Source organism: Scomber scombrus, chromosome 20 (assembly GCF_963691925.1).
Source record: "Scomber scombrus chromosome 20, fScoSco1.1, whole genome shotgun sequence".
Taxonomy (NCBI): Eukaryota; Metazoa; Chordata; class Actinopteri; order Scombriformes; family Scombridae; genus Scomber; species Scomber scombrus.
The window spans coordinates 20,166,652-20,287,396 of NC_084989.1; the positions used below are offsets into that span (position 1 = coordinate 20,166,652).

Genomic DNA, 120,745 nt, shown 5'->3' on the forward strand with positions numbered 1-120,745 from the left:
GGACACTGCACATATGCTGCCTTTTTTATTACAAGCAGAGCTTCATATGTCACTAATGCACAGGAGAAAACTAATACCTGCCGGTGGCTTCAGCTAATTAATAGAAATCTAAGTAAATGTATCATCAAAATTCAACTGTATATACTTACTCGTTTCTTAAATGACCCAGTAAACTGCCTTTATTAAGTGTTTCAAACCCTAATTGACTTGTCAGCGGTTTGCGCTGTGTATCCCGACACTCTGAATGTACACAATGATTGAGGAGAATATGGATCAGGAGAAGCGTGCGATTGGTTACTGAGCACTGTAGCACTGGTAATCCTGTTGTGAGACTGGCAAATGGGATTAGAGCACTGTGTGTAAGAGAAACAGAGCCGGGGGATGACTGGAGAGGCTTTACATTCACGGCTGTATCTCACATTTTCACTTAATTTAGTGTCTTGGCTTTGACGCTGCCCAACAGTAAGTCTGCTCCCCCACCTCCCCTCCCCTCCCTCCCCACAGGAAGTCCAGCATGGACTTCTGTCAAAAGCTTTGACCACACTGAAAGATTGATGTTGCCAGGCTGAATGTGCCAACAGATGATATTTTGTGCTGATATTTAAATATTTTAAGATAACTAAAAAATAAAAAAAGGCACCAGTATGATTTTTCTCTGCAGGGTGGAAAAAATACAACAGAAGCGTTTAGAGCATTTGGCACCAAAATGTTGGACAAAAAATGAAGACTACAATTCTTTGAGTCAAGCTGCCAGTGCTTTAAGGCAGGATAACCCACCTCAGCTATTCAGCAGAAGGGGAGAACTGCTTTTACAAGAAGGATACAGTAATGGACAGTTTGATATCTGAGAGTTAAAGCACAACACCTGTGTTCTCTCACTTTCGTGCCATTTCTTCATGTTGCCCTTCACCTCGTCCATCTTGTTCTTACTCAGGCAGGCAGGCAGGCAGGCAGGCAAGCACACCTTTAAGACATCAGGCCTGCTTTTCCTCCTTTCAAGCAAAAAGCCACTCTCTGCCACTCACTCCTGTACAGTATGAAAAACAGCTTCCGCCGAGTGAGATAATCCATCACGGGGCGAACACGACGCCTTCATTTGGTCTCTGCCAAAGTTTCTCTGTTTCGTTGTCACTTCATTGTGCCTCAGTTGAGTGTTTTTTTTTTTTTTTTTACCGTATCAGCGCCACGTTGCGTTACGCTCTGCTTACTGTCAATCACCTGACACCAACAGGAAGAAATGGAAGCCTTCACGAGAAAAAGCAGTCTCGCAAAACACACACTTCCTGTCACATCAATCTCTTTGTTTGGCAGAGTTTGCCAGTTCATTTCAAGCTAGATTTGTTATTATACGCTTTAAGTTTTTAAATGATAAACAATTAGTTTGTTTTGAGGGGGAGAAATTGATTTCTATTGCTGCACGAATTTTTTGGACAAATAAACCAGACAGTAAATCAAGATAAAATAATTGAATAAAAAGACCTCGTGGAGCACATTGCAGCACTCTCAACCACATTATCGTTATCTTCGGCCTCTATCTGACTTCCATCTCTTCTATTGTTCAGGGTTTAGCTAAATGAGAAGCATTACCTTGGCCACTTGGCTCCAACTGACCCTGCGCCGATCTTCTCTCCCACAATACCACCGCTGCAACCTGCCTTCACAACTCGTGTTGCCCTGCAGCCAGATCTGCTCCACTTTCCACCTCTACCATTAAATTGTCATGCAGAGGCAGTGACTTTGAATCTGTGTGCAAATGTGTGTGTGTGTGTGTGTGTGTTAATGTTTTCCAGCCTTAGTGTGATGTATCTCAGCTCGTATATTAAATGCAGATCAGAATGATTGTTTCTACAGCTCATTGGAGAAAGTTTCGCCTATTAGGAGTTAGTATGTTTTCTGAACCTTGACCAGAAATCTAAATAAACAGCACACACACAAATAAATAAATAAATTGAAGATCTCTCTGTGAAGAGTTTAAACGTGATGCATTTTTTAAAGCAAATTCTCCAGATTCTTCTTGCACACATGTAGGTGTCTAGGCGAGGTGACTAGCATGCCATGGTGATTTATTCCTGTGTTAATTATTAGCACGAGATAATGACTTCGCTATGGCAAAGTCATTACAACAAATCACTTACACAGGGTGTGTGGTGGGCTGTTTTTATTTTGCTTGGGGGGGGGGGGGGGGGGGGGGTTAGCAAAGTAAAATGAGAAATGGAGAATCTGTGGGAAGAAAGAGGTCACTGTATGCCAAAGCAATTACCTTCTTAGTCCTGGGCCCTGCCAATACTCTGCGAAGAGGAGAGAGAAAGAGAGGTCAGCGAGGAAATAAATATACGTACGTGCGGTCAAGCTCTCAGTTTTGTAAATGTCTGCTTTCAGAGGGCCTTGTTTAGATGGCATTTCTGAGTCAGTATCATCCCAAGATATTCCATAAATGTAGGTACCAGCCTCCCCTCTGCTCTGCTGCAAAGCTTCACCGTGTTTCCACATTCAAGGGAATTTGTCGGAGTCTTCGCCACATGTCAGATTAGACAGATAATACCGATGATGTTATGAAGTTTATGTAATTACTCCAACTACTCAGGACTGCCAAGAATGCGTTGCGACACATTATAAGAACATTATCTGTCAGGACCGGATGCTTTTCTCTGTTTTGACAAGTCTTCATGTACTTGGCATCTTGGGGAATCTGTCACAGCATGACGGTGGCAGAGAAGACAGATCGACTCTCGTATGTGCTCGGCCGTCAGGCAGGCTGCATGGAGTAGAGGTCAGGAGCGCTTGGGCCATCGTGATGCTGACAGCTCAGATTTATTTTTAATCTCGGTGATGAGAGCTTGCCACACAGATCATGTGGCTTGTTAGTGTTGAGTGGCAAGCCCCGCCACCATTACGCCATGATCTTATACAAAGAGAATGTGACAAAATAACGACCTTGGTGAGGTAAAGCTCAGATAATTGGGAGGCAGCTGAATGGTGTTTGATTGTTATTCCACACAGCCACTGTTGTTTCTCTCTGTGTGAAATATCTTTGCTTATGTGCATTGAGGAGCCAAGTAATTCCTCCCTCCATCTTACCCTTATTAACATTTTGACCTTGCTGGGTTTTTTTGCCGTTGCATGTGTGTAAGTGAGTGTGTGTTTGTGAAGGACATAATGTTGATTGTATTTACCATATTTACTGTCTATTCATTTTTTACCAATTTCTTTATGATTGGTGAAAAATGTCATTATCATTGCATCAGCAGGCACATTACCTGCTGTCTAAAGTGACTGCGGTCACAGAGGCAATTTTGCTGACGGTACTTTCTCTTCTCTCTCCTCTATGTCTTTCTGTCTTTTTTTTCTCTTGCTCTCTCTGTTCTGATAGGTGCCAATTATATAGCCTCCGAGTTGAAGCCTCCCCGATTGCCATTGACCCTGTTAGCCAGCTTTAATGTCAACTCCCGGGCTCCAAAGAGGAAGGAATTACCCCACTTTTAGTCTCCAATCAGGAAAAAAAGAAGAGCAACACAGCAAAATGCAGAGCTTGACTCTTTTTGAACCCATGTGCTCTGTTCAGGGTGTGACTTCACTCGCTTTTTGGTGAAACACAGGGTCAGGACTGTGTGGATAAAACCCTGAGGGTTTTGACATTTAAGCTTTGCTGTCTATTTTTACATTTTTGCTCCTCTTCTGGCCTCAGTGCGTTTTGGAGGGGGCCCAGATGATGGGGTGGTGTTGCTCAGGCATATGCAGAGCCCTGACTCTCCTGGCACTCCTGCTTCCCTTGCGGGAGAGGGGCTGCTGGGGGCTAAATCCCAGCTCTGGGGATCTGGAGAAGTCCCCACACTCTGATCCAGCCCCCTGGGAGGTCCTGCACAGGCACAAACGCAGCTGGGTATGGAACCAGTTCTTCGTGTTAGAGGAGTACACGGGAAATGAGCCCCTCTATGTTGGCAAGGTAAGTGATCTGTGTCTGTTAATGTTCATAATCAGTGTTAGCACGGCTTAATGATGTGTTGTAACATACTCTAGACTTTGCATTTGCAAAAAACATATTCAAATGTTGGACTAAACCCATCTATTAAAAAAAAGAGAAAAGAAGCTGTGATAAACTGATACCCTATTTTTGCAGATGTGGCAGCAGTTTTAATGCACCTGTACTGCACTACACATATCAATAACCTCTTACCATAATGACCTGCAGAATCTGGGACACAGCAGAGTTTTACAGAGTTATACATATTCCCTATGCCCTATATAAAATCTTAAATAAATGAAAAGACAAAGCACAGACAGTGTAGGAAGATTTACATCATTGTATTCCAGCCAGGCTGAAGTATGTGCTTGTAGAAATGTGCAATTTTAGTTTAGAGGCCGTTGTACAATATGACAAGGTAATTTGCATTGTAATCAATCCCTAGAAAAAAGGTATATATTAACCAAATGTGTCTTGTACAGTAGGTGTTCTGCCAAGGTAGTTGCAGATAGATCAAAGTAATGCCTGTTTTGGCAGGTAAATAAGTATGAATCCCTCCCAATGACATTTAAAGCAAGGCTCAAATGGAATAGTTAATGTGAGGGTACGTTGACAAAGTGACTAATCTTACATAAATGAGATATGGTTACACTCCTATTATGGATTACATTTCTCATGTGAAAATGCATTCAGACCATTGGGGAGAAAATATTCAGACATCTGAAGGAAAGCAGAAAAAAAACACAATGTAAAAAAAACTCAGTTACACATAAATGCAATGCAGTGATTTTTTTTAAATTTAAAAGCAAAATGCATCAACAAAATTGAACATACTGTTAGCATTTTATTTTAAGCCTCACCACCCATTGATTTTAGCATTTATAAGCAGTAAATGATTTATTAGTAGATGGTTTATAACTGACTTTAATCAAGTTGTAAGCATATATAAGGAGGTAGTGTTTCATACAGTACAAATACTATACAAGGCTCTCTAAGCATCTTTTATCTGTATAGTAATAGCTCTACATTACATACATATATTTGTATTTTTATATTACAAAGCACTGTTTCCATACCAATCATTTATGCATGTAAGAGTACATCAATTAACACCTGAAAATATATATATATAACATAATATAGCATTGAATGTTATAGCTACATTATATTGTGTTTAAACCATTTAGTTCTTTGCACAATGCATTAAAACATTAAAGTAAGCTACTTTATAAACTGTATAGTTGTTTTATTTATAGCAGTGCATCATGTTTTATAATCTTTTGTATGTAAAATAGAGGTTTTCAGGCCTTTTCATATCTGACATCTTATAGCTGTTATGTATTTACACGTCTGCTTTATCAGGAGTGTGTTGATGTGTTTTAATCAGATTTGATAGACAGCACATCACACAGCCTGCCAACTGTGCTCAGATTATGATGTATGTACTGCTAAAGTCCTGATTAGTGCATGGAAATAAATGACATCAGCTTTCCTCCAACTGAGCCCCATCCACTTTACACCCATGAGAAAAAAACAACAACACAAAAACAGAACTGAAATAACCAAAACTGTTATTTTCATATTAGGAATCTGCATGTGAAAGAATAATTTCCTCAGGCCTTTAACTATACTAGTTGAGTAAATGTACTTACAGTGTATTCCACTACTGTAAGTAATTATGGATGTCAAATAAATGTAGAGGAGTAAAATATGTATTATTTCTCTCTAAAATGAAGTGAAGTAGACACACAAGGAAGTGTAACTTTGAGTTTGGCAAGTTAAATAGAGACACAAGTACCTCAAAATGAACTTTGAGATGTTTAAATAAAAGTATTTAGTCACATTCCACTACTGGGAGTAACTAGTAGCTATAGCTATCAAATAAATGTAGTGTAAAAGGCACATTACTTCCCTCTGAAATGTACCAAAGTAGATGAAAAATGTAGTGTAACACTGAACTTCTGAAGTAAAATACAGAAAAACTACCTTAAAATATACTTAAGTACAGAACTTGTATAAAAGTACTTAGTAACATGTCACTACTTGAAGAAACTGGTAACTATAGCTGTTAAAATGAATAGTGTAGAAACTGAAAAGTACATTATTTCCCCTTGAAATGTATGTAATGTACCAAAGTAGGTGAAAAATGTAATATAATATTAAACTTTTCAAGTAAAATACAGAAAAAGTACCGTAAGATATACTTTGGTACAGTACTTGGATAAAACTACTTAGTCACATACACTACCTGAAATTACTCAAAAGAAAATTAAGGCAAGTACCTCTGATATATACCAAAGTAGATTAACAAAGTAGTGTACATTATTTCCCTCTAAAATGTAGTTAAACAGACATACAAGGAAGTGTAACTTTGTAGTTGGCAAGTTCAATACAGAAAAAGTACCTAAAAATGTACCAGGACTTAAATAAAAGTGCTTAATCACATTCCATGACTTGAATTAACTACAGCTGTTAAATAAATGTAGTGTAAAAAGTAATAACTGCATGATTTCCCTCTGAAATGTACCAAAGTAGATGAAAAATGTAATGTATTGTTGACCTAGTAAAGTAAAATACAGAAAAAGTACCTTAAAATAAAGGATGTACCCTGAAGTAGGGTACAGTGAAGTATAAGTATAGTAGTGAATACAGATGGAAATACTCTTAATAAAATAGATGTAAAAACCCCCAAATTGTACCATTTAGTTGCCACCACAGATTCAGACCAGATTAACATCGGAGACCTCGAGTTTTATGGAACTGTACGTTACCCTTTGTCACATTGTTGGTTTACATCACAGTGATCGGTGTACATAAACCTTGCTCCCCAGATTTCAGCACCACTGTGTAAATGGACAGCTCCTGCCTGGAAAATGGCTCTTGCGTGTGCGGCACAGGCCAGATGGGTCTTGGATTGGTCTCTAGATCCCTGTTATCTTGGAGAATTTTCTGGTCTTATTATTAAATTAGTTTTCATCTTTCCGCTCATCTGCAGGATAATCATTCTCATCTGCATGTATTTGCCGGGTCTGCTCTCACAAGCCCATTTCCTTGCTGTCTCTGAACTGGATTAGCGTCTCCAGCTGGAATTAGGATACATTTGACTGTCCTATTGTTCTCCTCTCTATTTTTTGCCAGAGGGATGCTGGAGGAAAGCATCTAAATCCCAATGAGCGTATTTGTGTCACCAGTCGAGTTCAACTAAAGGTCATTTCGTGTCCAAGCCTGCACAGTATAATACCTTCTTGTCTAATCTGTGTGTCTGCAGATATCTGTGTGTATCTGATTGCTGAGGAGGGTATTTGTTGTCCATGTATATTTGGTCTGATCCAGATGTTTTATCCTTCTCCTGTTGTCCATTTGAAAGTTACAGAACCAAGAACATTTCGAGTGCTTCTTTTCTTTTATAAACACCTGTGTCTGATTGCTTTTCTTGTTAGTAAATCCCGAAAGACTTGAGCAGACTGATTACTTATTCATAGGTGTGTAGAGATCTGCATATCCACATGGAATATACACAAATTCGGATGTAAGCCCTTCCTAAGAAAAAGTCATTTTTTATTGTTTCAATACATGTATTGATTGATCTTTTGTTTTGCTCAGTATTCATGGCTTTATATTGGTATTACTAGCAGTCAAGGGTGAAGACAATTACAGGGCACAACAGCAGAAGGCACGTGAGAAAGAACTAGCCACATCTTTACATATGAACCCATGGCGAAGCTCAATCTAACCCCTTCAGATATATGAAAAGTCTGATTCATTTACTCCCCCGAGGGAAGAGCGTGCTGCCTGTGAGCTTGAGAAGCTGTCACATTATTTGTTCCCTTAGATCATAGTTGTCACATAGTGTGTGTTTGTATGATATCACAAGGGCATGCTGCTGCTGTAAAAAAGTCTGGGCGGGACACCCTGACCTCGTGACTCAGTATGAGCGACGTGGAAGGTCCTCGCCATGTCAAGAAAATGACCTCGCTAGAAATGAATTCTTTATGTGGCTTCTGCAAAAAAAACAAAAAAAAAGCTCCAAACATTTCCAGCAGGTTATAGACAAAAAACCCTGGAGTGACATGACCAGTGATTGCTTTTGTCAGATGTATGCTGGTATCTAATATGACAAACAATGGGAATTTGTGTCCAAACAATGGCACAGCCGCTGCACAATTTGGTCATTTGTTTGGCTGGAAGCAAAGGGAAATATGATATAGTCAGTAGGAAATGGGAAGTCATCACTTTGGCCCGGCTGCTCCCTTTGCATCTGCAGTCTGCTTGGCTTTAATGCATTCTGTCAGATTCCGAATTTCACAACCAAATGTCTCATTATACTTTGGCACTCTGCCTCGGGTAAGTGTACTGGCCTGGAATCAGCTGCAGTCACATCAAGCCAGTGGAAACATACATTAAAGAACCCCACACTACACAGCTTCCACCGCAAATTGGTGACGCACATATTTAAACAAGCGAAACGCTGGAGCAACTCATCCACTTAACAAACACTTACTGGTAAACATGATGTGATTAACATTTTCTGCAAGGGCATTCATGTGACTAAATATTTGCAAGTGTTGAAAAGTACCAATTTGTAGCTTCTGCTGAATAAGCGATGTTAGCAGGCATGCAAATTTGTAAAACGGGGGACGAATCAGCTGTCATGTTTGGATCATTGTTTTGTTAATGCCCCAACTCTCTTGGCTTTTTCTCCTGTCTATTCAGTAACTTTTGTATAGCTACTCGCTACAAGCTATTAAACACGCATCTTTTTAAATGTTTTTTATTCATAGATCTATTTATGTTCAAGTGACTCCAGAAATTCACAGCCTCTGAGGCAGAGAAGTGCTGCTTCACATCATGGGAGGTACAAGCAGACAGACACAGCCCTTATGCTGAATTTCACTTATTTATAGAGATGTCTTCGAAATTGGCAGTCTGACTAACCATCCGAGTAATGGATGGACTTATTTCACCTTATGATTCAGGCTGCATTCAGTCGGCATTAGCTTGGGCTCTCCAGCTATGGTCACAGAAGGATTTCTTCCATACAAATAACAAACTCAATAAGAAGCTGGAAAATGGAAAACATCTTTGGATGGAGGAAACTCTCATAGCTTGCTATCAAATCTTCAAGTGTGACCAAAGAAGAAAGAAATCACTTGTCTCAAAAATTGCAACAGGAAAGTTTCATTTTCCATCAGTTTAGTATTTTTGGCTTGGCGAGACTGTTTGTCTCGTATTTATTGCAGTAACCATTAAACATTTTTATGAGCGTGAGTCATATGTCATTTCTGACCCGATAGCCGTAACCTGGTGTTGCTCGTGACAGTAATTCACTTTAATAATCAAACAATGTGCATCATGGGTATCAGGGATAGTCCCACGGATAATTACGATGGAGCGAACACAACATGTTACTATGCAAGCTACTTCATTAGCATTCTATTAGACGTTCACTGTCAAATGGGTTAGAATCATAGAGCTGCAAAGGTCAGTCTGAATAGCATCCACTCACACTCGCTGGTGCCGCAAACACATCCGCGCAGCTGGGGAGTGGTGAGAGCAGCATGTCGAGCCGGGGAGGAGGGCGATTCAAGCTGACAGGAGGGACATCATACACACAGCACCCAGGGACAAGAGCTCACAGAGGGGGGAGCTCATGAGACATCCTGGGGGCCTCTGGGGTGGTGGGAAAGCCTTTATCTGAGCCAGGCAATCAAAGAGGATGAAAACAGTAGCGTGCAGTAAAAGTAGACTAGAGGGTAGTTATCAGCCGGGTAGGGGGAAAGGACAGGAGAGGAACAATGTTTACACTTGCACTCTCTCTCTCTCATGTATAGAGGCAGGGCTGGAATCAACATCACCAGGGCAATTTTCAGATAAAGTCCAGTAAAGTTGGAGGCAAAGTCCACAAAAGGGTCACAACAAAGTCAAGACAGAGAAATGCAAACTGAAAGTGACTCAAAACCAAAAAAATCTCTACATTTCTTACAGAAAACAATGAGTTCCTTTAATGGGTCAACAGAGATATAGTTTAAGCCAACGACTCGGTTACAACTGATGAATTCAAGATGAAATAATCAAACAAAGAATGTCAAATTATCGTATTTTAAGGAAAGAATAATTATACATTCAAATATATCCCAATTATCTCTGCTACAGTTCACCAAGTTGACTTTAATGGGCTCAGACCACAAGTCGCTTTTTATTATGCGGGCTAAAAGTAACACATGAATCCTACCGTGTGAGATGCAAACAGGTTAAAGATAAACCAAACACAAGTTGTGAAACACAGTCACTAAGAGTTTATATGAGGCTGTGAATGGTGACAGTAGCTGCCTCAACAGATTTAAGCAGAAATATGATGATATTATATACAGCAGATCCAGGGTCATTGTACAGTTATGAATTATTGACTTAATTAAGATGAATAATCAGCGTAGGTGCAAATCAGCTCTGTACTGTTTCACTGTTGTGCAAGAAAAATGTAAATGTTGAAATTATCATGCTTTTTGTAAGGAATTATTGTTAATACACAATAATTATTTCACACCTCACAACACTTACAAGAATGCATTTAACTTCCTGGTCCAGTGTTTGAATTTTAAGTTGTTGAGCATTGACTCACGTTGGCCAAAAAAACCCCAGTGTTGTTCTGGTGCATCTTGTTGCTAATGAGGAGTCATTGGATCGATCATTGTCCCTTCATCCTGATTATTATCTGAAAAAAATGGGAATATTACATTTTCATAATTAAAAATAGCCATAGTAATGCTGCCTACTGACAGGTAGAGCATGTATTTGAAAAACTGTGACCAATTCATTAGACTTTTTGGAAGGTATTAAGTAACATCATTATTTTTAATCAGCCCAATAAAATCAAGCTACAAAAAAAAAAAAAAAACTACAATTAATTATGAAAACAGCACACAAGCCAACAGTGATTTGTCTGCCGCTGAAAGCCACCTGACAAGGTCTGGTTTTTAAAAAATTGAAGTTTTTAATTGTGTTCAAAGAATTTAAGTACAAGCAATTACTCTAATGCTATTATTACTAATTAAACATGTCACAACTCAACATGTGCTCTACCAATTGGTTTAAAAGACAATTAAAGGGATCACCTCACTCCATTTCACAAAGTTTCCAAATCTTTCACTTGAAAAGAGCGTCTCCATTTTGCTGTGTGGTTTACTGCTTCACTCCTGCACAGGTGTTCTTAATTAGCCTGGTTGATTAAACCTCCAGTCAGGTGGAAGTTTGGTGGAGGCATGCTGGGAGTTACATGATGTCACCACATTGTGTTGGATAAACGAGAGCTGATGTTGGCGTAAATTGTTTTAATTTGCCAGTGAGTATCTTACACTTCATGACATTTGAATTAACTCAAAATATGTTGTATCGAAATGTGCATTAAATGAGCTGCAGTTTCCTTTGCTTACAACATGTTTCTTAAACAAGGCAAGTATGCAAAGACATGGAAGACATGAAAATGGTCTTGGTCCTGTGCAGAAATAGAGTTTTTATATGTGTGCACGTGTTGTAGAAGCTGTTTGTCTCTTTGCCAAAGTTAAGATATTATTTAGAGAATGGATTTACATTCCTTGTTTCACCGCTCGGCTAGCTCCTTCAAATTTATGGTGGTTTCATGCTAGCTCACTAAAAACAGAGGTACATCATTTTGACATTTTGGATGTACTGTACAAGATAAATGTTCTTTTTTTCCTAGCTAGTAATATTAACTCAATTAAATATTTAGCAATATTGTGAGCAGAGCGAGCTGTGAAATGGTTTGAAGTTGTTGTGAATTTTATTTTATGTTTTCTGTCTGTATCCTCTTTTATGTGCTTTTTGTTTGTCTCAATATGGGGCTGCTGAAGTTTCCTGAAGTGCTGATGTATTGAATTTTAGACATTCCCAACAGGTCTGATCTTGAATAATTCAAGAGAGGTCCTCAGCCTGTGCTGAAAGTACAGACGTACTATGAATACACACAAAAGTTAAGTTTTTAGATCTCTCCATTTCCCTCTACAAAGTGGATAACAGGTGGCCTGAAGACTATTGTGTTTCATATAAAGGGGATATCAAGCATCACCCTGCACTTCAATGAATAATGTAAGCATGGCGGGGCTCAACTGCATATACAGGTAGTTCATGTATTATAAAGAGGTTGCTTAAATGTCTGTCACTTGTTCCTCCCAGACTGCTTTGTGGCATTTTAAAAGAGAGGTGAGAAGAAAACGTACCTTTTGCTTTTTCTTCAAATAAAATGTAAAAAAAAAGTAAGATTTAGTCAGCAGGGAAGCAGAAGAGAGATATAGTATTATATGAGAGGCAAGAGAGTTGCTCAGGCATGTGTGTGCAGAGGATACTTAACTACAACTCTCAAAATGTAATGAGGCATTATGGAATGGCGCTCATTTTTCATGGACTGACTAATTGCATTTCACATTGGATATCTGTGTGAAATTAGCAGTTTGATCTCAGTGTATCTGAAATGGGTTTTCATACAGCCTGAAACAGCACTAGACATCACTTGAGGCATTACAAATATTTCCTTGAAGACTCCCTACATTGAAAATCAAGTTTTTTTTTTAGCCTTGTTAACATCTCCATGTGCTGTTTTGTTTAATATATGCTACAAGACATATCAGGAGTGAAATAAGCAGTCAGTGCCAGGGCTGATCCTTCCTGCTTTGAAACTGCAGCGTACCAAGGACAGTTTCAAAAAAACATGGATTCAGTCAGGCAGGATTTCCTACATCAGAAATCTAAGGAACCGATCATTTATATTTTAAGATAATTATATGCAGAGTCGACCTCCTTGGGTTTTCCCCGGCAGCTGATTCCAATCTGCGCGGAGGAATAAAAACCAGTTGAGCCGAAAAGCTGAGTCCAGCATATTGTTATTTAACCAAGTGGGAAAAAAACAACAGATTCTCAACTTTCAGACAACGCTCAGTATCAGATCAGATCCGTTTTTGTTAAAACAGTGAAGGAACCAAGACTACAGTAAATAGCGAAGGAATGCCTGGCCTCGGTCGCATTAACTTTTAGCTTGCCTAACAGACCGACCCGCTAACCTCTCTTCTGCTTCCGTGCACATCGCTTCCTCTTGCCTCTGAGCCATCGTTGTCCGCTACGCCGCTCGGTTGCCGTAGGGCATTGTGTCGTCAGGCGAGTTGTTGATAAAGTTCGGTTGAGCTGCACCTTCTTGGCCTAGTTGCACTGTTAGTGTTATCTGCACACTTTAAGAGAAGAGTCCCCAAAACTCTTCACACCATAACCAGAAGCCACTGCACTGCTGCGCTCCACCATGAATATATTTGCATATTCATACATTTTTTGGAATTTTTAATAAGGGAGAGGGAGTAGATGTCATTTTAAGGATTTCAAAGCAGTAATTATGCTTCTTTTTTTTTCCAGAAGAGCCATATCAGACACAGCTGAGTATCTTTATACATCTTAATACATATCTAGAGAGGATCTTTAAAGTAAGATTACAGAGACAGTGAGGTTTTTTTCTCATCTCTATTATTCCTCACACACAGTCAGACAGTTGCTCATTGTGTCAAGTGTGTTTTGAGATTGATTCATTATGTATTACCCTCTGCCGCCTATGGGACCGCAGGTTTGAAAGTCTATCAGAACTCCATTCAATCTGACTCCCTAACAAACATTTTCGCCTATCTGAGGCAGTGTGGTAATCTGATTTTTTCCCACTTTCCGCAGTAGTCTTATTTCAGAAACATCCATTTAAAGAGCAAAAAGCCGGTTTCCGTTTTCAGGTGAGGAGAGGAAGAATAATTTGGTTAACACAGCTAGATTTCAGCTGGAGAAACCTTTTTACTCAGTATAACCGTATCTGGGTTTCTTGTAACATCATGTTGGAAATTATAAATAGAGAAGGAACATATACACCATCATCTTTTTTATAATAATCAAACACTGTAAGAAAATGGCATGACTTGCAAAGGTTGTGATTTATATGTGAAAGAATATCAAGTCTTAGTGCTCATTTACAGGCAAAAGTGCACAGGTATAGGTTTGATTTCATTCAATTATGGCTCTATTTTCAGGATCACTTACACTCATTTTGACTTAAAGTTACCTTTCAAATGAGACCAGGATTATCTCATTACTATATATTATAATCAAAAGGCGTTTAAAGAATAGTAACCTTTTTATTTTGGGCACATTATTTTGAGGCTTGCGCACAAAAATTGGGTGTCTGGTAACATCATCATATTCTTCCATGTATCAGTAGCTTTTAAGTAGGAAAAACAATGCACCCTCTGAGAGGTTGATACTGGTTTTTGGTAAGAGCGGAGGGGAAATACATAAACGAGTTACCCCAAATTTCTCACTTTAACCTGATTATATGCTGTAATCTGCTTTTATGTGTGTCCATGTAAGAGTGTTCAAGTTGCAGCTCTGCTAAAGTAACCTGATCCTCATCTTCCCAATCCCTTCTGCACACACACACACACACACACACACACACACACACACACACACACACACACACACACACACTTCATCCTACACCTAACCCCCTCCACACACACTCCCTCCTCTAGACATTTACCATCCAATGGATGAAGGGACCCTAATATGCTAAAACCGGGGATGCATTGGCCACCTCTCACTGTAATTAAATTCAGTCATAATGAATCATAGCCCTTAATCCTAAAACAGGCTATATTTCCACAGGGAGGAGAAATGACCTACATGTACTGGAAAAGCTCTTAGTATAGCCTTTCTACTACAGCTTTTTTTTTTTTTTTTTTTTTACACACACAGACCTCACTTTGAGCTGTGTTGAAAGTAAATGACTGGTGTGCGGCGTGCTTATTTCCATATCAGTGGTGTTCATTTATACTGTATATATATCACACGGGGCGTCATTAACAAAATCAGGTAGCGGCTTCAAAAGATTCCTAGCGAGCCATGTTAGAGTTTGCGAGTATTTCTTAATAATGTGGTCAAGACCTGTTTTTTTTACATTTATTTAATTATTTTTTTTACCTTTTCTGTTCTGGTTTCAGCTAATGTTTTGTGACTTGAATAGCAATACGACGGGCAACGGCTCATTGCTCTGTGGAGAAGGATCTGTGCATAGTAACATGAGGCAATTAAGGTATTGTATGAGCCAGTCATAAGACTAATGCTGGTGATTCACAATGGTGCCTCTGTACCTTTGCTCTTGGAAGTGTATTTTATCATTTGCAGAACCATGTTGGTTGCAGCCCAAGATACTGTCACCAGCTCATTGTGTAAAATATACACTTGGCAGCAGGAGAACACAGAGATAATGCGTACTTTGTTTTTTCTCTTTTGAATGGATGCAGATAGAGAAGGAAAAAAAAACTGCTCCCAGTTGCAATGCAGGGAAGTCAGTTAATTATGATTTTTATCTTTATTTTGCTTGTTCGAATCGATGTGTTCAATTATTAGTCCTTTTTTTAAAAAAAATGTAATTGCACATGGCAACTAATTACATCATAGAATTTAAATTTCTGCTTTTAATTTGAGCTTTATTCATGCCTTATAATGGGCCTCCACTTTAAGCCATGTGGCGCTGGAAAACAGATGTTTCATCTGAGCAGACTGGCAAGTGTTCTTTGATAAATAACATATTCTCTCCACTACTTCATGTCTGTCTTTATATAAGCAAAACTGAGGGAGTCTGCAGCTCAAGGTTAACCTCAGCATGCTAATGTGCATGCTCAGTGACAATGCTAAAATGCACATGATCACACAGTTAGGATGTTTGACACAAAGTAAAGCTGAGACTCATGAGAATGTCATTCGTTTAACATTAACATTTTGAGCTAATGATGGCACTAGATGAAAAGTGGAGAGAGTTTTTAATGTTAGGAAAGAGGAAAAGTTATTACAGTTCATCCTGAGGGGGAATTAAATGATTGTAAATGTACCAGATTTAATGGCAATCCATCCAGCAGTTGTGACGACATTTAGCTAAAAAACTAAAAAGTTCAACCTCATGGTGACAGTAAAGGAAATGTCAAGGAATCACAAGTTATTAGAATTTATACTCTGGATAATTATGAACACTTGAACCAAAATCTGTGCCAATCCATTTTACAGATGTAGAGATATTTCACTGCATAAGTGAATATTTTGAGGTCGATAGCTTGAATGGCTGAAGCTCAGGAGATAGAGCAGTTGTCCACCGATCGGCGGTTCGATTCCCAGCTCCTTCAGTCTACATGCCGATGTGTCTTTAGGCAACACGCTTAACCCCAGATTACAGAACGGTGTATGAATGTGTGCATGTGTGAATGGGTGAATGTGACATGTTGTGTATAAGAACTAGAAAAAATGAGACTAAAGGACTAGAAGTACTAGAAAAGCGCTTTATAAGTAGAGTCCATTTACCATTTAGATAATAAAATCAAGGGATCACAAAAGTCAGCAGTGTTCATCCTCTGGGGATCATGAAGGTATGTGCAAAATTCCATGGCAACCAATGCAATAGTTGTTAAGATATTTCTGTTCGTACCAAAGTGGCGGACTGACATTTCCTTCCCCAGAGTCATGCCCCTAGCATGGCTAAAAATACATATATGACAGCTAAACTGATATTTGATTATGAAAGTTTAGCTGAGGAAGTTAGGTTGTATCATCCCCACCCCCCGTATTCAAAGCCCGAGCTTAATGATCAAATTATCTACTAAATAATCAGAATGCAAGAGGTGACCTTTGGCGCTCTCTGTCCTCATCTAAGGTACAGGCGTGGCTGTAAGAGAATAATTGCTCAGTTCAGGATTCAGATGCTTCAGTGAACAAAACGAACCTCCCTCATTATGGACTCTACATGGCTGACTTTGGGTATTTGATCCAGTTAGGGTCAGACTTTTGGAGCCCAAAAGCTAATTCATAAAAAAAAAAAAGAAAAAACATAACCTCGCTAACTGTATTGAAGAGAGCTAGTGGCTGATTAATTCTGTTGCTTGTTTCTCTTTTTATCCGCGTACACCATTCATTCAATTTCAGGGACAACAGGGATAAGTGGATTTTGGATGGTGAAGAAAATGTTTAGTAGTAATTTTTCTTTCCTTTCTTGTGCTGGACTCTAGGTTTTGTATGCTCATAATGAAAAAAGCAAGGACATATTCTGAGTGAGAACGTTAAGTATGTCATTTGAATTTTCTTTTTATACTTGATGCACATAACTAACCGCGAACTTTTGTGATCCTTCTTATTTTTTTACCCATTATTTTGTTTTTGTGTTCCTCCTTTCTTTTCTTTTACTCCATGAATGTGACTCCCTCATCAAAATTAAATTTTAAAATAAAAAAAAACGTTGACAAAACTACTAGTTCTTTCAGTCAAAAGGACCTTCACCTAAGCAGCCGATTGGTTCTGGCCTTTGTACGATTTAAACGAAAGTGCAAGACAAATTATTTCTCTTCTATTCAGCTCAAATTTTATTCTATTTCCAGTTCTTTTCCTTCCTCCTGCCTGTAGACATTACTTTCACACAGCTTGAATTTAGTCTCTCCAAAAGAAGTTTGAGGGATTTCTGCGAAGATATCCTGTTCTTGGAAGCTTGCCTACATTCGTTTTCTATGGAGGAGATGAGTTCATAGTCTGACAGTGTTAAATTATGCCAAGGGGGGCTAAGGCTATGCAAAGACTATGGGATGATTCAGAGATGGATCGGGCTATGATCTAAGATTGTTATTGAATTTGGCTGCTGATATCCCTCACAATGACGAATGGAGTCGGGAGAATGATTTGCTCCTTTTTTTTTTTACTTGAGTGAGACTAAATATATTCACTACTGGAGGGATTGTGTACACATCAAAAGTCTTCCTTCCCAAAGGCCCTCTCATGTTGGGGTTTAATAAGGTATTTTATTGTTTGAAGTAGTACTGCTTGTTTGAGTTGTTTATAATCCCTTTGGAACATAGCGGCACAGTTGGTAGTGTAAAAGAGACGGCATTATCCGTGTGTTTTCTTTTCTTTTTCGCCGGCACCGGGCTTCAGTCGCATTGCATAATTCAGGTGCATTTTTTTCATACTTTCCCCCCCACTTATTTTATACTTCACTGACAGTGGCTGGAGTGACGGTGACATGTTGGTTATTGGATGCAGGTACTTACAAGGAGAGGCTTAATAGTAAATGAATAGCTGGAGCAAAGTAAAGATGTTTTTTTTGCTATCAGTGTACTGTGTAGGCTGACAAGCAGGTCCAATGTTTGCTGTATCTCTGGGGTCAGGACAGACAGGAACTTTTCCCTCTTATCTCCATCTTCCTGAAGTGTTGACAGATAAGTGAAGATGCACAAGTAGCATGACAGGAGGCCATGACCATCTGGTGCGCGTTAGCTGCAAACTTGATTTAGTTGCTGGTCGCCATCTACTTGATCCATATTATTTTAGCTTCTAAAAGAGTTTGCAATTTGGTGACCTCACAGTGAGAGCAGAAGTTATTTATTTCCAATCACAGCCACTAGGAAATTGCTTATGAACTTTTTCTAACATAAAAAACCTCATATTATTCAGAACCACTTTCAGAAACCATGGTCTAATAAAATGAGGCCATAAACTCAATTTCCCTTTATGGAGGATGTTTTTTTTTTTTCTTTTCAGGCATTATCACTGTCAAACCATTATATTTTTACATTTAACTTGCAGGGTTTTTAAAAAAAATAATGTATAACATTTTATAGAAGCTGCTGCAATTTCAGTCATTTTGGCCTTGGTTTTTAAAAATACACAATTTAACATAGAAATATCGTTAAATATATAATAAAACAGAAATATAGAGTAAAGTAGACCCAGAATCTCTTTAAAACATTCTGTAGTGGACAGGCTGCAGTCCATGACTAAATTTGTCAGAAGGGACTTTTGACATAAGAAATGGTATAGAATCAGCCTCGTTTGACTTCAGTCAAAGTCCAGCAGAGCAACGTGTCAAATATTTGTAATAGGCGCAGAACATACATTCTACTTGACTGTTCCCAAGCTGAAAAAATGCTGCACCTCTCAAAAAAGAAGCTGGAAAGCTGACAGCAACAGCACAGGATGAACAGGATTTAGTCCGTTTCTGAATGTGCAAATGTTTGTTCAGAATAAATAATACAAGATTCTGAAATATGAATTATCAGTACAAAGAAAAACCTTGCGTGTCAGAAGGTTTCCTCTACTAAGTAACTATATTGTTTCTGTTTTTTTTCTTCTTTTTTTTCCAACCCTCCCTGACTTTCTTTGTGCCTGCAAAATTCTCAAAAATCCAATTATATCACACAAAGGCCTACAGCAGAGAAATTGAAGGTGTCTAAAGTAAAGAACACACAAAAGTGCCATTATCTATTGACAGGTTGGCTGATATACTGTAAGCTCTAAAGTGTCTGCAAGAGCAACCCCCCCCCCTGTCGGGAACTGTTGGAAAGATGGAGTTGATTTGTATGTTGTTGTTTATCCACACATCTAACAGCGTTGAATGAGGAGAAAAGAGAGAACATTATGATATAGTGCATGTGTCATGGTGATGTAAGACACTGCCATCTTAAAGCTTTACTGTAGTGTGGACATGCATCAGCCTGATGTTGACTGCAAACTGAAGGCTTTCATGATAATTAGCTGTGGACTGTAAATGCAGCTGGGTAAATAGTTCGTGGGGTCATTTGCGTCTGTTTTTTATTTCCCGTAGATGATCCGATATACTTTACATGGCGTTTCATCAATTAATGTACATCGTATAAAGCCGCCTGCTTGCCAGGAGCTCTTTCATACAGACTTTTTTAACACGCTGGATAAATGCAAATATGTACAGGTGCCTCATGAAAAATGTTGTGTACATGAAAAATATGATATGCAGAGTTTATTACATGCAAATGAAATTCCTTTTTTTTTTTGCACCTCGCAAATTAGCACACTTGGTTAAAAGATTATTGAGTTTAATCACAGGTGCCATGAGTTTTAAAAATCTAAATATCCAATCTTCACGGGTATTAATTCTGACAGGAATTTAAATACCACTTTAAGAAAGCAAACTCTTTAGTAGTAGATTTCATTTGCACTTGTTTATATGACTAAAACATCACTGCTAAACATTTAGAAAGAGTTGAGCAAACATACAGGAAAAGATCAAGTCAAAAGACGATAGCAGACATCAACCTGAATGCATTGAGTCCGCAAGTCATGTCGAGTTTGGTCTCAAAACACTTGACCTCTTGCTCCTAACTCTAAATTCCTTATAACAGTATCCATCACTATTCCTTTATCCACCCACATAAAATCAGCTGCATGATACAACAGCTTCAGGTATGTTTTCTGGGGGGGTTTGTCTAAATGAAAATACATTTTTTGGGGGAAAATCATTTAGAGAAGCAGAGTAAGACAAGGCCATCTGAGATTAAACTTGCACTGAACATTAATAATGGATGATAGACACAGTAAGAGCCTATGCTTTTGTTTGACCTCTATATAGGCTAAATAACATGCATTAATACACAAGTATAATCTGAATCTACAATGTGTGAAAATGATTTCCTGCGTGTAAATACGGCAGACTCTGAGGTGCAAATATGCTGCACTTTTAACCTGAATCATTCATTTGTATGTGCCAGACAAAACGAGGAGTTTTAATTATTATCATTATTATTGTTATTATATCATACACATCTGTTTTGTTAAAAAAAAAAAAACCTGCTGAAATCACCCACATTGTATCAGTGCATAATTTAATGTTGAGCGGTGTGAACTTATTTGGACCAGAAGAAATGTAATTTTTATTTGCTTTAATGCTTTAAATCTTTTATCAGTATGTTGTCTGTGTGGGCTTTAGTTGTGAGTACTAAAATGATTGAATCCCCTCCACTCAACAATATGTTTTTCTTCTTGTTTGTACACTTATTTGAGCTTCACTGTGCAGAATGATGTATGTGCAGCTGAGTTTGACACTAGAAGGCTGTTTTCACTTTCCCTTTGCTGAAAAGTGGAAAGTTTCTCTGAGCTCAATGAAAATCCAATTTTTAAGGGTCGGGTTTTTTTTATTACGAGCATGATTTGTGACATCACACATAGTTTGGTAGCCAGTTGTGGTCCAATATTCAACTTAAACAAGTGTGATGTGGAAACTTAAAGCTTCCAGGGCACAAACACTGAGAATGGACTTCACAGTGAAGTAGGAAACATCTTGTGTCCAGCAGTTTAACTTCTGGAAAGAAACGTATTTGCATATTTATAGATTGTGGAATTTTTAATGAGAGAGACGAAGTATAATTAATTTAATAGAAAAAGACAATTTAAAGGTGCAGTGTGTACAAATTAGGGGCATCTAGCAGAACAGACTCGACAGAAATGGAATTTAATATTCATGAGTATATTTTAATTAGTGTATAATCACCTGAAAATAATAGTCATTGTGTTTTTGTTACCTTAGAATGAGCCCATTTTATCTTCATAAGGAGTGGATCCTCTTCCATGGAGCCCATCATGTTTCTACATAGCTCAGAATAGACAACGCAAACAATGGCTCAAGAGAGGGCTTTTTATGTTTCATAGCCACCATAGCTTCTCCTACATGTTTGAAGGGGAAGGATTCATATCTGGTTGCAATCTACAACCTCACCACTAGATGTCACTAAATCTTAAACACTGCTCCTTTAACTTTTTTATTAATCATTCAGAGTATATATATCCTAAAACATGTCTGGAGGGCATCTTTAATAGTTAATAGTAATTGTAATGTCACTTCAATTCCAACGTCCACACAGACAGTTAGCTAGCTGGGGAGTGAGCATTGTTAGCCATTGTTAACTTTTTGCTTTCTGTGGTTTCTGCACTCTGTGAGTTTGTACCTTACTTTTATATCATGAGTCAAACCATAAAGTAGCATACATGGCTTAGCATTCGTGCGAGTTTTGACAGTCTGGTTATTTTCCGTCACAACAACTGGACTGATGAAAGCAAGACAGCTAAGTTAACGCTAGCTTGACCTCCTTCATATAATGTTGGACAAACACAACTCCGAGTGTGTGAAAGAGGCCAATCACACATAAAATAATGATATGTAAGCTATCTAATGAGATTCAGTGTAAGCAAAGCTAGGTTAGCTTCTTCTCATATAAAGTAGAAGCCAACTTTACATAACCACTGCAGGAACCAGTTAACATGTGCTTGTTGGCTCTCCCAACCACTCTGTTTCCCATTCAACAGCTGCCACCCTGAGGCTTGAATCTTTGATGCAAATATGTCCAAAAATGGTTTTATCCTCCTTTTTGAAAAATGGAAAAATATGCATAATAGCTTGCATTATCATAATAGGTTATTTTCCTTACACAGACAGTGAGGAGAATTCAAATTACAGTTGGACTTTCATGCAGTGAAAATACCATCTTTCTTGTTCATAGCGAGGTAATGTTACACCCACCTTATTACAGATAGAGGATGAGCTGAAATGTAGTTGCCAAGTCTCGCAATGGTTTGATTTGGAGCCCGGAGTTGTGTCAGCCCCTGTTTTGCCCGAGCTTTTGCTGACTCTTCATCTACTGGGCCTTCAGGGTCTTTTCAGCAGACGGTGACATATACAGCAGAGATGTCACACTTGCTCTTCTGCTGTCTGGGATACTTAAGGCAATGGCACAGAGACAGGAACAACACATCGGTTTCCCACATGCAGGAGACAGAAATCAAAGTTGACTTGTTCTTGACAGCAAGAATCCCAAATGTCATGTGGGCACGAGATGGGACACGGTAGCCCATGATATCACATTTACTCACAACAGAGACACTTCTACGCCAGTGTGTTTGCTTTGAGGCGTCTTATTTAAATGTAGTGCCAACGTTTCCGATTTTAAAACCAATATTTATTCATTCAAAATAACAGGAGCTTGCATGGTGTGAAAAAGATAAAAAAGAAAAAAATGTTGTTAGATAACTGCAAACTTGTGTAATCCCCACAATCTCTCAGATACTGCTGGATCATTAGCTGAAAACACTCACAGAGGAAAATACAACACTTCAATGTGTGGGTTTTTTTTTTTTTTTTTTTTTTTCCTCAGGCACTTGTAATTGACAACTTCCTGAAAGTGTCTCAGTGCAATCACAAACCTTAAATAGCAGCCCCGGTTCAGTCTAAATGTGCTGTGCTGCTGATTTGCACGTCTTAAGTAAATGCTTGTATAAAAGTTGAGCCCCCCCCCCCCCCGTGGGCCCCTGTTTCTCAGCTAATGGGGCTGATACTGTATATTGCTCAGTTAACACAGCAGCGCCTGTCTTATTGGCCCACGAAGATGGAGAAACTTCACGGGGCTCATCAGAAAACCTCTTCACGCTTCAGCTATGACTTTTACTAAAGGCCACTTTCAATAAATGTCAGGCTGCAAACATTGGTAAACAGTTTTACTTCTGATCAAATTCCAGAGGGGTGGTATACGCGGTGAGCTTGCCATGTCTGTAGGATTACAAGGGTTCCACTTTGGAAATGGCACATTAAACAAATGGAGCATTTCCCTCATGGTAACCACGGTATTTATTCCCACCACTGAGTAGGCCTGCCCTTTCACTTCACGTCCTGCTCATCTAAACGTTGGGCCCCCCACCCCATCCCCATCCTACCCTTTCCATGAAAAGGACTTATTTCATTTTCGGAAAGCGGCTTTTGAAGGGAATGCTACACGCTGGTAACTTGAAAGGTGGCATTACAAATTAAAAAAGGTCATGAGGGAGAAATTGTGTTGTTAAATTAAAACAGACTTATAAAAAAAAAAGAAAGGAAAGAAGAGAAAATTACAAAATAAAAATTACCTGCAATAAACTGTGAAAAGAAGCATTTTATAACAATCAACTAAGTTTCAAAAATGTATCAAATTCTAATTTTATAGTCACATAATGTATGTTGTCTTTTTTTTTAAAATATGATTAGCTTATTTACAAGAGTACAAGTTTAGACTTTTTACAAACATTTTGGGAAAAGACAACAAACTGGACAAACTAGAAACCCCATTTTTTGCACTGTTATTGTTACTTTGAAGGATAAATCTGGTGATTTTCTATGTTCTCTTGTGCAGAGCCAAACAGTGAATTGATCCAACATTCAAGTATTGTGTCCAGAACCTGATGTATCTTATTCCTCTGAGCCTCGGACCTCCGTCGTCGTGTACAGAACTACTCTCCGGAGACTGAAAACATGAACACTTTTTATTAGTCTTTGGAGCCTTCTATAAACAAACTACTGTGCCTGTAATGTTCATGGTACAGTAAAGGAACATGTCACCACTACAACAGTGTGGTTCAATCATGTGTTTTTAATAGTTTCGGGATAACAAGGAAGGTCTACGGCACAGAGGAATAAAATAAAACACACAGAACTGGTTAGTAAATCAATTCATTGTTTAGTTTTGGCTCTGAACATCAGATTCATTGACATTAAGAAAAATGTAGAGAATCACCAGCTATATCCTGTAATGGAGATAACAGTAAAGTATAAGGTACTGCTCAGGGAACCAACAAACATTTTGAGGTTAGATTAAGTGTTAAAGTTAGATACCAGAAACAGTTTGGTTAAGGTTACAATTTTGCATCACCTAAGCTGGTTTTTTTTGTATTACCAGTCTTCACCTTTTCTTCTGACTTTAAGCTCAAAAAAGCATTTTCTTTTTTCTTTTCCCTTTTTTTTTTTTTTTTTTTTTTTTTTTTAGAATTTGTGATCTTTTCTAAAATGTCATGTCCATTAATTTTATCCCTACAATGATTTGTTTTTCAATGTTCCAGAAATGGCAATGGGATGCAGATTTCAGTCCGGATAGACAACACATTCATCTTTTTAATGTCTGTTTCAAAAACAGAGTTTTCTGTAATTATACCATCTGGGCAAAAGGAGGGACGATAGAGGGATGGAAAATGACAATAAGTCTGAAACCCAGGACTACATAGCAGCGCCTCAAAGCCCAGGACTCCTCAAAGAAAGAGTCTAACTAACATTACTCCCCAGTTCTTGAATTTCTGTGATTTATGGGTAATCGTAACGTGGTTATCGTTCTTCTTATCCACGTCTCCAGTATTTGGATTGTTCATTTTCCTTGTCGGTCATCTTCATCCGTGTATTGTCGTTGACTAGCGCCTCAGAAGAGATTATTAATGTCACTGTCATCCGGCGGTCACCTCAAAGTGCTCCGAGTGATGAGTACTCTTCACTGAACAGGTTTTTAATCAAAATAATGTGTCAGACAGTGTGCATCACCTGTGTGCATGTGAAAAACAAACATAGGCAATTATGCTTCCCCAGGCATTCAAAACTATAGGAATGAATGCAGACAGTGTTTTGTCAAAATCAATGAAGATGTGGAGAAAAGTAGAAAATTCAAGTAATTGATTTGTAGTTCTGTTGCTCCACTTAAACTCTACAGACATGAAGAAACGTTTGTCTGCAGTATACGGTGTGTTGTCTGTCAAAGCATCTTTCTTGTTGGCACACAAACACATGTGTTATAATATTTTCATGTTCACAGCTGTTTGAAATTAAACTATCACACCCTCTGGATATTTGTTGACTCCGTTCCATTTAACACATTACATGTTATATAGACACAAAGCTCCTACACAGATGGGCACTATTGCAAACAAACAAATAAATGCATCTAATTTGGTGGTCTGATTGACATTACTGGCAGATTGGGTAAATATAAGTTAATTAAATTAATGGATGCATGAATTAATTAACTGGTGCTGATTGTTTGTTTCTATACATGAGTTTTTATATCCTGGCAATATTGATAATCTGAAGCCACATTAGTGTCTCTATGAAGCAGTACTGAGGCACAATAGTGCTTTGAGCTACATGCTAACATGTTCATAATGATAATGTGATCATCTTTAGCAAGTATAATATTTCCCATCTTTTTTTCAGTGTGTTAGTTTGCTAAAATTTAAAAACTGGAGCATCTGTACCAGATTTTATGGCAATCCATCCAATATATCTGTTGAGAGATGTCAACCTCATGGAGGCACAAGAGAAAAAGTTAGGGGCATCACCACAGTCCTTAGGTACCGTGAATGTAAATAATAATAAATTAAAAAAAGCCAGTCCATTTAGTAGAATTTCAGATATTTCAGTGGATAAGTGGAAAATCTGACCTGCTGTTGTCACAAGAGGAAAAGTCAAGGCGCCACCAAAGTCGTTAGGATCCATCATCTGGGCACCGTAGATATTTGTACCAAATTTTCTGGCAAGCCACCAAACAGTTGTTGAGTTATTTCAGTCTGGAGAGCGGCGGTGGCGGTGGCGGTGGGCAGACTGACTCATCGACATTACCATTCATAAAAATGTATTGGATGAAACAATAATCCCTGTACAGAGGAGTTCTGTGATTATCAACTACTTGAAGTGCTGTCAGGCAACCTTTTCCCAGGCAGTTGCACACCACTTCACAGTTTAATTAACATGACTCTGATGACTCTTATGAGTACCACGCAACCTCACGTGGGATCTCAACGACCCTGAGAACTCCCCATGATTATCAGTCAGTACTAATAAAGCCTTTTAGATGGCTTGGACGGCATAAAAAGCAAAGCCAGTTATCTTTTAATAGTGCTTCCAGAGATCAAGCAAATATATAACGAGGTCAGTATAACTATAGCAGTTTTAATGTAATTTTTGCACAAAAGGTTTGGTGCATCCCACATCATGGAGATTTTATAAAAAAAAAGTTCTCATTTTACCCCCAGAAAAAAAGATTTTAGAGGTATTTTAACAAACTGCCAAGGCCTTTTTTCTTTCATAGGAAAGACAATGGGGAGCGGCTGCAAGACAGATGGAAAGCAGCCACTTTGGATAGGCCTGTCATCTTTGTTGGCAGAGTGGAGCGCTTTCTAAAGTTGTCAGACATTTTAACTTTTCAGAGGAGACCACACAAAGTGGACTTCTGTTTGTGTGAGCCGAGGAAGAAGTGTTCGGGGTTTTCAACTTACATAGATGTCACACATACAGCGAGATCAAGAGTGAAAAAGACAAAGTAATGGCAGAGAGGTTTGCAGTAGTCGCTTGGGAGCACAGTTCACTGCGACACTGATTCTTTGACAACTGAACACATTGTGACACTTGTGTTTTTATATTGAAAATGTGATTTTTTTTGTGTGTGTGTTTTCTACAGATCTTTCTCAGAGTGACAAAAGCCTTTCTGACTTAAAAAAAATTTAAATTCTATGCTATGAAAAACTACACCCACAAAGCACCATTAGTATCAGTGATGAATAATTTCATTCAATTCATTACTCCTAACCTGGAGAGAGGACAATATAGCTGTATAAAAATGGTTTATTTCGTCCTCAATATCCCTTTTTTTCTACAGTATTTCTGCTTAAACAGTTACTAAAATTCTTATTTTATAATCATTCGATTTCTCCACATAACAAAGGTTTTTCTGTGGGAAAACGAGGCAGTCACAGCATGTTTTTTTTTAAACGTACACTTAGACTCAGTTGGACTCAGGCAAGAATCAATTGAAAGCAATTCACTTTAGAGGGGAAGAGTGAGTAAGATCTCAGCTTTCAGTATCTAGTCTAGTAAGCTGTGACAACAGGCAGCCAAAAACAGGCGCAACATAAATTTATCTCAATTCAATGCTTGTTTATACAGTTTCATATCAGCAGCACAGTCGCCCTTTGGCTTATTTCCACCAATGAAAAACACAACTTCTGTATGAGGAAATATATTAGGCTGATTACAAGCTTTAAATACTGTATTTAGATGCAGATTTTGTTAGATTTGGTTCAGTTTTGCTTTAACTGTTTCACCCTGACTCCTGGACTTCATGTATTAAAAGTGTGATTGTTAACCTTCAGTGGTAGCACAGCTTTACAAGTATAGCAGCATGCATTTTACTGCGGATATTATATGAGCATGTGACGAATCAAACCTTTGAATCATCCATAACGGTCCAGTTTTAACCAGTTTTTTGCTTTATTTCGCATGAAATTTGAATTTCAGCAGAACCAAAGTCTACCAATTAAATTATTATAATAGCACATTTGAAAAGCAGGTAAGAGGAGAAAAGGCTGTGCCAAATGTTGATATTCATTTTAAAAAGACTCATTATTTGGCATGTGTACGCATGAACCTTGGAGAAAACATTGTATTTCAGTGAATTCAGAAGATTGTGACTCAAAGTCTTAAAAACTAAAAATCTGAGCTTTGGCCCAGAAGTTCAGAACAGTATGTTGAGTATTTATAGCCAAATGTAACCTCTTGTATTGTACTGTATGTCCTGCTTTTGTCCCAAGCAGGAACATTTTTCTTTTTTTTTGTCACTTAACCAGGTTTGTCTGTGGTTTCGTCATTGAGTGAATTGTGCGCTCGTAGCAACAGCAACCAATCAAATTTCTCGCTTATTGGAGCCAACTTTGCCAACATAGTTCTTCTTCTGAAATTGAATTTTAAAAATCAGTTTTAGGCACTTTTATATTGAATGGACACAGTTTTTTTGTGGTCCTGTGTTTGTTTGCTTCAGTTTAACCTGCGGAACAAAGGAATAAACAACCGTCATTATAGGATCACCATGGAAGAGATTTCTTATACTAACACCACCTGCTATGTAAATACGGTTTCCTTCTCGCTGTGTACTTTTGCATTTAGATTTATCCATCAATAAGCTGTCAGTTCTGGCCTGGACATGAAAAAAAACAACAACAAAAAACCGGCGTCACAAAGATAGCATCTAAGGAGCCTTTTTGTGACAAAAGAGCTTTGATTCCTTCCCTCATAATACTTTGAAAGCTATGCCTATTCCTGTCTCCCATTTATGTGCATCTCTGTGATGAGGGCAGCTGAATGCCACACACTCACACTGAGACACACAGACGCAAAATAAAAAATAAATTGAAAGCTTGCCCTGATTGCTAGCTTGATTACTTTCATTGATGTGGATGACAAATCGGCATGGTGGCAAGGCTGGCAAACCAGAAAAGACGGCAGGGCACCAGATTGAAAAGCCTGGGAAGCACTCCTGCATGTCTTTAATTAACATGTGTGTGTGTGTGTGTGTCAAGGGGGGAGACTCCAGGCATAGTGTAATTGTGCCAAAATAAATTAGGAAAATTTTGGTTATATATTAAAATGTTCATGTTGGTGAGAGTAGCTTTTTTAAAATAATAAATACTTTATCTGTTAAGTGCAGTTTTGTCATTTGTGTGGACATGTTTGGGTTCATATGCTATTTGTAGTATTTTTAGAGGTACGGTGGAACTTTTCTAGCTGTAACATTGCTTTTGGCACTGATACAGCTGCGTCTGCTCAGCATCAGAAAATGAATTTCTCAATTCCTGACACCACACCTGATACTTTTAACGCCCTTTTGTACATCTGAAGACTTCCACTGCAGTAGTAGTAACAAAACAAAAAAAGTATGTGGAGATTCATTGCCAAATCGTGAATCGTTTTGCCGTCAGTTATTTCTTCTTCTTATAAAAAAGGACCCAAAAAAAGGAAAGTTAGATGTGGTTTGGACTTGGAACGGTCTGTTTTTCCGCCGCTGTAACTCTCACCAACACGATTTGCAGGCTGCTCCATTGTTTTCTGTCAGATGTAATTGTTTCAGATTGTCGACGCGGAGCCTCTCGTGCACCACAGGCTATGAGTGCATGATGTTTCACGGTTACATTAAGCACAACCCCAATATATGAATAAATGTAGCTGACACTCATGTTGGTTTTTGTTTTAATGCTATTTTACTGACAGAAACATGAATGTCAGATTTAATAAAGGAGTCTGTCAAAACTTGGATTGAAAAAAAAAAAAAAAGAAGAAGTGTACTGGTATGCATTTTATTTTCATTTCAGAAATCTTGACTAAAATTGTTAAGGCCCATTTCTATGGAAATCCAAATTCATTTTCTCCACGCTGAAACAGAGCTATTATCTCTTTGCTGTTATGCCTCAGCCAGCAGGTGCAGATATGAGCTCCTGTTGTCTGATGGAGACAAAGTGTATCAATGGCAGTCAGATTTCTGAAAATCATTTCTGACTTTGATTGAAAGCTGATGCTCTTATGTGAACAGTCAGAGAGGGAGAGAGAGCAGTGAACCCTGCCTTATCCCTGCTGAAAACTGCCTCTCTGCATTTCCCCATTTATCCTCTAAAAAGAGCTATCTGCATTTGCTTTGTCCCCGCTGTCAAGTCATCGCATATATTTATTTGTATGGACTTAACAGCCTGTTAAACTGCCTTTTTTGGCTCATTTTGAATCGGATCGTTCAAGCAAGAAAATAGAATCTCTTTTTAATTTTGCTTAATGCATAAAAGAAGCACATTGTGTTGCTCTTTCTCTTGATGAAAATTCAACAGTTTTTTCTTCTTCTTTTCTTTCTCTTCAAACTAACACCTCAGCTACAATATTGATATTTTAACTGATGTCACTGCTTACATACGAGCTGACACTTATACTGTTTACACTGCACACATTTCAACTATTTCCTACACTGACAGCTTGAATATATTAAACATCAGCTGACTACAGGGCTCAAACTTGACACAAAAACTTCCAAAAAATGCTCTCAGCCGTTACATTCACACTGATTTTGACTGTTTCTAATGCTTACAGTTCAGCCGACACCTCAGCACTTGTCTGTGCTTAAACTTCAAATGTCATTTCAAACTCTTTCAGTGCTTCATCTTCAACCATCTTGAAGGCATTTTAACTTGTTTACAGTGTTTATATCAAAGCTTTTCAGTGTAAGTAAGCACACTTTTTTGAAGAAAATGTGTCCTTTCTATAGTTACATTCATATATATAAACCAGCCTGTACTCACGAGAAAAACGACATTATAGGTCATAAATGTATTAGTTAAAAATGGAGCGCATTGGTAGTCGAGTGGTTATCGTGTATGCCACATAATGGCAGCGTCCCTGGTTTCATTTCAGGCCATTCCCCTCTCTCTCCCTTTTTCCTAGTGGCCTCTATGGTATCTGCTGTCAATTAAAGGCGAATAAATGCCCAAAAATAAGTGTTAAAAAAAATAAATTAGTCAAAAATGAACCTATAATTACGTTTGAGTCACTGGCGCAATCTAGCTGTAGCAATTATGACACAGACAAATGACACAGTTGATGTGACATCTCTATTAAGTGCCAAATTTCCATATTTGGAGGTAGCGGGTTGGGAGTCAGGACAGTTTTTTTGTTTTTTTTAAACTAGTAACTTTAACCTACGACACATTTAAAGTGATCAATTTAAACCCAAACCACGATCTTTATCTAACCCTAACAAAGTGTCTTTTTATGCTAAACCTAGCCAGACCATCAAACATCATTATATTTTAGTAGTGATTTGTAACGGTTTTGGAAAGCTGCCAATAGAAAAGACCTTTTAGAGAGCACTCCTGGTGTATCGTACAATGACACATTAAGTCATTTAATTATGAGGATGTGTTGATTTAAAATCAGACACCTGTCACTGCAGAAACTGTGGTAGTTATTAAGGTAAAAATTATAATCAGAATAACAGACGTGTCTCTAGTAGTAACATGAGCCTCCAAAAATGTGTTCAAAATTACATAAAGAGTTAAGTTACATATGGAAGTAGAGCTAGAAAGTGAATTGTCCTCTATTAACACCCATCTATCTGCTTGAGAATGTTTTCATCTGGGAGATATTGTAGAAAAGTAGACATTAGATAAATAATATTAACTGCAAATGAGTCAGGAAACAATACAGTTGCTTGTAAGTCTGGTTGCTGAGATAGAGCACTTTCCTGGAAATATACACATTCCAGTAATATCTGACACATTGCGGACAGGTTTATGCTTTTATAAACTCTGTGTCTTTATATTATAATCTGTCTCATTTCAGTGGACTCAATTTCCTGTGGCACAATTCAAACAAATGCAAGCCCCCTTTTTATATGGCTTTGAATTCACATGCATGCACATGAAGGCTATATAACCGATTTGATATGACAATGATCATTTTTCAAAAAGAAACTTGCAAAGGGGTTTTATAATCTGATAAAAGATAATGAACATGAAAAACAAAAGCGTTACAATGTATATAATAAAAAGGCAAAAAACATAAAAATAAACTACATGAAAAGAGGAGAGAAAGGAGACCAATGAGGTTCATGGAGCTCATAAAATAGAGCAAGCAAAAGTAAAACAATGAGACACACGTTAATAAAAATGAAGCAGAATGGGTCTATGTGTGCAGATCCCATGCAACACTACTGCTGTGCGATAGCGAGCACTTTCTCCATGGTGATGGCTAAATCCCTCCACCTCCCAACTTGAAATGAAAGAGGAGAGGGTGAACCACTGAGCCTCTCTCAGAGCACAGCACCATGGCTACTCACCAGAACATGGCCAAGTGAATAGATGAAAAGCCAAGCATGTCGGGAGCTGATGTCGGTGACAGCTGCACTGAAGCCCCCGTCTGCATTTTTAGCCCTTTTTTGTAGCAGAATGACCCGTCTTACCCCTTTATGTTGTCCTTTTTTCCCCCTACTTGAGCTTTTTATGTATGTTTTATTTAACTTCCAGCTGGATGTCCAATAATAACCTTTATTCATTGGCAATTTTATGAGTTCTACAGGGTAAAATAAAATATACATGTGATTTCCACTGTAGGAGGGGTGATTATATGTGCAGATTTCTTGTGCAACATAAATCTCTCAACAGGAAAACAATGTCAAAGTGCACATGTTTTATTTCTGGATTGTTTGTGATACATACTGTACTACCTTCCTCGTAGAGAGCCGTTAAGCCCAGCCATTCTAACTGCTTTGTGAAATATCTCGAGGGCGATTGTTGATTAAGGGCTCTTGAGCAGCGGCAGAGGCTGTTTTAGTGTACTGGATTCAGTATTGCTCACAGGTCGCCTGTAGGTATGGATTTTTGTATCCATTTTGGATTGTGCACAGTCCAATGAATAGAAGAAATTGTACTCTCCTCTTCTCTAGTGAGGCAGATATACAAAGCTTGTCTTCGGGTTTAAGCCTTATTTTTGTTTTATCTTATTTGCGGTCTCTAGCATTTTTTTTCTACTTCCAGTGCCGAGCCGAGCCAAATTGGTGTAACAAAACAGAATTACACACCTTTCAACATGAGTTGTCATGTAGCACAGAATAGCAAAAATGAAAATTCAAATGCTAGAACAATTTGAACACATTGTGCAGTGGTTTCATTGATAGGACAAGCATGTAGCAGTGGGTTGTTATGGGTTCTTTTATTCTTTGTATCCTTCTCCCTCGCTACAAGGTAAACAAGCAAACACAAAGCCAACAGGCTGGTCCCTGGAGAACTGCTTGCACACAAAGTGATGATAAGTGTCAGCGCTGATTTCAGAAGGGTTCATGTTCAGATCCCACCCCTCCTTCACAATCCCTGGGTGCGCCTTTGAGCTACACCGCCGTGCAGCGCCGAGCGGCATGCTGTGTTATACCCACCTCAAGGGAAGCAAAGAAAAGAATTACAGAGGGGTATTTACATTTTTGCAAGTGAAGCAACTATGGTCCTCTGTAAAGTAATACAACTTGAAACTTCAAATACCACCTGAAAATGAGCAGTGAATGTTTTAAAGTGGGTTAGATTAATGAGAAAGAGAAGTATTTGACCAGGGTATACTTTTAATAAGCCCTACCAAGCTATACATATTTTATGAAGTCGTTGGTGTTGATGAGATTTAGAGACGGAATATGTGAGGCCAGCTGCTGTACTATTGTGTGTCCTTCCATTGCCAGGCAGAGTGGGAAATGAAGCGAGCCGAACAGTTCACTGGAAAGACCACATAGTGTGCTTGACCTTTAACCTGGCTTGCATGCTTTGTGGCCCATCAGCTTTGTCCTTCTTGTCCATGGCATTTACTGGAAACAAAGTGACACGGATGGCTTCCTCAAGATTAAATGTTGACTTTCTCTCCGACTGACAATTTACCTCAAGTTTGCCCCCGACAGCAGGAGATGGTGAATAAACACGGTGAGCTCCAAAAAGAGAGGCGGCATATGAATGCTGAGGCTTGAGGACACAACTGATGCAATCATCATGCCCCTAACGCGACATCCATCAGCTCACTGATGGATTCCATTAATAAAAGACCTTTGGTGTTGTATCCCCTGTTCAGCATGTACTCCTTCAGCAGCACGATATAATATAATATTGACCTAATCATTCTCCACCCCTGCGGTGCTGGCTAGGAACTTGAAATACCATTGTTATTTACGCTATAATGAGATGTTGACATTTACAAATAAATGGAAAGAAGAGTTTCAACAATAATCCTGTTGTAATATAAAAAGAAACGGTGTACAATAGGTGTTTGTCATTGCCCTGCAAAATAAACACCTACAGAGGCCAGAACTTAATTGAAGAGCACAGTAAACAATGAGCATGCACTCAGTGAAAAAATGTAATTTTTCTCAGTAATATATTTCATTAATAGCTGTATATTTTTGTGCTCTTAAGTGTAGGAAGGAAATTAATAATCATACAACATCATAAAGATCCTAGAAAACCATCAGCCAACACTAGAAAGGAAAGGAGAGGGCCGGCCTTTGCCCTGATTGTTCTCATCATAGTTAGCTGCTGACCTCGACTAAGGGATCACACTGTGGAAGTAATACAATGAGATATACTCCTGAATCCAAATGACGTGGCGTCCAGGAGGAAGATGTGTCGGCAGACTCTCTCTAAGCCTTACTCACCCCCCCGGGCGAAGTAGTTAAAAAGTGCCACAGTTGCAGGGTGTTGGGGGTTGGAGGAAATTTGCTTTGAGATGCAAAAGGCTCTGTCTGTTTTCTGGCTGTCATTGGTTATGTGCTGCTTCAGTGTAACGTAGAGTTCAGGAAAAATGTCTCAGGCTCCTTCAAGAAGCACAGACCAGTCCTACAAGGGTGCTGACAAGGACTTTCCAACTAATTGACAAGCCTCAGATTCTGTCCTTCTCCTGAAACAGTTGATCGGTTCCTTGAAATTGCGCAGAGACATCCAGTGTTCACGTGTTTTATGAGCTTGGAGATTAGTGGTGCCTGAAATTCTTGTGGGGTTGCTAGAGGAGTATGAGGCATTCAAGCCAAATATGAGAGCTGTGTTTGTATTCCCAACAGTGATTTGGTAGCATTCTTGGTGAAGATAATCCATTTTTACCAGTTTTGTTATTTTCAGGGACAAAATCTCAAGGCACAGCCAAGAAGTAGGTCCAGTTGTCCAGCTTGGTTGCTGCAGGATTGCATCTCTTTTTATTTGCAGATGATACAATACTGTTGGGGCTGTATGATGCATCCAGCACTAACACCACTAGTCTGCCAAAGGAGGCCAAAGCTAAGTATCCCTGAATGCGTTTTGCACCAACCGATGATGATATCGGAGATAAAGCTATTGTAAATGTAACTGTAGGACTGTTAATTTGTCGCTTCATTAAGTTTTAATATTCTCAGGTGAGAAAGTAACCATTGAGATTCCCAATGTGTTGTCAGTTTATTCAAATAACGACATCTACATGAGAAAAGAGGATATGTAGGCTGTATGATGTAGGATGCATGTTACATACATCTAGTGTCTTTTCTTAAATAAAATAAAAGCAATATAACAAATACATTCACAAATGCAAACTTTACACACATGAAACTCACTCTGTTGGGGGCCATTTACACTTCATGTCAAAGATTAACACATGGTTTACACCAACATATCAAATTCAAAAGTACTTAGTAGGCTTAATTTTTTTACAGCAAGTTATGATATACGCTGCCATGCTGCCGCTGGTAGACATTTCTTCCATGCACTCGTATTAATGTCACCACTGGTCTCTTATCTGCAGTCCCAATCAATCTCATTCGAAACTTCACACAGTCTGGCGGCTATGGAAGGGTAGACCGCTCCTTCTCCTTCTCATGGTAATCATTAAATTGACACTATCCGCCCGCCATACTCTCGAGATTATCAGCCAGTCTACGTTCGTCATCACCCTGGGGAGAACATGATCCGATGAACTGATCTGTGCAGCTCTTCTGTGATTTACCGCTGGATCTAATGTCTCTGCAGCATTTTGATATATGATATAATTCCTTTTGGAAGATAAATGTTGGTCTCACAGATGAAATCCAACAATTGTAGATGCCACATTAGTTTGTCTGAATGTAAAGTGAAGCTCCATGTTTTTACCGGACAGAATAACAGCGCTGCCTCTGGGGCTCTTTATGTACAGATATGACCACATTTCAATAAATATAAATGTATTAAAATGAACATATCAGTCAATATTGCATTTGTGTTACATAGATTTTATCATACAATACAGACTGAATAACATAATTTACTGCATCTCTAGGTTAATTAAGTTATTTTTTGTGGGGACAAAAGTGATAGTGGAGCTTTGAGATGAGATGAAGATGAGCTGCAGCTGTCAGCAGGCAGATTGATCGTACTGTGTCATCCTGTCCTCCGAAATTTGCACTTTTGAGTCCAACTTCCAAGTCTGAAACAGCAAGTGCGCAATTCCGAACATAGGCTTACTAGGTATTGAGAAAGGCCCTGTGTCATTTTGGCTTCAGTCGAAGCCTGGCACACTTCCTGGGAGCTCGATCCCCACCAGTCACCACTTCTTGTATCCGTCTTTCCAATTTAAAAGCCCTCTAGCATTTCATACACAGTCCAGCCATATACAAAGTTTGACCTAGTCTTGTTTTGTTGTTGTTAGGATTAATCATTAGCAGAGTGTACTTAATGCTCTACAGAAATCATTTGTCTCACTGCAATAAGCTTGAGGGTAAAAAGGCAAAGCAACAAGCTGGGAAAAGCTATTTTAGCAGACTGACAGATGGATGTAATCAACCGGATCCTTCCTTATTTTATTGTTTTGGATGCAGCAAGATTCAAAACACTTGGCAAATTGAGAACACCATTACAGGTTCAATTTAAGCTTTAAGTGCCCCTTTAACAGCAGATATTGAGGACCAGGAAAAGCATCCCCTTAAAAATCCACTAAGATTTGCTCTGAGGGCTTTGCTGTTAATTGAGGTGTTTTGTCATATTCAAGGTGATGAAGGAAAGACAGATGTTTGCACTCGGCTCAAAGTTGACTGTCGAAAACGGTCAAAACATATTTAAGACTTCTCTGTCCATCTCAGCCTGAAGAAATATGGCAGTTTCTGTGATCACACTGATGCTCGGCACATTGAAGGAGGTTGATGGCCATCAGACGGCTCCGACTTCAAACTGGATTATTCAGGGTTGGCTACTTGACATGGTCATTTAAATGCTCCGACAAACTTCAAGTGCTCTTTCTTCGGAGTTGTTCAAGGATTATTTTGTGGAGTTGTACTTTGAGTAGGGGCCTTAAAGTCATCTTTAAACTTGTAAACTTCTTCAGTGTTTTACACCCTGTCATAAGCAGAGGGTTGTTGTGGTGACTACAAAGGTTTAAAATAACAGCGTAGTCTGAGTTGTCACCCTTAATATCTGTGTATAAAACATTATAACAACTTCTCCTTTTATACTTACTACAACAAACGAAAATCTTTGTTCACAGTGGCAGCCCACTTTCTTTTGAGATTGAAAAGATTTCATTTGAAGATTTGAACTTGACCATCATTTGGTCTGCCACAAGTTTTAGAGAGGAACAGTACACATGCCCATCAAAAAGAACTGATCTGACAGTGTGGCTCTTGGTACATGACCTGAGCTCTTGCTTTTAATCCTCAGAGGGCAAAGACCTGTAAAATCCTTTTTTGATATCAGTAGTGGATAAACGTAAAGCTACGCTTTGCATGATGGCTGCTCTGAATGGCAATGAGAGGCAGCTGTAGAAAATAGTTGAGCTGTTATATCCAGATGTCATGTCATACAGTATGCCATCAAGAAACTGCACAGAGAGCATTCACATGTACCAAACCATTTATGTGCTCCTTTTATTCTAAAGGGCAGAAAATGGATGAAAAGAAGCTCAGCATGGGGCACTGAGACCAGCTTTCACTCAACCAAATACTCACTCACTGTTATTTAAGTGGCCGTTTGAATATTGGATTCTTCACTGTCATATGGCCACAGAAGTATATTCACCATATCACTTAAGAAAAGAGGCCAAACACACACTATGGGGTCTCAATAAAAGCTTTTCTAGTACAGCTTTTAAAATGCAATGCCAGTCTGGTTTTTTTCCCCCACACTTATTTGAAAGAGAAATGTTTTCATCTTGGCATTCCTAGTGACAGAAAACAAGTACAATGTATTGGTTTTTGGTGGATCTTTATTGGTTTCCTTTTACTTTTCATATGTAGTACATGTAACATTAGCTGTTGTAAGGTTTTATTTTGCATTTTGCTGAACGTTTTAATTAGAAATGTCTAATTTGATCATTTGTAACATTGCATTAGTTAACATGTAAAAGTGACATTACAGTGAGTGCCACCATTTCATTTCATTTCATTTCATATTATTCCATTATTTGTAGCAAAATGCAAATGGTTATGTGATTTTGTAACATAATTCACTCATGCATAAATGGTGCATATTTTGATCCTTTGATCTGATTTTGATGTTTGTCCAATAAACATGATGTGTATTTGCTTGTGTTGTGTGTGTGTGTGCTGTACAGTACATATGCAATGTCATGAGAGTGAGATTCACATGGTGTACACACAGAATATTTTACATAACATTTTCATTTCTAATAGTATTTAATGTTTGATATTTATAAAATGTATTAAGTTAGTGATGTTATATAAACTAAACCTACCAAGTTGAATCAATTTAGCACGTTATCTCTGAATAGATAATGTGATTTATAAAACTCATTTATGCAATCAATACTTAAAAATTGCTAGTAGAAAAATCCATTAACATTTGAACCATTTTGACATTTGAAAGCAGTAAAAACACCCTAATGAAACAAATTCAGCTCAATTTCAACATGATTTTGTAATCGCCCGACAAATACATCCCAATTAAAAGTCTAGCATGTCAGAATTATGTGTATTTTCCTGCCTAGTTTGACATCTTCTATGAATTGTTCATTGATGTTGACCAAAAGGACCATAGAGTGCTCTCTGGGTGTCTGGTGCACATATTTAAACAGCATCACACATACAGTAGTGTTTCTGTAGCCATAATTGACAATTTCTTGACCCTCCTCCACGATGACCTAAAATTTTGTGGATGGTCGAGAACAATCATCGGTCTGGGTCACACTTACAGTATAGTGTTTCCAGTCTCTTTAAGCCTGAAATTGTATGACTTTCCCTAGAGTGGCCCAGAATAAGTACTTTTTTTGCACATAGAGGGTGTTCCAGGTCAAATTTGACCCGTATTCATTCACTAGAGACGGTCAAATCAAGGTAAAGAGTAGTTATGTGGAATCTACAGATTGATGGTTTTAAAGGTTATAATGAAACATACTATTGCATCTTTCACTTTAAATAGAACTCATAGAAATTATTATGTATGTTTTGTTTAGATCATAATATAGTAAAAGACTGCTCTCTGAAACATTAATGAAGGATAAATCACTTCTTTATTAATGACTCATAAGGTATCTATGGATGCACTGTACATTTTTGTTTCATAATATAGAACTATTTATAAAGGGATACGTGGGCTGAATTAAATACCAAGAATGGTCAGAATAGAAATGGTCTTGCGTCATCACTATAACATGAAGGTTATTTTTGTGCCTTTCATGTATGACCGTCTTTACACTGAATGTTCTCTTTTTTTTTCTCTAACAGCTACACTCAGATGTGGACAAAGGAGATGGCAAGGTGAAGTATGTATTATCGGGGGAGGGCTCCACCTCCATTTTCACCATTGATGAGAACACGGGAGACATCCACGCCACAAAACGCCTCGATCGGGAAGCACAGGCCTACTACACGCTTCAAGCTCAAGCCGTAGACCGACTCACCAATTTACCCGTGGAGCCCAGGTCTGAGTTTGTGGTCAAGGTCCAGGACATCAATGATAATGAGCCCAAGTTTCTTGATGGACCGTACTTGGCAGGTGTGCCAGAGATGTCACCCTTAGGTAAGCTTTCCCATTTGTCTTGAACATAATCCCAACCCCCCCATCAACCCCACCGACCTATATTTTCTCCTCATCTCCATCCTTATACTCCATTCTTCTTTTCATCTCTCTCTCTCTCTCTCTCTCTCTCATACTCTTTCTTTCACTTGCACCCGCTCCAACATCTGCATTTAATCATTTTCCACCTCACTGAATTTGCCTTCATCTCTCTCAGTCTTTAGTTCTAGGGAGGGAATCTGGAAGTTTGCAATATTATTTATGTGCTAATCACATCGGGCCCGATTTATTAAAGAGGATGAAGCTCTAGTACACGGGCGCCACATCATTCGAGGCCGAGATTAAGCTATTTAAATTTGGGTATCCATTAGCAAGAGCATGAATGTTTATTGGAAACACTGGTGTCTTTGTCCTTTTCACTAAAATGCCGACAAAAAACACAATCATTGACCTTTCTCCATTTGACGTTTTTGAGCTTTCAAATACCTTCAATATAGTTTTTGAAAGCGTAATGATGTGCTGAACTGACAAAATGCCCTTGGAACTTTATACAAGGCCATGTCTATGTAGCTCATTTAGTAATTAAAAAGAACTCCATGAAAGACATTGAGAATGAAACAACAGAATCGGACAACAAAAGAGAGGGGGAAAAAAACAAATAAATAGTCAAAAAAAGTGTAAAAGATTAAATGAAAGAAATCAGGAAGTATTTGAAGCAGCCCCTAAATCTAATTACAGGCAACGATGAACAGATAGCCATGATTTAAAAAGTAGAAGGTTCAAAATTGTAGAAAATATTTGTTGTGCAGAACCAATGGTGGGAGCAGCTTCTTTCTGTTTTCTTTTCATTCTGAGAACAGCAAACAGATAAGTGCCAGATAACCACAGAGCTCCGTATGTTGTGGGAGTGAAAATTGGACACACATTTAAACTAGCAAACATTCAGAAGGTTATAAACAATAAGTTATTCAAAGAAAGCCATTTCAACTATTAAAAGCCTAGTTTAACATTTGAATTATTTGACATGTACAAAATATAATTAAGGGTTAGGGAGGGAGGGCGTTTAGCTATCAGAGATGTCTTATCTACCTTCTGTAAAGTGCTGTTCCAATTACTGATTGCTAACAAGAGTCTACAGTCGGCATCAGCATGCTAACATATGCATAATGACAGTGCTGACATATTGATATTTAGCAGTAATTTAGTATAAAGGCTGTGACTGATAGGACTCGCAATATCTTTGCAGCATAAACCAAAGTATTAGACAGATTAGAACTTTAATTTGATGAAAGTGCTCGATGAAAAGTCAGATGATTGCTACAGTTAAGAGAAATTATCCTGAGGGGAACATTAATGTCTGTATAATATACCATGGGAAAACATTCAATAGTGGTTGAGACATTTCCCTGGAAGTCAAAGATGTAAACCTCATGGTGGCACTCAAGGAGAAGACAGTCAGTTCATCCTCTGGAGACCACGAATGTCTGTATTAAATTTAACACATATAATGATAACTGCTAGATTTCAATAAAAAACTATAACATCAAGCTCATGGTGGCACTAAATGAAAAGTCAGAGGATCACCATAATGCAGGATTCATCCTCTGGAGACCGTAAATGTCTGTACAACATTAGAATTCATTGCAAACCAATCCATATCATAGTTGTTGAGATATTTCAGTCTGGAGCAAAGTGAAACCAACCAACAGAAAGACAGATAGACTGAAATTACCATCCCTAGAGCTAGCATGGCTAAAAAAACAAAAAACAACTATTGCAGTCTCAGTAGTAGGTTCTCCATCAATCACATTAACATTTATTCCTGCAAATATGTATTTTTCTCTGTCTGTTTTAAATACAGACCTGGAGGAATTCATCATATCAGACCCATCTTTAACTGCTTCGAGGTTTTGGATGGGTCACGCTCAAAATGCGAGTAAATGCAAATGACAACAACATCCTGAAGCCATTCAACTTAGCAGGTGTTATGAGCAACAAGACTGGACCGAAAGAGAGAGACTTCCCTCAATATTGACAAGGGAGGGGGTCCAAAGTAGGAGTTTTTCGGTTTACCGTTGACACTTCTAAAATTCTTTGAACATCTTTAGCAAGAATAGATGGGTAGCGCTGAGCATAACATGCTTTCACTATGCTATTTCATGGTGTCTTTTAAGTTAGCCAGACATAGCATATTGTAATGTGAAGACTGATGTACCTTCATTTACATATCTATCATTCCACATATTCCAGCACAGACCTTAAGGCTTGGAAATGTTGATGAATGATGCATGTTTAAAAAAGTGACTCAAGCAAACTTAAGGTCTGAATCAGGCTTAAGGCCATAGGTTGTTTTATTTTTTATTTTTTTATTTTTCTACAAATTGGGCTTCGATTTCACACTGGCCAATACTCACAGGTACCTGTCTGCTGAAAAAAAAAAAAAAGTCAGTTTGAGACAAATACATTTCTATCCATCCATTATCTTGCCACTTTGTAGTGGAAACACAGTAAGCAGAGCAGTACACACATCCTTAACTTCCCAGAGCTTCTCCGAGGGGTTCCCAAGGAGCTCTCCAGTGTGCTGGGAGCTGTGGTCTAATCACAAGTGAGCTGTGACTGATGGCACGGAGACGGAAATTAACTCGGGTGTCAGAGGACTAAAAAATAAAAAATAAAAAGAAGAGATATCTATCTTTCTCTTGGGGTGTTCCTGTTATTGATTAGTAGACATTTCATAAAACCTTGACGAGTTGTAGCCTTTCATAGTCAAATGTAATGATGCGCATGGTTTGAGAAAAGATTGAAAATAGTAATTGTAGGTGTTATAGACCCTCTAAACACAACATGGATTTCAATCTGCAGTGTAAACTATAATTTAATCACTTAGTCATCAATTTGTTACTCAATTTCAATGACCAGAACTTTAGTTAAATATACAATAAAAGTAAAACTGGTCTCATTAAGTGAGTAGCAGAGTGTTTTTAAAAAGTAATTTACCACTAAATCCACTTTTTTTCAGCCTGTGAATCCATTTTATTATCCTATCAATTGAATCTGGTCTCAGTTGTGTTCACTGCTTAATTGATTAATCCCGTATAACGCTGTCACATTCACTCAGAACAGCAAAGCCCTCTTATTAAGACAACACATACATAAATAATTTTTTTTTGGGCATCGTCCAGGGTTCATGGAAATGTAGTTTTACATAATAACTCCCAAAATAAGTTATGTTGCATGAGTGAAAGGCAAGCGGTTACGCCACTAGTCCGTTAATTAAAACTGAAATGGATGACTGAAAAATGTGGCCGAAGCATGTCCAGTGTAGGCGGGGGGTAAGATAAAGGGATGCCAGAGTAACTTAGAGTCAGAGCTGTCAGTGTCACGGGGGGGGGGAGTTGGGGGAGTGTGCTCTGGATCTAAATGAATTTTAGAATATGTGAAAGGGGTCATGTTAAAGCTAAAAACAGGGTGTTGCAGGAATTGGAGCTGTGAAAACTGACATATCGTCACCTTTTAGCTTACACTTTAGTTAGCAAACAGTTTATACATACAGAGCAATATTACACTTCATTTGGTGTCATGTTTCTGGCTAGCTAGCAAATGAAACTCCAATAGTCACTCTGCTTTTGGCTCCACAAACTCCTGCTTAAATGCTAGTCGCTAACTTTTATCTGCTGTTTAATTGTGGGAAGGTAGCGTACGTTGGGTTTTTGTAGCCTTTTCACTTAAACCGGCTATAGCCTACTATAAGTGCAGTGAGAATAAACCACAATAATCAGGTTTCAGGGTTTTACCAAGCACATTACACTCCCATATAAACACTAAGAACTGAAAAGCTGACTCTTTGCCTCAACAGATTTAAATTAGTGAAAACAATGGTGTTACCACTTTTTTTTTTGGTACCTTCAAAGTCAAAATGAAAATATCACCAGGCATACAGTGGCAATGGGACTCGCTCTAAGGGAAGCAGAGCTTTGCTTACAACACAGGCACGGAGATCTCCGAAGGATTACACAGCCGACTGTCAACGGGGGGTACAGAGCTCAGGCTTAAGGAACCAGAGGATTAGAGTACAAGGGCTTGGAGTCTCGTGTCCAACCCGAGATAAGGCAGCAACTTGGTACATCAACCGCTAAGGGGGATGCATTCACACCACGAGCGCCGAGACGCAGGGTCACCCTCGCCACTTTATTTACTCCGCCAGCTCCTGTGAAGGTCTTCATCACAAGTTGGGAGAACAACGGGAGAATAATGCATTGCTTCTCTTTGTAAATATCTGCTCAAAGCAATTATCAATGCAGTAAAGAACAGGGAAGGGCCAAGCACCTCTTGTCCTCAATAATTCCTTTATAGATGTCTTTAAATCATTAATGGTCACAGCTCTGCGCCGCTGATGAATGGGTTCAATTTAGAGGAAATCATGAATTTAATTAATTAAAGTAATTAGAGGCAGTGCTCGTCCATACACATGCGGACCTTATGGCCTGAGGATCTCAGAAGGCTTTTGTCTTAATCACGCCGGGGATGTCAAATAAAAGACAAGAGAGCTTGAGGACAGTTGGAGGTGTGACAGTCGTGAGCCTTGGCTCTCTCCTGCCGCACAGCGAAGGGCCAAAGGAGCAGTTTGAGGGCTCATTACAAGCATAGAGAATGTAATGTCAACCCAAGGCCACAGCTCTTGAATTTACTACTCACCAGTCCTATATCCAGCTGTCATTGTTCCTGTCTAATTCATGAGAGCGGAGATCAAGGATGGGATAGTCATTTAAATCTGGAAATGAATTGGTTCGGGGAAAAGGGATCTTCTATTGAGAGAAAGTCGTTTTTTGTTGTTTTTTTCAGTGCATTGGCATCATGTTAATTCCAATTTGCATTGCGTCCTATTAAAATAGATTTAAATGAAAGTTAAAAATGTTTAAGCACGCAGAAAACAAATAGGCAGTTAGTAACTTTATTTCTTTCTCTAATATAATTTCACTTGGCAATTTCAAATAAAAGTGAATTGAACTCTAAGAAATGATCCCTGCTTATCTGAAACAGTGGGGAGCAGGTGTGAATGTGCATGAATATAATCAACTTAATCAACGGTGGCAGCCTTGAATACTCATGAAGGCATTGCGAAATTACTAGGGCTTAAATGGAACGTGTTCAATTTTTTTAATATTGATTTCTTTTTTATCCAAAAGTGATGTATCATGCACATTTCCAAGTTTATATTTCTGTTCTGTGAGCTCTACTGGAATATCTTTGCATAATTTAAAGTCCAAAAAGCTCCTAATTTATCTTATACAGCCCTTTAGTTTAGTCTCTGTTTGAAACAGGCTGTTTTAGCTCCTGTCTCTTTAAGCCCCCCCCCCCCCCCCCCCCCTCCCTCCCTTCCTGATGAGCCCACTCTGCTCTGACTGGTTAGTTTCAGGAAGCTGGAGGCTACATAAACAATCAATAATTGTCTTTACTAAACTTCCCAAAAACATCCGGACGTGTCCGAGCCCGAATCCAATCCGAAATATACAAATATACAACATGAAGATCCTTGCGGGCATGTATGAACAATCTGATGCCATTTCGATGTGGAAATAGAGGTAACATTGCAAAGGAAATGTATAAAGCAGGTTGATGCCCTGACTTTTGACTTGCAGGCAGCATTTTTACATATGTTAACCGCAAGTTTTGGACTTTGACCATCTTTAAGATAGATGTCCAACATTATAAGAATACAGAAATAACAGATTTTTATTTTTTTTAAGCTTGATATATCCTCTTTAATATATTTGCCAATCAATTTTCAAGTTACAGACTTGGTTTCAAATTTCTTCTCTTCATATAACATGGAAAATATTAGGTTTTTTATTGTTCTTCACTAGAATCAGAATCTTCTCAAATACATCTGTACATGTTTGAACCTGAATCCAATCTGAACTTATACTTGAACAACCTTGTGGGCATGTGCAAACAATGTGATATAATTTCGATGAGGAAGTAGAGGTAATATATTGCAAACAAATTGTTCATGCTGAAGTCCTGGCTTTTGACTTGCAGGCAGCATTTTTACATGCATTCACCTCAAGTTGTGGAACTTTGACAATGTTTAATATACACGTCTGACATGAGAATACGAAAATAACAGGGAAAATAGCATGATATATCCCCATATAATATATATGCACTTAGCAATTCAATTTTCTTTCTCCTCTTATAGCATGGAAAATATTAGGTTTTACTACTCCATGCAGAAGATGGCCATTCATTTGAAAACAAATACAGCTTGTATTAATATAAAAGTTATAAGTCACATTCTGGGTCACATCCCTCAAAACAAATAGGCAACAAATTTGCATTGTGAGTGTTCACTCGGATATGCATATTGTACTTGACAGTTGGATGCAGCCTAGTATATGCAAGCGGCGGGAAGAATACCTGTCTCCCATTCAAATTACGCATGCCACATTTATTTTCATTACTAGCAGATGACAGTTGCTCATCCAAGATACAGAATTGATTAGGAAACCTGTTTTGTACACAGCTGCAGCGAATAAATAAAAAATGTGAAGATCTGATCCATCATGTGGATGAAGACGGACAAATATTGAAAGGACACAGACAGGGCAAATTGAGTAGCAGATGACAGCCTTGTGGAGCGGAAAGAATCCATTCAAATTTCCGGGTGTTCATCCATTTTTTAAATTTATTTATTTATTTTTGTTTTTGTTTTTGACAGTCAGGTCACACAGCTTGTATTACCGTTCATACTGACAATATTGTCAGAAGCTGAAAACTGTAGAAAACAGCTAAAAAAAAATTAAAATAAATATATGTATACATCTTTAAAAACTGTCGGGGTCCATATTGAATGTTAATGTACAACCTCGTCTAGTGAGCCTTGTGTGAAGTGATTTTAACTATCAACCTGTTATAGAGATTTAGATGTCGCCTGAGTTCTCTTTCACACAGCCACCCTTTGACCTTGCTGTTTTAAACTACCTGTAATATAGCCTGTCATGACTAAGAGGTGATGATATAATCTAGGTGTCCTTCTACAACCGGCCTGGTGATAACTTCTCCACCTTCACCGACCGAGCTTCTTTTTTTTTTTTTCTTTTTTTTTTTCAATTATACTGTTCACTTTCAGGGCCAGAGCCTGTTAATTCTTCTTTATGACCAGAATGGAGGAGTGTAATCTTCAATTTCCATGATCACTTCATTCTGTAAAAGCCTGTAAAATACATCTCATGCAAGAAAGTGAGATTTTTATTAGGATGTTTGCTTCAGAGTAAAATATCACCAACTTGTAACACACTTCCTGTCATGTGCTACAATATAGGCTCAGGCTTAGCCAGATATGTGCAGCTAGCCATTAAAGTGAAATATTCTAGCATAAACCAGCCATTAATCTGACCTACTGGAAAAAGCATGCTCGGAAAATGGTGTTTTTTTCATGTTCAAGGTTATTTCAACAATGTCTATTGTTGATGATTTCACCGCTGCTAAGTGTGAGACTATAGGCGTCGGCTTTAAGACCAACGCTGACGCATTTACAGTCCAAGAGCAAAAAATATCCTAGATCAAACAGCTTTTTCCTCTCTGTTATCAGAAGGATATACATTCTTTGACCTGAAATGAGCCCAGTTGGAGCAACAAGGCTCATTTATACCATAATGAATGACCAATTGAAATTGATTGGCACTGATTGTCACTGATTATATTTTTTCTCTGAACTCCTCAAACTTTTTTCAGCCTTACCTACAGAGCCACAGCTGTCAGCTTGAGTCACATCAACCGTGTTCAGTGGGTAAATTTAAAGGGAAATGCATAAGGAGTCATGTCTGATGTCTCCTTTTTCTGCCTCCGAGGAAGAGTGGGGGAGGACATTACTGTACTGCACGAAGAGACAACAGTTGTCAGTTGTCAGGAGAGTTCACAGTGGAGTTTGAAAACTAATTTTCTTTCTCTAAGATTGGGGGGGAAGTTTGAGGATTTTGAGACATTACAGTACTGGGCACTTTTGCAAAATCTGGTACTGTATCTTGGATTCTGTAATTATATCTGTATTATTCTGCTGCATAAAGTCAGTTTTTCCCTGGTGATATGAATACATACATATAATAACTAATATCTCTAAACTGTGATGCAATTTAACATAAATATAACATTAATTTTACCCTGTAGTCAGCCCACAGTCTTGATTCAGTATCTTAACATTGTGTTAATCAAATTAAGGCTAACTTGCCAATTATGTTATTCTAATGCATGAATTTGTACATGTTGCTAATTGCTAATTGTACAACTAATGGCAAAGAAAAGCTGCTTTAGATACCAATTAGCTCGGAGTAAATTACACATTCATTTGTGGTATTTTAAGGGATTCTTGTTTCATTAAGGTATATTGAAATTGTATTGCTTTACTTATAGCACTACAATTCATCCATCCAACTGTCTAAAAATATAACAGAACATTCTGTTTGTGCTACAAGGCTTCATTCCTGCCTCTCACCTTCAGTCATCCTTTCATTTTCATGTTTCCAATTTTCTCCAGAAACAGCTTGTGAAACTTAAATCAGTAAATGGATGAGTTAACATCACGCTGCATGCACGCTAACATTTAAGATTTAAACTGGGAAAATAAAATAAGACTTTTTTTAAAAATAGTGAATGGAAGAGGGGAAAAAAGGGTTTTTTTCTGATTTTTTTTTGTCATAAAATTATTTTGATTCTTCATGAAGCTACATCTCAGATTCAATGTCGTCCTATGACTTTGCTGGAGGACAAATTCAAACTCTTTTACTCTTCTGAAACACAAAGGAAAAAAAAAAGGTAGCACTTTTGGGATTAGCATGATATGAAATACATTATAATTTAGCTTTGTCCTTTTTTTGGGAGGGGGTGAAGTGTCTCTTTAACATGCACAGATGGGTTGCAGAACCCATTTGGCTGCTGAATTTGAATCAACAGATTGTAGCTATACCCACAAAAGATGATCTGCGGGTGGGAAATGGAAACAATGGCAACAAAATGATCTCTAAAGGCAAGGAGCTACACTTTAATCCTGCTGAAACCATTCCCTGCAAATGATGGCAACAACTGAAAGTGTTTGTTTGTTTGTTTGTTTGGCTGCGTTTGAGGCTGAGAGCCAGTACACATCACACGTCAGATCTTTTGGTGTTGCTGAAGGTTTCAATGAAATACTGCTTTAAACCCACTGTGTCATTCTGCATGAAAATAAAACTCCATACAAAACTAAAGTAAACAGCAGTACCAACAAAGAAAGACATTGTAGTGACTAATGACTAATGAGATTATTTACCGCCTCAGAAGTAACATTTTCAATGCTTTCTCCCTTTTCTCCCTGCCTTTCAAGTAGAATTTGTCACACACGCTGCTGATATGATAACTATTTCCACATTTAGCTCGGTTTGACTTGGTTTGTGGATGTTGTCTTGGAAACTAATGAAGGGCTGTCTGCTCACAGGAACCATGGTGGTGCAAGTGGCAGCCACAGATGCAGATGACCCCACGTATGGGAACAGCGCCAGAGTAGTCTACAGCATCATCCACGGACAGCCTTACTTCTCAGTGGAGCCCAAGACTGGTAGGTGCAACATTTTGTCAGACGTAAGTGGTGGATTAACAGCACAGATGTGACTTCGGTGTGACATTTAAAGGCTTTGAAAACATACAATACATTCACATTTCCAAAAAGCTTCTCACTAGAAATAAGGACATACAATTTTCTGCAAAGTCTTCTGAGTGTGATAGATTTTTTAAACATTTCTGTTACAATATTTCACATGAGAGACTTCAGTATTTGTGCTTTCAGTTTTAAAGTGGTTGGAGCTCAGTTGAAAAAGGTGATGTCAAGTATCCTCATGCACCAATCAGACTTGTGAATGAGAATGTGCAGAGGGAGTTTTTGGGTTGTTTCCTTATATTGGCAGACTGCTGTCAACCAAACCAACCAAACAACACCCACAACTATAAAGAGATTTAGAGCTTAAAATTTCATGAATAATAACTATAAATTTAACTAATACATTTTTTTTCTAACTTTAACTTTGATTGTTGCTCATTTAGACATAAACTGGAGATTTTAAACCAACATTTTTTAAGTCTATGCAACAGAAAACAAACATACCTCCTGGTAAAGTTACGCACGGTTTAGTTCTTGTTTTATCTTTGTGGTAAAACCATTAAAATATTGATCTGTGACATGATAAATATTTAGTGACTCAGTAACACAGCCTATGTCTATATAAGTTTCCCAGCAGTAGCCTCCATAAATGACCAAGTGAGGCTGTAGCAGTAAAACAGAAGCAGGAATAATTCAACTTTTTATTTGTAAGAGAAAAGAATGTGTTTATTTTTCATTTTATGGTGTCACTATAAGCACTGCTCATACTCACGCTTCCTTTCAGTGACTTGACGCTGACCATTGACACCTTTGTTTTACCATCAACAAGTCAAAGGACGAAGTTGCAAAGATTGCAGGCGACAACTGAATTCTATCAGGTATTGTCGCTCGGCACAGTAAAGATAGCAGCAATTAAATTTGAAAACAGTGAGAAAAAATCCTGAGAAAAGGGCTAAAATAAGCTGCAAGGCAAGATGATGTGAGGTGGGTTGTTGATTTGTCGGGCATTTTATTCTGAGAAGTGCAGCGGCAGTCCTCGCTGCATCTTCATAGCCGGCTCATTAGCCACTGCCCTGTCGAGGCTCGGCTACTTCATGCAAAGCAATCTTGGTTGAAAACAGAAAAATATGGGCCATCCCACGATATTAGGCTTCATCGTCTACTTCGAGAGCAACACATACACACATGTTATGAATGTAGTTCTAATTCATGAACTAGTGACAGCCACTGCAATGCAGGGATTTATGTTGTTTATTTTTCCACAGTCAGGCAGACACAGAAATAAGGAGGACAAGAAAAACTCCACATCGACCTGTGAAGGTTCACTGTTAACATTCAATAACCACTGTGAGAAAATGGACAATTCAAGCAAAAATGAATACACACATATATACCACAAGGAATAAAATGACTGCATACTGTGCTGGCATTTTAGATGTTGTGTCTGAGGAGGGAAAAGATGTTGTGATCATCAGAATTTCAGCACACTTAGCTGAGAAGCCTGCACCACTATCACAGAATTTCTATGTTGTTTTTCACATTCTAGAGACCTTCCGCTAATGAAGCCTCCCGCTGAAGCTTTCATTAGCGAACATTTCCATGTTTCCGTGTTTTTGGTTCAAACATTTACATGTTTTATACGCTCTAAATGAAAAACTTCCTCATGGATACTCTTTAAGCTCCAACAGTTCCACAGGGAGCGCTGAGGCTGAAAATCTTTGATTTTAAGTGAAGGGTTCCTCGTAGTTGCTTAGAAGCTAAAAAAGAAAAAAAAGTCTGGGGGCTAATTAATGTGTTAAAACTCTGTGATCACTTTCTTTAAGATGAGTTTGGACTGAAACTTGTGAATTTGATGTTAAACATTTTTCCCAGTTCCTTTCCTGTAATATCGTATTCAGTGTAATTTAGCTGATCTCCAAACACCCTGCCTCGAAAGACACTGTTTATTATTATCTGGTCTATCTCTTACGGCCATCATTAAGCACAAAAATAATTGTTTAATATTTGTCTTTGTCTGGATTCAGCTGTATTTTGCCTAAAGTAGACCATTTCAGTCCATGTGACTTAATATATAAACATTTTGTAAAACCATCCATCTCTTGAATAATTTCTCTTTTTTAATCAACTGATACCACAATTTCTGAAAAAATCTCTAAAAGTCTTTCATCTTCATCAAAATGTTCCTGACAAGTTGTCTTATTTGACTAAATCAATGGAGCATTGCATTTCTCCAGGAAAGATCCCACAGAGTCACTATATTTGCACAAATGAAATGCTGCTGCTGGGTCGGACGTCTTCTCTGACAGGACAAGCTGACACTTGAAAGTGATCTACACAACTGTCAGCTAAAGTTAGCTATTAGACTAAACCTTTGATATTCTGACTCTCTCAGCCCTTCAACCTGATTAATAAACTTTTTGTACACTTGGGGGCAACAAGCTGTAAACGCTGATATATTACGATATGATATGATACAAAATACTTTATTAATCATGGCGGATTAATAAAGTATTTTATCATCATCAAAATTCATTTGTGGTCATATGTTCATCAAATGCCACCAAACTTTAGTTTACTCTTATTTTAGCTCTGCTTTGGGTTTCCACCAACTCCTGAGGTACATATCTTTCGTCTTTAGTTGCTAAATGCTCGACTTTGTTTAGCAGCTAAATGCTAATGTTGTCTGCCGTTTGATGCTTGGCAGGTAGCAGGTAGCAGGTAGCAGGTAGCAGGTAGCGTATGTCAGGTTTATCAATGCTCTTTTGCTGAAAACTGCTGATTTGGAAACAAACTTGTGTTGAAAAATGCTACAACAGTACGTAGTGTTTTAGCATTTAGCTTTAGTGCTTCGGCAATAATTCTCAGTGGGTTTGTCACTTTCACATTATACACAGTCATTTCATCTCTTGTTAAGTTCAAATATTGATTAGAGCAGCTTTAAGTGATTAAAGTATACAATACAAATTATTTGAATTGTAATCTTTGCAGCCATTTGTTCACTTTAAGTGTCCAAAATTGCTTACTGCAGCTTTAATCATAAGACCTTAAGCTCACAAATAAATCTCACTCTTTCTGGAGGACAATGGCTGCTTTATTAAGCTCTGAAACAACCAGGCACACACACATAGACACACACCTAAATGTGCACCCATTTTGGCCCCCAGCCAGCCCCTCGTCTTTCTGCTGCCCATCTCTACCTGACCACGACTGATTACGCTTGGCTCTCATTCCATTCACATAGATGGTGATTGGATCTCGTGGTTATGAGATGCAATATTGGTGTCAAAATTGAATAGCATGCATGGCCCTCGGAGAGGTGTGACTCCATGTGGGACTTGACGCAGGGAAGCATAGAGACATGTTCTCTTGTTTGACAGGGCTAACTTTAATAACCCCCTCTACAACCCACTGTAAAAAGACGGCTTACAGAAGAGTTACAGTCAAGGGAGACATCCTGCACGCTTTTATAGCAGCACTGTTATTGCCTAGAAGTCTCTAATGGTTTCTTTTTTTTCTTCAGATTCTTTCCTCTTATATTGCTCTTTTTTTTAAAGTCACAACTGTAATTGAGAGAAAAATTAGGATGTGTTCACTTGGTTACCTTCGTCTTCATCTTCATTTAGTTACCTTTCAGGAAGAGCTACCTCAGGGAAATAAAAATGTATGCTCTACTAAAAATGCTCTGCTAGTTTCCTGAAAAATTCAGGATCTTGTTGTGTCATCAGTTTTGAACACTAAAACATTTTATACTGTCTATTAAAAATTCACAACAGTGATTTTTCTATTATGAAGTTTGTCATAAAGTATCAGTTATTTATTAAGATATCTGTGATCCTTTTTCTGCTGCGTCTAATATCCAGCAGAAGATTCTATAAAACTGACGCAGGACTGATGGAAATTTGACCACTTGCCTCTGGCTGTTCAAAGATCTTTAACAAAGTTTGCGAGAACACTTGAACCCATCGATGAGTCTCGAGTGAGACTTCATGACACCAATACCAATTAGAGCGAGAGCAGACATTTACTCAAGTGATGTTCAAACAGCATGTCTGCCGCATAAAGTCCCCATTACTCTCATATCATGCCTTTTTTTCCCTCTAACCTATTCAGCTCAATGACCAGGACTCATACTTTCACAGCTTTAGATGATGACGTGTTTTTCATTAAGCTAAGTGGATTCTTTAAATCCCAAGGTTGATATTTCAAAAGCTTTAATGGGTTATGATTGCTTACTGTAAGTGGCCTCTGTTCTCATACAGTAGCTTGTGCTGCTAACCAGAGTATCTGCTACATGCTGAGAAGCAGTTTTTTTTTGTTGTTTTTTTTTTTATCAGCGTGGTAGATGAGACACGATATAGACATTTCGTCAAATGTCAGTATACCTACAGTCTGAGTTATGTATTGAGCTGTCAGTGTGCTCAAAGCGTTTATCTTTGCACCCTCAGATCTGAAGAGTGACAGTCACTTACATGCACATATAGACATTTGATTGCATCTTGACAGTATTTTGCTCTTTTTTTCCTATCACATAAAAGTTTAGTACAGTTCATAAAGTATCTGTGCTGAAAAATGTCAAATATTGCAACACATAATATGCTTGTACAGTAGTTATTTTTTAAAGGGGATGAATGCAGTACCACTCAAATGTTTGGACACACTTTCTTATTCAAGGGAATGGGAAGGTGTGTCCAAACTTTTGACCGATACTGCATATATATATTCTAAACATTCATTTTTGTATTTTACTGGCCAAGTTATATTTAAAGCTGCACTTTTAGAGAAGATAAAAGTGAAAATAAGAAGTTAAAGTCCTAAGCAACACAACATATTTCAATACTCTCATGGGTTTTGTTGTTATAGCCTTACATCTTTTGGTATTAGTAGCTTAGGGTGGCTAATGTTGGCTAAAGATATATATTGCTTTATAACTCACATTACTGCTTTAGTAAGCTGAATATATTTATGACTCTTCTCTACCTGTACTAATGTTACATTAGTTTTAGTATTAGCTACTTGTTGGTTCAAAGGCTGCTGATTAGCAAAAGTTGCATAGCCTAAAATAACATGAGTACATTATAATCCAGTACAATAGTCCTGCAAAAAGTAGCATAGAATGAAATCATGTCAAGTACTTTAAAGGGGAATTGAGTATCTCTGAATAGGCCTCACAAAATGAGCTTGTAGTGAGGATAATTCAGTGAATGGCGTTACATTTTTCTGGTGCCTGCCTTCTGTACCGACTGGCTGGTAACCAGACCACACTGTTGGCATTAACTGTTGGTTTTTAACATATTGTCAATACCACAAGCCTTACAGAATACACCACAAGGGTGAGGCACTAGCTTTTAGTTGCCCACGATTGAGTGTTGTGGGATGAGCGTTGTGCCTCTGTCTTTGCTAGTTACTAATTAGTCCCATTTGCAGCACACGCCTGGGCCATAGCAGAGGGTGACTTTGACGAAGTGCCTGTGCTGAAATACACTCTAAGCTCCACGCTGCAATACTGCACTAGCGATTAAGTGGCAGAGGGGCTAATGGTCAGGGGGGAAGAGGATGTGTGTGACCCGGTGTTAGGTGGGTAGTATCCTTGCTCTCCTTCGTATAACAAGTCTCTTTACTCCAGTTTATAATCCCAAATTGAATCTACAAGGTGCCCTTGGGAAAAGTTCTTAATCCTGAATAGCTCCAATCATTTCCAAGCAAAGCATAATGTTGGCGAAATACATAAGTTGCCGCACCTAAAGTTGCCCAGTTAAGACAGCATTTTGTAATATATTGATTGATAGCTTGTAGTTTAGTTTGAAGGTGAAGCTGAAATGCTGTTAAGGACTGTGTTGTAATTGATAGCAGGCTCAGGGAGGTTTGAACAGCTGCCTCCAGCTCCATACACCTCGGCGATTTGGCAAGTCCTTTACAGACAATTATCCGTGCACATTAACACTGCTAAGCATGCATGCATGCATACTCACAAACCTCAATGGCTGGAATAACAAGAGGAGAATTTAGTTAGTAAATGCCAGGTGTCTGAATGAGAGGATTAATTACATTCTGAAGGGGGTCTTTAAGATGTGACATGGCTTGCCTCTCTAAATGACACAAGTATGACATCTGAATATGACAGGTAATCAGGTGATTGCGGGCTGGGCGTTCTGTGCTTTGTCTCTTCTTGCTTGTTGGACCATGATGTCTGAGAATCTAATTAAACTGAAAATAGTCTAATAAAAGAAAAGACCAAATCCAATCCCCCTATGCAGTCTTTTAGCTGCTCTGGCTCATCACATGTGAAATTTCAATGCTGAGGTCAGGAGGAGTCGGTTCGCTGTGATCAGCCTGTGATTAAGATATTAGCGCAGCCTTTTTTCCTCAACCTTGTGTGTTTTCTATACCTCCTCCTTTTAAAAGTGTGTGTCGTTGTGGCTCCGTACAAGATCTTTGTTGTGGTGACTGCACTAAATCGAGAACATTACAGCTGAAGGCTAGATATAAATCTGGCTGCCTCCTGCTGTTCGGACAGGTAATATAGAGAGGGGGGGGGGGGTGCAAGTTTTAAATTCTAATCACAAACAACAAACACTCGAACGTGTGCACAGACGAACACACTTCATCTCAGCTTAACATTACAAATGAATGGACCCTGTCTTCTATAATATGTTCGACATAATGATACATTTCTGCAACACATAGGTCCTTTGTACTGTAGCATCATGTGGCCCTTTTCACAATTGTGACCAGTGATTAGAGCATGATGCTTGAATGTCACTCAGTAATGAACTACCAGGGCTGGAGGTTTTATTCCCTGCTTGTATGACCTGTTTTTGTGTTACGGTTACGGGATCTATTCCTTGTAAGTGGACTGCCCGAGGCTTCCGCAAATCACATACTGGTCCCTTCATGTTTAAGTGTTCATCACCTTCATCAGTACCTCTCAGAGCTACATGGAGAGCCAGAGGGTTCCTCCAAAGTCTGCACTTTTATTTCCTCTTCCCAAGACAAATGTCAAGTATCTGGGCTTTAGCAGGGAGCACGGCCCACCCGTCTGCCGCCAGTGGTGTGGAGACAGCAAGATAAATGCACGGCTACAATGCGTCTGGCTTGCACCGGAGGCAAGGAGTCACGGCACACAATACGAGGCCGTGCTGTGATAGCGACAGAAGGATTTTAATCATCGCCTCTCCCCAGGAATGACACCAGCGCCGCACAGGGTAACAGAGATAGAGCATGAGGGGGCTGGCACCCAGCAGACAAACAACAGCCTCGCAACACAGTCGTGTGGATTAGCAGTGTCGCTCTGTGAGAAGTATGTGTGCGTCTGGCCAGGCGGGAGGAGAAACATGTCTCTGTTTTTTTTTTTTTTTTCTTAGCGTGCTGGAATCAGGATTCATGGCATCATTAACCACAGCCAATATCTCTCAGGCTCCAACACGCCAAGCTGATATTAAATTAGTATATCAATTGTGTGTGAAGCCTTTCTTTGGTTTAGTGAGAGCATTCATTTTTCTCACTGAGCCCTTCCTCCCATGAAAAAAACAACACAGTAGGTCATAGTAGCAGTCGCCAAAAATGACCTGTAGTTACATTTGAGTGACAGACGATATCGAACGGTCATAGTAATTATCAGAAGTGGCGCGGTTCAGATGAAAGGCACAGCTTTTTAAAAAAACATAACTATGATTATCATGGTGTTTGCTGTTGCCATGACGATGGAGAAAGGCTGCCTAACTTTAAGGAAGTAGTGACTTTTCAACACGTTTCAAATGATCAGTTTAACCCAAACCATGATATTTACCTCATCCTAACCAAGTGGGTTTTGTGCCTAAACCTAACCAGACCTTAACCACAGCATTGCCACATCATAAAACATCATTATTTTATTAGCAGTGTTTTGATAAATGATGCTGTCCTGCCGATTATTGCTGATAGAGGCGGCGGTTCTGGAGTGCATGGTCAAATGACCTGTGTGTCCATTTAAATTGGAGGACTTATCGGCCTCATTGCTGTCGGCACAAACCCGACATCTTTTTTTCTTCTAGTTTATCTCACCTTTCAGGAGCCATCCATTACAGCTGTTATTATAATCCAACCATTATCCAGCTTTTTCCTCTTAAGCTTTACTTCTCCCGAATGTTTAAAGATGCCTCTTTTAAGTCTTAGACATGCATGCTTTTTGTCCCTATGGTGATGTTGTATGGAGTGCAGAACAGACAACGTTTTGTTCTGTTTGTGTATAGCTAGCATTAAGGGAGCCTTGCTTGGATTGAAGGCTTGAAGTAACCTTTCTGATGCAACTCAGTAAACAGGGTTCACAGGTGTCACTGCAGCAGACACCAGAGCAGTGGTAGTGCTCTTTAATTGGCTACAAGGTTACACTGTGAAAGAAGCAACAGAAAACTGATGAATGGATGGATGGAGGAGGGATGCAAGGGATAAACAGAGCAGATGGGTGAATATCCACAATACAGAAATAGATGACTAAATTCTAAGCATAAAAGCATTAGGCTTTAAAAAAGGGGAAAAAAGAAACAGATGACATGTTTTGACTTTGTCGTTGAGGCTTAACTGAAGCGTAGAGAAAAGCAGCCTTTTTTTCTCCCCAGTGCTTTATGACAACGTCCCACTGTTATTTGATGCAGGGCATAAATGGCATGTTTTGTAGAGCAACAGCAAAAGAGTATTGCTTTATTGACCACCATTATCCCCACTGTAAGCCCACTGGCAGAGACTTTGGAGAAAAGAAGTGTACAGCTCACTATAATTTAGCTAACTGAGCCATTTAGTCAGAGCAGCCAATAACAGTTTTCAGCTGCAGTGACTGTAATGACATTAATAAAGGATGGCAGAGAGAGAGAGAAAATTAAACACTTAATGGAATTATTTATTTTTCAAGTACAGCCAGAATTGATGGGCATCTTCATTTGTCTCTCTTTTGATCCACTTTTTTTTTGTGTCTTTCTTCCCTTGTTCCTAAATTAAGCTCAGTTTCATTGCTCAGTGTGTGCGTATTCATGCCAGATTTTAAAATTATCGTTCAGGTTAAAGCATGAAAAAAAAGGAAAAAAGAAAAGTGGTTTGTTGCAGTGATTAGGATTGTGGTTTCATTATAGGGAGGAAATAAATGTTTTAGCCAATAAAAGTAAAGTGACGATGCTTTAAAAAGAAATTTTGCAATGAGTAGTTTTTATTTATCAAAGTGCAATAAACAGAAAAAGAACTAAATCAAATCAATATTCACTTATCTATTCACCAATTCTCCTTAGTACACAGTTTTTTAATGGTAGACAGGTTGTTCGTGTCGTTGTGATAAAGTTCTCACAGTTCTTCTTCTTCTGTCTCTTCACATAAACCTAGACTGACTCCATGATGTTGAGATCGGGACTCTGTGGGGGGACAAACCATCTGTTTCAGGACTTCTTGTTCCGCTTGTTTCTAAAGATAGTCGCAATTGATGTATTGTATCTTCTAATTGTCAAAAGAAAACATACAGACATCAAACATCTAGATCCTTCCTCACAATTGTAAATTTAGACTTTTTCTTCGGTGTCATATGGAAACAAACAGGAAACACTCAAGAATAAGATATTAAGGGTTAAGAATTACAATAAATAGTTATTAAACACACTATGCATATAATAAATATTTAATAAAATGAAATAAATTATAGATATATGGTTAAATCTTACTATAACTCTCTACTGGGTCGAGGTGATGAAGACCAATATTCACAGTACAAGTCATGATATATACACAATGTTAAAATTGATGTGGCATGTAAAAAAAAAAAAGTGTTCATACTCAAGGATGTCTACTTCAAATATAAATGGCAGACTTACAGATATTCAGCTTATTTTAATACTATATGTCCTTTGGTTGTCAGCTAGTAAGTGAGTTATTTGATCCCTCTGTTAGCAAAGACATTGAACACATGGAAAAAAAGTTACAAAGCTAAAACATTAACTTGAAATGTCAATATTGTATGAAAACATTACCACAGGAAATCATGCAAGGGCAAGTGAAGCTTAAATAATGTACAAAGATCCTTGGAATTAACACAACTACCTCAATAAATCAAGCAGAGCAGAGCTCAAATATAACAGTAAACAACACAGTGATAAAATAGAATAAATGGAAACACATTGGAGCCACTAAGCTCTATCACATAATTTCTATTAACTGCTGTTTTAAAAGCTTTAATGAATTAATCGATAAACATCACTTTAAAGCATTCTATTAAAAATAATATTCCCATAGACAAATTGAGCATCAACAATCACTAATTAACCACAAATTGTTCAATAAAAAATATAAATACATTTTTTTAAAATATTCAATTAAAGCACCAACAATTAATTTAAGACTTGAGCACTGAAATGGATCAGAGCCTTTCACAAATAGGATATATGGAAAAATGCAAGGCGGTCCTTCCATTGTACAAAAAACAATTTAAGCAAATACTAAATAGATTATATTATATGCCGTCACAGCTATACAAAATGGCCATAAAGGATGACAGTAAGTGTATAAAATGTGGTGCTGCTGAAGGAACTCTGCTCCATCTGTTGCGGGACTGCAATATAATAAAAAGATCTTCAGTTTGGTTTGGCATAACAAAGCAAGTAATGATCCACACTAATATAGCCATTCCACTCACACCACAATCATGTATACGGGGAAGATTTGCATAATTTCAGCTGTAAGAACAAAAAGATCCTTTTATCGCTATGTATGGTCACAAAGAAGGTAATTATGAATAACTGGATTGTTTTTAAATGCGCCAACTCAGAAAGAATGGTTCACTGAAGCAATAGACATGATAAAGTTAGAAAAGGTAGCTCTATTTTTAAATGAAGTTAATAATTGTTGTCTTATTTCTCTGTCAGTGCTGCTCCAGAGTATTAATATTGCATGTTACCTGCGCTGTAAGATATAAGTAGAGTGAGAATTAAAGGACAGTAATAATGTTAATGACTGATATAGTTTAAAGGGTTGGTTCAGATTTACAGATTTGTTTGGGAAGGGCTAGAAATGGTTGGACTCACTTGTTTGTTAATTGTCTGATTGTATTTTTGTGAATCCATACTTATATTTTTATATGCAAATGTAAATACATTTTGGCCAAAAATCTGAGCTTAGTCACTGGCTCCATGCACCATATAGGCCTGTCACGATAACTGCTTTTATTGGACGATATATATTGTCTCAGAAATTATCACGATAGACGATATTATTGTCATTTGAAGATCATTTTATACCAATGAAATGATAATATAATAGCATAATAATGCAAGGAGGGGGGTGGGGATTGGAGAGTGGGCGCTACACTTCTGTAAAAACATAGCCTTCCATTAGGCGCCAGGACAGAGTTATTTACTTTTAAATCCATATAAGCGGCGCCACTCGCTTCTGTAGTCTCCACTCAGGATGAGCACAGTGAGGAACGGAGGACACTACTCACTTAGCCAATGTGACATGAATAGCCTCTTAGCTGCTAATGTGAAGTGTGGCAATACTGAGGTAAAAAAAAAAAAGATCAAAGTCCTGTCCATGTATCATATGATAAGTCCATATATAGACACAATGATGTTGATAATTACGTTATTGCAGGATAAGTCGATAACGTAATTATTGTGACAGGCCTAGCACTATATTCACACGGTGGTCATTTTCCTCTGACGTCACGCTCACGGTGGGAATCTTGAACATGGTCAAGTAAAGTCTGAGAGAGAATGGCGATGTGGTCGAGAGACTTGACTTGTTTACCGTCACTTTCCTTCAACCAAATCAATAAATAGGTAGATGAATCTACTGGGATCCCCAAAAATGATTGAGGCTTACATTCAAGATTACATCCGCATTGTAGAAGGTAAGACCTTGCACATGGAAACACTGTAAATGTTAGACTAGTGTGACTTTTGCAATTAACATTAACGTCAATGTTAGCGCTATTAAAGTTGTCAGATGACAAGTCAATCCATTAGCTTGTGCAAACGTTAAAAAGTACTTCATGTTATATGGTTTCATCATCATTTCATCAATCTGCATTAATAATACAGTAATATGACAGTGGAGCAGGTGCATTACTGCTAACCTTACCTTTCTTTGTTTTATTTGTTTAGTGTCTTTTCTGATAGATTTCACATTGCAAGGTAATATTAAATTACAAGAGTCTGGAAGCAAGGGACATACTGCACAGTTTCGTTTTGATCTCAGTCAAAGTTCAGAGTAGCAGTACCACCACTGCCAGGCCAAAGGCAAACTTTATTATGCGTAAAAATGAGCATACCTATGGGTAATAAGTTCAATTAGCAACAAATAAATGGTTCTTGTTATGTTCCAAAGGGCAAACCTACAGTTGTTTTATCATCCCGAACAAAGGACATTGATACATAATTGTTAAGTGATAAATAAACAACAGTGAAATAGGCAAACATTACTGCATCCAATTCAAATCTTGTATGAATTGGTACCAGTAGCAAAACCTGCAAACATCAGAGTCCATATGTCAATGCATGTCATAACATTTTCTCTTCAGAGTGTTCTGTTCTTTCAGCTGGATGTGTATTTTTAATGTAGAATGAACTGAATCTCATCCTTTATTGGCTATTCTATCATTATTATTATTGAAATATATTCATATGGTCTCTTAAAAATTGAGATCTTGTTCAACTGTTCAGAGATAAGTTTCCCTCTGAGCATATAACAGCAGCAATCCCGCTCTGTTGAACTTGACATTTCTTAGAAGATTGGACAAAAAATACATTTTAAAAAAGATTCAGTAAATCCTCAGACTGCAATCCCCAAAGCTCCACGAATACACCAGTTATAGATATTAGCATGGTAATTATTAGTAAGAAAAGATGTAAAATAGATCACCTGTGGGCTACACACTACTGCTGGACCCCTCCCTCAGAGGTGCTTCACAGCTCCACTAACAACATCTCCACTCTCCTCATCTAACAATGTACAGTCATATCTGTAGGGATATGTACATTAATTCATTTAATGTTAACAATTACTTCAGGTTTTCTGCATGGTCTGAATGTTAAAATTAAGGTCAGGCCACAGTGTTTAACAATTTATGTCACTGTGTTTTTTCGGAATGAATTATTAAGCGTAGCTGAGAGGATTCAGAAAAACCAGATGAGCCTGCAAAGCTGGTCAGTTTCGGACACTGCTCGGCATCTTATAGGCCTCCTTTACACCCTTGACCATTACTGCAAATTAGGATGTAAGTCAGTCCTCAAAACAAAAAAAAAAGTACAACATCATTACTTCAGACTTGGCACATCCCAGCTACTCTCCTGAAGATTATTAAAAATCAAACCATCCAAGACGCAAGAAAACTAAAAAGATATTAAATTATGGCAACGGACCAAAGATGCATCGTCCAATCCTCTTACCTCGACCCCGTGACTCCTTTGCAAAGTCTCTTCTGGGAATAATGAAGACAGCGACTGGAAGATGGTCAAACTATTGGAAACAAACAGAAAATATGTAGAATATATGGTGACCTCCCATGTGGATCTGCTCGCACCCCTGTCCTCTCTGGCAATGTTCCCTCTCTCCCTCTTCCCCATTTGTACTGCTCCAGAAGCTTCCTGATGTTTATGAAGGGCTCAATCTTCCCCATGATAAAGCTATGCGACTTGAGGCGGAAACAAGACACCGAGGCACCTGTGAAGTGTGGCGTGAGGTGCGATCTGGACGCATAGCGGCATCGAATTTCAAAACAGGTCTGCTGCGGGCGCTCAGATTTTCAGGTTCTTGCCTCTGCACTATGCCAACATTAGTCCATCCACACATGGGAAGAAAAAAGGGGCCGCAGGCATCGAAGTTATATTCAGAAGTCACAGGTCATCAGATTTTCCCCTGTGGGTTTGTGCTGAATCCAAATGCCCATCTCACCCCCCTCTCCCTCCCCTCCCCCAACATCTAGGATGCACACCTGACAGGAGAGTCATAGACCTGAACGCAGACCTCTGCCATGGCCTTCTGGAAATCAAATGCCCCAACAATGACAGCTACAGGAGTTGCCCATACCTAATTAGAAGGGAGGATGGCTCCTATTCCCTCAAGCATGGCAATGAATATAACCATCAGATCATGGTGCAAATGTGGGTTGACAGGGGCAGAGTGGTGCGATTTGTTTATGTGCGAGGATGATTTCCATCTTGAGAGAGTCCACTTTGACGCTACCTTGTAGGAGAGCATGAAAACTTGATGAATGAGGGTTTTTTTTAAGTATTTCCCACCTACTCTTGGTCAGATAGATGATTGTAACCACTGTCAGGAAAAAATTTAAAGTAACTAGCATTGTCATTTATCATATCATTATATTGGAGTTGTGAATTACCTTTTCAAATATGTAATTTCCTTGTCAAGACAAACATCCCACAGGACTATGACTGATACAAAATAATAATAAAACTTTTAATTATGTACTGTGTCATTCATTCTCTTTCAGGTACCTATTGAGCTTCATTATAATTCAATTATACGATAAGGAAACAGTATTTAATCATTAACATGGTTGGTGTAAATGGATTTTAACATTGTGGTCCAAGGGAATTTCTGTTTTTTGCTCTATCATTCAAAGTACTATTTCATTCAATTGATTAGAAATACCAATGAGGAGAATAAAATCACAAACAAATGGAAAAAACAATGATTACAGATCTCGCTTAGAATATCATATCAAACATGTTTCTTTGGCTCCTTTTAATACAGACTCTGATATTAATCATTTCATGACTGATTTGCCAGTAGCTTTTACATTTCAATCACAGTTTTAAAAGCTTGGCATATGACTATACATGTCAATTTGCAGAATGTTTTTGTTTTTACCTTTGTCTTATAATTTCAGGGCTTGAAAATGAGTCAGCGTGGCGCACATATACAGTACCATAACTGGTTAATGGTCCCCAAGGGAGACAGCGGAACAACTTCATCAAAAGATATAGTATCGCTTGATTGTCCCCATTGCTCTCGCTACATGAATTCTCAATCTGGCAAATTTTTTTTGTTGAGTGTTGGTGTCTTCCTCCCTGGTGAACTGCCTCCTCTGACTGAGGAATGGTGGCACAATAAGAGACACATTGATGGGTGACAGCAACTCACTAATGAGGAAACCCTTATCGCTCATTACCTCATCCTTCTCTTCAAGCAGTGACAAGACACCAGACTGTTTAGTTATTTCCTTGTCATAAATTGAGCCCTCACTCCGACTGCTCACGAATGTAATCTCTCCAGAGGGGGCTCACGCTAATTAACCCCTTTAAGGTTGTGAATGTATAGGTTGGATATTGAATAGGTCTCCGAAATTACCACCTTAGAGTCGGTCCTCTTAATGTAGACTTCAATGCAGTCCAAAATAAGGTGTCTTAAAGGGACTGTGGTCTGTGGAGCTGTAAAGGCAATGAACCAAACATGAAAAAGTGATAATTTGCACAAGTTATTATTACTCTACTAACTGTAGACTGTGAGACATGACGGTGCTCTCCCAACCCCCCTCTTGTACATGGCAGAGGAAGAGAGAAAAAATGGTCAAAGAAGCACATGCTCTCTTCCTTAAAGCCTACCCGGGTCTTTTTTTAAATTTTTTTGTATAACCTGGTCCTGTTTCACCGGTTTCTGTGCCTGACTCCTGCTCAGCATGTACTGCACTTAGTATGTCGTAGTCATACAAAAGAAAATAGTCTTAAGTGCATAGATGTGTTGAGTTTTTCCATCAATACAAAATCAAGTTGAAATTAATCATAACTATATTGACGCTGAGAGGGTATGAAATATGAGGTTATTATTCAATAAAGATTACTTTAGCCCAAACCGTACCTTTTTTTAACTTCAGCCCTTCGATTTGGATTACCATTATTTTAGGTGGACTTCACACTTTTGGTTCCAGTTTATCACAGTGTCCCCGAAACGACCCCTTTAGGTGTTTTATTTCTATTATTAGAAAACAAAACATTAGAAAACATCATCTCCAAATATGTGTTTTCTTGAAAGTTTCTAACTCAGTCAGCTGCACCTATGGGATCTTCATCCAGGGGTGTCTGTCCTCCGGCAGGCTCATCACTGTGTACATAAACATCCCCTCATTAATCCTCGTAGTACCTAAAATAAATCAATTAAACAAGCCTATTTAATAATACGTGCTGACATGTAAATAAGCATTCACTTAACGAACACTTGTAATAGATCTCCTCAAGTGTTTTTGGTCCAGGGAAACAGCTGGAGGACACTTGACACCTGTCTTGCCAGCCTCTTCACGCCACACAAAACACTCGCTGCTTTAGTGCCTCGAACACACTTTTGTGTTGGATGTAACCTGTACGAACACATCAGTGTTTCCCCGAGGTTGGCTGCTTTGGGGCAGTAGAGGTTGGGGGATGGGGAGAGGGGGTTGTTGCTGAGCCAGTAGCCAGACATGTCTGTGTTCTCTGTTTACAGTAGGAGCAACTGAGATTGACATTAAAATGAGAATAGCTGGTCCACCTTAAAGGTTACTCCACCTTAAGCGAGCATGGTCAGGTCAGGCTAGCCCATTGCTACTAACTTCAGGGATTACCCCCTCCAATTTTCCAGCAGTTTGGGGAAATAACAGACTTTTGTTGATCTTGAGAAGTTGCATCATTTATTAACTGACACACTGCGGCCTCTACTTTCTATTTATTGCCAGACTGACAACTTACTGCTAACCTTTTCCTCTGCTCTGATGGCATTCACCTTCACTTTTCTGCTGCTCGCACACACACATTAAGCACTGCCCTAAAGGAGCTACTCTTTAACGGTACCTTTCAAATAGATGTCCTTTGAGGGATAAGAAGAGGGAGGATTCTGGGATTTGATGTGCTAGTCGATGACTTTAAAGAAATCCAACGTTAACGTGATGTTAGGGAGTTGTTTTGCTTGTTCAGCATGCAATTTAAAATCTTTAGTAGCCTGCTGATATTAGGTTGTGTGAGAATGATTAGAAGAATGAATATAGGGGAAACATTACAAAGAAATACGTGTTCTAGTGAGCAAATTGTTACATTATGTTACTGAGTTAACCAGAACATTTCTGAGATTGAGTGAAAAGACAGGAAGGTGGTTAACGTTACATCACAAGCTCGATTACATCCAGTGGCTTATTCTTTCAGGCTCAAATAAATATCCATTACATGTATTGATATTTCAGAATTGACACCTTTACTACATCCTCTGAATTTTATAACTATCTATTCTCTTTTCAGTTGCAGGTCAATCAGGAAGTGGTGAAATTACAGCAATTTTTCCAGATTTCCTACATTTATACAACTTACAACCTAAAACACAGCAGTAGGCTACAACATAATCCTTTTGATAACAGCATTTGATCTTTCTGAACGGGAAACCAGAGGAAAATGGCAACTGTGTGAATTTAGCATAACTATATAGCAAACAGTATATTCCATGGTTACATCATTAAGCATTTAATATGTTTGATATGTTCGAAATTAAACATTAATAAGCTAAACGTAGCAATTATTGTACCATAAACACACACATGTCTTTATTGTACATTATATATTTATCACAAATGGATTTTTCTATGCAATCATAGTTTTGGAAAGCACTGAGAATACTTTGTCCCATCAATACGAGTCTTATATTCTTGCAACTTTGGCCCTTTCCTCCATTCACCTTTATATCTCTGTGTGTTGTTGCTGAAGTGCAGACTACGTAAAAATAACCTAATAAACATGCGTCTTCGCTTAGACATAAAGTGACCTGAGATTTTTGGGCCCTTGGGGGTGCAGCGCAACAAGCTGTAAACGCCACATTGACATATTTAAAACACTTTAAAGCTCTAATTTTAGCTCTGTTTTGCCCTCTAGAAGCTCCAAGGGTGATAATTATCTCTAGTTTCTCACTATGAGCAACACCTTTCTCATTATATGTAGTGAATTCACACATTTTATCTAAAAATATTAATTCATGCAGCTTTAAATAAATGATAAAAAATAAAAATAATAATGTCCAAATCTACTTTTTGCTTTTTCACAAAATCAGCCAGTGAAATCTGCAAATATTCATGGTAATTTTGCATCTAAAAACAACACTTAGGGCACTTTCACACCAACAGCAGTTGGTGCGCACTAAACAGTCCATTCGGACCAAAAGCTCTTAGTTCGGTTCGTTTTCGTTGTTGTGAAAGCATCGATCGCACTCGGGTGCGCACTAAATCAAGCGGACCAAGACCTCCAAAAAGAGGTGGTCTCGGTCTTGACTCTTCACCAAATGCCGACCAACCGGAAGATGAGGGAACGTCAATCGGACCAATTTTGATTCGTTTTCAGGTGTGAACGCGGACCACACAGCCTGTATGATACATAGTAACTATTTTTCGCCTGGTGCGGACCTAATAATGGAACTAGTGGTGTGAAAGCACCCTTAGTCTTAGTCAAGGACAACATGCTGCTTGAGATTTCTATAGGACATGTAGTGAGAAACATGAGAAGTGCTATTCCCTTCCTCCTGAGAGTGGACCTATTAAAATAAAATAAAATAGTATGACACATTATGGATTTATCATTTATTTCCTAATCTTTTCTCTATGTTGTTAAAACTACATTTCGTGACCCCTGTCAGACTCTGTGTGCTAAACATGTGTGTTGGACTATAGGGTCTTATGCTCTCTACTGAGTGTAAGCAAAAGAAGACGACATTGACCTGGGACAAGGCTGGAAGAAGGTGCAAAAGAAAAACTGATTTAGTAGTGTGTGATGTTCTCTGATGGGCTCATTGTGAAAAAACCACATAATTGAAATGAACCGTCTTATATAATGGTCTTATATAATGCTGTGGTTACAATATGTACCATGATTTTGATTGGCTTGACGCTGACTGGCACTCAGACAGCAAGTCAGTGTAAGATATGTATTTTATTAAATATAACAAGTGACTGGATTTTAAGTTTGAAGAGAGAGAGAGTGGTTAATCCTTCCTGACCTCCATACCTAAGTAAATCTCTTTCTGAAATATAATGTACATTATATTTCTTAATTACATCATTGCCTCAAACTCGTGGAATGCTTTGTGTTTTATTCCCAAGTGTTTATAGGTAATTTCCACCACAGACCTCAATGACATGTCAAGTTTCTGTGTAATTTAAAGGATTATGAGGAATTCTTCAGGTGCCAACTCCAAGCAAGAGCCCCCCTTTGATCTGCTTATTCAGGCTGTGAATGTGATAAAGCAACTAAAAATGATTCATTTATTCAGGAACTGTGTGCTGTAGCTTTGTGAGGTTCTTAATGAGTAATCTTCCATGTTCTGTAGGAATCTTTAATAAGTGCCGTTTAATGAATGCAACACATTGTATGCTAAGTCATTAACTTTGAAAGCAACGGTGATTGCTTTTGAAGGATTAGGACACTTTTCTTTGCATTTAAATGTGTGTCGTTAATTTCTCTGGAATTATCATCTTTGTAGTCAAGAGATGAAGTTGAGATTACAAAAATGGCATTAATGAAAAGATTCCTCTACAAGCTATTTAGTATTTTGGGCATGTGTACCCCATCTTGGCTTAATACTAGCGTTTTCATACAGCAAGGTACAAGCAGACAGCAACAGACAAAAACAGCAGCCATTTGAAGCCAGTGTTGACACATCTCTGATCGTTTCTGATACAGATCAATTATGACGGGGACAGACATATAATGCCTTCCCTGGCGGCGAAAATGTCCCCTCGCATGTGCTCAGTTTTTCTGACAGCGTCTTAACATTAACCTCATCATATGTCAGACCACAGAACTATTTGCAGTGACAGTGACACATTTGAGGACGGAGAGGAGTCACAACTCATTGCTGGTGTGTAAACAAGACACCAGTCATTATGGACATCACATATTAACCCCGAGTCATGTAGTTTAATTGCTTCTTGAAGGATGAATGTGATCTTTCTTGTTTTTTTGGGGGGTTTTTTCATTCATTCATCATTAATATTTTTAGGCCAGGCATGAATAAAGCCTTCCAGTCATTCAATGGTCTACTTGCCAGCTTGCTAGTTAACTAATTTTAGGGCATGACAGGTAATTTTGTTGAAGTAGATGTATTTTAATCACCTTTTGTTTGGTACTGTTGAGGCCTTTTTTTCTATGCCTGTGTGTTCTCAGAGCCAACGCTCGCAGTTAACTGGAGGCATTTAGCTCTTTGGCGAGTATGTTTTGAACAGAATCCATCATCTTGAAGGAAGAAGATCAAAAAACTAGCCAAATACAGGAACACAATATATTTATGAAACAGATTTATTTTAACCTGTCACCTACGGTAAAGTGATTCCCAGCCAGGGGTACAACCATGAGGGTACTACTGCTGTTGTCTGGGCATACTTAGAAAAAAGTGTAGAGTAGAAAAACTTTAGATTTAAAAACAAAACAAAACTGTAACATCTTACACAAAAACTAAATTAGTAAGAAAACAGAGAGGCCTGAACAGTGTAAAGTAATAGGTATATGTTAGATAGAAGTAATGGACAAATGTTTGAAGTATTAGCTTAATAGATAAATAGAAATAGATGGCTAATTCTAATGGATAAACTGGGTTAAAATTAGTGGATAAATGGTTGAAATGGCTGCTAAAAGTAATAAACAGTTCACTTAACTAAACGTAATAGATATGGTTAAGCCTGATAGAAAAACAATTAAAATAGATAGCTAATACTAATGAATAAACTGTTAAAGTAGTTAACTAAAAGCAATGGATAATGATTGATATAGATAGCTTACAATAGCCTATCTGGCAAACAGTTAAAATATATAGCTAATATTAACAGATAAGCTGTCAAAATAATTAGCTAAAAGCAATGGATAACTAGATGCTAAACATAATAAAAAGTTCAGTTAGCTTAAAGCAGTGGATAAATGGTTGAAATAGTTTGCTAGCCTCATAGATACATGCTTAAAATAAAAAGCTAAAACTAATGGATACTTAACTAAAACTATTGGATAAATGGTTTAAATAACTCATCGTCGGATAAATGGTTAAAACGTCCAGCCTCGGAGCGCCCTGGTGTTCGAGTGGTTATAGCGCATGCCACATAATCGCAGCGTCCCTGGTTCGAATCCGGCCGGGGACCTTCTGCAGGTCATTCCCCTCTCTCTTATGTTTCCTGTCGGCCTGACTGCCAGCTACCGTCTGAATAAAGGCATACAAAGCCCAAAAATAAACGTCAACCCTCAGCCACTCAAAGTGGTGGTAGTACAAATGCAAACCTGACCAAACCATCCAAACACGAACAGTTAATACAGTGTCTATGTAATTATTATCGTAGGTTGTATATTTAGTGTTAAATGGCATGCAGTTTAATATCAATTGAACACATCTGGAACATCACAGGCAGTGTGAAATGAAGGCGTACTTTGACTTCATCTGTCAAGGCTGTGATGGTTACATCTGATGAAAATGTTCTCCCTCTCTGCCCCTCTCTCTCTTCAGGTGTCATCAGGACAGCTCTGCCTAACATGGACAGGGAGACGAGGGACCAGTATGTGCTCGTCATCCAGGCCAAAGACATGGTCGGCCAGATGGGCGGCCTCTCCGGCACAACCTCCGTCACTGTCACACTCACCGATGTCAACGACAACCCGCCTCGGTTCCCTCACAGTAAGATTACGCTCTTGATTGCCCCTACAGGGTCGATTAAGCTTAAGCCATGTAGAGCAAATGCCGTGTTTTCAACAGCTACTCAGCAATCAGAATAAAACCGCCAGCTCCCTAATTTGCAGTACTTTTTTTTTGTTTGGGCTCCTGCTGAAAAGGGTCTTTAAAGAGCTGTTATTGCTGAAAATCCACTTGGACTCAAAGAATGAAAGGAGGGCATTTTTGCACTGTATGCAATGAATGCAGTGGCACACAAAAAGGCTGGGCTGTTATTCCACCAGTGAAAAGAAATCATTGGAAAATATAAAATCTGTAACAACACTGTAAATAAACTCAAGTTTAACAGAAAGTACACTAATCTTAGACGTAAAACACACTCATCCTCATTATTAAACTTCATCTGACCTTTCTTTCTTGACTGCATTTTTAACCCCATATCCCCATACCCCATATATCTTTGCCTTTATAACATTTGTGTTTTTCAGCAAACATTTGGACTTTAATGACCAAATAAAAAAATAAAATTAAAAAAAAGTAAAGACAGCCTTCCTGCAAGGTGTGCACCTCCCTGCTTTACTCTTCATCAGAGCTGAGGCCTGCTTCGGCGTTGGATTCTAGGATCAATCAGCCTCCGTTTTTTTGTTGTCAGCCTATTTCACGGGCTGCTAATGGGTTCCAGGCCGAGCTTTAGGATTCAAAGGCATGCAGTGCTTCTCATGATAATCCGAAGCACTGGCAATCGGTTTACCGCTGATAGCCCCACCACTGTCTGGCTTCTGCACTCACCACTGGACTGCCATGAAGCTGAGTTAATTTGCTGGCCCCTGGGGGGAAAGAAAGGTTCAAGTTTGCACAACAAGTCATCAATGCCGTTTTAACCCAGCACTGTCACACTGGGAAGAAAGAGACTTTGGACGAGTTCTGGGGTTTTGCTCCCGCTGTAGCGCTCACAGGGTCATAGGTCAGAATCGATAGACCATTATGGAGCATCAGAGCTGATAGAGTCTAGGAGCTATAGGTAGTCCTTGGAAGGAACATGGGAAAGAAGCCAAGGTTAGCTGCATGAGCGGACAGGCTTGGGATGGAGGGGGGGCAGGAGAGGAGGAAGAGGTAGGTGGAGGGGCAAAAATGGAGGGAGGAAAGCAATTTTTTGGTCTTTTAAAGAGCTGCTATTCCACGGCAAATTAAAAAGCCATTATAAAGATTACATGGCAGCAAACAATGTCAGGCAGATTAGCATTTAGACGGTGGCTGAGGGAGACACTGTGAGGAACACAGAAAGGTCTGGTAATGAGCTCTGCCATGGTGATTGGGGAGATTATGATTATGAATATGATTCCCTTCTTTATTCTTATGAGAGTTCTTTAAATCCGAAGGGTCAGACAAAAGCTCGGGGAACACAATGGAGAGTTTTGGAGTAATAGATTCTTCGAGTGGACATTTCATCCCGTGAAAGATTTCTAAGGGATCAAAGTTGACACCTGTTTTTTTTTTTTTCTCTCTACTTTTTTGTACAAGGAATAACCCATTACATCCTGACAGCATCCAGGAAAGTCTATATTTTGCGTTTAACACAAAATCCTCTTTTCTTAATTCCATATTGAACTTTTCCCATTACTTTCAATGCTGCAGTATCAAGTGGAAATAAAGTGCTATATTCTATATATATTTCTATATATGTGTGTCTCTACTGCTGCCTCTCTGTGTTATGCAACATGAATTTATTGAGGATCCACATGGCTGAATCAAAGCTGAGGGGGTATAACAAAAGCTGAGCGGCTTGAAGGTGAATTGGTAGCGAAATAAGAACATCCATTACCTACATCCGCTGCTGTCTATCCTTTTTCAGAAAACTATCAGTACACAGTCCTGGAGTCGCTGCCTGTGCAATCAGTGGTGGCCAGAATCAAAGCGACTGATGTTGATATAGGCTCCAACGCGGAGATGGACTACAGGATCATGGATGGCGATGGGCCTGGCATGTTCAACATAACAACAGATGAGGACACACAAGAGGGGGTCATCATTCTTCTGAAGGTAAAGCAATACAAACAGTCTGGTTATTATAACATATAACAGATTCACCAGTAAGAAAATAAAAAGATGAGTTCAGTCAGACAGCGAATAAAGCCTTTGGTGAACATCTTTGTCTTCATACTTTGATATTCTGGACTCTCCCTCCTGAAAGTCAGTAAGACATAGGGCAGAATTTTCAAGCTGTTGGATAAAGGCCTGTACTGTTTATCAGAAGCTAGAGTGGCATTAAATGTTGGTTGGAATATGGATTTGAGTTAAAGTCTTTGCAATCCTTTTGCTACCAGAAAAGTATTTACAGCACAAAGTAGCATCTCAGTACCACAATACCAAGGTTGTCTTACCTTTTACCTATCTATCACAATACATTCAACTGGGTGTCACAGCTATATTTATGTGTAACTATGTGATTACTCTCTCATAGTGACATATTAAAGCGTAAGGTTGGCGATTTTCTACATTTCTTTCCATGAAAGGTCCAAAATCAACAATGAATCAACCCCAAAGCCTGAGATACTGGAGTTTATCCCTCCATGCTGTAGTAATCCATTGTTATCCATAACGCACCGATAAACCACACTGCTGCATTGGGTGATGTGTTCCTTCATTGTGAAGAACAGGAACATTGTGGTTTAAGTATTCACTAGAGAAGCTACAGATGCTGTGTCAATCCGCATCTGAAAATAGTCCCCAACAAATGCATGATTTACTTCAGTTTGTGTATTGTTTCTTAAAAAGCTACAGTGCCCAATTGTTTTAGAAAATCACCTAGCTTAAAAAAAAAAAAAAAAATGAAACTACATATTTATGACCTGTTTTTAAAGATCTAGAGGTAAATATAGGTTTGGGCTTGATGGACACAGACATCGTCGGGAAATTGGGAAGCATTGATAGATGCACTAATGCATTTTTGTTTTGTTGACAGCAAAAATATGTATAATAACACCAATTTTATCCTAGAAACATTCTTTATGTTTTCCAATCCTGTATCTCACTCCTACATTATGTCAAATTTAAGTTAAATTAAGAAACAATTTGGGTCTTTTAGCATGCTGGATGGGGCACGGGCTCAAAAATAATGTGTTAACCGTATTGCATGCGTGTCTTAATCCATTGTGATGTTTACGCACTAGGTGGCCCATTCTCATTCATTAGGGGGATATTAGGATAACCGCCTCCACTTTCTCCTCTTAACCTGTCTCACTCGGTTTCAAAATGACTTCTTCACTTTTGGATTAATTTGACAAATCAAGATTGACTATTTCCAACATCTTTTGATTGAAGTAAACATCCCCAGGTCACTGTGAGCTTTCCTCAGAAAACCATAAGGTAGTACAGAGATTGTTGTGAGGATTAATGGAGAGAATTTAGACACTTCAACACATAAAGAAAAAAAAAACTTACCCTCCTCTCACCATGGGAACAAAGATGCTATAAATATTGTCATTGACATCCACCTACATGAATTAAAAAGAAACTTATCAAGTTAAATGTACAGTATAACAAAGACACTTCATTTATAGAGAATACCAGAAACATTTTTGTTGCACATTCTTGCCTCAGCTTTGGGTGTATCAGAGCTCAGGGTCCATGCCTCATATTTCAGGGTTTCAGAGGACTTGAAATGGTCTCCTCGGGCAATATGGATGTGACAGTTCATTGCTGCAGCTCTTTTTGTTGGAGAGAGAGAGAGACAGAGAGATAGATAGATAAAGAAAGCGGGAAGAGAGACGGAGAATCATTGGTGGTCACTAGCAATTCTTGTCTGATTGGCCCATTTTGATTTTTGTGTTTGTTTTGCACCAAATTCGGACAATTACAGTGTCACAGGGAGTCACCGACAATGACAGTGTCAAATCAATCTTCTCCTGCACTATATTATATGTTTGAAAAGGGAGTTCAATAATCCAGACAAAATGTTTCAAAAGCATTCATTTCAGAATGCTTTTCACAAGTTGTCCGCCTTCACTAAAATCAATATTATTGCTTTCACAGCACAAAGTAACTATAATCCATCAGCAAATTACTTTGTTTAAGCCTGACTCCGTGTTAAATTGTCATGAGTCTTTAGAATCCACGTCCTTAATTGGGATCAATAGCCCTGCATTGTATGAATGATTCATTACAGATATGCATGCCTATATATAAACTGGCTTTTCACCCATGGCTATGTTGTCTTTACATTTCCAACAACAAAAAACAGAACATTTTCCACCACCTCAGAGCCCAGCTTGCTCATTTTGACAAGAAAAGTGAACATCTCTCATATATGTTGTGTATTCTATTCCTGTCTGTCTCCTCTAGCCTCTAGACTATGAAACAAAGAGCAGCTTTTCTCTGAGAATCGAAGCCACAAACAGGAATATTGACTCCAACTTCTTGAGCTTGGGCCCATTTAGCGACACGACATCAGTCAAGGTGACAGTGGAAGATGTGAACGAGCCACCCGTCTTTTCCACGCCACTTAGCAAGATGGTTGTTTCGGAGGACGCCAAAGTGGGCACCTCAATCGGTAGAGTGTCCGCACATGACCCAGATACCTCCAACAGCGGGATCAGGTACTAACGATTCGCTCACCTGCTATGACATGAAGTTACACACCATCAATCTCCTTGCCGCTTAGACAAGACAAATATCCCCTCATGCAACTCTTGCTGCTATTATTCACTTTAATTCAGAAAACACTTATTTTTATGTCTCCGCACCAGTGACAGCTGTGGCTCCAGGCGTTATGTTTTCTGGTTGTCCGTCCCAATCTGGTGTACTCGATATCTCAGAAATGCCTCAAGGGAATTTCTTTAAATTTGGCACAAACGTCCACTTGGACTCAAGGATGAACTGATTAGATTTTCGTGGTCAAAGGTCAAGGTGGCTGTGACCTCATAAAACACGTTTTTGGCCGTAACTCAAGAATTCATTTATAAATTATGTCTAATAGGATAAAATGATGAAGTGATGACATTTTATATTGGAAGGGTCAAAGGTCAACTTAACTGTCACATCATAATATTCTGCAAAAACACTTTTCTGGCCATTATTCACAGCCATAACTGTGACCATATTTCACATTTGCTTGATAATGAATCGGTGACATTAATCCTGGGTGCCCACCTTGAAACTGTGATTTTATAGATCGTCTGTGCTGCCGAGTTGAAGATGTGTGTGAAGCATGCACATTTTAATATTTGTAGCTTCTTTGCAGCAACATCCATATCTGAAGTACCGTCTACTGTCATGACCTGTGTGCTGTCAGAATCAACTTTATTGGGCAAACATATGAACACATATAACGAAAGTACACTTAATACCTTTTTATTAAATTCCTTCAAAGTCTCTACCACAAATATTATATGAGTGTGGAAGGACATGGATATAAACTGCATCGTGACTGGTTGGAAATGCAACATCAAGGTGGTATTTCTACTTTTTATTTATTTTTTTAAAGCTGTGATTTCCAAACCAGGTTAATACAACAAAAACATTTATGAATAGGTTCATCCATTCCAGCGCCTCCACATTATCTACAAACACACTCGAAAGTTCCCATGTGACTGTCACAAAGACAGTGCCAGATGGCGGGAGGGCCAAGGAGTGCAGCATTTGCAAAAGTGAAATGCCATCTTGAACAAGAGAAGGGCATTCCTGCAGGAGGGTCAAGGCTCAACACTTGTGCCGTGGCATTTATGACTCAAAACAAGCTCTCACATTGACAATCTGTGTGGTGTCACTCTTGAGATCCCTGCCTATTTTGCATTAATTGAATGGATATTGTATGGTATTCATGCTTGGTCTGTTAGGATTGTTAGTAATCTTAATCAGAAAATCAAATTACTGCACCATTGTAGCTGTAAATTGGCTCTTTTTGCTCCTGTGACTATTATCAGCGTCTGCAGTATATTTCACTACATCTGTTGAAATTAAAATTATTGTGGAACTAATGCAGCCACAAGAGTCAAATTACATTGCAATAATACCCTTTGGATGTAGGCTAATTGAAGTTGTAATTTTCTCTAGAAATATGAGTTGCTGTGTATTGAAAGGGTTTGATCAGTGTTGTGTGCTGAGGGACAATAAGACAGCCTTCGGTTTTATCAACATTTAATAGGGTTTTGTTTCACTCACGCTATAAATTTCCAAGTTTCTTCTGCGTTGCTGAATATAAAGTAAACTTTTGTTAGAAATCTGTGTGATCTGGACACTGATAAAACTGTTGATGTTAAAGCTTGTACTGTAATCAGCCGAAAATCTTCAGTGCAAGTGTTGCAAACTATGATCATAGAAAAATCGTAATCTTTCCTTACAAGTACAAGAAACATGAAAATGTCAAATCAATACCACTGTCCAAAAGCATGTCAATGTGTGTACTATATGTGTGTGGTTGTGTATTTGTGTCCAGGTACTCCATTGACAGAAACACAGACTTGGAGCGCTTCTTTAACGTGGATGCCTTAAGTGGGGTCATCAGCACAGCCAAGCCTCTGGACCGGGAGGCCAACTCAGTCCATAACCTTACCATCTTTGGCATCGAGAGCCGTAAGTTTACTTGCAGCAAGTACTCAAAAATTTTTAAATCTGAAGTGACTGTTCTCTAAAAACCTCCCCTGAGAAGCAACTGTCTGATTATCTCTTAACAACCACTACTAAGCTTAGCAGACCTGTCAAACTTTGGATTGCTCCACTTGCTGTAGAGGTGGATCTAGTAAGACAGACAATCAATATTTAAAGACTGTGAAGGATAGTGCTTATTTTTTGAATGTTTCAAAAACCATAAATTTAAAAAACTTAAAAGCAAAAATCTGAAAAAAATTACTGAGCACTGTGTGTACCTGCTCAAACAGAAATTGCCATCATTATCCGAAATAGCTTACTTTTATCAAACACATTGAATAGTTCTCACCATTGACTGTATATAGATATGGATGATGCATCTCCACTTCCTATCGCTGTGCAAACATGGAGCCACCATCTTGTTTGTGTGACACGATTTGGAGCCAAAGTCTTTTCTTTGACATGTACTTTGAGTTATTAGTTTGGCTCCCATTAGCTAACATGGAGAGGGTGAGATTTATGACCAATACTGCAGCCAGCCACCAGGGGGCAATGAGATGTTTTGGCTTTACTTTTGGGTAGCTGTCATGACCATGTCCATATTTATACTCAGTCAATGGTTCTCACCCTAAAATCTTTTGTAATGTTAAAAGATAAAACGTACTGTGCCCACTTTTAGCACAATATCACGCATGTAACCATCAATTGCATATTTCATGTAACTTATACAAGATTGAGAGACCGTTTTTAGCAAATTCATGATGCTAAGATGCTAGCTTAAGTAGTTAGCTACAGCTGATACAATTCACAACCTGAAATTAATGGCTCTTTGTTTCAAAAATTACTTAAACTTGAAATTTTAGAGTTGTAGATTTGCCACTTGAATCATTATAAGTCAGTCAGGTTTGTTTGTTCTACTGTGAGTTAGATACTGTATATGAAGCCTTGTGATCTTCTCTGTTGTTACCCACTTCATAATGTGTCATAACCTTCTGTACTGTTGACAATGCAGTGAGGAATTGCTGGGGTTGTTGTAGGGCTGTCGGGGAATGTTAATTCACGCAGAGGACGGTCGTTTTGACCTCCATGTCTCCCTGAGCCGTGGGGACGAGATGCTGACTAAGGGTGGGCGATCTCACCCACGGGTGAACTATGTTAATGTAATGTGAATAAACGCTGTACGCCTTTTTTGGTCCATGTCTCGATGACTCCAAGGACACGAGTGCCTCTTTTTTTTTTTGTTCCTGTATTCCTATCATTCCACTGCCATCACACAAACACAGTGGGCAACAATCATTAACACAGGTTCCAACGAGCGCTCTAGACAGCTGCGTTACATCAGTATAAGTTAAAAAAGACAACCAGACTGTCACCTTGGCAGTTCCTCTGCGCTCACATCTTCTGACTGAACACTGTGTGGAAAAAAAGGTATTCATTTTTTATTTCAAAACCTTTTCATCACTTTTTGCTTCAAAGATGTTTTTATTTACATCTAACAGCACGCAAACACACTACTTGGTTGATTCCCAAGTGTTAGTGCTTGCCTGATATAGCAACAAAGAGAAGGCAGCATATAATAATAGCCATATGAAATGTCACTACAGTCCCTCATGCATGAAGTACTGGCTTCTGACACACAGTGACACTCGGGCACTGTTTGCAGCTGAAAACATCTTTGAGTTCATGGACTGGCAACTAAATCCACTGCCCTGTACGCCTTATGACAGTATTTATAGTAAATGGGTTCTTTGTAACCGAAGAGGGTGCAGGGACTCTTTGGTTGAGGGATGCTGTGTATTTGAGCTGCAGTCACTCACATTTTCATCCGCTCTGCCCAGACCACAGCAATGACAACAAGTCTGTGGCCCGAGGCACCGCACGTCCTTTTTATCACCATCAAATCAGCCGGCCCGAATGTCAGCGCGTCATCTCTGTCCGGCATGGCGGCGACGCCAGGCTAAATCATCATCTTGCACTCAGACGCAGCCATTTAGCCATCAGTGTGTGTCAGGCAGGCAGAGGCGTGAAGCCCACTGTGCAAGATGGCTCGTTCGCACACGCAGCCTTCCCCCGACAACAAGCCCACAACGAGTGTAATCACTTTGGCTGATCCACAGCAGAGCGGGTAAGGACGCCAGCTGTTGGAAGCACACTGCATATTTCATTACAGCAGCACTTTTTTCCTCCTCCTTTGTGATTAATTAAAACACATGAGGAAGATCAATATTCCATAATTTGGCCAAGTGCTTCAATGCAAAGTTAAGGCAGAAATAAAGTGTTTAAAAGAAAGTTTGCTGAATGCTGTGACACAAAGAGAAAACTCTCTTCTCTTTTTTTCTCTTTCAGAGGATCCAGCCCAAATTGGAAAAGGCATCACTCTCATCACGGTGCTGGACATAAATGATAATGCCCCAGTCTTTGCCATAGACTATGAGACTCTCCTCTGTGAAAATGCCATGCCAGGACAGGTAAGACCTAGAAACAGCTCTGCAGTTGGTCCAGCTTCCCTCCTCTTTTTCCCCTCTTCATACTCGCTTGAAGTTTGACTCATAAAGACAGCCTGCTGACTCTCAAAGCCATTAAAACTCTTTCTTGTGCCTCAAAACAAGTCCACTGTGCACATATTCATTTCACAGCTCGAGGTCATTTCACGGAGACAGCGTCATTAGTATGAGATACATCCTTAAGATTTAATAGCAGGTATTGTAGGTGTTATCGTTCATTAGAGATGTTACTCTCAGTCCATACTTTCATAGCCAACTAAATTAATGACAGTGCTTGACTCTTCCTGTGGTCTTAATCCACAATAATATCACGACGTAATGTGATATCTCATGCTGGGATAGAGTAGTGTTCTGCCGCTGTTTGACTTTCTGTTCTGAAGCCCTGTGTAATTAGGCGATCACCATGGAGGGCAGCAGGGCAGAAAATGCATTACAATATCTTGCAAAAGGAAGCAGAGAGATTTCAGTACTCCGGGAATTTAGTCCAGGAAAAGAAGGGGATGGGGGGGCAAGAAGCTGTAGCCATGCATCGCATTTCATTTCCCCTGTGTTTAGCATTTGGCCTCATTGTTGGTAAATGACTTGTACGTCTGCAGCGGCGATTCATCTGCTCTTGGCATTTGGAAAATACAATCAGAGGCAAAAGGTAAAGGAGGCGTGTGGACCTGAATAAGTACAATTGATCAAAATGATGCATTGTATTGGAAATGGCTATTAGGCTCTTTTAAATATGTTATTTGCATTCATATTTTGGAGTTGTTTGTCACTGTGCTCACGGGAGGGTGAACAAAAATAGCAAATGATTTCATTTGCAAAAGTGAGAGACTATATTTCATGTGTGCATTTCCTTTTTTTTCTTTGTGCTTGACCACATTGTGGCTGTTTTTTTTATTGATGTGCCTTACAGGTAGTCTGAGCAATCTGGCTTTGTTGCCGAGTTTCCGAAGTATTTTTATGTTCATCTCTAAATTGTAACGCTTAAAGTTAAATTCCCAAAAAGCAAGGGTGGAGCTGATATTGGTATTTTGAGATATTGCTGGATTAAAGATTTATTTCTTAAATATGAGCCTTAGGGTAGAGAGTATTTGCCAGAATAAACATCACCTCTATATTATTTGCCATCATTATTAAAGAATGCATGACACCAGAGCTGAAGATCTATTTTTGGGTATCAACACTGCCAGTGACTTATCCTCAGATGATTGTTGCTGCTCAGTGACTTTAAAGAGTCACTACACATCCAAATTCTTCAAGCTGCCTTCCTCATAGCATTGTTTAAAAAATGCAGTGGAGGACCAGACAGGACAATGACTGTAGGGGGTGTGGCCTCGTGCCTAGCTAAAGGGACACCGACTGACCAACGCTCAGTGTAGCATGAACAGTTACGTAGAGGTGGTAGTCAGAGCTAACCAGCCATGAGCAGCTGTGGCTCTGTGTATGCACTGGAAACACCAAAAGTCCAGTGGAGCTTTGGAAACACATTCATGACCCTTTGTAAAAGTTTCTGTATGGTTCCCCTTGTTTTTGCTGAGCTAGCAACTTGACTACGAGAGGATCCTGGTTTTAATATCAATTTATATGATGTAGATATGTCCCAAGCAGTTGATTCTGTGTCAGCATTTGCCTTGCTAGGTTCACTGCCGATTAAAACTATAGATGGAGTGTTGAGCCATTTTCAACCCAATGAAATGCTGATTTGTATACATTTGGTGTCAATACTAACATCAACATCGAGGCGTTTCATCACAGTAATTTAGTTCATAGCTCAAAAAAACACATACAAAACAAGTGTCTAGTACCTCCTTAAAGTTAGAGCAACACAAGCAACTATCACCCATCAATATAACCTGACTTTCAAATTAATCAGATAATTTGTGCATGTCTCCCCACTAGCGCCTTATAAATTATTGCACAGAGACTATGACAATACTGAAACAAAGTCATTCCCTTATAATCAAACCGGCCCCCAGGACACAGCAACAGCCATAGCCCATGACAGCATCATCAGCAGGAAAAGGTACAGCAAATCTGTAATTACTCAGCTGAAGCAGACAGATTGCTTACTCAATGCCAGTGATAACTGAGCTGTGAGGTCCCCCCCCCTTAGGTGTAGCTATAAGCTATTCTGCTGTAAAGCTGCTGGTCACGCAGGCCTCTGTCCAGGTCTAACCAGCGAGTAGACAGGCTGCATTCAAATTTGGTCTGCATAGTTTTAAAGTGGTGCAGTCATAAAAATGAGCTGCTATAGCTAGGAGCCAGTTTTAAATCTGCTAATAGTCAGAACACTTCCAACATGTTAAAATGCTGTACTGTAAGCTTGTGTGTGGAAATGTTTTTACCTCCTTTTTAAAAAAAACCTCAACTGATGTGAAATGTTCAAAAGCATTTCTTAACGATGAAAGTAGACTCGTGCTTCTCACTTTTGCCCAAACATCTGCATGTAGAGATTTCCTTCAATAAGCTTGCTAGTTACAAAATTAGCATGGAGAGAATGTGTTTTACTACATGGCTGCATTTCCCTCAAAACAAGCACATGTGAAATCACCAAAATCATACAGCTATATTATGTTTTTTGAATGTACATGTAACTGTCAAAAAAAGACAAAAACATGTTCCAGTGTGTGAATTTATCACATAAAATTGCTTTTTTGAAATGGGGTTTCTTGTGTTTATGTGAAATCACAGCTGTGTCTGAAGACCACATATATATCTAAAGGTGTAAATGTTGTTTCACATCATAAATTCCCATGTGCTTTGAAATCTGCTTCACCACACAGGCTTGATAATTACTACTGGAGGCAAAAAAGTGTTTTGTTCTTACATTTATTTTTGTCCTCTAATTCCAATTTATGTTCAATCTCATTCAACATACAGCCTTCTGTTTAGGTAACAGTGAAGTGTACCTCTGAGACTTTACCTCCAGATTGAATAATGAAGCCAGGCAAAGTGGAAATTACATGATGAAATTTACACCCCAAAAAACATACAGAGCAGAAGGGAAGGGGAGAGGTTGACATTTGAATGCGAAAACACAGTTTGAATTACAAGTAGATGTTGGGTTCTCTGTTAGCAGACAGGCTGGGTCGACTCGTAACCTGTCAGATGTGCACTCCGCTACCTCCCTGATTCCTAATTAATTAAAATGCTCCTGTTGTGCACTGTATGTCCAGCAATAGCGGTGAACAGTTGGTTTTACTAACTGTGTCCGCTTGCCAGCAGTGTCTTCCCTGTAAGCTTTGTTAAAAAACCTCGGGCCGCCCACCGGCTGTCACGCCCATTGGCTTATTCACAGCTGCGACAAAGATGAAATAATAACATTTGCCAGTTGGGGCCAGGGTTGACTCTGTGGCTCTGTAGCACAGATTAACAGGGAGTGCAGGGATGGAATAACCTGCCATTTTTCAGGCCTAATTAAGGCCGTCTCGTGGCACTGGCTCCCTCTAGAGATGCCACTTGTTACGGATCATTGGTGCGTCTGTCTTCTGCCATGATATTAATTGGTATTATGATGGGGTGGTGGGGGCAGGGGCAGTGGGGATAGCGAGGAACGACAGAGAGTTGGGTGGTGGTGGGTCACGTTGTACAATCACTTTAGTGTATCCATTACATACATGAGTGGACTTGGCATTCTGCTGCCCCCAATCTGCTCCCGTGCCCCTCCCCGCACTCCTCCAGCTGTCCCCCAGAGAGGGTCAGCATCCCCTGGGAGATTTGTGAACACTGGGGATAGTCAAGAACATGATGGTTCCCCCTTTTCTTACTTTTTCTCTGAATAAAAAAAACACCTAACTTACTGCTTACATATTTAACTACTGCCTCAACTTCCACATCAATCACTCAAAGAGCAAAATATATCTTCACACCTTCTGTCCTCGACCAAATTATCAGTTCATTATAGGTGTTGCATCAAGGTGGGAGATGAAAACAAATATGTAAAGGTGCAAAAAACACGGGAAAAACATTAGTGCGTGTGCAGCGTACTGTGCGTTCTATAAAAAGACAGAATATGGAGCAAATATAATATCAGATCTCATGAGGAGATCTCTGCAGATTAAGTACTGTAGCTCTGGCTTGTCAGGATCACGCCAACGACAAACATATGAAAAAGAATCTCAGGAAATTATTCAGATAATCGATATGAAATGAGAGAGGCAGCTTTAAAAAGAAAAAGAAATCAACGTATTCAAACTTGTGTGTGCGTGTATTTGATGACAGCGGGGGGTGAGGGGTGTTTGGAAGGGGAGGGGGGGTGTATGTTGATCTGTCACTGAACAAAGTTATGGGTGTCACATGTGGGTGATGTTCAGGGACGTCGATGTCATGGGAAGCTGCCGCGGAGCTGCGCAGAGTGAGGGGTGTGAAAACGGCAGGCCCACCACTTCCTTCATCAACACAACCCCTGGGGACAGCTGTCACATCGCCATGGCAACGAGTACCACCTTTTTGATGCAATGCTTATTTATACTCTTAGTTCAACTTTCAAGTGCTGGCTTGATCTTATTGTATGACTCATCTGCCAACAGTGCTTTAGGTGGATTAAATGAAAGACTGTTCACAACAAAGCCAGTCAAATCCGATTGACTATGCGATAATTACACTATTAAGACAATGTAACTCTCGTAACTCCACTTTAAATATTAGATAACTAAAGGAGTAGATTTTTTTAAATGCGGTGCAGTGTTTTTCTTTGCTGGTGTCAAAGAGGGGGAATTCAAGCCTGTTATCAGTCAGATTTTTTTCACACCTCAAAGTAATGCAGTCTTGCCACGCAACATTAGCTGACATTACTGTCCTCATTATGGAGGCCACATTTCAATGTGTCGCTCCAGCCAGTCTAAGTCAGCACAGAAACATCAGTATATGAGATGCTTTGTGTCGTAGGTGCAGTGAATTATGGGCGATGCAGGTTACATACGCACACTTCTGCCATTTGGGAGATTTAAATCTTGATTGTTAAGTTTGAAAGGCAAACTGGTGAAAACAGATTTTAGATGGCAGGATGTGATTTGTGGAGTAACGAGAACTGAGTGAACAGTTTTGACTTGTGAGCTTGTGTGTGTGTTTGATGGGGGGGACATATTCAAATTGCTTTTAAGATGTGGGAATTGTGTGTGTTGATAATTTTTTTCATTGCAATTTTGCACAACTTTGTGAATTCTGTTATTGATTTTAATTTATTGTATGTTCCTGGGACCCAGGGACTACGGGCAGAAAATAGCAACTTGCTAAAACCCAGTGCAATGCATCTCTCCTTGTTTTATACAAGGTTAATATTTTATTGCACACTGTCCCTGTTTAAATAAAATAAAAATTACTAATCACTATTTGATCTGTGATAGTTTAGCTCAAGCCTGAATTTTGGTACCAATACGAACTTAATTCAGAACTTAGTTGGGAGAATAAATCATAAAACAAAACAAATAATTTAGCCTTAAAAAAATACACAGAGTTAGAAAAATGTGGCCATTTTCAGGCCAAAAGTATTCAATGCAAACTTTAAACTCAATGCCAACTTTTGAATACTTAAATTTATATGCATGCATCAGTTGGTGCTCAAAAAGTAATGAAATTTTATACCCAAGTTTTTTTTTTAATCTAATAAAATATTCCGAATTTCTGACTGAATCAGTGTTAAATAATATATTTCTAAGATAGAAAAAGAGTCTGTCCAACTTTCATTACTTGACACTTTTAAATACTTTATGCTAGAATGGACACATTTCCGTAGTTGCTCAAAAGGTTGTGAGTCTTGATACCGAACCCTGCTCACATCTATTATTCTCATTCATTATCATATCATATCATTTTTTATACATTTTTTATAATTATATGTGGTGCTACAAAAGAGGAAAAAAAGAGCATTTACTATAATTAGATGCTAGAAGTGTTAATCATAGTTTGTCATGTGTCACCTTATCTGATGGACAATCCCAGCTTGGTTTAACTTCATCACTTAATTACAGGGCGTACCGTCACCTTCATCTTACACGCTCAGTTGTTGACAACAAGGCGAAGCAACCTTACAAACAACAACACTGCAGCTCCAACTTTTCTGTTAGTTTTGAGTGTGTTGTGGATTGCAGTGTGTTGGGCAGTTTTTACTTGTTTATTCACAGCCTCTGGCATTGTCGTTTAATATTTCATAGTTTTTTTTCAGGATAAGTGAGGCCATCCAGAAATGTCATCATTGTTAGCGGTTATATATATGTTCAAGGACGGAAAAATAGAGACACCTTTGTCGTTTTATATCCTTTTTGATCTGAAGTGCAGCCATGTGTAAACTCAAAAAACCTTTAATTCTGTGATTCATAGGCCTCCTCAGTCTTGCCTTGCGACAGGCACCAGTCTGCTGCAGCTGTTAATGTCTTTCACTGAGAATTTATGTCTACATCCATGCCTCTCCCCTCCTGTCTCCTACTCAACCCATTAGAGAATTCCCCACCAAAGGTTCTCTGGAACGCCGTGCATCAGAGCCACACTAATGAAAGGCATTATACATTACAAAGTGTTTGATTTAAGGATGATTTACAGTCCTTTTCCTCAGCAGTGAGGAACGGAAACCTTCCTAGAGATAAGCTCCGAATTCATCTGCAATATTCAAAGGACATCAAAGGGTTCAAATTGTGTATAGGATTCATCGTCGGTGTGAGAACCACAGAGAGACATTTCTATCTGATGTGAAATTTCCATAACAGAGTGAGAGGCACATGAGTTATTATGATTCAGGGATCAATGGCGGCTTTCATGACATGCAGGGGTAGAGCATGCATACACTGAATGTTTAGGTTCTCAAATGTTGCATCTAGCCGTCACTGATCTGGTGCTGACACAAACATCAGATCTGTGTGTGTGTGTGTGTGTGTGTGTGTGTGTGTGTGTGTGTGTGTGTGTGTGTGTGTGTGTGTGTGTGTGTGTGTGTGTGTGTGTGTGTGTGTGTGTGTGTGTGTGTGTATTCACTAGATATCTGAAATGTTCCTGAACTGTAGCAGATAACCTTTTTTTTTTTTTTTTGGCATTGCACTCTCCATCTCCGCTCCCCGTATAATCTTCCCTCCTCTCGCACTGCAATATTAAACTATGAACAAAAAAAAAAAAGCACACTTTGTGATTACTTCTTCTGATGAAAGAGCAACTATTTTAATTTTGTTAAGAAACAGAGTAAAATATTCATGAATTTTCACCCCGCCTGCCAGTTTTAATAATTGGCAGGATGTCGTTTACCACCTACACCAACCCCTAATACCTGACAGCTTGTAACTAGCAGCATTTAATCACAGCTGACAACTGATAATCCATGTCTCAGCCCTGATGGATCACTGGCTTTTTTCTCACCCTTTTTTACTTTTTTTATTTATTTATTTTATTTTGTTTTTGTCTTGATGTTAGTCGCCGAGCTGTTTGGGGCCAGGATATGTGATAATTTAGTGTGAATTGCTTTTAAGAATATCTTGGATCCCGTCCACGGGTGTGAGTTGCTCTAGGGTTGAGTTTCTAGATTGCCTACAAAGGATTCAGGACGCTTGATCTAAATTTGTAAGGACACTGCTGCAGTAACACCCACTTTGATGGCCGTCGTGGTGGCTATCATTGGTTGTCCATATGGCATATTTGTACGTGATATACTTGTCCGGCTTGTACGGCATGTACTGAGTGAGATTTTTCTTTTTCTCCCTTCTTGCTGGTGCTAAGCACTGCTGCATATAAGATGTTGAAATTAGAGCTTAGTGGTTCTTTTTTTTTTTTTTTACTGAAAAGAGATAACTTGATTTTCAGATACACCACATTTGTATGAATAACAGTACATGCTGGTGGGTGTAAATAAATTGGTTTATTTGCTAATTTGATTTTCTGCGTTATTTATGGTTGTCAGCACGGCCATATAATAAAGGGAGCAGGATTCTGTTTAGTCCTTGGTTCAGAGGCAAAATAAAGTGGGCCGAAACAAATAGCATTCACTTGTTTAACTCACAGATATGAATGCTTATCTTGCATTGCCTCAAGCAAGAGCAGTTCTTATCATGAGTCATTTTCATACTTGTAATAATGAAGTAGGAATGCCTGACTGCCAAGCATATGCATTTATTTTGAACATCATCAACATAACAACATAATGCAAAAGTCAGTGGTCTGACCTGACATTGTATTTATCTTATATATGGTGGTCATTGCATGCAGGTACATCGTATTGTGCTTTACATATGTAAATAAGCAGAATGTGAATAATGTGCAGTCATATGAAATTGGAAGTTATCACTAAATATGTTAATGTCAAGGTATGGAGGCTGAGAAAGTAGTCATTGGGCAATGATCTGCTTTGGAGAAAGCACTTCTTAAAAAAGAAAACACTTCATCCCTAAGAGGTTGCCAAGCCTTTGCCAAATAAGCACTTACTGTACTTCAATAGATAAATTACACAAAACCACAGCCAAACATTATAAAGCAAATCTTTTCTATAAATCAGAATCAAGTTGATTTTCTCCGGTTCACTAACACTGTTGCTTGGCCTTTTTAAGAAAGTTTATGGTGCTGTGTATATAAATCTATGACAGAGTGGAAAGTGATGCATATACAAAGGTTTGACGACAGCGCTTCACTCAAACTGATTCAATAAGGAACGAGAACAGATAGATTTCGGCGTGTGCGAACATTAAACACTTTACAGCTTCGGTTAATACCTAATCAGCCAACAGCAGGTAAAGATCAACAAGGTAACTAATCTTTAATGTGTTTTTTCTGTTCCCTTTGTTTTCAGGTGATCCAGACCATCAGCGCCGTGGACAAGGACGAACCTTTGAGCGGTCATCGCTTCTATTTTTCCCTGGCTGCACCTGTTGCCGGCAATCTCAACTTCACTCTACGAGATAACAAGGGTGAGCCACCCCTCAGTGTTATTCTTTTATTTTGCCTTCGGGCTAACTGGTCTTGCCGTTATTTTGTGTTTATCTGTGGTCGCAGGTTAAAATGTATTCATTTTACTATCTGATAGAAGTCTCTCTCATCATAATTAATTATACACGTCTTCGTCCTTGCTAAAGCTCCAATTGTCAGATCAACCTTGTGGCATTCAGTAGCTTAATCAAAAAGACCCTCATAAAATTCCTGGTGGCCTTTGGAGTCTGTAAAAGGTGTTGGTCAGTTTATCTGTGAAGTATTTGCTGCTTACTTCCTTCAAATTGAGCCTAGCAGCAATGCAATTGACACTTTGACCATCGCTCATTCCTGCTCTGTATATCAGCTCTGTATCTGGACACAATCTACTCTGCAATCTGACTCAGGAGAAGTACAGAGTAACTGGTGCCTCTCGGCAAGCCCGGCCAAGCCAAATGAAACCATAATTCTGCTATGACAATGCCCTCACTACCCTTTTTTTGTATTTTGTAATTCTTCATCAAAACTGAATGCAAAGACAAACTTTCCGCTGCAACTGGAGCACATCTGAGATAACTCAATTTGTGCCGCAATCCACCCAGCCGCAGCCTTTTTCTGTTTAGTATACTGTCTCTGTGTACTAGATCACATTGTAACTTTAACCTGAGCATAAGCTAATACAAAACAATGATTTGCTCGCCACCTACAAGCTAAGCAGTGGGCGGATGAAGAAAATATGCGTATCCTATAGGCTAACTTGAGTGTTCATTTGCATGTTACTTTAAAGTCAATTGTGCCTGACTCCATCATCGGTCACTTACATGCATCTCAGCTGCTTTAAAAACAGCAGTGCTGATACACTCTCTGAGGTAATACCCTGTGTTGAGTGTTTTGTTCACACATTGTGGAAGCCTGGCCGAGGCTGCCATGTTACATATCAGCAGGAGCAGCGGCAGCCAGGTTGTGCCACTGTAATCCTTTGGAGTGCAGACATGTGTTATATGATGACTTGCATGTTTAAGGTAACCTCTCAGCGGATTAAGAGCAACTTGGCTGTGACACTGTGTTTGATAGCTTTGTCGAGAAAAAAAAAAAAAAGACTCTTTGAGAAGCACATTTTGAGAAATAAGGGTACTTGCTATTCTGCTGAGCGTTATATAGGAAGATTGATATTGCCTTCATATATGTCCATTAAATGTGAAGCTAGAGCTAGGAGACAGTCAACTGAGTCACTTCTACATCTACTACTACTACTACTTGTCATTTTTTACATTTTTGTTTGTGTGAGCCTTAAGAAAACAAGATTTAACACATGAATTAGTGAGCTTTAGTTTTTTGGACATTGCCAGATGAGCTGTTATGCCCTGTTTCCAGTCTTTATGCTAAGCTAAGCTAATCTTTCTCTGGCACTTGCTTCATGTTTAATAGAAAAAATATGAAATTGTTCTTGTTGTATTACTCTTGGCAATTGCACAAATTTCCCAAAATGTAAAACTCCCTAAAGGAGAGTGGTTAAAGGTTGGTACAAAACATTTCATAAAGTTTGGGAAGAGTTTGGGTTAAAGGTTGGAACACAACTCCAATCTCCTGAATGAAAGTTGGACCTATGCCCATCCACCACCCCAACCTCCACACTCTTACTTTCTGCCTCGTTACATAAAGGGCACACTTCTTCCTGCATTGGCAGTGAACTGACATCATGAATGTGTGGAGTCGTCCAAAATGAACATAATTCCACAGGACACCGGGTTGGTATACGCAGAAGGCCCTTATGGCCTAACATTGGGTTGACCTCACTAATGCTGTTGTGGCTGAATGGGAGCAAATCCCTGCAGCCAGGTTCCAAAAAACTTGTGGAAGGCCCTGAAGAGTGGAAGATTTTATAGATTTATATTAATGCCCATTGTTTTCAAATGAGACATATGATGTCTTATTTTACTTGTGTGTGTTTTCCGCCTTGCTCTCCACAGATGTTCTTTAAGGACGAATAATAGAAACGACTGAATGTTTCACATTTACTATATTTGTTTAATATTTTAATGTTCTTTTTTCAACCCATCGCTGTTGTTGTTACCCACCAACTGTGTTTTTGTGCTGGTTTTACTAATGTGGCATTTACAAGAGATCCTATCTCTATATTCATCTTTCCCTCGTTCTAAGATTTCTCTGTGAGCAAAAGCAAAGAGCAAAATCTCAATATCACTAAGGAAAACAAAGGAGTTGTCCTTCAAGGCAAAAAATCTACATTTCAGTTGTGAGTACTCAATTTGAAAAGCGCATTTCTAATCTATTGATATAGTTGTCATGAAATGCCTTTTTTTAGCTGGTGCAATAGCACATTGTTCTCCTCTTTCTCTCTTTCTCTCATACCCGGAAATTTCGTATAAGATTTTTATCATCAGACCAAAGCTTGTTATTAGCCAACAGGTGGTCAAGACCAGGGAGCGACACCACAGTGTGTCATATAATGAATTGTGTTAGTGACACCATCTGTCAGCATTCTTGCTTTTAAATACTGTAAAAAATCATTTCAAACTGCTCAACCAAAGCATAGCAATCACTACCGAATAGAAGTTAAGACTCCTGCTTGTCATATATATGAAGTTCATTGTTCATTTGAAGCCAATAAACCTGTAATTAAATATAGTTTTCCAGGGTTTTATTTCTATGACTGACCAAGCTGCACTTTTACTCTGTTTTGCAGACAACACAGCGTCCATACTGACAAAAAGAGGGGGTTTCAGGAGACGGGAACAGCCAATGTATCGGCTGCCTGTGTTGATCGTGGACAGTGGAAGTCCTGCCCTTAGCAGCACAAACACACTCTCAGTGCGTGTGTGTGACTGTGACTCTGACGGTGTGGCCTTGTCATGTGGAGCTGTGGCATACACTTCGACTGGCCTGAGCACTGGTGCCCTCCTCGCTATTTTAGGCTGCATCATCACACTTCTGGGTAAGATCTATATGACCTCACTGTCAGAAACATAAGTCCATCTAAAAACAACTTTTTTTTCCTCCTTATTTTTACACTGAAAAAGTTGTGTACACATTTCCAAGTGATCACTGTAGAGGAGATTCATTTGTGTTTCATTTTTACCAAACTTGTACCATTTTGGCCATTGTTCATATCTAACTACACTGTTTAACATTATATCCAACAGTTTAACAACAACTAAAGCATGGTTTCGAACCAATGTTTACGGGTTTGTCAGACCATCGTGTTGCTTTCCTGCTGGCCAATACCATCAATTAAAGGTCCAGTGTGTATGATTTAGTGACATCTAGTGGTGGGTTTGTAGATTGCAACTAACTGAAAACCCCTCCTCCCTTTTTGAGTGCGTAGTAGAACCTATCATGGCCGCAAAACTTGCGAAAAAAAGTTAAAAGCCCTCTTTATAGCCAGTGTTTGGTTTGTTCATTCTAGGCTACTGTACAAACATGGCAGTGCTACATGGCTGCCTCTGTGGAAGAGGACCCACTCTTTATGTAGATATAAAGGTCTCAATCCAAGCAAACTAAAACACAACAATTCTTATTTTAATGGGATTATACACTGATTAAAACATCCTTTCTGCCAAGTCCGTTCCACTAGATGCTACTACATTCTACACACTGCCCCTTTAAATGACAACTAAAACAAAATGAGCTGAGCTCACTACAAGAACTTTCATTCACAATTAATGTCAATTCAATTACTGCACATAGATAGATGGCAGCAGGATCTAAGTAGAAATTAGCACCAAGAATCATCATCTTAAAAGCAGGCCTGTGCAAAAGCAATAAAACAACCACCAGTATCAGCAGCTAGTAGCAGCTGATGTTGCCAAGCACAGAAACCATGACTGACCAGAGCCAAGGCATGGACTGTCCACACAGATATTAGTGTGAGCAGCAAATATTTAGCTTGGTGAAGCAAAGCAAAGTGGATCTCAGCGAAGAGTAAATCTTTGGAAAGAATCACAGTTATGCAGTCACAAGCTTCTGACAGCAGAGCAGAAAATCTACACTTTTTGGCTTGAAAGGTGTGTTTGCAGCCAAGCTGATTAGTGATATGCAAATATGAACTGTGTTGAATGTCCATGATTGGGATGTCTGTGTGATTGGACATCTGCAATTTTAATAATCCAATTCAAATTTTAATTAAGGTAAATGTAGTGCGGCATTACCTAACACTGTACCTCAGTACTGACAACCAGTTCAGACTTATTTTCACTGTTTTGAATTCTTAACCCAGCTCAGTATAAGTGAATAAGCTGAGTTGCATAGTGAGGTCTTGCACAGGTCAAAGCTGGGGGGAGATATCCTCCCCTCATATTTCCTCTTTGGTAAATACACATGACCTAGGTTAGCCAACTCTGATGAGAAGCCTGTGTTGACAAGTAAAACACCACTGAAATTCTGCCAAAAGGATGAATTAAATAGATTTTGGAATATTTTTTGTTTGCCTGACTATTAAGCTGGACTAATCAAATGATAAAATGAATTCTGTGATTTGCCCAGTTGGCTAAACTAAACTAAAAACTGAGAGAATATCTTTTAGGTCACCAAAGGCTGTTACCTTGACTCCTTTGTAAAATATTTAATTCTGTTCATCCAGCCTTTCAGGAATATAAGAAAATAAGAATATTTGAAGAAAAGATGCACTGGCTATATTTGTATAGTGGGGTCTTCCAGATTTTATCCATTCGCAATGCATTGTTTATGTTAAGTCTCCAGCACTACCAATTATGAGTTTTTGTCATTTACGTGGCAGACTTCCTGCGCTTAAGCACACCACACTAAAAAATAGAGTGTAATGATGTGCATTTTCATTGAGAGAAGGCATTGCCTGAAGGCAGCCCGAGACAGTGATGAGATTTTAGATCATTCCCCTTCTAAGGGAACTCTCATGGTGGCTTCCCTCGATATGTTCCAGTGTATTTTATTAACTTAATTATAATATTTTATGGAGGTCATAGAAAAGCTGCATTTCAAGGACAGACACTGCTTCTGCTTTCTAGTGTTACACCATATGTTAAGATGTTAGTAACGATACTTGTAAATGAGAATTGATTAGCATACTCTCAAAGATAATGCGGTACTGAGCCATCACCTACGCTCTGCATTGTTGCTCATAAAACCCACAGACAAAGCGTTACTGTATGAGGGCAGAGTCATAGTTTAACGCTTAGGTGATCTTCATTGAAAGCTGAGGAGGATCTAAACAGCGTATTCAATAGCTGAAATGAGTTCTTTGATGGGGTCAAACTTTGCCTTTTATTCCAGTCTCCTTAAAGTTTTCCTTCTTTTATTGAGACGGAGAATACTTTTTGTGACAAATGAAAACTTCAAAAGAGCAACAGGGGGAAATACGTGGCTGCACAACCCTGAACCCAGCATTGCTAATGAAAGCTGGCTCTACTCCGCACAGCGTGGCCTCAGGCCACAGACTTAGAACTAATGGCCTCCAGTTTAATATACCTCCAAGTCGCTTGTCTCTCCGTTTGTGTGTGTGAATATGTGTGTGTGTATGTGTGTGTCCTTAGCTGTCCCCATCTGTCTGTTTTGCTCAATTGGATCAGCCTCTTTCCTTCTTTTGTGTGTTTCCTCTGTGCATATTCATCCTCCTCTCTCTCACAGCAGCTCCTCCTTCCCTGGTATTAATAGTCCATGTGTGACCGCTCTGTCCAATCTTTTATTCTGATCTTTCTTGATGGTCTTCCATCAAGACCTCTTTCAATTTGTAGGTAGCAATTGAGGCTATGATTGCATGTGATTGTATTGTGTAGGATGAGACACGATCCAGAATAAGACCTGAGCTGCTTCTCGCTGCTGCCGTCCTCAGGTGCTGTCAATTTAAGACTTAGATCTTCTTCTTTTTCCTCTTTCCTCCATCAATTTCTCTTTCTCACCAGGTTAGAGAAATACACACTTCTATCAGCTACAGCAATTCTAGTTATCTGTCATCATGACTGAGTCTAATGACTACAATGCATTTCGTGTGTGGAGAGCTCTTCAGAGTGCCACTCTTCTACCGGTCTATTCATCAGTTGTGTTTGAATCTGTCAATCAAAACAGTTGGTACAAAGTGTGTCATTTAATTTCTCCACCTGCCTGCCTGCCTTTAAACCACACTTCACTGTATGCACATTGAGCTTCTACGCACTCAAAAGCTAGGTGGTCATTAATCATCAGTTGATATTTTTAGATTTAATTACTGAGCTTGTCCTCTAGTCCTTGCAGAAACAATCCTTTAAATGCCTGGGTATAAGTTAGTTTTTTGTAAATTATTGTTTTTAATGATGTCACTTTTGGATGATACATTCAAACTACTGAGACAATCATTATCTTGTTAAGATCAAATGCCTTTATTTCCTAGTACAGGTCAGGTATTGCTCAATCCTCTAGAGGGCCAATTAGGACATTACATAGCACTCTAAATCTCCAGACAGTTATTTCTGTCTGAGTATTGCTGATCAGACTCATTCTATAAATCTTCATGTCCATTCATCCGGCTCTTATTTTACTGTCTCACTCCTGTTTTAGTCCCCTGTCTGTGTCTAAATTTATGTGTCTGTATTGAGAGAGCAGACGAACCCAATTTGTTTTTCAAAATCTGATCTTTAAGCTTGACTGTGCACATTCTAACCGCAGCACGCTTGTGTGTTTAAACGGTGTAATTATTAGCTATCATTACAACACCGGTTGACATGCTAAAAAAAAAAAAAAAAAAGGAAAATCATCACTTTTTAAAAAATGGAACTAGTCAATTAAGATATCATTTGTCTTCATAATGACAGCCTGGCACAAGCTAAAAAGACCTCTTGTAAGGGAATTAGGGGAAAGGGAGGGGGGGAATGGTAAGAGCTTATAAAAGGATACAGAGAAAATAAAAAAAACAGGATTGTTGAAAAGACAGTAAAGAAGCACAGGCACATAATCTGGACAGATACAGATGGCATCAGCAACAACAAAGACACCATGAAAGCTATTTGAATCATGAAGTAAACATGTAGCAGCACTGATAAAGAGTAAGACGTAGTAATTACTTTAGCCAGCAACATGGAGGTTTTTTTGCGTTTGCTGATTGATTGTTTTAATACCCCTCTTCAAGCCGTAGCGCAGACTGCCTTTGTTGCAATAGACAGTGTCATCCATGAGGAAGAGTGATGTCTGTCATGTTGTTGAGGAGGCATGAAACCTCTTCATTTGTCTAGACATCTTTATTTTCTTTCAACTTTTCTTCCATCCTTACATTTTTAATCATGCCAGCTGTAGGTACAAAGTGTGTTAGTGCTTTTATAAGGCACTTTTATAAGGTCTTTTATAATAATTTGAGCGAATAAATTGCACATAAATTAAAAAGTACAAACCACTCACACTGAAAAATACTGATGCTGTACTTATTATGTTAATGCCAGGAACATTACACTTTACTATTACCAGGAACCTTGCACACATGTATATATAATCTCAGGAACTTCTGCATATTGCACATGTATGCATTGCAGATTTATTAACACAGAGAATGTTTAATGTATATAGTATTTTATTATATTTATTTGATCACTTTCACTCTTATGCTGCTACTTTTCTTCCACTCCTGTGTACTGCTGTGTCAATTTAAATTGCTTCCAAGGGGGATCAATAAAGATACATCTTATCTTATGTTATATTATCTTATCTCTTATGTTATCTTAAATCCGAAATGTTCGGGGAAAAAAACAAGCCAATAAAATGAAACTTTTGTTCAGATGGTCAATAGATTTTTTTCAAACACTATCATAGCAGCCAAAATCATAATTGTCCCTTACTGTCACAGAACTATAGAAATGGATATCGATCACTTATATCCATTTGGTCTAGCAGCATAGCACCCTCCTCGATAAACAATGCAAAGAGTATAAAGACCACAAAGAGAACATCTGGGAAAGGTTTGCAGCTCGATTTGATTCTGATGGTGAGTAGCATACAAAGGAGGGGTAACATAGTCCGTTGTCAAGGGGAACGTATTTAGAAAGCCATTAATTTCCAAGTGCATTAGCTAACATTCGGGTATGGGCATTATATGTGTCAGAAATGACATGTAATGACTGTGAGAAGTGTACAATAAAACCTGACCCTATAGGATAAGTGATACATCAATTATCAGTGATATGTGTTGTGTACTTACACATTGGTCTGGTGCTTGGTGTTGTAAGCAAGATAGTTTCAAAGTAATGTGTGTGCAGTGGTCTGTTTTACTGTTTAGTGGAAAAAAACCTCTGGGACACCTACTTTAAGAGGAGGAAGGAGAGCAGAGTAACAAAGATATGACAGGCAGGAGGAGAGCCAAAAAAAGGGTGAAAGCAAAGGAGCTCATTGTCTTTCCTTGAAAAATCCACCAAGCCCTGGAGCTATTATAAGCTGACCAACCATGTATCACATATTATAAATGCTCACATATCATAAACACCTTATGATTTATACTCTTCAAACATATACTTAACCCCTCTATTCAGTCCAATCATGAATCATAACCATTGCACACTTGAAATAACGAGCCCATCTCCAGGGTGTAGAGTTGAGTGTGGGTTTATTATATTAAAAACTACAAATCATAACTTTTTGATTAAGTTTTCTACTTCTGCTTTTCTTTTAGCCACATATTTTAAAGTTTTTGGAATTTAAGTCAAGTAACAACCATCAAGCTCTGGCATCTGAGCGTTCAATGTTTCAGAATTAGGATCTTGGATTTGGTCTGCATAATTGGGTAAGAGATTCTTAGTCATTTTAGTTAATAATGATTCTCAGGCTTCAGTGTCTTCCCCTTAGTTGGTGTGTTTTGACATCTTGGCAGCTGAGTTTGCCATATTTTGGATAAACACAATTTAATCACATAGGTAATTTGAATAATAGGTTGTTTTAGTGTAATTCCTTTAAGTCACAAAGACAAAACACATTGATAAATGTGTGTGATTCTCTAAATATTCAACAATAGAAGATTACAACTAAATGATTTGCTTGAATTTCTCTTTGACCACTAAACAAACTCAAATCATGATATGGGATAAGAAAGAGCATTCAATTTGTATAAACGTATACAGTAATTGGTATCTTGATTTAAGTCCTTTGAAGTCGCTTTTCCTGTGTTTGAAGCTCAGGTTTCTGGAATAATCTTGGCAAATTTAGGACTTCAATCCAACACCAAGTTTAACAATAGACCAGATTAATTGTGACTTTTATGGTAGCCTAACCATTGTGTGACAAGCGCAAAGCTTACTTCAAACTACAGTAAAACTATGGACCACTTTATAACACCATGTATTTCATCTTTTTATGCTCACAGACATCATGTCACACAGCCAGAAAACAAAAATAATTTTCTCTTACCTGGGAAATGATCTTCAATGGACGGCTTTATTCCTTTATTTCAGGTTTGCTGGTTTAAAAAGCGCTTCACACAGTGTACCATAGTGTTATATGTAGGAACTTGTAAAATTAATGGAGTGACCACCTTTATTGATTTATGTATTAACCAATAATTCATTAATTAAGAAAAATAATTAAATTAAATTAATGAGTCTTATATCATACTGTAACATAGTGACCTTCATCTCTGACAGAAAGGAATATACAGATACAACAATTTGGCCATAAATAAAGATATTTATTTGACTACCATGGGATAAGGATGAATGGAAAACACCAAGCATATCTACATTGCCAAATATATATTGCCAACAGAATGAATACATTATTGAATTAATGTTATCAAAATTCAAACATGCAATGAGGGGCAAAACTTTAACTACAGCCAATAAAATTCAATTGTTGAATAGCTCATTGCATTAACTCTGAGGCAGAAGCATGTTAAATAGTTTTCCTACTGATTCGTTGGTGATGAAGACTTGATGATGGGCGAACTTCCCGGAAAGCTCCGAGCAAGGGGACTCGGTTATCTGTGGGTCGTCACAGTGACAGCCAGATGAGAATCATAGCAGTAGGTTCAGTGAATAAGCTTTGGTTCACTGCTTCTCAGGAGGATGAATCCAGTCTCAGACTAGCTGAGGCCGCTTGACACACACAGAAGTCAGGTGTCCCAGTCTCTAGGTGTAGTCAGTGGCATGCAGCAGAGTTGGATTTATGAAGCTCTAAACTACTCAGAAGATTCCTTGGAGAAGTGTTTTTTTTTTTTTAATTTAACCACACTATAAAAACAGGAGATTATGAAAAAGTATAAATTGAATTGGCAAACAGTGTTGCTTGGCCTGTTGCTTAGTTTTCTTAACAGTGTTTTGCCTCTTGAGTCTTTTTGTGGAGCTCTCAGCTTTTAGTCATAAGAAAAAAGAAGAAAAGTGCCGGGCCAACCAGGCTACAGGGCTGAGAGGAACACAGAGGAAGCAGCAGTTGTCTGCAAGGCAAAAAGCAGAAGAAGAGCAACAGTTGTAAAACATTTTATAGTCTAGGTTTGAAAGAAATAGGCTCCTTGGGGCTCTTTTGAGGGACCACACTCATCACTAAATCCTCCTTTGTGTGGAGAGAAAAACTGACCTTCAAATAAAAGAGAGATAATTGCATTCTTATTGAATATCTGAAAATTATGTGCTTACAAATTGAATATTCACTCATTTCTGTCACCAACGCCAATGTCATCAACACATCATGAACCAGTGAGGAAACCCTTAGAGGTTGCAATATTGATTAACCATATAAAATACAGAATAAAATCAGTAAACCTCAATTTCCTAATCTGTTAATTAAATCCATTAAGAAAACATTATCTTAGAAATCAAACCATACCTAATGCAAACCATAGCTCCAATGCAATAATATGTGTAACTTTATAATTAACATATGCTTGACGCAAAGTTGGTAGAAGAAGGGAGTATAGTCCATCCAGGCTGGGCAGTCTGTATCTGAAAAGAAACACAAAGTTGTTAATTTCCAAAACTGTCCCTTTTCTTCTCGTGGTTGGTGGTGACAACGCTTGGTTTTTAGTGCTGTTCAGTGTTTTTAAAAAAATTAAACTTTCCTCTGATATCCCTGTATTCATTATCCAGCACATTTAATGTGACACATTATTAAAGGTTTAACGACCCAGTAGTGTGTAAAGTGGTTTCATTTAGCTTTGCAATGTTAAAATGATCCTTACACATTAATGACTACTGATACCACAACAGGCTTTGGTTAATATGTCCATGCCGCCATGCTACTTGGCCAGCGGGAGAACTGCAGTATGTTTTAAAGGTCTCCCTTATCTGTGGAGCTTCTACAGATACTCAGTTTTCCCTGCAGAGTCCTGATTGGTGGAACAGGGCATTTGAGGTCACCACCGTTGTGAGTGTGGTCTCGCTGCCTTTGCTGTTGCTGTGCTCCAGATTATCTTGGATAGTTGCAGAGAATGCAGGCAGGTTTGACCACAATGTGTGCAACAGATGGGCTAACCACAACTCTGTGTGCTCAGGAGAGTCTGTAATTAAAGGCCCTCTTGTCCTCTGACAGGCGTCGTCCTGGGTAGTGCGGTAGGAGATATGTCTTAATGGGCAAGGCCTCATCTGCCGCTACAACATGACTGACCTTCCCCAAGGAGCTCAGCTGGTGGAGGCACATTAAGGCATCCATCTCAAAGGGTTTTGGCACAAACTACATTTGCAGAGATTACCCCCATCACTGTTGCTTCCATAGCTTTACCAAATCAATTGCTAGGAAGAGATAGTCTGCATCTACAAGGGTCAGGAGTACAACAGAGAATGATCATTTGTAATTAAAGAATTTGAGACCCGTAGTCTGCTGGAGCCTTTAGGACAATGTGTTTGCTATCTAGTGCACACAGACAGTTTTATCTTTCCTGGAGTGCTTTGGCGACACTTCACCAAACTTTCAGACAGGCCCAAATGTCATTGCATGTTTCGGTCACAAGGCCTGCAATAGTGGTGCTGACAAGCCTACGGAGAACAAATAAGGGTAAACAAAAAGGTAAACAGCTTCTGCCATAAACACAGGGACATTTTCACAGGGTCCATCTTACCTGGTCCATGTTGACCATGATAGCTGGTCAGTATATGTGATCATGTCAAACACCCCTGTCAACGATACCATAACTCATATCAAACACACTGCCAGATGCTGTTAAAGATTTATTGGCTCTCTGTAGTTGGTTTTTCTGTTTATTGATGGAAGGGGTCACCATCTCAAGAAGCACCTCTTAAAGTAGCCCTTGAAGCACCCATGGTATATTATTAGCTCCTGAGTCCATGACAATAATGAATCAATGATTGTGTGACAGTGCAAAGAATCTAAATTTGTCAACGAATACCTCACATTTTCATTAAAGTAAAGGCCATAAGACGGAACAAATGCAGGATGTTTTGAAATCAGCAAATCTGTCACGAATGGTTATTATGATTTTAAAGTTGCATTATCAGTGAATTTGATTCATTTTAAATTAGTTACAGCTGATAAAAAAGGAAATCAAAGGCCATATATCAAGTAAGATTTTTATTTATTTATTTTTATTTAACTAGCTTAAAAGTAACAGTGAAATGTGACTTTTTTAGAAATATGATATTTCTGAGAGAATATATTGGCATATAAAAAATATTTTTAAAAGTCACACCTCAACCACGATCTTTTGTAAATTTAGAGATCCAAGCAGCCCTAACCCTGAAGATATCACTCTGTTACTGTCAAAAACAGTTTTATATGATGAGTTTAGCTGGTTGCCTGGAAACACTTTTTCTTTTGGATACATTTATGTAAATGCCCCCAAATTTCTGTCCTCAAAAATACTTTTATTTTTACATATCCAAAAAGAAAGAGAACAGAGAAAGTGTAACACATGAGGTAAATCTATAATTACAACAGGGACACAGAATTAGTATAATATATATTTGTTTGTCTGTGTATGCATTTCTTAACCTGTTCCTGAGTTGTATATAATAAAACTCATACGTACTGTGTAACTAGAAAAATGTGTCTTTCTAGATATGCAACTTCATTGCAGATCTTAATATTTGGACAGTTGGTTAATTAGTCTGCTATCAAATCAATCTTTCAAACATTCAACTGTGGCAGCATAATCAGTCATATAAAGAGTTAATACTGTACTAAAATTAAATGTATTTCACAATCAGTTGAGAAATGTAATATATTTAGATTCACCATTAACGTTCTCCATAAACAAGGACATCCAATTAATTAGTTTAGCTGTGGAAGTATCATTGAGGTTGCAGTACATTGTTGGATACCTTATATGAAGTCAGTAACCCATGTGTGCTGTCAAAGCTATCAATCAAACTATATTTTCACCTTATGTACAGGTTAGTCAAATTCAAAGTGTTTTACAGATGATTGACAAGCTTATAATGAGACCGAACAAATGTAATCAGTAAAAACAAAAAGTTACTGTTAACAATAAGTTTATATATTCATCCAACGTCATCTTGCCACCAGGAATTAGTACTTTAAGGTGAAGCTTTCTTTTGTTTCAGGCAGCATGACAGTTGCTGATTTGCATCTCAGTCAGAAACTGCACTGCAGTACAGAAGCATTGGAAATGTGTGGGTGATAAAATGAGTGAATAATCAGTCAGAGGTCCACCAGACTCACACAGAGCATAGGAAAAAAAAACAATACTCTAATGAGAGAGTGCATTCAATGATGCATGCTGGTAGGAAAAGGTCAACACAGAAAACGCACCTTGTCCACCATTAATTGTGCAGTGTAGATCATTTAAATAATTCAATTACAGCAAAAGCCATCGTAACAATGAATTGATCTCCTTCTCCTCTGTTTCTCATTTAGTTTACATCATCGCTAAATGTATTATGAAGAGTGGGCCTTCTGTCATATTATGGTTATGTGTTTGCTAAACTGCCTGAGCTGGAAAACGTTTCTTACAGGACCCTTGATACCTGATATAGACAGACTATTTGTATGCTTGGCCATCCACCTGCTCATCCTAGTAGGACGTGATTGGATGTTGGCCTGTTTCCAGTCTGTGACGCATTGTGGCTGCCTTCTAGGCATTAAACCCTAAAGAGCTTTGCTGGAAAGCACTGAGAATATTCTATTCCAATGTGCCACTTTGTAATTCACTTTGGAGAAGCCCCACTGAATTGAATAACATTTTGAATGAATCAAGTCCCAAAAATCAGAGGAAACAATCTTCCAAAGAAACGTTTCGCATTCAGTCTCAAAGTGCAAAAAAGTCAGTGTCAGGGATATTAACAGTGGCTTTTAGACTGGAGGGAGGATTCCAAGTATTTCACAAAAAAACTGTAGAGTAGGAATACTAGTGTTGCTGTTGTTGGGTACCAGCAGTCACCAAACAGCCAGCAGAGAGCTACCCATTCATCTCCTGCAGCCTTTCCATGTGACATTTTCCTCCCTTCCATTGCTTCCATTTGCTCCCTTATTAGAGGCTGTGAAGTGGTTTTTGAATTTGGTTCCTGGGCCTCTTTCTCTGCTGCTTGCAGTAGCTCGATGCTGCGAAGGAAAAGAAATATGGGCCCACGGAACGATATTTCACTGGCACCGGCATGACATTGATGGATAGAGGATCATTAGACATTTGCCAGTTTGCTTGGGCGTAGAGTTATTTTCAGCAATAATATATGGGAGGGGGAACAGGGGCTGGAGTAGTGTCGCTGGTAAGATCTCAGAGGGCCACAGATTCCAGTTTGGTGGAGTTTTGTACAAGTCTTGAAGCAAAATATAGGTGGTGGAAGTCACAGAAGGCCACAATATATTGCATTGTAATTTTAGTTATAGAGATTTTGATAGAATTAGCAAAGTACTGCCTTTGGTATCATGTACAGCTGTTCCCAACCTTTTTTTGATCCATCATGGTCCAAATTGTGTTGATAAACTGGATGTTATTTAACATTATTAATTATATAATAGTGGATATTTTTAACCTTTATGTTCTCATACTATTGAAGTGTCAATGAAACTTGGCTGTTTTGGTTAACAATGACTAAAGCTTGATTTCATCTCTATATCCATTACATTTAGTTATTACAACTATTCATTTAATACCTTTAGCTAAATATTTCAACTGCCTATCAATTAATTTAGCTATTACAACCAATAATCTATTAATTTTAGATACCTTTCAACCATTTATCATTACTTTTAGCTGATCATAGATACAGTTTATTCATCACTTTTAGCTTTATCCTTCAAGGATTATTATTTAAGCTACATCTTCCAACCATTCATCTTTGCTTTTATCTATCTATTTCAATCATTTATTACTATTTTTAGTTATAGTAGTTTATCCATTACTTTGACTTCAATGGTGTATTCATTACTTACTTGTTGCTAAGCGTCTTTATTGCATCATGTAGTGGTGTTCTTCTTGGTGTTACAGTTGACTCTATATGCATATATTTGTTTAATCAAAAACACAATTTCAGTCTTTCCACGTAACCCCTGACAACTGCAAAAGTATCACATACCACAATACCCCTGGTTGGGAATGGTGTCTTTAGTTCTTCTAAACATATCCCTGCATCTTCTTAACTGGCACACACAGTTGTACGGGAATGTTTTCAGTCAATATTGACTCTATCATCTCTCCCTTTCTCCACAGTGATGGTACTGTTAATTGTGACGATGCGTCGGAGGAGGAAGGAGCCTCTGATTCTCGAGGAGGAGAGAGACATCAGAGAAAACATCGTCCGTTACGACGACGAGGGCGGCGGAGAGGAAGACACGGAGGCTTTCGATATGGTTACTCTGCGCAATTTGAACGTCATCAGAGATCCCAACGTGAGGCGAGATGTCACACCGGATACGCCTACCTTCTTTCATTACCCATCAGCTACTCGTCCTACCTATAAATCCCTGCCGGACAATGTGGTGTTTCGAGAGTTTATTTGGGAGCGACTTAAGGATGCTGATGTGGACCCGTCAGCTCCACCCTATGACTCTCTGCAGACATATGCTTTTGAAGGCAGTGGCTCCATAGCAGAGTCGCTAAGCTCACTGGAATCACTAAGTACAGACTCAGATCAGAACTATGACTATCTCAGCAACTGGGGACCACGCTTCAAAAAGCTGGCTGACCTGTACGGCAACAGCGATGGCACCAGTGTCTTCTCATAGCCCCTAAATGTGTCTCTTAACATATCTCGGACTTAAAAAAAAAAAAAAATAAGAGTAATTTATTGTCAGCAGAGAAAAATGATTTTGTATGCCTTGGTGCATTGGAGGAATAGATTCAAAGACAACACAGGAGAGATTGAAAGAAAAACACTTTGACTTCAAAGGTTTTTGGTTTGTTTACCTCCTTGTATGGATTTTCAAAAGCGTGCCATGGTGAGTTATGACACGGACTTCAAAAGTGGCTTGACTGAGGAGGAAACCTTGTGTGCAAAAAGACATTAAAGGTTTCAGATTTGGGCTCCAGTCCAACCATAGACTGCAGAATGCATACATGATGGAGCATTTTTATGGTGAGGCACCTGTCCTTTCATTCCAGCGATGGGCACGGGCCCAGCACCCTTGCTTTGATGCATTCCTTTGCTATCTTTGTGCTAAAAAAAAACAAACATAAAAGTTTCTCATGAAATGCAGTGTCCCTGGCGGCTAATTAGTAGTCACTTGACGGTTCATATGAAATTTGACAGCGATTTCTATGTTTTTCTTTTTCTTTTTTTGTTTGTTTGTTTTATTGGTTGGGGGGGTTGAGTGATGAGGGGCTGTTTTTTCATAAACATTTAAAACATAACCACACTGTTCATGAACTTATTCATACCTCTAAATACTATATGAAAAGTGCAGCTGCACACATACAGTATAAACAAGTAGTTGATGTGCTAAGGAAGTGATGTGAAGACATAAGTTGTGCAAATAATAAAAAGAATGTCAGTTTGATGTCTCCACTGGGTGAAACAGGAAAGCATATAATTTCTCTTTTTCTCCTAACAATACATCTTGCAGATGTTCCAATGTAGTGTTTGTCAGAGTCTGTTTTTTCTTCCGCCTTTCTATTGCCAAGTCCAATGTATGATTTCCAAGCTATAAAAATGTCAGGATTCAGTTGTTCTGCTTTTGTACGAGGTGGGGTGGCGTAGGGACGACTGCTGCATCAGAGAGCTTTGCTGACGGATCCGTCCTCGTCGTCATGCTTGATTGCGAGATTCACGCCACCTAGACTCTAAGAAAAAAAAAAAAAGAATTTGTTTCTGAAGTGACAGTCCTTACCTGGGTGAAGTTGCAGTTTGTACGTAAATGAATTTCGCTTCTGTAGTTTGCAGAGTTCAGCATATATTGTCATACGGATATGAAATCAATAATGTCCATGGTTTGTTTATTAATGGTTAAAGGACACACTGTATGATAATCATATTGTGCCGATTTTCTTTTTCAGCTTAGACGACTTATGTTACGATTGGGTGTCAACATGTACAACCGATATGTATTATTATTTATTTTGAAGAGGCAAAAATTGTGCAAATGATGTTTTTATCCTTTTTGCTGAAAATAAAAATTGACATTCAGTTCCTTAAAAATGCTGGAGGGATTTCTTTCAATCTAAACACAGGCAGGAAAGTAAGTAAGTAAATAAATAAAGGTTATTTTCTGACAATAAACTACAACCGACACCTAACAGCAACAACAACAACAGCTACTAATGATTAAAAAAGTGCTTCATTCTCTGCATTTGGGGAACTCAAGGAACCAGAGAGGGGATTAGAAAGGGAAGGAGGAGGAGAAAAAGGGAAAATGTCTCTTTTTTTTCATATCTCCTTTTGATGAGGCCTTTGTAGTTGAAAGGCCTGATAGAGACAAAGCACTGACGCTCTGCAAGAAGCATGTGTAATGACGGCTACACGAGGCTCACCATCGGCCATCTGAGGAGCTTTTTGCAAGTTAGTCTGTTAGGCCTGTTTCATGCAGTCAAATGAAACTCCTTTATAGGTGTATCTCAATAATGACTGACAAAAAGTAGTGCACATACAGTATGTGGTATACTGTGTTGACTAGCCACCTATTTGTATTCATAGCTTATATATGATATGTTTTTGTCAATTTCATCTCCCTACGTAATACTTTCAAAAGCTTTCCTGTAGCATAAACACAGTCTAATTTCAGAATATTGGCTCAGAAAAACATCAGAATAGCTTTAAAAATGTAAAAGAAAGTCTCCTCATGTCCCCCCTTATTCCCAGACATAGATACATGGAGTATCCTAGTCATTTTATTTGAAGACAAACCTTTTGAAAACACAGGAGTTATTTAAAAAGTTTTTAAACTATAGCAGGGAGGCAAAAATAATGCTTGATCATGCTTGAGGGCCCTGTTTGGTTAATTTAAAGGAGCAGGACACCATTTTTAAGTCTGTCTAAAACGATAAACAGGGGCCCGTATGAAGATGAAAAGAGCTTTTTCTTTCCTCCTGTTCATACTCGTCATTAGAAGATCACCTCCAAATGTAAGTGGTGGGGTTACAAAATCCAGAGTGTTCGTTTTGGGTGGGAAAAAATTAGAAGTTTATCACTGAAAGATTAGGAGGGAATTTGGTACGAAAAGGAATTTAACTTTGCAAGACACTGATTACACTAATTGGATAGTTGAAGCCTCAAATTATCTTCAAATACATTTTTAAATGTATGTTTGCATTGAAGGAGGAGAAGGTGGAATTTTGTCACCCATCACTCACAGTGAAAATGCATTATGAAGAGATATCTTAATGGCCAGTATGAACAGGAGGAATTATTACAGATGTGTCAAAATGTGTAAATATTCATTTGGGTACTTGGCTATTACGGATCTGACTGCGTAGTATTTAAAAGGAAGCTACGGCAAAACACAAAACAAAAAGCAAATGATACACTTTCTCCATTTGACCTCACAAATTATTTAATTAATCAAGTCCATTAGCCAAAATCTTAGAAACACTGATATCATGGGTCCAAATTCCACCAATACAACAATGTTTTACTACATTAAATAACGTCTTCAAAAGTTAATATTTAATTTTTTCACTTTTTAAATCTTTAATTAATTGCTAAATTATACATACAACTACGATACCAAACTATAATTTTACTTGCAAGTGAACTGATCTAAAATATAAATGGTTTCCGAGTTTTAATTCCTGTTATTTTAACTGGTGAAAAGCCAGTGTGAGTTGTTTGACTGTGAAATTACCAGCTTGGTTTTACATTAGGAAGGTGTCATTGAATACATAACTGTTGTTCAGCATTCATCTAAAAAAAAGCTACTACATCTAATGTGATGAAATCTGAACAGAAAATGAGCACATACCGAACTCAGGATCAAATCGTACCAGTTCTTGCATTTTGTCATATTTGTATCTCCACAGTTAACTGTTGTCGACTGTGTAAAATCTCACTCTCTCAGTAACCCACACAATTTGGCTTTGAGTTAAAAAGTAGTCGACTAGCATCTCTTGCTGTCGCTGCATCTCGACAGCACTCAGAGGTTCATGAATACAATTGACAGTATAATTCACGATGATGCAAGCGATTGCAAGGAACTTGTTATGCGTCTTTGCTTGGTAAATACGGCGTCTCCTTACAGGTATTGACATAGTTTCCAAAGCTTTGAACCTGACAAAAACAAAAGATTTTTTTTAAAGTGTGGTTCAGGAGTAACCAAGGTCACCACATTTGTTCATTATGATGCAGTTCACGCAAACTTACAGCAGTGTTTATTTCTTACATTCAGGGGTTACCGTATACAATAACCTTTCACAAAGCGTACTGAAAACAAAAGAGAGCTACGTACAAAACAAAAGCGTTCCAGCAGAAATCAATGGATAAAAACACTCCTATAACAGAACCGGAGGTGATTGGGTCAAACAATAATTTCTTGTAAGACTTTGCAAAGTCAATTGTAAAAAAAAAAAAAAAAAAAAACGAAACATGTTCTCCAAATTTAAAAAGAATCATGCTTGATCATGCTTGAGGTCAATTGGTCAATTTAAAGTGTTTTTTCTAATCAGGGTTAGGGTTAGGGTTAGGGTTAGGGTTAGGGACTTCTCAGCAATAATCGGCAAGGCAACATAATTTCTCAATTCTTTGTTAAAATAATGATATTTCTTGATGTGACAACTTTGTGGTTGTGGTCTGGTTAGGTTTAGTACATATTACTTTGTTATTACACAGAGATCACATTTAAACATATGGCTGAGATCATATGTTTACAGACATCTACAGATATAGAAACAGATGAAAGAGCGGCTAATTAAGATAACTGTGCACACACTCTCTCGGGAGTCATGTTTCCATCACTGCCGATTGGAGGCTGCACCAATAGACACCTGTGACTACTGCAGAGTCATTTGACCCTTGAATGAATGCTGATTATACCCTTCACACTGGAGACGAAGGCCAGATGTTAGTGGGTGTTAGTGGGGTTTTTTGTCCAGTGTGAAAGGGGCTCTAGTGTTATTATAGCATGTCAATCTCACATTTAGTTCATGATTTATTTTATCTAAGGCGATACTGTAGACATTGCCTCAAACACAGACATCTGATGTAAGCTCCTCTACTGGTAGTCTGAGACCAGATGTTGATTTTGATTGACAGCTGGTCAATCAAAATCAACAGAAAGTGCCTGTGGGTACTTATGAGCAATCAGGGCCCCTCTGCTATCAGGGGCTCAATCTGTACCTCAGTTGATTACCCATGTTGGCCCTTGCACCTTGGCTAGGGAGGCCCGAGGCCGCCACAGACACTTCACTCAATTCTTATCATAACCATGCATCATCAACAAATTGCCCTGACAAAGAGGTGCCCATTTTCAGAGACTCTCAGTGAGATGAGGAACACGCTTTTCCTCAGATTGTCTGCTGGAACATCGCTAATAGAGTTTGACCTCTTGGCCGCCTGTTAAAGAAATCATTCTCTGCAGTCACCTTTTGGCTGCACATGCAACGCAGGTGTCTGGGATCATTTATCATACAATTACTGTCCTCTCTTCATACAGCAATATTAGTTCTTTCACTTGATTTACAGCCTTATCTCTTAAATTGTGATGTGTGTTTTTTTAGGTTTAAACCAGACGAAGTTTGTGCCAGAATATAATGCAGAAACCAAACAACCATAAACACTAGCTTATCTAAGTCTAAGCTGTGCATCATGAGAACAATACATTATAGATATTAGGTTCAAAAAGGGAAGCTTAGGTGTATCTTCCTGCTGGATTGAGACATATAACTTCGCTATAGGCTGCTTTCCTCTTTAGCACAGTCTGAAAAATTAGATGAAATATAGCTTGACTATTAGTCAACTGGGGACTGAGTCCTTGCATGTGGTGAATATTTATTTCTGTGATTACACAGCAGGAAACAAAACTCCAAAGAAAGTCTGCATCTTTTTTCTTCCTCCCCCACATGAAAAAATAAAAATAAATAATCTGCTGGCTGGCCGTCCATCCCGGGGAGTCTATTGATGGCAGAGAAACGGGGCCCCTGCTCTAGCATCAGCTGGACGATTCCTCACTGGTCCTTTGAAAAAGAGAAAAGGAGGGAAAGGAAGATCAAAGGCGTTGCAGCACCATGCTTTATTCTCTGTCTCTCTCAGTAGTGCTAACAGTTCGTCTGCCTTCAGCAAGAGAAATGTCAGACCTGAGGTTTGTGTACTCTACATATAGTTACACCCAAATTAGACTGGTCCCAGACCTGGGCAATATAAATAATTCTCTTGAGAGGTATGTGTGTGTGGGTGGGGGGAGCGCAACAGCTTGCTCCTTCAGCGCCTGGGGAACGCAAGGAGTGAAAAAGTAGGTCAAAGTGGCAAGATTAGGGTAATAGGGTGTAAAAGAAAAAGGAATTTAGTATAATAACTAGAAAATGACTCAAAATGAATCCATCAGTAATTCATCAATATTACCCAGACTTTCAGGTAAAGTTGTAAAGAGGCCGGTGGATAAAATCATCAAGATGAGCGAACTAGATCACCTTTCAGACTGTCATTCTGCTCGTCTCAGAAAGGTCAAAAACAACAAGATAATTGTGAGAGCAATGCATTTATTATTCCAAATTCACTCATGTTAGAGGGAAAGGTTTTACACTCGTTCAAACAAATATATTTTCAAATGTCATGGCTTGAAATACAAGACACGTTAAATAGTTTTCAATACAAACTTGAATTTGAATACTTGAATTGTAGGTTGTGTTCGATCCAAGACAAACAATATTATTATATCTTATATAGTTACTTTTTTCTTTCCACTTCTCACTAACTACTGTACTTAAACTTACCTTGATTTTTTATTTTTTTATTTCAAGCTTTGAATTCTAAATCTTAAAAAAACTTTGTTATATCATTGGATTTCATTGCCTTGAATGGCTGAAAGGCAATAAAATAAGAGCGACTGGACAGACGACTGTCTGTAAAGTGAACCCACTGTTCATTCACTTTTTAGATTTCTTCTTGAAATTTCCATTTGAACACGTCACTGCAGGGTTGATACTAGCGGAGCGTCGCTACAATGATGAATTAAAGTAATTAGAAAATGATGCGCCGAAGCCCTCTCCAGTGATGATTGGCAAAAACATGTCAGGGCAACATCAGCATTAATGAGCCATAATCGACATAGGCCTAATTAGCAGCACTTTGTACTTTTACGTAGGTTTATCATCATTAGCCAAGCCTGGCTTGATATAGCCCTGAATATGTGGGTGGCATAAGTGTTTGTTTATCATGTAGACATGGAAAATAGTTACATGCTACAACAGCTTCCGCCAAGGGGAGTGTTTCTGTAGGCCTACATCTGCCATCAGGAGGTGCTTCGGGGCTAATTACATCTCAAAGGATTCAAAAGGAAACGTGGAAGGAAACATGCATATTCAAACAATCCGCAAGATTTACTGTAGGTGTTTTCATAGTCGTCCTCGGCTGCATTATACATTCAAATCGGGATGACTAATAAATCATCTATCAATTGGACCATTCAAACCCATCAACAAAGGCTTAACACCACTTCTGTGCATGTTTATAACCAGCACTGTGTTTAAATCTATCGGTCTGATTTGCTTGGTCCAAATATATTCAGAGCTGATATTTGCTAAATTGCGAGTCCAGGGACAGTAAAGTTCAAAAGTTTGAATCCATTGTAGATGTATATTTCTGTTCTGGCATTTGCCCCCTCTGCTGATCTTACGATGTTTGTATGACATAATTAATAAAAATATTCATCGATCATGTCGTCCGCAATCCACTTATTTACATATTTTTACATGAAGCAACCGAACGCACAGTCGACTCCCTGCTTAATAATTCACTGGCTGTTTTTCCCTTTTCTATTGTCGTTTCAAGGTGTGAGCACGCAGGGTTTATTTTTCTAATAAAACCGAATGGCACAATGAGATGATGGAATTATCCTGGATGTATTTAATTGAGTTTGACCAGGTCTCTGCTCAGTGTCGGTGTAATCTCCCCCCAGCACTGTAGTCTCTCTCCCAGGGAGACAGGGAAGGCCGATAAACTTTGAAGCCTGGGCTGAGAACCTGCTCACTGCACCCTCTGCATTATTCATGAAGCAGGGACTAGAGCATCTTCAAATGGCCTGTCATTTCCTTTTACCCTCCATCACAATGGCCATATGCTGCACACACTAGAGAGAAGATGGGGGAAAGCAATCTGCAGCTAAGCCTAGCCAAACAGGAACACATACATACTAACAGATACATTCACAGGTAAACCCACACAAGGGGATATGTACAAGTGGGAAAAAGCTTGGGGAATTCAAAATCAGCTGTGGCATATTTCAATCTTGTGCCATTCAAAACGAACCTCCTCCCACTGCCTCCACCCCACACAGCTACAGTTTGCTGCTAAAGTAAACACGTGGCAGGATGATATCCGCCGCGTTTCCTGCCAAACTGGAGTTTGCGCCAGTGTCAGAGGAAAAGTTGTGAAAGGACAAACAAAGAAAACAATCGAAACTTTTTCAACAATACTTTCAAAGATACTTCCAAGTTGTGTGTGTGTGTGTGTGTGTGTGACATTCTTGGAAAGGTAAGAGCAGCAGCGGCATAATTGTTCTCATAGGAAAACGAAAAATGTAAATCTCTCACAGCGAGGTGCGGTTAATTTAATTTTTTTTCATTCCAGAGCTAAACAAAGTGTGGAGGCGTAAAACCATTGTTCCTGTATAAGTTGCATGGTTTTCAGTTCTTCTCAGATACAGATGACATTTTGGCAGCCAACCCCTGAGTCCTTTCAGCCAACACGTTATTTGTATTTACCGAGTTTGTTTGCGTGACAAAAAAACACACAAGGCACGTCCCTCGGAGGTAATTGGGATTGCCGTCATTTGGCCTCCCTAATGTCTGCCATTCAGCATTAACATATCATTAGCTCTTTCTGGGACCGTTCACTCAGAAAATTAGAGGTCTCCATAGACCCCCGGCTCCGTCAATATGGCAAAACCAGTTGACACCTTTTCTTTGTAGCTCTCGGGAGAGCGGAGGAGAATGAAGATAGGCGTGGGAGTAAGAACGGTGTGTCAGGTGGTTCTTGATTATTGTAATTTGTAAAACTTTGTAGTTGTGGATGCAGTCGATGGAATATAATGCAAAGCTCACAATGAATACAATTGATATTTTCTTTCCCTTAACCTTCACCTTGAAGTAAAAATATGGCGCTGACAGATTGTCATACAGTACGTGATAAAAATGAATATATGGTTCCCGAGGGCTGAGATGGATTCTCCTAAAATATCATCAACCTTAAAGTGATTCGTTAGATGGCTTTGTGTAAACCCTGTCCTTGTTGAATGGTTGAGATGAACTACGCTGCCTTGATACCTAATGACAAAACATCTGCTAGATTGTTCCTACGCAGTGATGGAATTGCTGTTGCTCCAGCATTTAGTCTTAGTAAATACCTTGTTTGACACCTATAATAGCATGAAGTCTAACTTGTTTTTGTTGTTGTCTCACACACTAAATAGGTAAGCTGCTGTAAAGTGAATCTCTTCTTCTCCGGAGTAATTAGAGGTTAACATTAAATCCAGAACAGAAGTGCGAATGTGCAACGCCACAAATAACTCCTGTCTAATAGGAGAAAGGTGGCTCAGGGTGTTAATGCCATAAAAAAATAAAAAATAAATTTAAAAAGTGTCGAAGATGGGAGTGGCAGTTTTCAACAATAACTAAATAAATAAAATAATTAGTGGCAAATATTGTATATTTTTAATAGTAGTGCTCTAGCTAAAACAATTAGTTTATTTATATCAATTAAATAATTAGTTTCTGATTTTAGCATCTCCATTTTGATGACTTGCAGCATTTTTATTTTTTATAAAACTTGTAAATTGAATTTATTTGACATTTTTAGACCTTTAATAGGACAAACTGAATTATTTGAACACATTACTTTGTGCTCAAAGAAATAGTGATGTGTATTTATTTTAATTTTTTTTAATGAAATTAAACAATTTATTAGTTAACTTGTAATTTATCATCATGAATCCCTCACCATTTGGAGTGTATTCATAATAATAATAATAATAATATGAATAATTGTAAAATCAAACTTACCTTTATTTTATTTTCTTCTGAGTTTATTAAACACAATATGTTAAAATTAATTTTTTAAGTGGTTACCTCCTTCCCTTTGTCACAAACTGGGCTTGCACATTTGACAAAGGTGACGAAATATGGAAATGTCCATAAAGCATTCTTATTAACAACATTGTTATTTTGGAGGGCTGGTGCTGTGTTAACAGAACTGTCAACACAAATCACTGATCACACCGTACGGACACTCGGTTTATTTGACAATGTTTTATAGCTGCGGTCTCTAAGATCCTGAACAAAACTAATGTGTCATTTCCTATTGTGAGCTTCACTCATAAAAATTAGAAAATGTCATGAAGTGCCAAGGTGATAAATAAAATGTTATATTTGAGTTGAGTTTGAGTTTTGAGTTGTATAAAGGTCCCCAAACAGATCTTTTGGGTTAATTGTATATTTAGCAGTAAGGATTGGGCTAAATGAATCATTCTGTATCAAAATACATATAATTTAAAATTGTGATGAAAATCAACGTATAATACATTTTCATACCAACCACGCCCGCTGACAGTCAGGAGTCCCGGTTCTGTGAAACGTTTTAAAGAGCAAATTGTATTCAAATACTGTAAATTTGTTGTAAAATTGACTGTATTATTTTAAAAAACTATTAAAGATGTTGATTGCTACATAAAAATAAACCTTACTGTTAACATACATATATATATCTAAACATTTAGGCCGTCCCAAACCCACTGTATTTTGCTCACTGATGTTCGTAAGAGAAACACATTTTGATAATCCAGCAAATTAAACACCAAAAACAATAAAATCAAATGCGAAAATCACCGAAATCAAATTTCAATCCAAGTTCTGATCTTTGATTACCGACAATAATCTTATACACCCAAACATATTAAAGGGTTAGATACCTCATTATAAGCAAAATGGCTAAATCTGTGATCGTTTAACAATGATTGTTATCATCATTATCACCCAACACCAGTAAATGAATGAATCTGGCCACAGGACAAGTTTGGCTCCTGATCGGCATATGAACACCTGAGAGACATTGAGTAAATATTTCCCGTGGATGGCCATTAGAAAGGCGCTGTATGGTTGTAAAGGCTGTCTAATCCCTGCTGGTATGTGTTTCAAATTCAGCAGACAGAAGGAAGCTGATCCAATTCCCGGCATCCTACAGGACACGGATCTGCATTTCCTCTCCACTTTGATGAAACAGCAGCCAAGCTGTCTGCCTCCATTAACAGCCCCTCTGATTTTACACCATGCTCTGACAACTCTCTCTGTGTGTCTGCTTGCATGTGTGTCTGCGGGTGCATAAAATAAATATGTTTGAGTGCATACTCCTGTGATGTATGTCTTGGGATGTGTATGTTTGTATTGCTTTGGCAAGAGAGTTGGAGGTGCTTCATGACTTGGGCAGTCTGTGTTTTATTGTGAGAAAATGTGGATAAACCTGAAATAATACCTGAGATAATGCCTTTAATCCTTACATTTTTACATTTGAGAGCTGTAAAAAAACTACCTTATAAAGATTTCTTTTAGGGTGACTTTTCCTAATGTGATCCCAAATATACAAAAATTAAAAAAAGCATCATATTTAAATTTTTTGTGCAGCTGATACACATTTTTCTAGATTCAAATGTACAAATTTTACTCGGGTTTATTTAAAAAAAAAAAAATCAAAAATCACCATTCAAACATATTGTATTCATCGTATTCGATAAATGTTCTCCTGGACCATAATATAGTGATTGTGAATGTCTTTTTTCCATAGATTAACACTGACAGCTTCATTAAGGATTAATCAAACATATATGAATGAGTGATTTTGAATGTGAATTGGTGTAGAGACTAATTATGAGTCAGAATATGAACAGTATGTTAAGGGTTAATTAACTTAAATTACAAGGAAAGATGACACATTTAGATCAGTAGAAACTCATGTTAATATCTAACAGCTACAGTTTTTGCTTGTTGTTTACTCCCTTCTCTATATCTCCATGGTAGGTAGTCACAGTATGTGTCACATGTTATTATGTTTATGTTAAATTGCACAGACTTGTCAGCATCCATTACGTTATAGGATCATTTTTGTGGGAAAATGTGTTTGACACTATGGGCGTTAAATCACAGCAACACTCTATTATGTAGTTATATTTCAATTTGAGCAACCAACAATTTTCTGCCTTTACATTAAAGTGAAAGATTGCAATTAGTCCTTGTTTCATGTCTTATACATACATATATATATATGGTACATACTGAGATGCAAAAGTAATGTGTATTTTCAGTTGCTTTAGTTTCTTTCCCCCCCACGTTCAGTCTGTTAATTTAGCAGAAACTCTTTCTACAGCAGCAAAGTCACAGTAAGACATCAGCGGTTCAACCTAGGGTGCCTGCTGCAGCTAAAGATTGAAGCTCACCTACCTGATGTACGGCAGGAAGCAGGCTGTGTTAAAACAATACATGAGGGATTCTTTTTAATGCTTAGCTATAGATGCTGTCTCTTTATTGTGTTGTTGTTAGATTAAGACAAGGTCAGTGTATTGTCAACTAGTCCTGGTGCTTTTTTTTTTCTCCCACTATTGTATTTATTTTCTAGGTCACATCCTTCTAACAGTGTATCAGTGAGAACATGGCTTGTGGCTCGAATACTCAGACTTCTGGGTCTGCTAAATGCCACGCAGGCTTGTCACAGTTATGCGGAACAGTGATCCACACAGCTTGAAGGGCAGAACAAACAAAAAAACAAGAAAAAAAAACAGCATATTTTTTTTGTTCCACCTCCATGATGAGGAGTATACACAGGATGGTTAACTACGATAAATTGGTTAGAAATTGGCCAATGAGTTCAGACGCACTTGTAATGTGGCTTAAATTGCATGCCCTTTCAGGCAGGGGAACAAACCTCCTCAATGTCAGCGCTCTCTCCCACATGTTGAGTGCTTAGTTTGCCATGCAGTACAAGATCTCCAGGCCTGTTTAGTATTCACCCACTTGAGTTTCCTAAAGGTTACCAAACCTAATTAGACATTTATGCAGGATCTTCAAAGGTCCCTCCGTTATTAATGATGTGCTACTTCTGAGGACTGCATCGATGGCTTTTTTTTCTGACTCGAAGAGCACACTCCTCACAATATGTGCATACACAATGGAGACATGCAGACATCCAAAATGCAAGAGGACAGTAGTGTCTGGATGTCAGTGATTTCACCAAAATGCACAAACAGACACAATGTATATGATTATATTATTATTATTATGCTATGGTTTAATATTGGGTCAAATACACCAAGGAAAGGCCGCCAACTGTAACACAGACTCAAATTGAGCATGGTAAAGCTCACTTAAACACAAAGTGCCGTTAGCAATATATTAAGCTTTTTACACACAGCAAGAAAAACAGCTGATAAATTAAAATTGAACCACATTATTCAGAGAAGGAAACATATGGCACAAACCTTTAAGAGTAAACGACCTGTATGTGTTAATTGGCTTATCAGAAATCACAACTGAACAGCTTTTGTTAAGCTTTCTATTCTGGCATGGCACATAATTACTTTGCAATAGTGTTTCCATTAACCATTTGTTATACATATGTTGAAGTATTGCATTAAAAAAAGGTTAATGGAAAGATCAAAATTCAAAAAACGTACAAAACTTTTTGCAAAATATTTTTTATGCTTGCTTGTGCTTGATTTTTGTAAGTGTCGAAAAACAGTTAATGTGCAAAATTGGTAACGGAAACATATAATGTCATTGTGAATGTTTAAAATCACATGACTCATCTCCAGAGAGCAGGAAGCATGGCTAATATTAGCTGACATGAAAGTACAATTACAACTTGCCCAACAAATTCCTGAAGACCTCTTTCCATTTTTTTTCTCATCAAAGCAATATAACTATTTGTTTTTGTTTTCTGCTTACTGGTGGATTATTTAAGCCTATACCACCACTTTCTGATGCAATTATGACTGATTTTCCTTCTTGAGACATTTCAGTAGTTCACCTAAAATTCTTTTGCGAATCTAATGGAAACACAACTTTGGATAATATGGCAGACTTACCATCAAGAATGCACAGTCCTCAATTTCACACATGAGTAAATCAGGCTTCTCAATTCTAGCTGACGACCATCGATTCAGTTGGCTGAAATAGAAACTTTTTTATCAGTTGTAGCGATCTGTCATAAGTTAATCTCAACAACTAATACTAAAACTTGGTGGGTTGGTTGAAAACTCAGTCTTCATTTCATAAGAGGAACCCTGTTAAAAGGTTTTAAACATGTGGATGATGGCTGCATAGATGATGTCATGCTAAAAGACTGAGATCAGAGCTACATGTCAAAGCAAAATTTAGCATCAGGTATCAAGCTCCCCGTATAAAGAGCAACAGAGGCAATGAAAGGTACACATAAAGGATGAGGCTGGTAATTTTCTATTTCGGTCTTATTGTGTAAAATAGGTAGTAAAACATCAAAAGGTTGTGATATGTAGCGCAATAAGCTAGTGCAGTACTGACGTCTGCCCTACACCAAACTACTCTCCAGAGACTGAAAACGGATTGCTGTTATTAGTCTTTGGAGCCGTCTCCAAACAAACTACTGTAACCAAAATCCTTTGTGGTGAATCAACATGTCACCCAGTGCAACAGTGTGGCTCTGACGTGTTTTTAACAGTTTTTTTGGGGGCAACAACGGCACCCAAAAGCACAGAGGAATAAAACATTTTAGGCTTTGGATACACACACACATACACACACACACACACACACACACACACACACACACACACACACACACACACACACACACACACACACACACACACACACACACACACACACACACACACACACATACACAATAAGAAAGTAAGAAAATCAGTTCATAGTTGGTTTTGCTCTGCACATGACATTGAGAGAAAAGCTTCTTTCCAGCCTTCTTCTCAGGAAAAAGTAAAAGAGTCTCCAATAAAAAGAAGAAGAAGAAAAAAGGTCCAGTCTAGATAAGACGAGCTAAGAATCTGATTTAAATTGCTGCCTTAAGTTCAAGACCAAGACCCTTCCTCATGCTCAGAATTTGGAAATACATGAGAAAAAATGTGCAAAAAGAACTGCTGCTCCGAAGCCAAGTGACATCTCCAGCCTCTCTTTTCCCTTTAACACGATTAACTAAATCTGATTGGTAAATTATTTTACAATTATGCAGTCATGTTTACATCCAGTCTCAGCAGTACCAAAGGTAAATATAGTTGACAGGACACCGCAAATAAAATTCAATTTCCATTTATTATTTACATTTGGACTTTAATCAATTATGAATGACAGCTAATTAGTGGTGTGCAGGGGCCATCGCTCTCTGCAGTGTCAAAGTCTAGTAAATGTACTGTATGTCATGGACTGTGGACATTGACAAAAAACCTCTCACCACTTTACAGATTTGGGTGTCTTTTTGCTCAGGAGACTTCACTGATCATCTGTGAAAGTGCATGCAGTGTGCGTGGACGTGTGCGCATGTGTGTGTACGTGTCAAATTTGGGCATGCGCGTGTTTGATAATAATAAGGCAAGTGAAAATGAAGAGGAGCTAAACTGTGTAAGTCATTTCTCATTTCCTTGCTTCAGTGCCTGTCAGAAGAAAGCCCTGCATTTTGAGTGATGGCTCCGACAACAAAAAGTGAACAACAAACCCCGTGGCTCTGAGGAGTGGAATGGAGAAAGCAAGAAAGAAAGAAAGAAAGAAAGAGAGAGAGAGAGAGAAAGAATAAAGAAAAAAAGTGTGCAAACATGCCTAGAAAATGTGACAAATACACAGTTTTTAAAAAATGACCATACCAACAAACAAACAAAGCAAAATCCTTATATCACTGGCTTGATAATACTATTGAACATGCCCTGAAAGTGAAACATAATAGAGAAAAAAATTACCTATACAGTTGGCACTCATACAGTTTTGGAAGGACCTTTCAAGGGGCTGATTTAAGGTGAGAGCATCAATCCTTGAGCAGCACAGGGCCTTGACAGCAAGTGAAAGTAATCTCTTCTTTATTAATGGGACTTTTCACTTTGGGCCCGAGGCCTTTGGTATTCCATAATAGTAGATTCATACTACAGACCTAAGGAAAGAACAATATGAAATCA

General features: G+C 38.5%; 1 protein-coding gene across 2 annotated transcripts; it reads left to right on the forward strand.

Moving 5' to 3' along the window:
* The first annotated feature begins 3,706 nt into the window (after positions 1–3,706).
* Positions 3,707–105,190, forward strand: LOC134001957 (cadherin-7-like). 2 transcript variants are annotated; one of them, XM_062441165.1, is made up of 11 exons: positions 3,707–3,943; positions 39,631–39,925; positions 49,389–49,508; positions 71,001–71,168; positions 73,015–73,202; positions 75,504–75,757; positions 77,596–77,732; positions 80,094–80,215; positions 89,004–89,121; positions 91,824–92,072; positions 104,676–105,190. In XM_062441165.1, exons 1-11 carry the CDS (start codon positions 3,707–3,709, stop codon positions 105,188–105,190), a joined length of 2,403 nt encoding a protein of 800 aa, XP_062297149.1. The 2 variants fall into 2 exon arrangements, with proteins under 2 accessions (XP_062297149.1, XP_062297150.1); XM_062441166.1 differs by lacking the exon at positions 49,389–49,508 and having other exon boundaries at positions 3,857–3,943.
* Positions 105,191–120,745: the final 15,555 nt, after the last annotated feature.

Bases quoted from the DNA above. Each gene is read 5' to 3' on its own strand.
- LOC134001957 (XM_062441165.1), top strand. From the start codon at position 3,707: ATGATGGGGTGGTGTTGCTCAGGCATATGCAGAGCCCTGACTCTCCTG. The intron at 77,733-80,093 runs GTAAGTTTACTT...TTTCTCTTTCAG, and splicing joins CATCTTTGGCATCGAGAGCC to AGGATCCAGCCCAAATTGGA. The intron at 89,122-91,823 runs GTGAGCCACCCC...TCTGTTTTGCAG, and splicing joins CACTCTACGAGATAACAAGG to ACAACACAGCGTCCATACTG.